Consider the following 138,501-nt stretch of genomic DNA (forward strand, 5'->3'; position numbering starts at 1 on the left):
GAGAAATACACATTTGTGCAAAACTACAGGCACGCATGGGAGGGGCCGCTCATTCCATAGCTAATGAGACCCTCACAGGGCTGACCCTGGGAAAACTGTTATCACCTCCCTGGATCCTGCCCTAGGCAGGTCCCCTACCCAGATGCTCAGAGAGCATCTCTCGGCCAACAGGTGGTTCTCTCCAAGCCCCTCACCTGGCTGGGGGCCTGCACAGCCCTCTCCTCTCACCCAGCGATGGTGGCGCACAGCTCCTGGCCAGCTCTCCCCAACACATCCTCCCCCCGGTCTCTCAACTACATTCACCAAAAACGGCTCACAGCTAAGGCTGGTATGGCCAGGACCCCTCGATCACACCCTAGTTACCCCTGCAGACAGAGGTCTGGCTCCTTCTCTAGAAGGGGTGGGCATCTAGCCCACTTTGCTGTCAGACACGAAGTCCTGGTCAGGGACGGCCCCATCGCATGACCCGTTAGCACAGCGACACTGTGCTGACCGCTCACCACGGGGAAGGCTCTGCTCTGAGCACTTGATGTCCGGGTGGCACGGAATCCTCTGATGATTCTGTAACCGTTTGTTTCTCACTTTTTCAGACAAGGAGACGTGCTCAGAGAGGTTAAGTGGTGGGTCCAGGCCACGCAGCACGAAGGTGGCAGAGCTGGAATATGAGCCTGGGTCTATCTGATTCCAAAGTCAAGCTGTGAGCTCCCGCACATGCTCCCGGCAGAGCCAGCACCCATCGCACACCTGAGCCTGAGCCTGCCGTCTGGGGACTGAGGGACCCACTTTGACTCAGAGTCTCTGAGCCACTGCCAGCCTCTGGCAGCCTCAGGCTCAGGGCCTCACAGATACCGGGCTGCCGATAAATACCTGTTGAATGTGTGAAAGTTTGTTGCCTTCCTGGGATGGGGCCAGAGCTGGCACAGGCCCTCCTGGCTCTGTTTTCTTCATCAGACCTCCAGAGTACCTGCTCTGGTCCCGAGGAGGGAGGGGCTCAGGGAAGAAGCAGGCGGCCCCCTGGGTCCGCCGCCCAGGCTGTGCACCAAATGCCGCCCCGGGCTAGCCACGGGGGGCACAACCTCGGGGGTCCCGTGGTTGTCCCAGGACATGGAGTAGGTGTGGCGGTGCCCCATCCCCACCCCTAGGCCAGCCCACCTGCTGATGGGCTTGTCACCCCAGCCAAGGGCCGCCTCTGCTGCCTGCCCGCAGTGATCTCAGGCTGCAAGACCGGCCAGTGGGTAACGGCAGCTTCCTCATACCTCAGCGGGGCCCCTTGAGGCGTGCTCCACACAGTCTCTCAGGGACCCCCCATGGGGCAGGTCAAGTACATTAGGATTCTAGGCGAGGGCTCAAGTGCTGTGGCCCAGGAAGTCAGAGGGCTTCCTGGAGGAGGTGGCGCTAGAGAAAGGCCTTGAATGCTGAGCAGAGTTTGAGGAGCAAGCCCTTAACAGTCCTTGGGCCTTTCCGCTATGGCCTCTGGGAACTGGGGACCTAACCATGAGGAACTGCAGTTGGTTTTTTCAACAGTATCTACCCCATCATCTACTTTAAAAGCCTTTTAAAAGAAAGAACCCCAGCTGGAGAAACAATCCCTTCTCGGCCCGTGCACACTGTAGTAAAAGGCTGCCTCCCAGCTGTTCCGTCTCTGCAGATGTAAAACACAGAGAGGCCCAGACCCCAGGCCAGCCTGAGTCGGATTTCTCTGTGGGGCTGTTTCCGCATTAGAGCCCTTGGACGGGGGCTCCCAGACCCCGGGAAGGAGACATTTGACAGCTGGCCCCAGTGACGCCCCTGGGTCTGGTCCAGCTAGCCAACTCCAAAAGGCCCTGCTGCTAAACTCATCTGCCCGGCTCCTCTCTGCTCACTCTTCTTTCTTTCTGCATTTATCCCTTAAAAAATGCATGTATCTTCATTGCTCTGTTCTAGTGAAGCACGTGCTCATCGCAGAAAAATCAGAAAAGCACAAACAAAACAATTAAAATTCCTCATGATGTCAGGATGCAGTGATGATATCTGCTGACGTTGGAGTGTGTGTCTTCCAAGACTTTTACCGACATCCCCAAAATAACGGGCTGAGACTTTGACTGGGTTGCACTGAATCTATAGATGCAGTTATGAAGCTGACATCTTGACAGTCCCGAGGCTTCTCGACCACCAACATGGAGTATCTGTTTATCCCCTGATTTCGTCCTTTTTTCTGTGTCTGAATCTTGTTGCATTGAGCTCACGCTGCAGGTATTTTCAGTCCTGCTTTCCCACTTCATATACAAGGTTAAGCCTTTCTTCAAGCACAGATGGTAATTCCTGCCTAATTTTCAGATAGGTAGAGAGACTCCTTAATGCACTAATCATTCCCTGTCTTTCCAGGCTTGTTTTTAACTGTAATAAAAAGAATGAAGAAATGTTTGTCTTTTGTTCACTAAAGCTTGGAAGCCGCTCAGCAGAAGCTGCTCAGCAGAAGCCTCAGCGAACACCCTGTGTGTGTCCCCCTGGCCATACAAGCTGCACCCACCTCGTGTCATCACGGAGACCTACTGTGTGCCAGGCCCAGGGCGCTCAGAGCCCCGGAATGTCCTAAAAGGGTGGGGTCAGGACAAGAGCCCCACCCACCCCCACCCAGCCAGAGGGCACGGACCCAGCTCCTCCTGGGTGCAGATCGTTGTGTTTCCCAAGCCCCTCAGGTTCATTCCCTGGGGGCTCATGGGGACACTGCACGCTGTGGACACCCTCGAGCTCGCTGGGATGGAGACCCTGAAACCTGACGTCATGTCCTTCAGCCTGTTTTCCCGTGATTCCTTTTTTAATGACCTTTTTCCTGGCTACAATGGACGTGCAGAAAGCAGCTTTGATCATAAGGGGACAGCTGGTGAATTTTCACAAGGTGAACACGCCATGTACCCAGCCCCAGATCCGGAAGAAAATGGTACCAGAGCTGCCCGTTACCACGGTAACCTCTAGTCCAGTGGCTCTCAGCAGGGGCAGTGTAGCCCCAGGGTCACCGGGCAATGAGTGCAGACTTATATGTCGTCACAACCGAGAGCGGACTGCTGGCGTCAGAGGCCAGGGATGTGGCTCAGCATCCCATGCACAGGATGGTCCCCAGACAGAATCACCCGGCCCCAGTGTGCACAGTGCCGAGGCTGGGAAAGCCTGCTCTCGTCTGTGCTGACTTCTAACCACACAGACTGCTTCTGCCTGTCTTTTAACCCAACAGCCAAACCTGGCTCAGTCTGATCTCACCAGAGTCAGGTCACAGCTCCCATCCATTCCTTCCTATCCTCCCCAGTCACTGAGCGGATTCTCACCACACCCTGCTGGCGTGAGGGTCACGCGTCGGCAGCCCAGACTCATAGTGGTGCCTGACTCAGAGGCCGCAAGTGAGCAGATGAAGGTGTGATGCCCGCCACATCGAGATAATGCTCCCTGGGGGCCGGGCCAGGTCACCGGGGTCCAATCTCCGCCCGGGGCCCGGGAGCCATGCAGGCCCCCAAGTCGGGTTCCTAGAGGAGAAGACACAGTGCCCAGCCCCCTGGGAAGAAGAGTGACACCCCATGGGAGAGGGGAGGTGCTGCATCCTGGCAGGGTCTGTCTCATGCTGGGCACCCAGACATGGGCCCAGGGGCCCATGCCCCACGAGGCCCCCAGCGCTGAGCCCGACCAGGAAACAGTCAGGAGGGTTGCGAGACACTGACTGTGGCGGGTGGTTGGGGAGCAGCAGGGGCAAGTGGAGAGGCGGGAGGAGGGTCAGCCTGGGGGGAGGCGGAACTGGGGAGACCTGAAAGGACAGGGAGGCAGATCGCAGGCCTGAATTCTTCGTCCATGACCTCTCAGGAAAGTAAGAGGCTAGCCGATGGCCCCGGGGAAGGAGTACCAGGCCTGGGAGTGCCAGGAACAGGGCCCAGGCAGGCACAAGGGGGCTGGGTGAGGGGAGGGGGCCTGGAGCTGCCCAAGGGCAGGGGGACAGGCCCCCAGTGTTGGGTGACCCTCCATCCACACTCCTGGCAGGTTGGAGACTGCCCGGTAGCCCAGGCCAAATGACTCTGCCCTCTCTGGGCCCCAAAGCACCAGGGCCCACAGCCACCGACCCAGCATCAGGCTGCACCTGCGATGCCCAAGTCACAGCCCTGTGTCTGCGCCCCTGACCCGAGAGCAGGCGCCTCATTAGCCAGTGCCCCGGGCACCCACCTAGTCCAGCCCAGCATGAGCCACTGGGAACAGGGACCCGTTAGCGCCTCCCAAGCTCCGGCCCCAGCAGGACAGTGCCCTGCACAGAGCTGGCACACAAAGGGGCTGTGTGGTCCAGACACCTGCCAGCTGAGGGTGGGGGTGGGAGGAGAGCAGGACCAAGGCCCTGTCTCAGGCAGCCGGGGCCGGCCCGGGGTGGGCAGCGCGCCCGAGGCCGTGGCCCTTCCGGTGAGACGATGTGACTCCTCAGTCAGAAAGAAGGAAATGGCATTTAGCCAAAACTTAAATTAAGCCAAGAGTATTTTCACAGCATGGCCCTCCAGGGAGAGTTACTCCTAGAACCGGGGGGCAGACTCCTCAACGGGAGATCAGACCAACTCTGGAAGGCTGGGCCTGAGTCCTGGACGCCTCGTCCTGCCCTCACGTCCTCAGCAGGCCCGTTGCCCCGGCCACGCCCACCCCAGCCCCCCACCCCTCCACCCCCGACTCTGCAGGGACCAGATAGGGAGATCGAGGCACCGGGAGCGGCGCTGGAGGAGGTGCCTGCTCTCGGGGCTGATGCCAGAGAGGGAGCACAGCCTCCTTAAATGCTGTACCCAGTGCCTCACTCCTCACCCCAACCCTGCGCTGGGCTCGAGCCTCGACCTTGGACTTCTGGACCAGAGAATACAGCGACCTGTCCCCCTCCTCACTGCGTGAAAGGCTCCAGCAGGCTCCACGCGTGATGGCGTTTCAGAAGGTCATTGGGCCTCCTGCCATCAGAAGTGCGTTCTGACTCTTCCACCCACGGCTCTGAGACCCTGAATTAGTCAGTCTACCTCTTGGGCCTCAGTTTTTTCATCTGTCAAGTGGGTATGGGCTCTATCCCTCAGGATCACAGTGAAGAGGCTCTGAGACCACCCTCGGGCTAGAGGTCCAGCACCCCGTGCACTTCCTGCCCCTCCGCCCTCAGGTGCGCACAGCAGGCCACCGTCTAGGCCGAGTCTTGAGACCTGAACGAACCCCACTGCCTGCAGACTCAGGAATTACTGTCCTGTCTCCTAGACTGGCCAGCTGGCCGTGGCCGTGGTCCCGCAGCTGGCAGCCCCGGGCGTGTGAGGTAGTGTCTGTGCTGGGCCCGGCTCTGGTGCCCGCGAGGTGAGGGCCCAGGAGGGGGAGCTGGCAGTGCAGAATGCAGGCCTTTGGGGAGACTGGAGGTGCAGTGAGCCGGCTTCCCAGGTAGGGATCTGGGGTGAGGGCACCAGTCGGCCCTGCCCAGCCCCTTCCCGACTTGGGGCCACAGCCTCAACCTGTGCAGCAGGAGAGAAAACTGAGCTGGCCTCCTGCCGGGGGACTGAGGGAAGCGGGCAGAAAGATGAGGTCACGGGGACAGAGGGCGTCACTGTTTGCAATAAAAATCCTGCAGCTGAGACATTGCATGGAGAGTCGCACACCGGCCTGTGGACGGACAGCCCTGAGCAGAGAGGGCCAGGCAGGTGGGGCCTGGGGAGGCCTCAGCCATCAGCCAGCTGGCACATCTGCAAAAGGTCTGCACACCAAGGATTGGACACATGTCACTTGCGAGCAGCGGGCTGTCAGGGCTTCAGCCGCGTGGCCCCACAAGCCCCGTGAGGAAGCCTCCTTGCTGGGCTCCACGTGAGAGGCCCGGCGCACGGCCAGGCGACCTGCACGGGGAAGGGGCGCAGGCAGGGCGGCCCCAGGCTGCCTGGGACCCACAGACACGGAGAGCCCAGTGGCCTCAGAGGGACCCCAGGCCTCAGTTTCCCCAGGGCTCCAGGGGGACCAGATCACAGCGGCATCAACTCCGCCTGTTTTAAAGCAGGAGCCGCTAAAGCACATCAGGCAGGAGTGAGGGGTGACCTGGAATGGGTCTGGTGGCCTGGGCCCCCCTGCAGCCCTGGGAGAGGGGTGGGGGACAAGTCTAGGGGCAGAAGGGGAGGGCAGTCTGGAGGTCACCAGCAAGTGCAACCACACAGCAAAGATGACGCAGAGGAAAACCACCCTCCTCACAAAATGCACTCGTGGAGCGGGGGTGTGGGGGTGTGGAGGACCGCAGGGGGACCCTGGGAAGAGAGAAACCCAGAGACGGAGACCCGGGAGGTGTGATCTCGGAAAGGGTGCTCAGAGCACCCCAGGCAGGCCTCGGGGACACAGAGGGAGCCCTCCCCCCAGCACCTGGCCAGGTACCCAGAGACCTCCTAGACATCTCCACTTGGCAGCCCCGCCTGCTCATCCATCCCAGTTACAGAAACCATTCTGGACACCGCCCGCCACCTCAACCCCGCATCCAGGACATGCGCACTGTCTGGTGGCCCCTGGGACCCTCAGGGTAAGGACTGACTTCTTTTCCCAGGGTTCCAGCCTCTGCCGGTCTCCTCCACAGGGTCCGCCTCTCTAGCCACACTCACCTGCCTGCGAGAGAGGCTTCGTACGCAAACCTCACCCACACCCGGAGGGCCCACGGCCAGCATGGCCCAGCCCAGGCTTGCTCTCGGCCCCCAAGTCCATGTGAGGCCCTTCCGTCTCCTTCCTGGAAGGTGTGGGTCCCTTGGTTTGACCCTGATGAGCTGACGGAACTCGTTGAGCCATGATGGTCCCAAGAGGACTGTGAGGAGTGACACTGCCCAACCGGGAGGGGCGGGGGATGCGGCAGGTCCTAATGAGAACCAGAAGGAGCTGGCAAAAAAGCCCTTCTTGGCAGGAGACCCCGTGTCCCAGAAGGCCGCGTTTCTGGGGCCGGGGCCGAGGGGGCTGCGGTCTGCACCAGGCTCAGGTTCCCTGGAGACAAGCCTGGGGCCTTTCGAGGCAGAGCCTCAAGGTGGGGGTCTGTGTGTCACAAGCATCTGGGCCAGCCAGGGGCCCTGGCTCCTTGGCAGCCAGTCCGACAGTGAGCATGAGGACCCACTGTGTGTCACTAAGTGCTCATCAAACCACATCTAGTTATTGATTTAATTTTCAGAATAGCTCTCTTCTCCCCATTTTACAGCTGTGGAAACTGAGGCCCAAGGGATCAAGCTGGACTATGAGAGGAGCCCTATAATTTTAACCTTCTAGCCTGTGCTCACAGCCAGGGCAATCCCACTCAGACCCAAGGTAGACAGGAGGAGAGCACAGTCGGCCTCCCTCGGAGGGTCACCTGCAACATCAGGGGCCCTGTGTGCCCCCGACTCCACCCCGAGCTGGGAGAGATGCATAGTCAGCTCTCACTCGCTGAAGGGCCCTGGAGACCGAAGAGGGGGCTGATGCGGAGGCAGTCCGGGGCCAGGTGTATGCTGTGGCTGGCAGATGGGAGGATGCCGGTGCCCCACTGGGACAGGGGCTGACAGCACTACCTGCTCAGGACCCATGGGGCGCCAGGCACTCTACGCAGCTCGTTCCACATGCACAGGCCAGCATGAGTGAGAGTCATGGCCATAAAATTCACAATAGCTGTGGCTCCACACTAGATGGAAGACACAGCCATGATTTACTCCTGAGATCACTCTAGGGTGTGAAGTCAGCTTCCACCACCATCAATAAAACTAAGACTTGCTTTTGCTCATTTGAAAGATGCAGGAGTGAGGGTCAAATGAGTCTATTCAAAAACTACTTTATTTTTAAAACTTATTTTTCTTTTTGAGTAAGTAATCCAAGCGGGAAAGATCACACATAAAGCATCAGGAATCAGGATGGCTTTGGACTTGACAATGGCTCTGTTGGCAACTGGAAGATGAGTACTTCCTGCAAAACTGGCCTCCGCCCACCTTTTTCTGTGTCTGAGGGTTGGAGGTTTAAACAAGAGGCAGAGGGTTTGGTGTTATAGTAACAATAAGCACATTAAAGGAAAAAACAGATAAAATAACACAGCGACTAATAACTGTAGGGGGAAAAATGTAAGGCAGACAGGAAAAGTAATTACAGTATATTACCTGGCTCTGCTGTGAGCTCCATTACATACTCATAGCGGATCTTACTCAAACCACACTCTTTGCGGTGCAGGGGCTGTGATGGGGAAGGAGGTGTGTGTGTTTGGGGGTGGGGGTGGGGGTGGGCGGAGGACAGGGGACAGAGAAACTTACATCTCTCCTCCATAAAGGAAGTCGGTAGATATTGACTAAGCTGAAAAAACAAGAAGGATGAATACAAGAATGTTCTTTAGGAATACAGACATAAATACCAAAAGAATTAGTTTTTTGAAAGAGGAAGTGGTTGCCTCTGGGGAAGAACAACTGCGTGTGGGGGAGGGGATTGTTGTTTTTTATAACAAGCCCTGGGAACTCCTTCACTCCTTAGATTACATGCACGCACAACTTCGATTTAAAAAAGAAAAAAAAAAAGACTTAAAGAAAAAGTTTTTCTGTAAGCCATGGATAAGGAAGCAGCTTGCAGGAAGTCGCCCCGGGATGGGCACGGAGACCCTGCCTCACCTGAGAAGCAGGAGGAAGGGAGGAGGAATGAGGTTTGAGGGCCCTGGATTCCCTGGTGGAGGTGGAGGTCTTAGGGCCCAACAGGCAGTGTGGGGGTACCCGCTCTGTGGGCGTGTCCACCCCCATCACAGCTCTGGAGGAAGACCCTTGCCCGTGGGCCCCGAGGTGCATGGGGAAGAGACGTCGGCAAGGCCAGGCTGGCGTGGGCCCCCGGGCAGGACATCACTCGCACCTGGTCTTGATCTGAACTGGAGACCCTCGGGTCAGGGCCCGTGGACACGAGCCTGGGCGACCCCTGATGCTCCGAGCTGTGAGCTGGCATGGCCCCCTCACACCATGCCGGGGACTCTGTCTTCCCGCTTCCACCAGATGCAAAGCCAGTTTTTCCCATCTGAAGGACGCTCGAGCAAAGGCCAAGACTCATTTGTATTCTGGGAGAAACACGCCTGCCCCTCCGCCCCCAAGTGGGAACAAACAACCCCTTCCCCGACAGGGAGTCGGTGGGGGCAGGGGTGCAGAAGCATGTTCACTGGCCCCAGCTGTCCTCTGGGCTTTTGCTAGTTTCCTCCAAAATACTGGCAAAACCTGTGATTCCAACAACAGCTGTGAACACTTTGCTTCGTCTCTGTGAGCCCTCGGCCGCACAAAGCATTCTGTCTGACCATCCCTAACGTGCCCGCAGCCCTGGGCGTGAGCCGGTTGGTCAGGTGTGGGGTGAGGGTCCAGCTCGGGGGGCTTGCTGTGCTGAGTCCTATCACGGGCCACGTCCCTGCTGCTCAGAGTGTGACTGCATTCAGGCAGTCTGGTGTCACTGGAGAGCTTACTGACAAGGGAATCACCAGCTGCACCCCCTGATCTACCTACTTGGGACCCACATTCAAGCAGACGCCTGGGGAGGTTAAAGTTCAGGGTTCCTTGGTTTATAGGGCTTCGTTCTCACCCCAGTCATGCCAGGTGGGGTGTCACTTTCGGTTAAGAACAGTGAGGCTCAGTGAAGCTGAGAGACTGACCTCCCTCACCCAGCCGTGGCCTTGAGCTGGTCTGGACATGGCCTCTAGGGACATATAAGGGACACCAACTGTCTGGGGCTCAGTTTTCTCACCTGGGAAGTGGGGAGAATCGTATCTAGTCGTGTCCTGTGTTATGAGGCCCCACCCTGCTGTGGGCCAGGCAGACACGGCCCTGCCAGGGGAGCCATGGTGAAGACAGGCAGTGGGCAGGCAAGGACAGAGGCTGCCCCCAGATGCAAGCACCGGGTGCTGGTCTAAATCCCAACTCTGCTTCCTGCCGGCTGTGTGATGCTGAGCAGGTGTCCTGCCCTCTCTGTGCTTCAGGTGTGCTCCTCTGTGAATGGGAGACTAACTGGAGATGAAGTACGTTACTATCTGTAAGGTGTTATAGTGGAGCCTGGCATGACAAGCATTCTAGACTTGTTTTCTAAACAGATATTAAAGAAAAAGAAGGCTAGGCGAAGTTCAGCTGGGAGGCGGCGGGCAGGAGCAGGGGGTCACCTGACAGCCAGAAGGGAGGGCGTATCAGGGGAGGCTTCCCGGAGAAGGAGACCCTAGGCTGAGACCACGTGGGAAAGAAGGAGCAGGGGTGAGGGTCCGGCAGGGAGAGATGGGACCAGGGGACCCTTGGGGATGGGGTGCACCAGGGAGCATGTCTGGTCCCAGTGGGGCAGGGACAGGCTCCAGGGGCAGGTGGGGGGAGATGAGGGAAGGCAGGAGCTGCTGGACCAGCTCCTCTGAGTCTGAAATGGCGCCCAAACTTTGAGATGTCTCCAACGAGCTTCCTTTGTCTTCTAGAAAGGGCCGAATGAAGATGTTGACAGGAGTGAACACCGGGCTTGGGTTTTGGCTGCTGAGGGCTGCATCCCAGGGCTCAGGTCGCGTGAAAGATCCCAGGCCCCTGCGGACACAGGACGTTCCCCCAGCCCAGCCTCCATTTACAGAGAACCCCTCCTCAGACACCCCCAGGTGTGGCAGGTGTGGACCTGCAGACGCCCAGGTGAAGTGTCCCCAGGTCGAGGGATGCAGGATCCAGGAGGTTGTACAGAAACAAGCAGGGCAGTGGTGGCAGAGCTGGGGGACCAGAAAGACCCCTGGGAGCTCCAGGAAGGCATGCCCAGGGACAGATCAGAGGACCAGACTTCAGGGGAACTGCACCAAGACTGGATTCGTACGTGGAAGGCTTCCCACACAGCGGCCGTGCCCAGACCTGCCCAGCAGCATGTGTGTCCCCTGCACCGTCAGGATGCAGACTTGGGACTTGTCACTTGTCCCATGTCGAGAGGTTGTAGATGGCTGGGCTCAGGCCCATCTGAATCTGCCTTCCAGCCTCCTTCAGTCACCCCCGTGGGGTCTGCATCCTGGAGACTGTCACCCCTCCTTCTCCCACCATCTCAAGCATCCGAAGGCACCACCTCCAGCTGATCTACAACCTTCTTGCCACCTCTGTTGCTTGGAGCCACCATCAGCTGGTGGGGCCACAGGGAACCTCCAGCTGTCGCCCTGCCTCTGCCCTCGCCACCTGCAGCCTCGCCCCACCCCGTCTGCACTCAGCCCAGAGCGCGTGGTCGGGCATTGTGTATTTACGTGTTTATGATTTAATCTAACTCTGCCCGCACACAGGGATGTCAGCCACGCAGGAGGCGTGCTCTCTGCTCTCCCGGTGCACCCCCATCCCGAGTGGCCATTAGAGAGAGGACAGGCAGAGTGGCCAGCCCATGGCGGGTTCTGATGGAGGAAAACACGGAGCAGGGTGCTGACCTAGGGGCTCAGGAGGGCTCCCTGGAGGAGGTGTGGCTCCGTCCAGTCGGTTTGGCTGCGCAAACTCAGTGACCCACATTAGCAGGGGCTCAGTAAAGGTGCCTCGCTTCCTTGAGAAGGAGGATGCAGCTTTGAAGCAGCATCTGCAGGGGGCCCGGCCCTGGCCACTCGGCGTTGTGCCTCAGGAAACACAGGCATCCGATACATCAAGGCCTCCAGCCAGCAAAGCAAACATTAACCGGACACCTGCCACCTACGTGCGAGGCTCTAGGGACCGGGAGGGGAAGCCCAGAGCCCCCTTTCACGAGAGGAGCACGGGCAGGCCGTCGGGGGCTCAGGCACGGGGCAGCAGAGCGAAGGCCGGTCTGCGAAGACCTGCTGGGAGGCCGGTGAGGGCGGCAGCGCTGGAAGCAGAGGGAGCAGCCCGTGCAGGGGCCCCGGGCAGGGGGTCCCGGCGGCCCCTCCGTCCTCCGGGGGGCCGGCGGGGTTGTGGGAGGACAGACCTTGGCCGTCCACACAGCAGCTCCAGCCGAGAGGGCCAGGGCTGCTTCAAGCTACCGTTTTCCAGCACGGCTGTTGGTGTCGCTCACGCACCCACCAGCCGCCCAGCGAGCGCACTGCTGAAATCCACGTTGTTGTTTGAGTTTGGATTTGTGTTTTTCTTTTTAAGGAAAAACAGCTGCAAGGCCAGGAGAGAATGGAGGTTTTGGAGAAACTTCTGACACCACAGGCTCAGCTTATAAACTCAGGGCCAGGCCCAGGGCCACCCCCTCCTGCAGGCCTGGCCGCTGCGCTCCCACGCACGGGCTGGGCCACCCCGACCAGCAGGATGACGGCCCGCCCCTCCGGCCTCGGACCCAGGCCAGCTGGACATCCGCCTTCCTTCATCTGCTAAGACAGGCAGAGGGTCTCAGGGCAGCTGCTCAGTGTGTCCGCCTCGGGCTCTCGGGAGCTCTGCTCCGGCAGGGCTGAGCTGGGCCCGTGTGGCAGAGTCACAGCTGCCCCCCCCGGGGGCTGCCGCCCTGGCGCGTGCAGGGCATGGGGCTGTCCTCCGCGCCCCCAGGGCCCAGAAGGCAGCGTCCTCCCCGCTGTGACGTGCAGCCGCGGCGGGTCAGCACTGCCTGAACGTCTCCCGTGAGTCGGGCCCGTCACCCTCGAGTCCTCGCTCCAGCCCTGCCTGCCGGGCAGTGGGCGTTGCCCTATTTCACAGGTGAAGCAACGGAGGCCCCACGAGGACTGGGGGCCAAGGACACCAACACACAAGTTCTCTCCCCTCTGGGTCTCTGGGTCCAGCCTAGAAAAGGGACAGGGAAAGGCCCTGGGCCCGGAAGCCCGAGGCTGGGACTGCAGGCTCGACTCCGATGTCAGCGCAGCCAGGAGAGGCGAGGGTTGGATCTGGCAGCCCCCACCTCCCTCACCCTGCCCCTGCCGTCCCATGCCCAGCGCAGGAAAAGAGGGTTCCCAAGGGCCTCCGCGGCGAAGCAGAGCGAGGGGGTGTTACACCAGGGCCCTGGGGCGGAGGGTTGGGAAGGTCCCAGAGAGGGTCCAAGCTGAGGCTGGTGGAGGGTGAAGTCAGTGGTCTGGGGTGGCTGGGCTGCAGGGCCAGGAGGGGAACAAGGTGGGGAGCCCCGTGAAGGGCCCTGAATGACAGTCCAGGGAGCTCCCACCTGCTCCTGAGGGGTGGGGTGGCTCCCCCAGTGCTGGCTCAGAGGGAGGGGCATGACTGGGGGGTGGAGAGGAGGAGCTCCCACGGGAGGGAGCACCCAGTGCCTCGTCAGGACCAGGTACCTGGGAGCCGAGGGTGACCCACCGCTGCTCCCGTCCCTGGCTCGGGACACAGGGAGCAGAGGGCGGGCGAGATTGGGACCCAGCGCTCTCCTTGTCTGCCAGCCTCTAGATCAGACAGCCCTTCCCTCTAGTCCTGCGGGGGGACTGGACGGGACGAAGGCCAGTCCCTAGAGAGAGCGGAGAGCAAAACCTCTTTTCAGCCAGGCTCCTCTGAGCTGCCGGGGACACAGACACACATTGAAGTCACAGGGCTTCTCTCCACCTATTAAACTTACATGTTCTGAAGCAGCAGTGCCTGTGCCGGGGCGGGGGCAGGGCAGGGCAAGCTGGTGACCGCATTCCCGCGCTTTGCTGTTGACTTCATAAATCAGGAACTCACATGCACCGTTAAATGACAAACACGTGCGTGGACCTCAGCTCGGAAGTTCCCACCTGGGAGTGCATCCTGAAGATGGTTCAAGGCGCATGGAATTGGGGCGGGGGCGGTGGAAAGTTTGCACAAAGGTAGCAAGTTGTGAAACTGATAGAGCACCTGCCACGTGCCCGGCCTGGGGCGGCGCGGGGAGCACGGAGGAGGAAGGTCCCGGTGGGTTCGGGACAAGCGGGAGCTGTTCGAGCGCAGCGGGAAGGGTGTTCCAGGCAGAGGGAACAGCCCACACAGAGGCCGAACGGCCTGCAGAGGGCGGTGGGCGGCAGCGGAGGGGCCAGGGCATTGGGCTTCCGCGTGAGGGCCGGGGGCCTGGGGAGATGGGCTCAGGTCTGCGCTGGTCTAGAGACCTCGACGGTCACGGAGGGGGGGATGAGGTCTGAATGCAGGGCTGTGGCGTGTGGAGGTGCGAAGCTGGGGCAGAGGGACACTGGGTAAGAACCACGAGCAGCTGGAGTGAGAACAGAGCAAGCAGGATATGCCTGGACATCTGGTGTGAGTGGACGTACAGTCAGTTTCGCTTAGTTAAGTTTTTAAAAATTGCTTTACGAGGCCCCAACGTGCCAGCCGAGCAGGGAAACGGTGCTCCTGGCGCCCCTAGTCCTTGTTCTGCCGTGTGTGGCCCTCTGTCTGCCTCTGCCTGCGGGCTCCAGAGGGGCTGCACCTGCCAGCTCACCACCATCCTCCCTGTGCTGGGAGGAGGGGAGACCCCAGTCGCCCTGCCCTGTTCCTGGCTCGGGGCTGAGCACTTGGCGGAGAAGGGGACCCGAGACAGTGGGTCTGATGGGCCCCACAGCCGTGTCACGGGGTGAGTCTCGTGACCTCACTGAGCATACCTCACTGAAATTTGGGGGAGTAGGGTTCAACAGGTCACTCAGAGGAGGGGCTGGGCGCAGCCTCATTGTACGCGCAGAGACCGCATCACCAAGGGGCAGCCCCACCCCCACAGCTCAGCTCAGGCAACAGCTCAGTGGCACCTGAGTGGTTAACGTGCTGCCTGGAGGGAGGCAGGGAATTTGCCAAGAGTATTGTCAGAGTTTGCCAGGAGGCCTCTCTTCCAAGATGCTCGCCCGGGGGTCTGGGCTGTCTCACAAGCCCACCCTGCAGGCTCTCTGGCAGGCCTCCCAGGGTTGGGCCTGACTCACGGTCAGGCCAATAAACAGGACAGCCGTGACCTCACAGGGCAGCTCCTCGCAATGGCCAGGGCTTGGCGGTAAGGGACGGATGGAGCCCCGCATCTGGGTCAGATCAGTCGCCGTGGACAGGTCGCAGGCCTGAGAGCCAGCCTTGCCTGTGGGGATGTAACTGTGACATCCCAGAGCCCCAGGGCTGCCACAGGAGAGTTTAGCAGATGATCCTTCAGAGCTTTGGTGAGAAAAGTGCCTTCCCCGCCCCTCAGGGTGGCGTGTTCCAGGGAGGTCAGAGGCCCAGAGGGGCTGGGGAGGCCCTGGGGCAGCGGGTAGACCTGGCCCCTCACCTGAGGTGCCCGAAGTCCGGTCGAGCCCAGACCGCCTGGGCCAGGGGTCAGGCTGCCGGGGCAGCAGTGCAGGGGGGCACCGCCCATCCGAGGGGAGCCGTGCACGGAGTAGCAGCCTCCCCTGGCCGTCCAGGGCCAAGGGCTGCATCTCTGCTGGATTTGGAGACGCTGGGCCCCAGGGGTGGCAGCCGGTGGCAGTGGCAGATGTGTTCACACCCCTCCATAGCCACTGTTTGGACTTTGTCCCCACAGTCCCTGAGAGCCAGTAGGCGGAGGTGAGGACCTGCAGCAAAGAACACGTACAGCGGGGCAGTTCCAAACAGTGTTAGGCACCCCTATTTACTCACTCGCTCAGAGACCAGCATGAAGCAAATGCTTATTGGGTATTTGCTAGATGGTTGATAGTGCAAGGGTGGGGCTGGGCGGGCGGGGTAGGGGTGGGATGGGGTGGGGCTGGGTGGAGGTGAAGGGTGGGGGTGGGGCTGGGTTGGGGTGGAGGCTCGGGGCTGCTGGGGGATGCTGTGCTGGTGGACGTTGGCTGCCACAGCCCCTCTCCTGCCTCTCGGAGCACATCATCCCAGAGTTTTCAAGGTTGCTTCGGGGAAGCGTGGCACCCTTGTCCAGGGCTGAGATTTGAAACCACTGTGGTCCTGGAGCGCACAGGGAAAGGAAATCTCTCCCTGGTCGCCGGACCACGGAGGGCGCTTCTCCAGCCTGGTTGTGGGGAGACGGCAAGTAAACACAGACCAGACACCGTCTGATGCCAACAGCTGGACAGGATGCCTGCGCCTGCTTCCCTCCGTCCCCACAAAGGGCTCTTGTGTCCCCCGCCTGGGCCCCCGTCACAGCTGTCCGAGCGAAGTGTCCTCTCTGCTGCCGGTGCTCCCTGTGGGCCAGCCGGCAGGGGTGGTTCCCTAGGGATGGGGAAGCACCATCCGCAGAGCTGTCACCGCCATAGAGATGGCAGATGGGGACACTGAGGAGGCGGAGAGGTGAGGGTCCTGCAGAGGTGTGACCAGGCCTGCGGGCCTCCGGCCTCCCCGAGGGCATGCCTGGGAGCAGGGCATCCTTCCTGGAACTGCCTCTCTGGGAGGACGTTGTCCTTCCCGAGCGGCTCTCCGGAAACGTGCCCTTGGGGCGGCCGGATGCTCGCGGTTCCTGGTGGGGACTGACCGTCCCAAGCCCCTCGTGCTTTCTGCTTCTAACATGGTCACGAGTGTGACTCTGGACACCTGCCCACCCAGCATCCAGACAGAACCACCACACTGGTTCTTAGGCCTCTGCTATCTCTGCAGACCTCAGTCTCAGGAAGGTGGCTGGGAGGGACTGGAGGGGGCGGGGGAAGGAAACTTCTGGAAGGACGACTTCACACCAGACCACCCAGACAGAACACAGGCAGCCGGTTCCTCTTCCACGCCCTTTGGCGCTCAGCAGTCCCAGGGCCTCCTTTAGACTCACAGAAGGTTAGCTCCGGAGGAGCTGCAGCCCCAGCCCGGGAGCCCCTCCCCGAGGGGCTGTGGATGCACGCGGGGCTGAAGGCTGGTCACTGGAGCCCTGGAGTACCAGGGTCCCCACCGGAAACTGGGGCGACTCCCACATCTGGAATCAGATGAACGGCGTATGTTGTATGCGGCCTGTACTTCGTCCCTGGCAGGGGCCCCGTGCGCCCTGGAGCTGGGGTGGGGGGATGGGAGGGGACCCTGAGTCTGCAGCCCTGACAGTGGGTGGCCTGACCCTCAGGCCCACCGCCTGGCTCCAGCCCCCACCCCCACGCTGGGGGAAGGGAAAGGCAGAGAGCGGCCCGCCAGCTCCCAGGCCAGCCTCACACAGGTCTCCTCCTGGCTTCCCTTCCGTCGCAAGTCATCCGCATCCACACACCTGGGGTTTCCCCGGACACATACACTGTCCCTACTCCTGTGGCCTTTTCCCTCTAGGCGGTGGGAACACACTGAAATCTCATGCTGGGCGCAGCGTGCCCACCCTCCGAGGGACCCTGGGCCAGCAGCCAAAACGCTCTCTGAAATGGGTGAGCTCATCTGGGGCACATGGCAGCCTGCGCGTTAGCTTCCGTGTCCACAGCCTGGTCAGCTCAGACACAAAGGTCTCCCCCCGCATCCTGAGCCGGGCGTCTGGGCCGCGGTGCGGGCAGGGCTGCTTCCTCCCGAGGCCTCTCTCCTGGGCTTGCAGACAGCCGTCCTCTCCCTGTGTCCTCGTGTGGTCGTCCCTCTGTGTGTGTGCGGGTTCCAATCCCCATTCTTGCAGGGACACCAGTCCTATTGGATCAGGACCCACGAGTGTGACCTCATTTTACCCTAATCACCTCTTTAAACACTCATCTCCAGGAACCATCACCTTCCGAGGTGCTGGGGGTGGGCTTCTGGTGTATGGATTTGGGGGGACAGGATCCAGCCGTAACACCTCAGAAATGCACTTCCTCCCCCACACCCCGCAGTTACCGTGAGCGGAGGCGAGCAGCTCCGGAAGCACGTCTGCCCGTCAACGGGGCTGGGGAGGGGCAGGAGCAGTGGCTCTCGTTGTTGTTGCCCTGCAATGGTTTCTGAAGAATTTCAACTGCAACGGTTTTGCAAGATGAAAAGTGGACCTGTCACCGGCTGGTGAGCCCCGTCTCATCGTACTGTGCTCCAGCATTACTTTCACGGCGGGCCACACGTCCTGTCCTGCCTGCTCCACACGGGGCGCCACAGGTCCTCAGTGTGAAGGACGCAGGACCGATGGCACCCTGGCTCGTACACCAGGTGGACAAGCCAGTCTGCTGCCAGCACTCCATACACGTCCACACAGAGGCTGCGGGTCGGTCAGGGGAGTGGGGATGCCCCAGAGAAGGGTTGAGGGAGCCGGGCTCAGGTGCAGGACCCCAGCAGCTCTCCTGGGGTTGGGAAGCCACACAGGAAGCCAGAAGTGGACAGCACCAGGGACAGAGTAAACTGTCCGTGCAGCCTCAGGCCCTTGACGCCAAGTGTTGAGGGGCGCTCACAGAGACAAAGACCGCGTGACCAGGGCTCTCCCAGAGCGCAGCTCTTCTGTGCAGCCTGGGATTCGCAGAGAAGGGCCAGCCTGGGCCACATGAAGCTCCTCCTGTGGCCACACTGGTCCCTGGTCCCTGGGCAACACCCTCCGCCTAGGCGAGAGGGCTGGAGACTGGGGCAGAGCCAGTCCTGGGCACATGCAGGCAGGTGGCGGGATGGCAGCTGGTTTTCTCCTCCATCTTGGTACAGGATAACCTCTCCCCTGCCCCACTGACCGCCTACCCCCCCGCCACACTCTCCCCAGAACTCAGGCCCATAGCAGAGGCCGTGGTCCTCAGACTCAACATATCAGAACTGCCCAAGGTCCCGGAAGAGGGCAGATTCCCGGGCCCAGCCCGGAGCGTCCAGGTCCGTGGGCCCAGGACTGCATGATACACCCTCTCACTCAGCCCCTACAGCCCTGGAAGATGGCTGTTAGGACTTCCATCAAGGAGGAAAACGACCTCGGGAAGGTTAGGAGATGCGCCCCGGGCCTCACAGCAGGCACCGAGTGGGGCCTGAACCCAGGGCCACTCCAAGGCCTGTCCCCAGCTGCCAGAGAGACACTGGCCAGGGTCTTCGAGGGTGATGGCAATAGGGAGAGTCTCCTGGAAGCTTTGTTTTGCATCGCTCGGAGCGAAGGTAGCGTCAGGAATGTCTGCAAAGCTGAGTTCCTGCATCTAGGAGACACCCCAGGAGCTGCTGGGGTTTTGATTTCCTTCGGCCTTTGTAAGAGGATACAAGCATTTTCTCCCCAAGGCAGACAGTCCTCCTTGCGTGAGGGACTTCCGAAGGGACCCTGTTCAGAGCTCAGGGTCCTCCGGAGGGAGCAAGGCTTCCGGCCCTGTGACAAGTGTGTCAAGGAAACAACTGTGCTCACGTCAGTCTTCCTTCACCCCCCCAGGACCCCTATTCGCCATGGGACCAAGAACCTCCCTCCTCTGGGTGTCACAGAGCAAGATGGGCCACCGCCTGCACGGCCTGGCAGGTGGGGCACCAGCTGAGGTTGGTCGGGGGTCATCCCTGGGAGCCGCGGGAACCCTGGATCCTCACGGAGCCTCACTGAGCGGAATGAGAAAGCAAAAAGCAAATCAGAGGCTGCCGCAGGTCAGCAGGCAGCACCAAGCAGCCAGGAGTCCCCAAACCAGAGACAGACGCTCCCTGTCCCCCTGGAGGGTGGACCTCCCGCACATCCACCCAGGAGCCAGGTGCTGGGCTCTGTGGGTGGGGTCTGCTGGCCCAGCTCACCTGCGGCTCACACGCCTGGAGGCCAGGGCCTCTGCCACCCCCATGGGCTGGCTCTGGCCTCGGGCTCACGTGGCAGCAAAGGTCATCAGCAGGCAGCACGCTGCCCAGAGAAAGCGAGAGACCCCTCCGTCCCAGCACCCAAGTCAGTCCCAGGCTCAGCCCGACAGGCCCCTTGGGCTGAGCCAGCGACTGGGGCAAAGGGTGAGGGGGGGCCAAGGAGCCTGGGCCAGAACTAGCCCAGTCCTGGAGCTGACATGGGACAGAGCTGGGGTTCCATGGGGAGGAGGATGGGGCTCCTGGGGACAGGAAACCCACAGGTCCACCCCATGAAGGGGGACAGGGACCACCAGGGTCAGACCTGAAAACCTGGTCCAGCTCTGCCACTTCCTGGCCGTCTGGCCCCTGGCAGTGGTTTTAGCCCATCAGGGTCAGTTTTCTCCTCTGTAAAATGGGCACGACACATCTCACATCACATAGTCTAACGGTCCCGCGACAGCCAGCAGAAAGGTCCATCAAACACTATGTGCTCCTGAACCGCAGCCCCTGCTGCCCATCCAGATGCGCTGCGGTGGGGGAGGGTGTGCACCCCTTTTCCAGGCGTTAAAACTGAGGCTTGGGAAGCCAAGGAACCACCCACAGAATTAAATTCAGTCTTTAAAAACTGATTCCTGCCCAGGCCCTTCATGTGCTCAGAGGTTCTCTGGGCTATTTTGGAAAACAAGCAGCGGTGCTCCGTGGGGGCCAAGACAGGGTGGGGAGGGCCCCGGGGGCTGCGAGGGCAGAGGCCCCAACCCTCCTGGACCAGTCAGAGGCTGCGGGGAATGGAGAGGGGCCAAGAGTGAGAAGCCCCCACCATCCTGGCCGGGGGCACACAAGTGATGCGCGGAGACACCCACACCCCCTCCACCCCCCAGCTGCCCCCAGGAGCAGCCTGGGCCTACGTCCGGGAGAGTGTGGAGGAGACGCCCCGGGGCACGGGCGGCACTGGGGGATCCACCTCTGGCGAGAGCAACCTGACTCCCAGCGCAGCGCGCACATGGCCGGCAGGCCCGGCCTGAGGGCTGACTGGACACCCAGACCATTACGGCCCTTCCCCCCTTGGAAGCATCTCCTTGATGGAAGCTTCCAGATCCACGCAAGAAAGCAATACAGCTGATTTCCTTTTCCTTAAAAATCTTCAATTATGTCATTTGGATGGTCTGTGGTGCAAACTAGCGAGGTTACAGGTTCCGACACCATTGAATTACACGAGAAAGTCAAACCAGAGTGAACAAAGAATCAGTGTGGCACCCTTTAGGGCCCAGTGAAGCAGAGCCTTGTGAAAAAATCTCAGAGGAACGCAAAACACCACCTGGCCAGCAACTCCCGTTACCTGCCACCGCCTTTACATTCAGCGTGTGAAAACAGAACGCGCAAAGCTCTCATCATCAGAAAGTGCAGAGTCCATCAGAAAGACATGACTGAGCAGCAGATTAGGACGGATCCCCCCAGTCAGTCCTGGTGTGACTCTGGGGGTGCCCAGCTTCGGACTGGCCGTCCCGCCGTGGGCTCAACAGGGGTGAGCGCCACGGTGCGGGTTCAGAGGGGACAGCCGCCTCCGGGACCTTCAGAACTCGAACATGAGGTCCGTGGCCTTATTAGCTTCGTCGGAACCTGGCCAGTGTGACTACAGCTTTGATTTCAAACTTCCTACGACAGGCTTGTTGGCAGAGAATTCCGGCCACCACGACGCTCTCTCCAGCACCCTGCTTCCCTGAAGGACTGCGGTCCAGAGGTTTTTATAGAGCTGCAAAACACACACAACACAGTCACACGGAATGAGATTCCTCCCACGGTCGAGGATGCCAACACAGCCGCCCTCGGAAGTTGCTTTAAAAACACAGGAAGTCCTCCCATCACTTCTCAGAAACCTTTTCAGATGATGTAACTTTAGTTCACACACTTCTTCGTCAGCAGGAAACAGCCGTGAAATGCAGTTATAAGGCACCGTGAAGCACATTTACGACGAAATATCCTGCGTGGCCTTTTCTCTGGAAATTCTCATGGGAAGTGGGTCCTGCAAGTCTGTGTTTGCCGTTGGCTCTGAAATCTGCCCTCCCACCCCTACGTGGCTGCTGGCCGGCAGGTGGCGGTGCAGCCAAGCAGCAGGATGGCCGTCCTGTCTCCGGGCCACCGGGCCTGAGCATACACCGGCCCTCTCTGCCCGCCCCGAAAGACCCCACTGGGCCGGCCGCCTCCCTGGGGCCTCCGGACTGAGCTGCTTTCTGCCTGTTGCTCGACCTGGCATCTTAAAGGAAGGGCATGGGTGTGGCGGGCAGCCGGCGGTGGCTTGCTCCCGGCTCCCAGCACAGCCAGCGTCAAGGCTGAGGTCCTTGGAGACAGGGTGGGTCCTATTTTGTGTCTGGCTGATGTGGACAGACGTTACTGTTAAGAAGCTGTCCGCCCTGCGCCTGCTGAAGGCACTTAGCAACTCCTCCTGCCTTCTGCTCTTCCTGGCTCCCAGAGCCACAGGGCCAGGCTGTCTCCCCACAGGTCACAAGTCAGGGGTTACATTTCACACTGTGGAACACCATGCATCGTGTAATGATGGTGGTACAATAGTGGCACCTGGTTCAAACCTCAGCCCTCGACACTGGGAGAAACGTGCACTCTGTAGACCACCCTGTCCAGCGAGGCCTCGGGCTGGCTCTGGCCTCAGTGTGGGATCTGGGGCCCCCAACTTGGGACAGTACAGGATGACCCTACTTCTCAGTCCCTCGCCCCCACCGTGCGTCAGAGGTGCCTTCTGCAGATCCATTCCAGCTCCTCCTGGATGGAGCTCCCATGTGCTCAGGGGTCCTCAGACAGCGCCACATCCAGGCAGGCCCCCGTGATGGCATTGCTGGCTGCCTGGTGAGCCCTCATCCCAGGGGCTGGCCCCTCTCCCGGGGACTCATGGCACATTTTCCTCATGCTCCCACCAGGGCCCTGGCCACCCCAACGGACTGACTTTCGCTCTCCTGTCTTCCCTCCAAACAGTCCATCTCTACCCAAATCCTGGCCCTGCTGCCTCCTGGCTGGGCAACCAAGGGTAACCCGCCCAGCATCTCGGGATGCTGCTCAACACCCAGCTCTGCAGCCAGAGGACAGCACGCCCCCCTCAGGTGTACTGTTCCTGCCCTCCTGATCCTATGGGCGGCTCTTCTATCCTGCCCACCCCAGTGCCTGCTCCACCTGTCCCAACCCCAGTGTGGCTTGGGCCGGGCAGAAGTCTAGGCTCCTGTTCCCCTGCGCTGACTGCAGTGTCCCCTGTGGACAGATGGGGGAGTCAGCTCCATTTATGCAGAGCCTGGGTCAGCCTGGGTGTCTCAGCAGAAAGAAATGACAGCCGTGAGACCTCAGACACGTGACTTCACTGAAACGTCACATTCCATGGAAACACAGGGACAACCCACAGGTAGTGCGGTGCTGAGAGGCACCGCGCAGACCTGTGGGCATCGTCCAGCATGAGCATCTCCATGTGGCAGAGGACGCACGTGGGCTTGATGACACAGCAGAACAAAGTGGGGGTGGCACTTCAGCTGGAGCCAGGGAAGAGCCCTCTGAAGAAGCAGCATTCTGCTTACAACGAACAAGAGTCCTCCCTGCAGCAAGAACAGCAGGTGCAAAGGCCCTGGGGTGAGGATGAGCCCAATACAAGAAACAGGACAGGGAAGCTGGAGTCCAGAGGGCAGGAGGAACGTGGTGTGAAGTGACCTTGGAGAAGCAGGCAGAGGTCAGGCCGTTAGGGTATGGGGCACAGGAAGGAATCTGGATGTAAGTTCCAGGTATGCGGGACGCAGAGAGGGGGCTCAGAGGAGCTGCTTGACAAGATTGGCTTTTAAAAAAATCACTCTGGAGCACGGGCGACAGGGTGGGTAGGGGAGGAGATCGGGGAGCTGCGTCGGGGGGTGCCAGGGGAGCTCAAGTCGGGGGCTGAGTGGCCCCACTGACGGAGGGGTCAGGACCCTGCACTGTGACATGGTCAGGAGACCTGGGACTGGAATGGCCCCCAGGGGAGGTGAAAAGAGGGAGACACTGCAGGGCCCCCAGCTCCACGCAGGCCCGTGCTAACCTTGGCATCATGGCCCAAGTGGGCAGTAACAACTCCCCATCTCTGGGAGGAAGGCAGGCTGGGTGCTGGCTAACCCGCCCACAATCACCCACCCCAACTTCTCCCAGCCACTCCCTCCCCTGCTGCCCACATGCGAGGAGCGGCACCCCCGCAGCCCCAGAGCAGCCCCTGGCTCATGCTCCGGCGCATGGCGTCCCCCTGTAGCCCCGGGAGGGAGGCTGCTTTCACCTCGCCGTCGGCTCTGCCAATCGGGGAGTCCAGGATGAAGTCCGGAGGGGCGATCACGTCCACCAGGGCAACAGCATCATCTTTCAGCTGTTAAGAAACAAAGTCCGTACACTTGGCAACTCCCAGCATCTCCATGGCGACCACCTCGTAACAGAGCCTCCACCCCGCCAGCAGCGGTCGCCCTGGCAGGCCCTCGGCTGGTTGCTAAAGCATCATCCTCTCACTGGCCTGGGGCACAGAGTCCCCCTGCGCGGGTCTGAATGTTTTCACCATGTCGCTATTCACTCAAGACCTCCAATGTGTCATTTTTTTTCAACCAGGTAGGGACTGCTCATGAAAGTGACGTCTCTGCGGCTCATTAATTGGCAACTGTCTTCAGAGATTTGTCTCTAAACCCTGACTTCTCTGGGCAGCTAGTGTTCCAATACAGGAAAGTACGTCCAGAAAAAGAATGTAGTAAGAGAGAAGGCATTTATGAGCACCTGAAAGTCCATCATTCAGATGCGCGTTGGTTCTCAGTAGTTCAATTGCTCTGCTATCCCACCACCCGGATTCTTCTTCAACGTGACAAGTGGAATCTGTATGACAAGACTCCCAAGAATCTTCTTGAAATGCAAGAAAAAATTCTTTTTCTTAAAGTAACTGTGAAATGCCACGGCTGTGCTGAACACAGCTGGAATGGGGACGACTGTAATGGTGTGGATTAAATCAACTGAGCGCAGGGTCACAAAACCACTAAAACAGTGGAAACGCACCCAGCTGCGTGGCTCAGAGCCCCGCACGCATTGGCACCATGGTCAGGGCCGGTGGGCTGAGGGGCACAAGCCTGCCCCACTTCAGGGGGACCCCATCAGCAGAGTAAGGTCCTGGTCTGGACCAGGGGTCTGCCACGGTTTCATGTAAGGGGCCCACAGGACACAGCCAGGCTTTGCAGGCCACGGGGTCTCCGTCTCATGCTGACCTCCGCCGAGACAGCGCGAACACCCCCACAGACGACGCACGAGGGGCCGGCTGGACTGGGCCGGGCGTGCCGCCCTCCACCTGGCCGACCCCGGGCCCCGCACCAGAAGAAGGACCAGGATCTGCCAGGCGGTGTGGGCTGCATTACTGTACAGGGTCCCTGCCACCTTGGCCACAGCCACCAGCTGTGCTGTGAGCCCTGCGTTTGAGAACAAGGGGAAAAGCTGCTGCACGGTTTAGAAAGGCAGCTGAGCACCACGCGGAGCGCGGGGAGGGAACCCCTCCCGCCACTGGCTGTGAAAGTAAGCGTGGCTGGCTGTACACGGTCGCAGATCCACCCCGACCCGGAGCCCGGGTGGAGAGAGATGGGCACGTAGGGAATGAGCCCGGAGGCAGGCTGAGCGCCGGCACAGAGCATCACCTGGAACCACACCAACTTCACGAGCCCTGAGCAGGGAGAAATGAAGTGGCCTGTCACCTGTCACTTGAGACATTTGATAAAATGCTAGGAAGCTTTGGTTCATATCGCAATGCCTCCGTCACCTGCACCGCCCAACACAGTGGCCGCTGCACACGTGGCTGTTTGATGACAATGAAAGAAAACTAAAAATCCTCAGTCACACTCGCTACTCTTCTACCCAGGGGGCTGGTGGTGACCGAACGGGGCAGTGCGGCCCCAGAGCACGTCCACTCCTGCAGGAAGTTCCCGTGGACAGGGCACCACTAAAACATAACATGCGACCAGAGCCAGCTGACACTCCTGGGTGACGGAGGTAAAAGAATGCAATAAAGAAATAAAATACCATGAAATGAAATTGGAGACTAATGTGAAATGCTCGCGAATCACTGATGTCACTGTAAAGATACGAGAGTGAACTGAACGTGTGCAGAGTCTAAGATGGTCCCGAAAAGCTACTCTCCTTGCAATTTCTGACACGAGCACATCCTTCTGTAATTTTCCCGTCGCTGCTCACCATTTTGTGCACACGAGGCCAAGGTCAGTGAATGTTACTATTCAGGTGACCGTGTAATACGTAATCATGCAATAGTGGCAGGTGACGGCAGCTTACCTGGGCGCACAGGGCCAGGATGGTGTTCTCTATCACTTTACCTGCTTGCTCACCAGAAAAGTAGCCACCTGTAAGCAGAGGGTCGGTTACCCTGGGGTCTGGACCCAGATCACCCACAAATAGCAAGCTTCCTTTCCCAAATAGCCCATTTTGTAGGAAAACCTCTCGCTACCACTGCCCGAACCCCGTTGTGACCTCTCTGCAGGATGGCATTGGCTGGGGCCAGGTTCCCGTGTCCCCCTTCCCACTGGTTCACTGAGCACATGCTGGGAGGTCATGGCTGGGAGCTGGGGACACAGAAGCCCAGGGCCTGGGCGAGAGGCTCAGGGAGGCCGGCAGGGCAGGGCCGGTGGGCTGGGCAGGCAGAGCACAGCACTGGTGGTGACTGGGACGCCCGGACGGAGCCTGGGCTGGGGGCCGGCAGGGGCTGCAGGCACAGAGCTGTGCCTGGGGGCACGCGGGCCATCTGGAGCCACCAGGGGATGGGCACGAGCCGCCCCTGCTCTGTCTCGCCTCCCACACTGCGGCGGGCTGTGCTGTGCCGGCCAGCAGGCCCAAGGAAGCGGCCCCACGCGCTGGAGAATGCATGTGCTGCAGGACTGGCTGCTGTCGGATTTTTCCGTGGTGAACTCCACCCACTCACCCAGAGCTGTCATTCCTCAGGGTGCGTGGGCTCTGGTCCCTGCACCCCACTGCTCCCTCTGCCTGGGAGGCCCTGTGCACTGCCTCCAAGGGGCAACTCCCACCTCAAGGGGGAAAACGTGGGTTCTTGGCAAGGGGGAGGGGAAAAAACGTACTCCTGGTGCAGGCCAGACACACACACAGGACACGAACAGCTACACAGAACACATCATGGGGGCGATTAGGAAAAAATATCTGAAGAGGTTTCTTAGGGGGAGAATAATGAAAAAAAAGACTGAGAAACTCAGGTTTACTCTCTTTCCACCCATCTTCCAGGAATCAGCCCATTCATCACCTCCTCCAGGAAGCCCTCCAGGTCCCCAGAGTGGGCACTCCCGGGACTGCCGCCCCAGCAGCTCGGCTCGGCTCTCAAGGCCGTCCTGATGCTGCTCTGCCCCTCGTGCTTTTCTCCCCACGGGCTCCGGGCTCCTTATCTGCCGAAGGCTCACTCAGCATGGGATGAGTGTTCAGTAACCCACAGGGGAGCTAAGTCTCCCAGGCACAGCGGAGGGTGAGGTGGGGGCAGCAGGTGCCCGCGCAGGGGGCTCACCTCGGTAGAGCAGGGCTGTGTGCTGGCTCAGGGACCACAGGGTGTAGAGGGCGCTCATCCGCCAGAGCACGGCCCGCAGCGGAGGCGGCACGTGGGGCTGGTGCGTGTGCTCGTGGAACCTCCGCGCCACCGTGAACTCCAGGAAGGCCAGGGCCAAGGAGCGGCAGTGGTACACCTGCAACGAAGCCCGGCACGGGCGCCAGCCGCCGGTGAGCAGGCGGCCAGCCAGGCACCGTGGGAGGTCTGCGAGCCAGTAGCACCAGGCGCTCCGGGGACAGACGGGGCGGGCGCAGGCGGCCCCCTCGGGAAAGCCCCACGCAGAGGCCTGCATTGTCCCCAGGAGGTGGGCTCCCCGAGGGCACGAGGTCAATTCTCTTTCCCACCTGGGGCCACAGAGAAGGTGCTTGGCACCTGAAAGTGATGTCAGCTTCCCCCTGGCCTTGCCACGCTGCTGGCCTCCCAGACTTGGAAAGAAACAGTCCCTCTCCCACTCTGCCCTCAAGTCAGGTCCAGAAACAAGGGGGACGGCTGAGCGGGGCCAAGTGTTCCTTGCATGTGAGTTCTGACTCTGGCTTTGTTTGTGGAAGCAGGAAGTCACTGCAGATCTTTCGGTCCCAACTTCTTTTTTTAACCGACATCCAAAACATCTGCTGCTAATCATTAGCTTTGCTTGTTAGCTTTTCTTCTCCAGTCTCCAATTTATTCTTTTAACCAGTTTTTACAATCAGGACAATCATACGTGCATTCCTGATTTGTTATGATAAGCACGTGCTGCTTTGGAAATTAAAAAAATAACCTAGCACGGCAGTGCCCGGAGCGGGGCGGGGAGAAGACACCTACTCAGGCTTGCATGACTGACCCAGGCCGTCAGCCAGCATCCCTGGGGAAGGGGTGGGGGAGAGTGGGCTCCGGGAAGCGGGAGGCAGGAGCACCGAGGGGGGTGGGCTCTGACGTAAAGCCTGCTGTAAACTTTCAGAGCAAACACTGGGTTGTCAATTCCAAGGCCAAGCTTCCCCCGGGGCCTGCTGGAGACAGTGAGCTGTCAGGAGAAAATTCCGGGGCAGGGTGCTTCCCCACCTCCTGCCCATCTGGCTGGTCCTGTCCCAAGACCCCACTGGGCCTCTGCATCCCCAGAGGGTACACGTCCTGCTACCCCATTGTCCCTTCTGGAGGGCCAGCCTGGGGCCTCAGAGTGGCTTTAACCCCTTCCCTCTTGCACACACTGTGGTGTGTGTGCTCTTGGCTTTGGAAGGTGAGGGCCGGGGAGGTGGGGTCTCTGCTGGATGCAGGGTGGGGGGCCTCACAGGAGGGGAGATGACAATGACAATGAAGGTGGGCAGGACCGCTCCCCAGGCCAGGCCCTAAGCTGAGCCCCCCCACCCCCCACCCCGCACCAAGGTCACACAGTTGGCAAGGGGCGGAGACACACTTGAACCTAGGCAGGCTGACCCCAGTAACCACCCCTTAACTACTTCACCAGGGCATGTTAGTACATTAAACCCCCCAAACGTGCTCACAGGCTGTGGGTGCCTCTCCGCGTGGGTGCCCCTTTGTGAATCCCAGAGGCCAGGCTCGAACTGAGTCCAAACTCACATGGATTTTCTAGTCTTAGGTCACGTTCTTCTCATCTTATTTTTCTGTAAAGCGGCACACTTTAGTTTCAGCTACGGCATTGGCTGGTGCTGGCCTGGAAAGGTGGCCCCACCTCTGACCATGACACCGTGCGGATGCATCTGAGTCCGGCCGGGCTCTGACTCACCGACACAGTAGCTAAGGGCCTGGGCCTCAGCGTCCAAACCCGCTTGGCTTTTACGAGTGTGCAGTGCGGGCAAGCGGCTTCCGCCCCAAGCCCGAGCTTCTTGGTCTGCGCAGTGGGCATGTGACAGCGCCAGGCTCCGAGCGCTGCCACCAGGAGGGTCAGCCAGAGCCCACGTGCCCCGGAAAGGAATTCGGGGTCAGATATTGCTCTTGGGTACACCCTAAGCTCTGAGCATATCTGCACTTTAACAAGTAACGGAAGCTTTTGGCAAAAAAACAAAATCTGAACTGTTTGAGCTACATTTGGACATCAGCTGTGCAGCCCAGGGGAAGAGTCGGGCTCTGGGGTCAGCAGGCTTGGGGTCAGTGCCGGCTCTCCAGAGTCAAGCCAGTGCCCTGGGCCGTTTCTCTTGGCCTCGACATCCTTACCCATCAGAGACGATGGAGTGGAACGACACACGGAGGGAGAAACAGCACCTCATCCTGCTTCCTGTAAAGACATCGCTGCAGGGAGTCCGGGGGGGGGCTTCCCCCCCACCTTCTTATATCTTCTCACTTGGAACGTGTGAAGGTGCTGCCCAGCCAAAAAATACAACAAACACGCCTTTGTTTTCTTCTTTTAAGACCCTGCTGTGTGCGCCCAGCCAGCTGTAGGTGAACAGTTGACAGCAGTTTGTTGCCGGCAGGAGTAGAGAAAAGCTAATCAGCTCCGGCGCTGAGTCAAAAGGAGAGCGCATCTTATCTTTCCACAAAACTGCAAGTAACCTCCCCGAAAAGGACAGGGTGTGGAGTGGCCGCTGTCCACCGGACACGGTCCTTCCACCTGCGCGTCCTGGGCCCTGGTCCGCGGGCAGCTGCTGCTGCGGTGGCCACCTCGGGCGGGGGGCAGGTCCCGGGCAAGGCTGACCCTCCGTCTGCAGGAACTCTTTCCTGCAGCCGGTGGTGTTCTGTGCTTCCCCAGCCTGGGATCTGTCTTCTGACGTTGCTTACATCATCTTCTACTATTCAGAATAGTCAGAAAGGGTGAATGTGAATGCAGTCAGAGCCGGCAGTGTCTTTCACAGCTTCCGAGTTTTCGTCCTACCAAGGCTGCGCAAACACCGCCTGGACTTTTCTTCTCATGCTTCCTCCTGCCGCTGCCATCACGCTATGGGAAGGGACCGCATCGCCACAGGACCCTGGACATCCAGCCCAGGGCTCTGAGAACGCTCTCTGCTGTAAGGATGACCCCATGCTCCCTCTTAACATGCTCCGTGATGCAGACCAGGTCTGGAAGATGCAGACTCCCTCTGGGGTCACCTCTCCCTCCAGGCCTCGGTGAATTCTTTCTCAACCGACAGCGCCACACCCCGGGCCATCGTGAGACCGGGAGTGCAGGTGTGAGCGGACGGCTCAGACGGCTGCGGTGGCCCTCTGGATGCTCTGTGGGGTTTGGACATGGCGGGAATGGGCGTCCTCTGTGTCCTCCATCGCTCCAGGGTCTTGGGGGGCATCTCCACTTCCATCTCCAGGTCGACACCCCGACATGCAGAGAACGGAGCGACGCGGGACAAGCTGACCCACAGCCGCCCGTGTCCGAGTGACTGAGCCTGTGTGGCCCAGCCCACCTGGAAGGGCGGTGCTCACACCCCCTACTCTGGGTCCCTAGACTGAACTGGAGGCTCACTGCCCTTGCCGTCTGCTAGTTCACTCCTTTGACGACACAGGTGTGGTCTTGGTTTAGGTGCCCTCCGAAGGGGCCTTTCTAATCCAGACCCCTCCTTGTCTGCTCCTCCCTCCCCGGGGCAGGCGCGCCCAGCAAGTCCCTGGGTGCCTGCTCTGCATCTTCTGCTGAGGGGCCCAGGAGCCGGGGCCTTCAGAGGCCACGGGCGGATGTGGCCCCAGGCTCTCCGGGACAGCTCCATCACAGTGTGACCCGGAGCAGATACCAACAAGAGAGGGTACCGCATTTAGAAGCTTCCCGGGCTACGTTCACCTCCGGCCTCCCAGAAAACACCTGTCACTGCAGATGCACCGGGCTATAGACCACAGCAGAACCAGGTGCCACCTAACGAGGGCCGGGACCCCGGACACGAGAGGCAGCCCTGTCCCAGTGTGAGAACCAGCGCGGCCCTTGGACCGATTCCACTCAGGCATCTGGGGGAGGGGGATGACGACTTTGAGAAACCAAATGCGGAGCACTGGCGTGCCCTCACGTGAGTCGACGAGCCACCGCCCTGCTGGTGGGAGGGATCTTGGCTCCCGTCCCAGCTCCACCGTGTGCCTCAGGCCTCCACAGCCCATGGACACTGTCGGGCACCTTAGTATGATGCCCACAGTCTCTTCCATGTCTGGCAAGGGAGGTGCAAAGAGGTCAGGCCAGGTGCCCGAGGTGCATCTCACTGAGGACACAACAGTACAAGAATTAGGAACAAATCACAGAAAGAGCAACTTGTAACACAAACGAATACCTGACAGTTGTTTCTTGCTTCAAAGTCGCTGCTCCCAGACTGCTTCTCTCGATTTAACTTCTGGTAACTCTCCTGGAGCAGATAGCAAACCAGCCACTCGTACGCTGCCAGGGCGGCTTCAAACGAGAAACAGGGAAGAGTGACCGCGGGGCCCCGACCTTTCCAAGTACTTAGTCCTCGTGGAAGCGAGCAGGGTGGGGCCCATTTACAGACGGGGAGGCTGAGGCCCAGGGAGGGCAGCTGCGCTCGGCCGCAGCGGGCGGTGGCCGGGCCGGGACCAGCACGGCTGAGGGTGTTTCCTGGCTCTGCCATGAGGCCGGCCCGAGTTCTACACGGTTCTAGCAACCATGGAGTCCGAGGCGTGATGACCGCCTCATTTATATAAGATGGCTATGCGGTCTGGATGAAACGCGGAGTCGCACGGATGGCAGGACAACTTCCCAGCAGATGGTGGGCAGGTGGTGAGAGGAAGGCGCACTCCAGCCACCTGACCGGGGACCTCACCGCTGCGGTGGGCGGCTCTCCCAAGACCTTGCCACTCGCCCGTCCCTCCCGGGGCTCTGCTGAGCAGAGGAGGGAGGCTGCGGAGCAGGGTGCGCCGTGACAGGGATGCAGGGGGGACGGGCTGGAAAGGGCTGGATGGAGACCCCCGTCCTCCTCTCCTGGCCACGGTGCTGTGCCTGCATCTGTGGGGCCCTGCTCCTTGTCCCGTCACCGCCGGAGACCCTGCCCAGCAGTGTGGTCACCACCCCTTCCGTTGAGCACATGGGGCACAGGGAGGCGCCCGGGCCCATGGTGAGCCAGCAAGGGTCTGACCTGCCTGTGTGGCCCGAGGTCCACACTTTCACTGCTGACCCAGGCAGAGGGCGCAGTGCTGGGGCGTCCAGGCCCCAGGGGACCTGGGAGTTCCTTCAAGTCACTCAGCCCGTTCCCTGGGAAGAAGGTGCATGGTATTTGCTGGGTCCTGCTGCAGACCCCTGCCCGTTTCACACTTTGTATTTGCAAATCCTCACAGCGCAGCTGAGAATCCCATTAAAGAGCACATGAACCACCTCTCAGGGCTGAGGAAACGCAGGCTCAGAGGCAGCAAACAGCCTGCCCAGGCTCACACAGCTGTTCTGAGGGAGCCCCATGCGGCAGGTGGGGAGGCGAGCTGGGATGCGGTCCCCCTCTCAGAGGTCTGCCAGGTGTGCTGGCTTGAATGTGGCCCCCCCCGAAAGACACATCCACGTGTCTCCCCGCACCTGCAAACGTGCCTTTACGTAGGAAAAGGGTCTTCGCAGATGGAATGACATTACAACGTGAGGTCACCCTGGACCATGGTGGCCCTAAATCCAGTGAGTGTCCTTGTACGAGACAGAAGAGAAGATGGAGACACAGAAGGGAGGCCATGCGAAGGCGGAGGCAGAGACCGGGTGATGTGGCCACGAGACCAGGAACGCCCGCGGCCACCAGGGGCTCCACAGACGAGGAAGGACCCTCCCTGGAGCCCCTGGAGGGAGTGCAGCCGGGGGCTCACTTCGCCTGCGGGCTTCTGTCCACAACGTGACTCAGTTCCTGCTGTTCTCGGCACCCAGTTTGTGCACAGGGCGCAGACGCCGCGGCAGCCCCGGGGCACTCCAGAGCCGCCCTTCAGGACGTCCCTGCAAACGCAGGCAGACACTGGGGCCAGCACTGGTGCTGGGGGGCCCATTTTGACACCTGCGTACCCGGGGCAGAGGCCCGACCACCCTACGACGCACCAACCATGCTGTCCGGGCCACACCCAAACGCTGCCCTGGCAGGTGACGGCCTGTAGCGTCACCCACTGTGCCTGGCGTCGGTGACCAGCTCACAGTCTGTGCTCCAAGAGAGAAGCCAGCTTCACGCCTTGGTTGTTTGAACATTTTTCTTTGGAAACTCCACTTTCAGCTCTCAAGTTTTTACTAAGTGCGTCACTCTGCTCCGACGTGTTCACACGGCAGGGCTGAGCCCCTAGCGAACACACGAAGGTACCAGCGGGGCTGGTGTGTGGACCACTTGGAGAAGTCACCTGGACGTGAGGGGTCCGCGGGGACAGAACCGAGTGGGGGAGGCCAGGGGAGCCGGCACAGCCGGGCAGGAACGCTCTCGCTTGGGGGGTGGCGAACGGCCCAGGACAAACACTGCTTCAACTTCAGTCCTCAAGTCCCTCCCAGCTCCTGGGTCAGAAGTGGCCTCTGAGGTGCTGCACCACGGGGTCCCTTGGGGCTCCCCCGGTGCCCCTCTGCACCCCTTAATGGCCGATCAGCATCTGGCCCAGGGCCCACAGCTGACCCACAGCCTGGGCGTGCCACCCACACCACGGGCCCCTCTGAACACAGGGTGCTACGCAACCCCACTGCCCTGCATCTTTCCTTTGGCCAGAGAAGCAAAAGCTCCAATTGTTTAGTATTTTCGAGAGTGAGCTAACTCAAGGAAAGAGAAAGGCCTTATGATATTAAGTGACACGCAGGTCCCCGGTGTTCGGGGCCACTTGTTAAACCCATCCTCAGTGCACACACATCCTCAGTGCGAGGATCAGAGGAGCCGAGGACCCGTGCCTGCCCCTCCCTCCCCAGATACACATCTGAATCCCCAGAGGAAAACCTCCTGACGTCCAAACAGGCCGCGTCCAGTGCTGGGAAGGGCCTGAGTCTCCCATCCTCCAGAGCCCGAGTGTCGTACGTCATCTAGGTCATTTTTGCCCCAGACCCAGCTGAGACAGGCCAGCCCGAGGTCTGGGATTTGATGATCACGTGCCTGGGGCCGAGGGGCTGGCCACGTGCCGCGGGCTCCCTCCTCCGCGTGGGGAGTAACAGCCGTGTTTGATGCCAGGCCCCTGGTGCCAAATGAGTTTTACTTGCGTCCTCTCCTCCAGAAAATGTTTTCGCTTTGTTGGCTCTTGCAAAATTAGAGCGCTCACAGGAAAAACAGATGACGCTGTCCTGGCGTTCTTCCTGACGCCGGCCCACAGTGCAGCTGCGGCTCTAATCGTGTCGGGGAGAGGGCGGGGGCCAGGCAGGGGCCAGGCGGGGGCCAGGCAGGGGCCGGGCGGGCACGGCGGCCTTGTCACAGCGCTGGCAGACCACTTGTTTACTGTCTCATTTTACAACGGGTGATGGTTTTAGGGGAGAAAATCCCGGTTGGGTTGACGTTAGGATGGTTGCGTCACTCCCTGGTGCTTCCTGCACGACACTTAGGGGGCTGTGTGACCAGCAGGAAGGGACCTCCAAGCGGTCCCTGCTTCCTCTTAGCACTTTAAGAAGTGAGATAAAAAAGGCTGCTGATTGTCAGAATTGTCACACAGTGCGGGGAGGGAAATGGAGCTGTTACTAGCAGGTATGCTGCTGGCTGGGGCTGCAGATGGAGGACGGCGGGGAGGCCGGCCCAGCCTGGGTTCTGTGCTCACTCCGGCCGCTGACATGGATTCAGGGGGATGGAGGGGGACTGGACCACGGCCTCCCTTCTGGAAGCTGTGAGCAGCAGTGCAGCCCTGCAGGGCCACCGGGAGATATGTGCCCAGCGCCCGCAGCTGCTCGGATGTGTCATGTGCTCTCTGTCCTCCGAGTAAGGGAGGGGGCGGCTCCTTCACCCACAGGATCTAGGCCCCCCAGGCCCCCAGGGGACACGCACACTTGGGTCTCCTGACAGCAAAGCCAGGTGGTCTCTGATAACGGCGTTCAGGGGGATGTACAGCTATTGACAGTAATTTCTGTGATGAAAACTGTAACTTGGGCCATGTTGTAAATGTCAAGGGCCGTTCCTGAGCCCTCGCATGGTGCCAAGTGCCAACCTGAGTGCACTGCGTCCCTCGCTGGTCCCCACAGACACTGCAGAGGTACAGCTGTCATCACCCCGCAGTGCAGACGGGAGCCCGGCGCAGTAGGGTGGGGGCCCTGCCCTATGTCCCAGGTGCACTCGGTCTCCTGGCAGGGGGGCTGCCTTTCCAGCTCCTTGGGTGACCTGCCAGAGGGTCCGCCTCTGCCCGCCTGCTGGGGGCACACGCCTAGGGGTCAGCCCCGGACCACAGAGGAGCCCTGGGTGGCAGAGGGAGGTGTGCTCATGAAACACGCCCACCGGAGTGACGACCTGGCCACAGTCTGCTGCTATTTCTGATAAGGGATCTGACCGGAAAGCGAGTGGGATCTTGTAGGAGGAAAGCTCATCCTTCAGAAGCCTGGGGGGGGGGGGGGTCACCAACCCTGTTCTTCCTGTGACGTCTCCCTCGACCACCCATTACCAAGCGTCTGGGGGCCGTAACAGGAGATCCTGAGCTTTGGATGCAGCAGGCTCAGGTCCAGATCTGAGGTGTGCAGAGAACTGAGGAGGAAGCTGGTCAGGGGGGCAGACAGAAGGGAGGCCAGGACCAGAATGAAAAGCCTGGCATGTGCAAAGGCCCAGAGACAGTGTATGGCATGGACCACGAGCGGGACACCCAACCTCCTGTGATGAGAACCCAGGCACAGGAGTGGCGGGTGGGACCAAGGCTGCCTGGCAAGGCGGATCTGGGACCCGGAGGCCTCTTGCTATACCCTGGAGGGGGGTGGACTCCCTTCACTCCAACCCTGGAGTCAGCACTGACTCAGCGCTGGGCACAGGAGCTGCTCCATGGATGAATTATTGAACAAACAAGGGAATAAATCAGTAGATTGCTTCCAGGGCCCTAGTCGGGCACCATGCACCCGGAGGGGCGGAGTGGGGGCAGAGAGACAGGCAGGCGTGTACTTACCTGAGGAGTCCCAGCAGTCCTCAGGGCTGGGGCCTGTGAACCTCCGGCCAAGGATGTCGGGATAGGATTCCAGAAAGTCCACAGTCTTCAGAGGGCTCTCAACGCGAGGGCCACCTAGGAGCACAGCCAGTGACTCTGGGGAGAGCCAGGACCCCTCCCCCAGCCATCACGCGGGGGCTGGCCCCTCCCCATCTGACCACACGTCTCCTTCCTGTAAACACAGGGGCCATCCTGACTGCAGGGCTGACGGGGCGGCCGGGGCCGTGGGGCGGGCTGTGTGTGGCTGGGGCCGCCCGCCCGCTGCGCCGCCCCCCAGCAGCCGGCCTCACCTGGGCCGCGGCGCTCTAGCAGGCTGAGCAGGTAGTTGCTGGTCTGCTGCAGCAGCACGTTGTTGTCTCCCTCGTATGTGCAGTTGGGGTCGTTGTCGTTCCTGAGCTCGCCCAGACGGTTCACTGCAAGGAGCCGCCGCGCCCTTGTCACTGCCAGGGCACGTGGCCCCGCCCCGCCCCCCACCGGCGGGGCGCCCGCTCATCGTCTCAGCCCAGGTGCTCCCCCTGTAGGGCGTACCCGTGACCACGTGGCACGGTCGCCGCTGGGAAGGGAAGGGGGCGGCTCCCAGGGCCGCGCTCAGCGACACCACCGTCCTCACTGCTGCCACGGCCTCACAGGCTGCCCGGCAGAGCTCCCCGAGTGGGGCCCTGCCAGACCCGGACCGTTTCAGAGGTGCTGACTCCCTGCGAGGGGGACGGCCTTCTTTCTCCCACGATTAAAGGAAACCTTTTTACACAAGAGATTTCAAATACCTGAAGACAAGTCTCATTGTTCTTTTGTTTTCTCTCCTGCCCCTTGAATAACCCAGTTCCTCTTCAGACTTTATAAGCCATGCTACCCAGACCCCCACGTCCTGGGTCTTCACCCTCTAATGGAGAATGTTCTCCAAAAGTGGTGGGGAAGCCAGCAGGGAATCGAATGGGACCCTCACTTCCCACACTCACATACTGCTGTGAGCAGAGCCCGAGGGGGTGTAAGACATTCTGCAGAGACACAAGGCTGTGGTCACCTGTGACACCCTGATCGCTTTCCCCTGACTCGCTGCCGCATCCCCATTCAGTAGGCCACTGAGAGCAACCTCTGGGAAATAACTTTCGATTGATGTTTAAACCTAGATAAAGGGCTTTACATTCATCCCTGCTGAGCTCGGCCTCAATGGCTAAGCCGAGCGTCTGTAAGTGTGATGACACTTGCTTTAGTCATTCGTGTTGTCTGCCGGGCTGCATGATTCAAGTGCCTCATTCTGAACTATTTATAGCATCTCTGTGAGCCCTAACAACAAACAAAACCTACTAAGAGCACTGCGCAGAGGACGAAACACATAAATGAATAAGTGACTTCTGCCGCGCTGCGGTTACCCGCCCGTGAGTAACAGAGAGAGGCGGGGCGTGGAGGAGCCGAGAGGCCACCCTGTCCGCCGCCCCCACGCGAGGGGTGACTGGGACACATCCTCGCCAGAAGCGCAAGATTATCTACAGAGCTGCATCGGAATGCTCAAACGCAGCAAGCGCCTAAAAGGCTTCTGTGGAAACTGTCAATAAGGTTCCTGCCAATTCTGTGACTTGGAAGGTGTGCGTGGCCTTCTTTGAGTAACCAGACTTTACCAACCAGTTATTTAAGATGAGCACGCAGGAAGTCTGGCGGGAAGGCTGCAAATAATGATGACATTAATAATAACACTAACAGTAATAATAAAAGTAACGGGGCACATGCTACGTGCTCGACACTGCTAACACCTGGTGTGCATTAATTCACTCACTCACTGCAGGCACCTGTGCTGTGCACACCCCCCCGTCACAGATAGGGCTGAGGCACAGAGAGGCTGGCAGCTGCCCCGGGGTCACACAGCTAGTGAGCAGCAGGGCCAGGATCTGGTCCCGGGGGGGCGGCTGCCCAATCTCTTAACCACCTACCAGCTGCCCACACGCTGCCAAGGCCAATAAAAGCTCTCTTTTTCTAAGTTTAAGAATTTTTCATCAGAACAAAACTCGATGCCAGGTTACTGCCAAGTCGTTAAACTAAAAGTTTCAGTTCAAATGAACAGATGGGCTCCTTTCTGTTCCGGTTTTCAGCGGCCCCTTTGCACAGCTTCTCCAAGCCCAGTCACGGTCTGCGGATTCTGACCGAGGAGCATCAGGCATCAGAGTGGAGAGACCTGATGAAGGCAGGGGTCGGCTCACTTGTTCGGAAAGGGCCAGACAGTAAACGTGGGAGGCTCTGTCTCAACCACTCAACTCTGTGTCGGAGTGGGAACACCGCCAGGGGAAATGTGTACGCACTGGGCATGGCCAAGGTGCCAATAAAACCTTATGCACAAAACGGGCTCTGGCCCACAGCCTGTAGTCTGCTGACCCCGGGTCATGAGTCCCATGGCAAGGGTAAGGAGAGAAAGCTGCCCCACGTGTCTCCAAAACCTACCGGCCAGATAGCCGTGTCCGCCACACGCCTCCCGGCATTCCTGAATTCCCCGCTGGGCAGTCCACGAGGCCAGGGACTTGCCAGCCGATGCCAAGGCATGGATCTCACGTCCGAGCTCTGCCTTGGGGGAGGGAAGCCAACAGAACAGTGAAAAGAGGCCCCGACACCAGAGGTCGGGGTCAGGTCCACCCAAGCATCAGAGGCCTTCGTCCCCTCCAGGCTAATCCGAGACACTCGGCAACGACAAAAGAAAGAAACCCAATTTTAGCTTAAAAGAAATAGGATTCATCTAAGAATGGACACACGTAATTTCACAGCAATGAAATTAAAGGACCAAGCTCGGCCCGGCAGGCGTGCCCCGGGGGGTAAGGCTGGTCATAGAAGAACCTGTTCTGACTCAGCTCACAGTGTGACCCCAAGTGCCGGGCGTCTTTGCTGAGACCAGGAAGGAACGCGGCGGTTGGGGGGCGGTGCCGGGACGCTGGCCCCCGAGGACCGCAGTCCAGGTCACCCACTGCCCTATCTGCAGGGGGCCTGCCCAGCCTCCCCTCCTGACACGTCTGGTAAATATTCTTTTGCTTTGACTCGATGTTTAATAAAAAGGGTTACGAGAGAAACGCACACGTGCCTGCTAACACGATCCACCTCAGCAGTGTTTACAGCTTCCAACGAGGGCTCCTTTAACCTGTGCCTGGGTTAAACCTCTGAGCTTCAGAAAGAACAGGGCACGGTTAACTACACTTCACAACATTACTAACAGAAGGATTCCAATGTCAGCTGGCCAAAGCTTCAATGACTCGCGCTCGGGGAACACGCATAGCCGTGTTCCTGATGGAAAGGTCCTCGCGGACCAGCAAGCCGGCCTGACTTGCTCCGCAGCGCACCCTGCTGGCCTCCCAGCGCCCCCCCCCCACCTCCCGACGCCTGCATGTTTATGCTGAGTTTTCCAAGATGCGCTGATCTGACACAGGCTTTTCAGGGTGCGGCACACCCTCATCTGCAGCATTTCTCATCAGTTTTCAAACGCGTTTATTGTGATTCACACTTCACTTCTGCCCAGGAGGCAGCACGAGGCGGCCGCGGAAAATCAAAACGTGAACCGTCCACACAGAAATGAGCCAAGGACTCCTTTTCACGTCGGGGCTGATCCCAGGGGATTTGCACGCTCATCTCTGGCACAAAGCCTCGCCTGTCAACTCAAATCTAGTCAGCTGGAGCCCAACCTTTGTAGGGTTGTTTACAAAAGGATCAGAACCATGAAATCTACTGAGGGGCCAGCAATGTGGATTGTGCAAAACCATCAAGTTCTCAAGAGGGGAGCAGCAGCTGAACTCACAGACGGGAACTGGGAGTCGCGTCAGCACATCCTTGAGGAACGGGGATGCGGACACGTGCCCAGCGCGTCCAGATGACGGCCAGGACTCTGAGGGTCTGCGTGGGTGCACACAACGGAAGGAATGCGTCCCTGCGAAGCCACACTGTGGACCCCGGCGACATTTAAACGACGATCAGCACTGTGGAGAAGAGCGGGCGCGGCTCTCACCTGCGTGGCACTCTGGTCGTTCCCCAGGAGGCCGTGCTGAAGCTTCTCCATGTCCAGGAAGAGCGACTTGGAAAAGTGGTCCAAGGCGTAGGTGGCCGCCAGGTACGGGAGTAAGCGCCATTGCTGAAATGAACAAAACCGCTGTCGGCACACCGGCAAAGCCTCCTGAGAACCCGTGCCTCCCGGGGTGGCCGTGCAGGACGGGCGCGCCAGGAGCCCCCGTCCACTGTCCCAGGCAAATGCAGAAGGTCCTGCACATCTCTGGCACCCACCGCCATGAAGCCTGGACCCCAAGGCTCTTCCAACCCAGCCAGTGCTCCCCCCTCACCCCAACGACCCCACTCAAGGCACACCTGTGCCACGTTCAACGCCCTGCTCACCCCCCCACCGCTATGTCACCAATGTGGCCACTGGGCCGGACTAAATGCAGCCTACACGGGACCAAGGAAGCCAGGCTGCTGCACCAAGTGTGAGGCCCACCAGGCAATCCCTGTGCTTCCTGAGCGCCCGAGGACTGAAGCAATCGCCCCAGGCCCGACGGGGGAGCTGAGGCTCATGGAGAGCCGGAGGGAGCACGTCTCTTTCACCAGCGCACACCCACTGCTGTGCGGATGGAGGCTAGGGAGCCGGGAAGGACCCGGGCAACCACCACCGCTGCCGGCACCACCATCCTCTACCGTCTGCTGGACGCGGACATGGCGTCAGCTGCTCCTCACGCACTAACGTATCCAACCCTCACAACCACCCATGAAGAGGTACTACAGCCAGTCCCAATTCACAAATGAGGAAAGTGCAGCACAGAGAGGTTCAGTGCCTTGCCTGAGGGCACACAGCAGGGAGAGGGTGGACCTGGGGCTGGGAGCCCAAGCACGTGGCTCTCAGGGGCTCTCGTAACCCCGGGCCTATGCCTGGTGCCCAGCAGTCAGGTGCGCTGTGACCTCACAAAGGCCACGGGTCAGTGGGATGGTGGGTCCTGGGTGTCGCCCAGGTATGAACCAGGGCTTTTCCTTACTTACTTGTATTAAAAGAAGTGTGAAAAGGACCAAATGCGATTCAGTTAAAGTTCCTGAAGTTTCACTTGAATACACCTTGGCCCAAGACCTGGGCCTGATTTAGCTGCTAATTCTTGACAGGGGTCATCAGGGTGGTCACTCCAAACAGCCTGCTGTGAGGACCAGGTGTGCGGGCGGTGTGTGTGGAAGGGCTGGGGACGCAGAGGCATCACTGTGATAAAATGCATCCCCAACCCCATCCAGGCACCTGGGTGATGCTCAGCCGGGGCTGCAGCTCTGCCATCAAAGGACTAGTGTCCCCTCTGCTAAGGATGTCACCATGAACTGGGCGGGACCCTTGGCGGCTGTGACCTGGGGCTGCGTCTCAGGGATGGGGTGAGGGCGTGGGAGCGTGGCCTGGATGTGCAGGGTCTTCCCTGTAAGCGGGGAGAGCGTGCACGCCCATCTCCCGCAGTCTTGCCGGGCGCCAACCCAGGTCCCTGACCGAGGCTGCCTGCACACACCCCTTGTTAACTGAAGACCGTGAATGAAGACCACTGGCACCCCAGATGCTCCACTCCTTCCCCGCAGCTGCCTGCGCTCACCCTGCTAACGGCCTGAGTCAGCTCAGCTCCCGGTAACCGAGCTGCAGCTCCCACAGGAGCAGGTCTCTGCTTGCAGGACAGAAGGAAAGGGAAGCCACACTTGTGAAACCCACACCTGCATCTGATACTCCAGCACCGGTACCTCCTCCTCGCCTGTCGGTCCAAACTGGCGCCTGGTGGCTGAGAACCGCAGTGCTATGGACATGGCCAGCTTTAAGTTGGTGACGGCCATACCCACAATGGAGACCCGGCCTGCGGACAGGCTGCCCAGAGATGCTCCGAAGCGCTGCCTGACGTCCTGCGGGGGAATGCAGATTAATGTTGGATCATCAACGGTCACCTGGGGGACAGGCACGGGGACGGGGGGAGCACTCCTTTACTGGTTCAATACTGCCGGCCCCGCACTGGGCACCCAGACACAGACCCCCGGGCCCAGGCGGGCCGAGCCGCAAGGAGGGCTGGTGTCCTGTGAACTGTTCTGGGATGGTGTGGGTGGCACGGGGGACACACAGTGGCATGGGGACCTGCAGGCTGCCACCTGGGGGTCCTGAAGCCCTGCTCTTTGACCCCACCGAGAACCAGACACAGCTCAGGCTGCAGGCAAGGCGGGGACCAGGGACAGAGTGCCCAGCTGCACCCACGTTTGTTTATGAAATGGGCTCCGTTCCCCACCCCCCTGGAACTCCTCTCTCCCCTCAAACAACCACTCTAAGGGGTGTGATAACCATCTGCTGTTCTCTGTGGTCTTTTAAAATGGGTAATTGCCCAGGTGCACCTATTTTTAATGTGTTATAAATCTCAACATGCTTACTGCACGCCGGGGTGCGGTCAGCCCCAGACACCAGAGACTGCTGTTTGTCACTGTGGCTGTGCACGGCCCAGCAGGCGACCCTTCACCTCAAAGCCCCCGGTGGGAAACAGCACTGGTGGGGGCAGCCTCCCTAACCGTGACCCTGGGGGGCTGGCGGAGGCGTGTGAGGGATTGTCACTGTGCCTGGGGCCCTGGGGGCGGCCGACCCCGATCTGCACCTGCATCTGGACAGGCTCGCAAGGGCCGCCAGCGGCTCCCGTGGCCCGTCCCCTTCTCTGAGCACAGGGGGCCGGGGTCTGGTGGGCGTGGTGGGGACGGCTTCGTCACCCACAAACTGCCCTGCCTGGAAGCACCGCTACCTTAAAGGAGGAGACGTAGGCACCCTCAGGGGTGACGTCGCCCGTGCGGTTCAGCAGGTCCTGGCGAGGAATTCTCACCTTGTGGAACAGGGCAAACCTGTGAGGAGAGACAGCGCTTCCGGTTAAACTGGCCCCTGGGTCGATCTCTCGCTCCTGAAAGCCAGTCAGATAAAAGCCCAGGACGGCTCAGAAGGTAGCAGAACCCACAGAAGCCAAAACCAAACCCAACTGGGACAGAAGACACCGGAAATCAGGACATTGCAAGACACCATTCTACCCAAGAGCGCGCGTTTAACAAGAGAGTGTGTGTGAGTGTGTGTGTATGTGTGTGTGAGTGTGAGTGTGTGTGTGTGTATAACACGGTGTGGCAAAATCAGGTCAAACTGAGGTTTTAAATATCTCCCTCACAAAAGCCTAGGGGACAAGGTTATGCCAGGTAACCGGAGGGGCATAGCTTGTGCCAAAAACCCAAACCACCTCAAAACATCAACAGCCCCCGCAGCACCTTATCTGACCACTAAGCATTGTCAGTGTCACACAGAACATTCTTTCACGACCCACAGGAATAGCTTTGGGAAAATGGCAGCGCCCTGCAGAGAAGGGGGGCAGCTCTCCAGCCCCCTCCCTCCCACGCTGCTCCCACTCTGCTCCAAGCCTGTGCCCGGCACCCGAGTCACCATCCAGAGTCACCGCCTGTCCTGCACGGGGGAGCAGAGGCGTCTCTAAACTTCAGCTTGGAATGTCACGTCCAGCATGAGATCGTTGGACCCCTAGGACCTGTAGGATCTAAACCCAGAGTGATGCGGAGAGCCCTCTGACGGGACCCCTGCCTGCTGCCCCATCAACACCTCACTCCTCGCAGCCCGCGGCTGGGTCAATCTGCTCGTGACCTTCAAGCCGGCCAGGCCCTCTCCTGACCTCCAGGCAGGCAGCCCTCAGAGTGCGGCTACCGCCTCCAGGAAGCCCGCCGTGATTCTCCTCCGCGCCCTGCAGTGAGTACCAGGTGGTCTCACTCTGCAGCGACTGCCCGTCGTCCACGCTGCTCGCTGAGCCACCTGCTTGTTGGTGACAGTTCCCAGGGGTCTTCTCACCCTGTCATAATGGGGCCACATGCCTGGAACCTACTGGACACTTCAGAAGGGTCATGGAATGAAGCAACTGCGGGTGAGACATCATCCTTGGGGCACTGGGGTCACCTCCACCAAACCCCGAGTCCTGGGACAGCCTTGGAGGGTGACAGAGCAGCACCTTCCAGCGCAAGAGTGGAAGGGCAGAGCCCTGGGCTGGACGCAGCCGGTCGGGGGGCCCCTCCCACGTTCCTTCACAAGCGACTAGGATTTCTGCACGAGGCCACTAGGCCCCAGCCGGTGTCCAGGTGAGGAGCCAACGTCTGTGGGTTTCCCTCCTACGTGTGAAATGCAGGCCAGCCACACTCCAGCTCCCAGCAGGCCCCGTCGAGACCCTGAAGGCACTGCCTGGGGTGAGCCGCTGCATCACAGCCTTTCTGGGGCCACTCTGACCGGCCCGGAAGGCCCGTGTTCTGAGGCCCACTTTCCAAGGACGCCTGGCCCCGGCGCCGATGCCCCTGGCGGGGTCCAGCTTGCTACTTGCAAGCCAAGGGACGCTCTTCCAAGTGTGAGCCTGAGAACTCAGAGTGCTCTCTTCGCCCTCCTCTGCCCCCCAGAGGTGACACAAGTCAGTGTGTTTATACTTCAGAGAGGATTTGCTTCAGTTTAACTGAAATCAAGACTTCACATGTTCTGTTTTGAGCACTTCTATGTGGCAGGAGCTGCTCCAGAGACAGTCAAATGGTGGCCAGACTGTGGGCCAGCCTGCAAGCCAGACTCCCAGTGTCCCCAGAAAACATGGGGGTGTGTGCATGTGACGTGGAGAGTGAGCGACACGGTGGGGCTGGTGGGGCTCCCAGACCTCATGCCTGGGCCCCCACCCCACGTCCTCCTTGCTCCTCGAGACTCCGCTGTGGTCGCACCCCACCTGGGGCCCAGGGGGCACTGGACATGCTCCCGCCTCCTGGAAGCTGTGGCTCACTGGCTCTCCTGAGGGGTCCCCACCGTTCTGAAGCTAGAGTTATTTGGTAAAAGTCACCCAAGCAATTTGTCTGCCTCTGATTTCCCACCTCCTTGGGAATTTTCGTCAAGTGACTAAAGCTAACCAACAGATCGTTACCACTTTTTTCAAAATAAACGATCTCGGACAACAGTCACTAAATCACAACACTGCCCCTCGAGCAGCAGGCAGAGTGAGCCCCAGGGTCTCCTGTGTCCCTGAAGCCCCCTGCTGGACATGCACACCAAGGCCGGCGGGGACGAGGGGCCAGGCGGGCAACTCGGGCAACATGGGACCTTCAGAGGCTCAGGGATGGAGCATGGCTGCTTCGACACCCTGTCTGCCCCGTAGGTTGGGTGACCTTGGGTTTGGGGAGCCTTTCTTAGATGGCCTGGGCAGGGGGAGGTGGTCCCCATGCCGCCCCCTGGTGGCACCAAGCTGGCACTTCAGAGTTTCCGAGCCCTGTTCACCACGACGTGCAATGCATGTGTTTAGGGGAGTCTTGGCTACGCTGGTGTGACTGTGGGTGGCTCTGCTCAGCGCTCCTCGGGACCATTGGGTAAGACACAAGCATTCAGTCTCGAGGGACAGAAGCTGAGCTGAGGGAACTAAGTGGGGAGCTTTTCACTGATGTCCCAGGACCGTGTTCAAGAATCTAACTTGTCAAACCAAATACGCAGGGACTGGAGATCTGTGACTGCACCCGACGCCGTCCACTGGACAGCAGTGACCTGTCCACCGATGGAATCACCGTACACGTATTTCTGACCCTGGGACGCAGCTCTAACAGACACCAGTTGTCAGAGTCCAGTGTGAGGCAGGGCGTCCCCCAACCTGCACACGGCCGGGACGCCTCCTCAAAACACCGAGTTGGGCGGCTGCCTTGCTCGGAGGGCTCCGGAGCGTCTCCTGCCCTGAGGACCAAAGGCCACCTGGCCCGCCCCCACAGTGATGGAAGGGAATTGACGGCGGGCTCCAGCCTTCACTCACAGGCTCTTCTCACAAGTCAGCGAGAGAGGCGCTCAGAATCCTAAGACGGGCACCTGTGGGCAGGCTCTGCGTGTGTGTGTTTGGTTTTGCTTTTTAACAACACCCTTCCGCTCTCTCCTCCAGCTACACAGAGTGAAAACTGATGGTTCCCAGCCCTCTCTGGCACAGGCTAGGGCGCGCCTGTTCTAAGGGTCCAAGCAGAGATTTGAGACACTCTCTGGGCCCCCAGCGCCCGGACTCCTTGCAGGGGTGGGGGTAGCAGCTGAGAGGTTTCTCCGCGCTCAGGGTGGCGGAGGACCCCCGGCCCAGCTTCAGCTTCAGAGATCACCTGCCCCCGATTCACCCTCTGAAGACCAGATGAGCAGAGGCTCACTACGTGAGGCAGGACCCTCTGGTCGCTGCTGTGCATGAAGAAGTAGGTACGTAAAAAATCCTGGGACAGTGTGAGCTACATGACTAAGGAACCCCCGGCTTTGCTTTCCCCCTGTTAGTAAGCATCTCGGGGGAGCAGGGAGCCCTCTTGGCCAGGCTTCCCAGGAGACGGAGTGTGAGTCCCACTGCACGGGTGAGGAAGCACCGACAGGCAGCAAACGGCCGGGAAGACCACGTCCTTGGTCCCCAGCCGGGAACCACACAAGGGCCCGGCACAGGGCCTACGGTTCTCCTCACAGACAAGGGGACAGGCCGGGTGAACACAAAGAGTCAGAGGTGGACCAAGGATTTGAATCCAAATCTGGCTGATTCCAAAACTCATGCCATTAATAATCCCAGGAATCTGCAGTGAGACCACAGGTTCTCCATGACGCGGTCCCTGCCCTCCTCCCAGCACGCTGCAGGGCCTCACAGCGCCCCCACCCCAGAGTCTCATCTCAGACCACACTGCCACCTCTGCCCAGAACACTGCTCTGCCCTCAAAATCACCATGGAACTGCGCTGGATGCCCAAGCTCCGGGGGAGGGAGGCAAAGCCCCAGGCCATGGGCTGAAGCCCCAGGGCCACTAGTGTCTGGCCTGGGCCTGGGTTGAGGGCTGGAGAGGCCGCCTGCCGGGGAGAAAACTGCTTGTCTCGCGCTCGGGGCCATTCACACCTCCTGCAGTTGCGGTTCAAGTGGCCATGGCCCTCCATGGCACGGAGGTGAGGCATGTCCCCACCGTGTTCTGCTTGCCTCCGCGGGGGTCCAGGAAGGCAAGAGGCAGCATGGAGGGACCGGTGAGGTGACAGGTAGAAATACACCGAACACACATCCTCAAGGAACGCCCCCCGAGGACGGACCACCAAGTCCAAGGTGCACACTCACCCGTTGTCCAGACCGTTCTGCCCGAGCTTCTTCCCAATGTTGCCAACCATCACCCCTGGCATGGGAAGAAGGGTCTTTGGGTCTCGAATCTGTACAAACCACAGAAACAGCGACTGTCACGACCACACAAAAATCAGAATGAACACGCTCAAAAACCCCAGTGACTGAGACACAGGCTCCCTCTGCGTAGCTGCAGTGGGTTCAAGTGTCCTCCGGAAACGCGACCTTATTAGGAGGAGGCTCCACCGCAGAGGGAATGAAGGATCTGGAGACGAGCTCGCCCTGGACCACCCAGGTGGGCCCCAGACCCATGGACCAGTGTCCTCTAAAAGGAGGCGATGACATGAAGAGAGGGAGGCCACCTGAAGACGGGGACAGAGATGGGAGAGAGGCAGCCACAGCCCAGGAACAGCTGGTGCCCCCCCTGAAGCCGGAGGAGGCTGGGAGGACCGTCCCCTGGAGCCTCCAGGGAGAGCGTGGCCTTTCTCACGTCTTGATCTAGCCTCTCGGCTCCAGTCTGTGAGACGCTCAGTCTCTGTTGTTCTGGGCCCCTAGTTCGCAGTGCTATTTGGTCATGGTGGCCCCAGGACACTGATGTAGAGGCTGAGCAGTACATGCTGCCTGGAGGACGCTAGGCGTTTCATATTTATGTTCTAGATACGGGACTCTCTGCTGGATTTTAATGAAAAGACAAGATGGCTGTGCACATACGTGCTGTGGGGGAAACAGTGTAAGATTATTTTTGTAAATCTCTGCTCCCCAAAATGAGTTTCCAACAAATATACACACCTAAAAGACACAGAGAGGGGAAGGGCACAGCTCAGCGGTAGAGCGCGTGCTTAGCATGCGCGAGGTCCTGGGTTCAGTCCCCAGTGCCTCCATTTGAAAAAGAAAAAAGAAAATGCAAATCAAAACCACAACCAGATAACTTCTTCACACACACTAGGGCGGTTATGGAAAAAAGGAAAAAAGAAAAATAACACGGGTCGGTGGGGATGTGACGGAACTGGAGCCCTCAGCATCGCTGGTGGGGAGGTAACACGGTGGGAACTATATAGGGCTCTAAACAAGCCCAACACAGAGTCGCCATCATGACCCTGCAACCTCGGTCCTGGGTTCGTGCCCCAGAGAACTGAAAACAGGTGTCCAAGCAGACCCCGCTCTTGAACGTTCACAGCGACGACATTCCCAGGAGCCAAAAGATGAGAAACCACCCAGCGTCCATCAAAGGACAAACGGGTACACACACCGCGGTCCCTCCACGCAGCAGATCGACCGTTCAGCCTTAGAAAGGAAGGGGGTCCTGGCACAGGCTGCAACGGGGATGAACCTCAAAGACGTGTGAAGGGTAAAGCAGCTATGGTATATTTACACAATGGAACACTACTCAGCCAGAAAAGAATGAAATAATGCCACCTGCAACAACACGGATGGACCAGGAGATCATCACACTAAGTGAAGTCAGTCAGAAAGAGAAAGAAAAATACCATACGATGTCACATACGTGGAATCTTAAAAAAGGACACAAACGAACTTATTTACAAAACAGAAACAGACTCACAGACACAGAAAACAAACTTGTGGTTACCAGAGCAGGAAGGAGGGGAGAGGGATAAACTGGGAGTTCAGGATTTGCAGATACTAACTCTATGTACAACACAGATACACAGCAAGGTCCTACTGTACAGCACGGGGGACTCTATTCAAAAGCTTGTAATAACCTATAATGAAAAAGAACATAAAAAGGAACGTACATACAAGTACAACTGAATCACTGTGCTGTACATCAGAAGTAAACACAGCACTGCAAACCAACTATACTTCAATAAAAACAAAACAAAACAAAAAAAGCAGGTGGAAGGAAAGAAGCCGGACACCAAAGCTCACAGAACACGTGATCCTTTTTAGACAAAGCGTCCCAGAGAGGCAGATCCACAGAGGAGACCAGGGGCTGCCAGGGCTGGGGTGGGGGGCGGGGGAGGGGAGTTGGTGCTGAGTCGGGGGGGCGAGCGTCTTCTAGAGATGAAACACTTTGAAGGGGCTGGCTGCACAACACCATGAATGCACTGAAAGCCACTCCATTGTTCCTTTAAAATGGTTAACTGTACGTTACATGAATTTCACCTCAATTTAAAAAAAATGATGGATTTTCTTCTCTCCTGAGAGCTCCCTCTCCCATCCAAAAAGTCCTGGAGACTAAGGATGTTGGAATGAGTCTGGGGGTGGGGGAAGTGGTTCCCTTCAGCACCCAGCCCGCCCAGAGAAAGGGTCCTGGATGAGCTTCTGCAGCTCCGGGCCCGGAGAGGCCGCAACAGCCTCAGGCAGGCAGGAGATGGGCTGGCCGCCCGCCCCAGGCCCCTCTGCTGGCCAAAACTCCACTTGTGACCTAGGAAGAGCCCCAAGTCAACTTCACATCAGAACTCCTGGAGCCCCTCGGGCCTGCTGCCAGAGCCCGGGGTGAGCAGGGGTGGGTGGTGGGCTGGGAGCTGGGGTCTGTGCCGGGTGTCCGTGCGATGCCAGCGTGACCTCTAGGAGGACGGAGAGTCTCTCCCAGATGATCCTCGGCCAGCGCTTCAGAGGTTCTCAACGGTGGCAGCCCTGACATTTGGGGCTGATAATTTTTCCAGGGTGTGTGGGGGGCCGTCCTGGGCACTATGGGGCGTTTAACCGTATCCCTGGTCTGTATCCCTAGAAGCCAGAAGCAGCACTGCCCCGAGCTGCGATGAAAATGTCTCCAGACTTGGGGTACACCCAGCCCCTACCTGCACGACAAAGGGGTGCAGCCCGTGGCACTGGCCCCCCGGTGTGTACAGCTGAGCGAAGAGCACAGTGTGCGTAGCGGTCTTGCCCATGTTGCCGACCCAGAACTTGGCAGCTTCGAAATCAGGGGAGTGTAGGATGAACTCCTGCACAAGGGAAAGAAGTTACAGTTACAGTTAGAGACTGGAGCACACACGGAACGTCTCTACCTCTTTGATACACTCGATTTTCTCTGCTCAAAACCTCTGAGGCAAGAGTAAGGACGGACTGAATATTGTGTCCTGGGTGGCCCAGGCCGTGGCGGGCAGGGAAAAGAAGGCGGGCAGCTGGCCCAGAGAGCCTGGCCGCAGGCAGGGGACGCAGACAGGCAGCTAGAAAGGGAACCTTCTCTAGTCTGTTCATTTTATAAAGCATGAGCAACTGGAACTGTTTACAAACCCAAGGCCAACAGGCTGCCTGGTAAACCAAGAAACAAATGTTACAAAATGATACATAGTGTCTTCACACAAATCCAAACCAGGAGAGATTTCCAGGTGGGAGTGGCTTCTGCCCTTTCTCTGCTGAGCTCCGGGTGACACATCCCTGTGTGCACCTCACAGGGATACACGCGAATAGACGAGCTCTTCACTCCTGACAATGCTGTGTTTCATACGCTTGAGGCCTTGAGGCCCCAAGACCGGATGGATGGGAGGGGACCACCTACCTCAGTAGTAGGGTCGTAGTGAGCAGTCGTCCGGATGGCCTTGGTGTTACTCCCGTGACTCAATTCGGTCAGAGCAAAACAGCCGAAAATCTAACGTGGAAGCACAAAATGCCATGAGGCGAGAAAGGCTCCTTCTGCACCTTCCTGGGGGGATCTGCCACCATCCTTCCTCTGCCGCCGACACCGCAGCTCAAAGGCCCCGATCTCACTGAGCCACTCTGCCGCACTGGGCGCCGCGCCTCCCAGCTGTGAGAGCGGCAGGCTGGACACGCGGACAGCGGCCCCGCCGAGTCAGCACCGCGGCAAGGACAGCTCCCAGGCAGCAGAAGGAAACCGCAGATCTAAGTTTTGATAAGAAAAAGCGAAGGGCAGCAAGGGAGCCATATTCAATATCTTGTAGTAACATGGTGAAAAAGAATATGAAAACGAACACGTGAATGTTCACGTACGACTGAAGTATCGTGCTGTACGCCAGAAACTGACGCAATGTTGTAAACTGATCATACTTCAATAAAAATATGTATTTTAAAAAAAAGACAAAAAAAAAAAAGGAAAAAGTGAGGGGCGCAGCGGGATGGGGGAGGGCACAACTCAGTGGTAGAGCGCGTGCTCAGTATGCACAAGGTCTTGGGTTCAGTCCCCAGCACCTCCATTAAAAAAAAGAAAAACAGAAAAAAAAATAAATGCCCATTTGAAAAAAAAATTAAGAAAAAGATAAATTTCTACCCCACTGGGAATTTGGCATACCCTGGTTGAGTAAAGGACAGCTCTGGCTATCTGGCGAGAACCCTCAGAACACAAAATACCCAGAGCATCTCTCTTGGGGCCCCTCTTCTGCAAACTGCCCTTTCCACGCATCTCTAAGGAGGTGACCGAACAGGAAGCCATGACTCACCAGCTTACCTCCAAACTGAAGATCTTTGGGATATATTTGAAATGCCTTTCAGAACCAGAGCTGTAAATCGTGGATCCAAAAGTCTGGAAATAAAATGCCACCACGAAAACAGGCGGAAGTCAGTAAGTGCTGTCCTGTGACTCCCCGCAGCTGTGCGCTCCACGCCCGCCCCGCGGTGGCTCCTCAGCGTCGTTGCCCCACACGGGCGAGGAACTCGGATTCCGAGGGGCTACCTAAGAGCGCTGGTGCCCAAGGCCCGGCGTCTCCTGAGACACGGCCGCCTGGCCTGGAGCTTACGGAGTGGCAAGACCTGGGTCCTCGTCCCAAGCAGTTTATGTGAGTTAAACAGAACCGAGTGGATCCGTGAACAGCAAGGAGATGGGGGTGGGGTTGGGGGTGAGGTGCAGGAAGGGCAGAGAGCCCACCTCTCCCTCAGACGGCACCAGGACAAGGCTGTCCCCCTGTGTGTCAGAGGGCGGGAACACAGGCCTCACCTTGGCCCTAATTTCCTTTTCTTTTTTTTTTTTTGTCTTTATTTTTTTACTTTTATTTTTTAAAATTTTGTAGGGGGGAGGTAATTAAGTTTATTCATTGATTTATTTTTAGAGGAGGTCCTGGGGATTGAACCCAGGACCTTGTGCATGCTCAGCAAGTGCTCTGCCACTTAAGCTATACCCAGCCCCCACCTCGCTTTCTTTTCTGGGGCATAAGGACTTACGTGTGCGAATGTGCATCCAGAGCTGGGAAGACCTGGACTTCCACTAAGAGTCACAAGGTCTGCCCACTCGGCCTTACCTCTGCTTTTGTTTCCTATAGTTTTTTAGAAATCTCTTTAAACAAACATCACCCAAATGTGTAAATCTCCCAAAACTTTAGAAGCATGGAAATGCTGACAACATCCCAACCACAGAGGAAACCGTCTGCATCTCACAGGCTGAGTGTGTTTGGTATCCTGGTTGTTCTGGTCCCTGGACAGACACTGTCTCGGCCTCGTGGCTCGGGGACAGTGAGGGCCCACACTTCTCTCCCAGGCGCTGACTCACCAGGAGGTGCAGGAAGAATTTGGTGGCCAGGGACCAGTCGTACATGCCGAGGCACTCAACCAGCACCCGGATCCTCCAGGGGCTTCCCAGCACGTCCTCCATGGGGAGGAAGTCATATTCGAAGATCCGCTTGCAGCGCAGGAAGTTCAGCTCCTGGTACTTCTCCACTGAGAGATCACTTCCACGGGGATGCGCGAAGAGGGGGTCGCTCTCCAGAGCCGAGAAGACAGCGTTCTGGGAATGCAGGAGGCGGGGAAGGGCTAATTTGGAGGCAAAGGATGGGCTCTCACTACGCTCTTGCTTACACAGTTTTCTCAAGGCCACCGGCTACCTTGGACACACAGTCTAATGCAGAGATACAGGGACAGAGATGAAAGTCCATCCCAGAGAGGGAGGCAGGGAACCAGGGAATTGAAACCTGGACCTACTATTCAGAGACGCCTGTAAAGTTTAAAAGTAACTTCTAACTGACCTCAGAGAGCAAGTGAGTAATGGGAGCAGCCCCACTGGGGGAGCAGGAAGCCCTGACCGGACCTAGTCTCTGTGACCACATTGTTCCAGGGTCTTGCCGGCTCACCTAACCTGGGTCCTCATTACCTGATCTTGTTTTTGCGGAGTGTTTGTTCCACAGAGCAGAACAAACTGGAAAGCAAGTAGGAAAAGAGGAGCCGATGGAGGGAGACAAACAGCCAGAGAAGACGGATAAATGGACCCAGCGGGACCCTGAGAGCGGGAGTGCTTATACCCAGCTGCCTGGGCTGACAGCTCCCCGACTTAAGTGTCTTTTCCTCTTCTGAGCAATAAAGCAGCCTTCCACTTTGCTCCTTGGCCTCTGCTGAGAATTCTTTCTCAACCAGCAGGGAAGGGCCCACACTCTCTGTGGGGTTTCTAATCTGGGCTTCTCTCTATCCGCTAACACAGTAGAGAGCAGAGGGCCCTGAGGCGTGGGAGGTCTAATCCATCCGTGTTCATCCATCCAGAGCTCCCAACAATTCCCCGGCACCGTCCAGAGGCTGAAAAGGAGAAAGGCCTGGGCAGGCCTAGGACTCACCCCACCTTTTTGTAGATCCACAAGACGCCCCCCCAGACCCCACCCGCAGAGGTCCCCATGGGCAGCACTGCCCAGTCCCGGCCTCACCTTAAAGCGCAGCACATCCTCGCCCTCCAAGAACAGCGCCAGCTCCTTCCAGCAGAAGGAGGCGCGGGCACGGGCCGCGTGCAGGGGTCCCCGGGGCGGGTCTGGCAGCACCAGGACATCGCTCCCTTCCTCGGGGGGCGCCATCGCTCCACGTCCACCTGCAGAGACACGCTCTGAGTCTGTGTGTGCCGCCCAGTCACACCCTCTGGGGCCACGGCAGAAGCGCAGCGTGGTGCAAAGAAGAGACCAAGAAACCGATAGGCTCTGACTGCGAAGGGACAGTCGGAGGGAATTACCACCCAAGAGCTACCGTCCCCCTTCCCAGGATGGGACGGTGGGGCGAGCGTGCATGTTTTCACTCCTGAACAGAGGTGCCCAGGGCCTGGGCGAGAGCACAGGGCAGTCACGCAGCCGGTGCTGGGAAGCTCCAAGGAACACAGGCCGCAGTGAGCCCGGGCCACTGGGGAAGAGTCCAGGGCTCTGTGTGCTCCAGCCTGGCCTGAGGACACGCTCCTCTTCACTTGGGGCCAGCCAGGCCCACTGCCCAGGGAGCCTCACCCAAGAGTCTGCTCACCGGTCTGCTCTGGCCCCCCCAGAGTCCCCTTGAGCAGGTCTGGATGGGGGATGTCGGCCACAGACCCCATGTGTGACTCCACTTGGTGTAGGGGCATCTGGCTTCCCACTAAAGAGCAACCCAGCTCTCTTGCCCAAAGGATCATTCTGGGATTTTCTGAGCAGACTGGCTCTTTTGTACAGTGCCTGGGCCAGTGGAGGCGTGGACGGGAGAGGCTCGAGAATGCAGACCTGGAGGGACACCAGGAGAGCAGAGTCCTGGGCATGGCCCCAGCTGAACCCTTTAAGGCCCACAGAACCTTTAAATCCTTCTAGTTGATTGTTAGAACAGGATGCCAGGCTCTGAGTACAATGGGTCAGGGCTGCTGACACACCATGGAGAAGTGGTCTCTTTCATGGTGAAGCATTTTTGTGTTCTGTGTGAGAGGGCACGACCGGGCGTCAGCTTATGTGTCAGGGGCCATGCCCTCGACAGACTGCAGTTTATTTCAGCCCCCGAATCGTGAGCCAAGTACTGCCATCCCTCCTGAAAGATGCGAGAGCCCAAGCTCAGAGAGGCTCGCTGTCTTCCTAGAGCGCCCACCACCGAGGAGTGGCAGAGAAGAGACCTGAACCCAGCAGTGTCTGACCTCAGGGCAAGCTCCTCAAAGCACCACTTCAAAGACACTAAGAAAGAAGCACGGACTAAACCAAGAGCCAAGCAGAAGGAAGAAGCTAAAAGGTCAGAGCAAAAAGCATGGAGCAGAAAAGAGACAATCAACAAAAACCAAAGTTGGCTCTTTGAAAAAGACTGACAAAATTGGGAACTTTTAGCTAGATTGACCCAGTTATAAAAAAAAAAAAGAGGGAAAAGGCAAATTACTAACATCAAGAACCAAAAAGGGACTATTACTACCGACCTTAAAGAAATAACAAGGATTCTAAGGGAATATTATCAACCACGGCACACCAGCAAATCAGGAAATCTCCATGAAACGGACAAATGCCTGGAAAGAAACAAGCTACCAAAACTGACTCATGAAGAAACAGAAGATGTGAAGAGATCTACAGTGAGTAATGACATTGAGATCAGTCAGCTACCCACAAAGGAAAGCAGGCGGCTTCAGCTGTGAATTCTACCAAATATTTAAAGACATCAGTAATCTACAAACTCTTCCAAGAAAAACAAGAGGAAGGAACACATCCATAAAGGTTTCCATTAAGCCAGTTTTACCTTGAAATCAAAACCAAAGACATCACAAGAAAACTACAGACCAACATCTCTTGTGAACACATACAGAAAATTCTCAGCAAATCTTGCTGAGTGAATCCAGCAACGTACAAGAAAGATTCTATGCCAGGACCAACTGAGATTTATCCTAGGAATGTAAGGTTGATTCAACATTTGAAAATCAATTCACAGAATAAAGGACAAAAAAGCACATGATCATACCAACAGATGCAGAAAAGCATTTGTCAAAATCAAACACCCTTTCATGATAAAAACTCAACAAACGAGAAATAGTTTAATAAAACTGACCCAATAAAAGGCATCTACAAAAACTCCATAGTTATCATTGTACTTAAGTACGAAAGACTGAATGCCGTGCCCCTGAGATCAGGAACAAGACAAGGATGTCTGTCTCTTCTCTTCAACACTGCTGGAGGTCCCAGCCAGTCAGCTGGGAAAGAAATTAAATAAAAGTTATTCTGATCGGCATCCTATCTCTATTCACAGATACTATGATTTTGCATATAGAAATTCTGAGTAAGTCCACTAAAAAACTGGTAGAATTAATAAATCAGTTCAGCCAGTTTGTGGGGTACAAGATCAGTATGCAAAACTCAACTGACTGCTCTACATCACCCATGAACAACTCAAAAGTGAAATTAAGAAAACAATTCCATTGGCAACAGCATCAAAAATAATAAATTACTTAGAAATAAATTCGACAAAAGAAGTGGAAAACTTATACTCTGACAACTATACAACATTTTTGAAAGAAAGCTAAGACCTAAATAAATGGAAAGACAATCCTTTGTTCATGGCTTGGGAGACGCAGTATTGTTAAAATGCCAGTATTTCCCAACACATCTACAGACCCCATGTTATCCCAGTCAAGGTTCCAGCTGGATTTTTTTTTTTTTGAGGGAATTAAAAAGCTGACCCTAAAAGTCATACAGAAATTCAAGAAACTCAGAATAGACAAAACCACTTAGAAAAAGAACAAAGTTGGAGGATTCAGACTTCTCTATTTCAAAACTTGCTACAAAATGACAGCAATGAAGACACAGTGGTATTGGCATAAAGACAGACATACTTAGATCAGTGGAATAGGATTGAGAGTCCAGCAACCAGCCATCACGTGTAGGGTCAAAGCTTTCTGAGAGGGGTGCCAAGATAATCCGTGGGAGAAAAACAGTCCTTTCTGTTGGTGCCGGCGCAACTGAATACCCATGTGCAGAGGAATGCAGGTGAACTCTTTCCACACACATTCACAAAAATTAACTCAGAATGAATTGCAGATCTAAACGTAAGAGCTACAACTATAAAACTCCTAGAAGAAAATAAGGGAAAAATCTTTAAAATCTTACGCTAGGCAAAGCCTTCTTAGAGATGATCTCAAAAGCAAAAGCAACAGAAGAAAAATAATCAGTACACTGGACTTCATCAAAATTAAAAAAATTTTCAGCAAAGAACACCATCAAGACAGTGAAAAAACCCAGAGGGTGAGGGAAGATATCTGCAAATCATATATTGATAAGGGCCTTGTGCCCAAACTGCATGAAGAATCTTAACACCCAACAATAAAGCCAAATAACCTGATTTAAAAGGTTCAAATAGACATTTCTCCAAAGATATACAAGGGCCAATAAGCACCCAAAAAGATTCTCAACATCATTAGCCATCAGGGAAATGCAAATCAAAACCAGAGTAAGATACGACTTCCCATCCACTAGGATGGCCATGATCGTGAAGATAATTAATAACAAGCTTTGATAAGGATGTGGGGCAACTGGAACCCTTATACGTTACTGGTGGGAATGTAAAATGGTGCAGTGACTTTGGAAAAGTCTGGTAATTCTTCAAAAGCGTAAATACAGTTACCACATGACCCAGCAATTCTGCTCCTAGGTATAAATCCAAGAGAAATGAAAAAAAATATCTGCACAAAAGTTTGTATAAGGATGTTCACAGTAGCATTATTTACAACCCGAAGTAGAAACCGCCCGTACGTCCATCAGCAAAATGTAGTCTCTCCACACAGGGAAATATGATTGGCCACAGAAAGGAATAAACTACTGGCTTGTGCTACACTGTAGAGGAACCTTGCAAACACCATGCCGAGTGAAAGAAGTCAGACTTTTTGGTCACATGGTACATGATCCCGTTTAAGTGAAATGATCAGAAAGGGTAAATAGAGATAGAAAGTAGATTAGCAGCTGCCAGGAGCTGGGTTTGCGGGGTGATGAGAAGTGACTCCTAATGGGTCTAAGCTTCCTCCTGGACTGATGAAAATGCCCTGGGGTTAAGCAGCGGTATTACTGCACAACTCTGTGAGTATCTGAAAACCACTGAACCATACACTTCAGATGGGTAAACTGTGTGATGAGTTATATTTCAATAAAGCAGTTAAATTTTTAAAAAACTTTTAAGTAAGGCACAGCTCTGAGCAGAGACCAAGTGCCCCCAAATGCAAGCTATGAAGTCCAAGGGAAACTGTCTCTTTCTGGACTTCCTGCACGTGGCCCCATCCCTGTTCCTCTCCTGCCCCCTCCCTCTGCTGCTCCTCCTGCGTCCCCCTCAGCCACTCTCGCTCTGCATCATCACGTCCCTTTAAATTGTCTCAGTGCACAGAGGGCTCCCAAATCCATGCTTCCAGACCCATGTGTTCATTGGCAGTTTCCTGAACACCCCTCCCCTCTCACATTCTGGAGGTCCTCAGACTCTGAAAGTTCAGCACTGCTCCCCCTGCCCATACTGTCATCCTGCAGGTCTAGTTCAATGCCACCAGTGACCCAAGGTTAGTCACGCTATAAACCCAAGTGTCACCCTGGAACTCTCTCCTCCCTGGTGCCCCACAACCCAGTTAGTTACCAACACCCCTCACCACTGCACCTCTTTAATGTCGACTGAATCCCTTCATTTCTCGTTGCGCCTATTAAATCTATCCTAATAATCTCCAATCGTTGACCAAACAGTCATTGCGTGTGGTGAATATGTTAATCTCACACATGGCTAATCGAGATCAAGCAACTGACTCATCAGCATGGCAGCCTCAAGCAGCCTCATCTTCCAGGCGAGGAAATGGAGCTTGCCAGTCAAGTAAACTGCCGCCCAAGGTCAAACGGCGGTTATCAGGCACGCCCCGCCCCAAATCCCAGTCCCCAAGCAGTCAAACGCCACCGGAGGTCACCAGCATCCCTGCATGACAGTCCAGCTGTTAAAACAAGGGCTTGAAGGCAGGCACCTGGTGTTGGATCCCAGTTTTAGAGCTAACCTGTTGGGCAAGCGCAGCAAAGTCACTTCACCAATCGGTGCCTCAGGGGAGATGACAACACGGTAATGCTGGTCAGGTATCTAGTTACCAGGCTGTGGCCATTAATTAACAGGGCCGTGCGGAGCAGGTCCCAGCATGGAACGTCCATATCATTACTGTGGTAATTGCCGCTTTCAGACAATTGTAGACGCGGTCCTAACACGCAGAGCCAACGGTTCTCCCTTTAGGTGACAGCTGTCTGGTGATCTCAGGGTGAGACAGGAAGGGGGCAGGGCATAGCCATTCAAGGACTGCCACAGCAATTAACATCAAAATGGTGAAGGATTCAACCCCCAGGAGGCCTTGAGGCTCAGGATGAAGAGATTTAACTTCTAGCAGATCTTGAGCTTCATTATACGCCCCCTGTAATGTAAGCATGGTGAATAGCATGCCCACAGGCGCCAAGGCAGTCCCAGGGCTAGCCATGTGAAGGAAAAACCGGGCTGGTCTGACAAGATAACTCATAAGTCTAGGAATGTGAAGGAGAGGCTGGGCTAGGCTAACAAGTCTAAGTATTGGAGTACTGATCTGAGTTCTGCTGGACTAACTTGTAAATCTAGGTTAATTAGTGTTGGTTTGCTGTTCATGTTTTTTTGCTAGCCAGCTGGATTTTCAAAGATACATATCTGGCTTTGGAATGTTGGTTTGCTGCCTCCCCGCCTCCACTTTTGTGATGCTGCTGCTGCTAAAGCTGTTCCATGCCTATTGGCTGAATACCCCAAGCTTGTACTTTACCCTATAAAACCTCATGTGCACGTCTTGGAGGCGCTCAGAGCTTTGGAGCAGAAGCCCCTCTGAGCCCGCCGGCATAATACATCTGAGTACTCCAACCCTCCGAGTGGTGCTTGTTTCTTGACTGGCCTGTCGTTTCCGTAACAGCCACAGAGGGTCAGAGTGGGAAATGGACAACTTCTTGGGAATCCCAGCCCCTTCCCCAGGCTACTTACACTGGTCCTTCCACTTACTGGCATATGAAGCCACCGAGCCCATAAAAACCGGCAATATGGTGCCTCGAGGGCCACTGCCCCCTCTTTCTCCCTCTTCGGAGACGGCCCACACTGTCTATGGAGTGTGTACTTACTTTTAATCTGAGCACCCAACCCCCACACCTCGTGGCTTTTGTCTTGCCTTTCAATGTATCCCTCTGAATAAACCCACCTTTACTCAACTGTGGCTCGCTCTTGAATTCTTTCCGGCACGAAGCCAAGGACCCACACTTGGCGGAGCACGTCCCAGGGGCTCAACCAAAGCCTGGGACACGGCCCTCCTCATGCCCCACATCCGTTTTTCCTGCATCAAGGGGACAATGTCCAAAGTCCTCAAAAAGTCTCACACATTTACCTGCCCGGCAGCCGGCCCTCCCAGCCTCTGCGCCAGACACGAGTGTGCCCCGGGACCTTTGCACGAGCCGCCCCTGCGCCCCGAGGCAAACGCAGCTGGACCTTCGGACCTCGCAGTGTCGCCCCAGTGCCCAGCACACACAGCAGGTGCTCTACGGAGCTGGTCGGAGCAGCCAAGGCCCCGGGAAGAGGAACGCGCAGGCGCGGACAGGCCGGGTTATCTGCCCCGTCCCACCTCACCGCTGACGTCATCGAGGCGCGCCGCCCGCCACCCCACCCCCCCCCACTCCCCCACACCCCGTCGCCTGGGAAACGCAGGAAGCCTCTGCGCTCAAAGGCCACAGGAGCCTGCGAGCGGGTGGCGGGCAGTGGAGACACGGAACATTCCCACCCTCACGGGAAGTTCTACAGGATAGCACTATCCTGAGACCACTCCCAACCCCAAGCCACGGTTTGGGACCTCAACCTAAGCCTGGATCTTGCCAGCTTTCGCCCAGCAGCGTCTGCTCAGGGCCCTGCTTCTCCCGGGGACAGTCCTGACAGCCCTGCTATCCGCACAGCTCTCTGACACGCTGCCTTCGCCTGGAGACCTGTCCACTCAGAAATTATCATTGGGTGTCTCCTATGTGCCAAATACTAAGCTAGGGCTATGGACATAAACAAGCCAGACAGGGGTCCCGAACTTAGGACATTTATGTTCTAGAGGAAGGAGATAACACACAATGAAGTTTGGATAATTAGAAGAAAGCAAAACAGGGTAATAAGAGATGAAATGTCTGGGGGCTACTTGATTGGGGGGTCGGGAAGTCCTGTCTGAGGAGAGGACATTTAATCTGATTTCTTATTGGAAGAAGATAGGGAATGAGCATTCCAGGCAGAGGAACAGGGCGGGAATGAGAGGAGTGACCTTCCCAGTTCCAAAAACAAGAAGCGCCCTATGGCAGGGGCTTAGTGGGTAAGGGGAAGGAGAATGACCTTGGAAAGGAAGGCATAAACTAGGTTGCGTGGGACACTGGAGGCAGGAGTCAAGAGATTAACTGTGTTCTTAATTTGGTGTGTGAGTTTCTGGCAAGAACTGGCATGATCTTATGCAAGGATACCAGCCCACATTGAACTGGAATTTCCACCTCCCCCCTTAACACTGGCTTCTGAATTTATGATCTCTTACTCCAAAGACCTTGGCCTCTAGAGTTCTGCCCAGTGATCACTCTCCGCTCTGTCCATGTGACATGCAGCAGAGCTGCAGGGACCAAATCAGTCAGGACCAGGACAGGGGAAAATGTCATGGCCCAGAAACAAAAAGGCCCAGAAGTATAAGGGCACAAAGTCTGAGAAGCTAGAGGCTTTTGAGGAATTGAGCTCATAATTAAATAAAACAGCACTCTTTCTATACATGAGAAACCGAGTGGATGGGTAACTTGCCTTGTTGCTGTTTTGATTACAGACATTACAGAACAAGCTGAATGAAAAAACAAAAGTACTTTGCACCCTGAGTTCAATGAAAATAAGCAAGAATGCCCAGTCTAACACCAGCCCACTAAGTCAGTGCCCAGTCCAATACCAACCCCCTAACGCTTTCCTATATTTTGCAATATAGGAATTTTGCTTTCCTATAAATTGCAAACTCCCTAATGAAAAACATTGCTCTTGGCTTTGGTAATACCAAAGATTGTAGCTATGTGATGACCTTTGTAGAGATGAGAATCATGGTGGGGGGGGGGATTTTCTTCCCCTACAGTGAACAAACTATACCCTTTGAACTATACTATTAGTCCTTTTTTTTTTTTTTTTTTCAATGGAGGTGCTGGGGATTGATCCCAGGACCTCAGTGCATCCTAAGCATGTGCTCCACCACTGAGATATACCCACCACCTGGAACTTTTCTGTTTTGTTCTGTGCTCTTTATTTGGACAGCCAGTTCTTCTGTAGTCAGGACTTCCTTGCAGAATTGTTTTTAGTACGTTGGTTCTTTTAAACTCGGTTGTCACTGTGTCCTTTCCTTCAACACCTTTCCTTCAAGATAGGAGCCATGGAGGGGAAAACTTCCAACCTTCTGCAACCTCTGCACCCCGTATATCTTGACGCTTGTACTTTTCATACTCCATGGTCATTGTCTTACCTGTCTGGCTCTGCCATTGGCCTCAAGGTTTCTCAAGGGCAGGATCTTATTTAGCCCTGCATCCTCAGTGCTTAGCCCAGGTCCTTCCACACATTAGCAACTAGTAACGTTTGAAATTATTCATCTTTTGGCTGCCCCAACCAAGCTAAATATCTTTGGACCATGCTGGGAGTTGAATTAGGCCCCCGACACAAGACATGTCAAAGTCCTAACCCACTGTACCTGTGATCTTATCTGAAAATAGGATCTTTGTGGGAGTAGAGACAAAGAGAAACAAGAATGCCATGTGACCATGGAGGCAGAGGTTAGAGTTATGTGGCCACAAGCCCAGAACACTAAAACTGCTGGCGCCCACCAGAGGCTGAGAGCAAGGCACAAAACAGATTCTCTTAGAGCCTGAAGATCTGTGAGAGAATTAGTTTCTGTTGTTTTACGCTACCTAGTTTATAATAATTTGTTCTGGCGGCCACAGGAAACTAATACAGCGGCATGAAAATCAACTGCATGATCAAAGACTATGAGGTTTATCACTCATCTTTTATTTAATTCCACAGACATTTGGTCTTTGCTCTTCTCGCCGATAAATCACAAGGTTTGAGTTAGTTTCCACTCGTTGATTCTGATTAGGGAATGGCAAAATCCCAACTGAGGGACCAATGTACAAAAAGAATAAAGAATCTTCGAGGTACTTGGAATTCTGGAACTAGATTCCGCAGACTGTGCTGGTGATAATTGGCCTAAACTGGCAGTACCCAGCCTTCCCTGTTCCTCGTGGGGACACGCAGGTGACAGCTGACGTTCGCCTGTCATAAGAAACACCCCAGGGCAGCGCTCAGACGTATTAAGGTACCGGCTATAGCTCTCACCAGAAAGCACACCAGAATGCAAACGGGGAAGCGCGATCTTTCACAAAAGGACTAATCCTGAACATTCACAAACGCGGGCTCCCCGACTTACCAGTAATCAATACTGGAGACAATCAGGTGGATGCAGGGATGATCTTTATGATTCCATAAATACAGCACCTCCAGAAGTCTCCAAACGCAGCTCGGGTCACGTTACTATCCGGCACCGACACCTCTGGATGGATCCCTGGAGAATAAAGTTAAATTCTTCAGCCGAGATCTCCCCGGGAGAACGCTGTCAGGGAAACGAAAGCAGGTAGAGCAGAGGGTCCATCTTCACCTCCTTCGTTTCCGGCCCCAGCGCCCCGCCCCATGACGCAAATACGCCGCTCTGCAGCCTACGTCATCGCGGTGCGCCGCCGGGCGCTGGGTGCAGCAGGCCATGGCTGAGCTGGGTCGGGTTGTCGTGCGCGACCCGGCCTCCCTGCTCCCGGGGGGCTTCTGGGCGGGGGTGGCCGTGTGGCTGGAGAGGCCACAGGTGGCGAACAAGCGGCTGTGTGGCGTCCGCCTGGAGGCCCGGCGGAGCGCCACCCTACCCCGAGCCGAGGCCCGCGGCCCCGGGCCGAACGCAGGCCCCGAGCAGGAGGAGCAGGCCGGGGCGGGATGCCGACCGGAGGAGGGCCCGGGACCCGGCCAGCGTTTCCCCGAGGAGGGGCCGGGCCCCAGGCCGAGCGCAGGGCCCGCGGAGTCCCAGGGCCGGCGGCAGCAAGGGGAGGCCCAGAGGAAAGCAGCCGCAGCGCCTCTGCTCTCAGGGGCCCCTGAGCAGCGCGGCAAGGCTGGAGCCGGGGAGGGCGACTTCGCCGCCTTGCATCTGGATTCTCTCTGGGACGATTTCTCCCAAAGTCTCGCCGGCGGCAACCGAGAGTTGCTAACCTTCCTCTCCGGCTCTGGGGCCGAATCGCAGCCAGAGGCTCAGCACGAGCTCGACGTGGTTCTCAGAACCGTCATCCCGAAAACGAGCCCCCACTGCCCGCTTGGTGGCCCGAGGAAAGAAATAGTCGTGCAAGGTAAGTGTTTCTGATAGTGGCGGGGTCAAAGATAAACAGCCGGAAGCCAGTTAAAGTGGCGAGGGTAGATTTCTATTAGTAATATACTAACAATAGGGAGAGGACCCCAGCGTGAACTGAATTCCACTTGGATTTGTGCAGAGGTGACTGGGCCTTTTAAAGGGAGAAAGAAGGTGTGGGGAGGGGTGGGTGTCTCAGTAGAGGCAAGAAGGTGAAAAATTGACCCAAAAAAGCAGGAAAGGTGCAGGGTTGGGGGGGTTGCTTCATGTAACACTCATCTGGGTTTGCTAACTGGTGCTTATGGAAGTCAGATCCTCCCCTCCCACATAGGCTGCGACACTGGGGCCGGTCTTCAGGTGTGGGCTGGAGCAGTCAGTTCTTCTGTCAACCTTGAGTTTTCTCATGTAGGCACTTTAAGGGGCCCAAGGTCATCTTAGGGATATGGCCTTGAGCTGTTAGGAACTGGACTAGTGTTTGTTCAGGTCTCTGTAGGCCAAAGTTGAAACCTAGTTGAGACCCGGCTCAGAGGAGCCTGGCTAGAGTTTGGTCAAGAGGAGGATCTTTGGTAGAAGATGCCGTTAGATTAAAAAGCAGGCAGTCAGTGAAAAGGTGCTTGAGGCACCAACTATACCAGTTCCCTTGCAATGCCCTGGGGAGGTTGTAGGTTTTTGATTATTTTTGGAGGAGGCACGTAGAAACGTAGAGGATGGAGTCGTTGATGGGGCGGTACCTGGAAGGCCCGAGGGAGAAGGTGAAGGAGTGCTGGACATTAGGTGATAGAGGAGTTAGCAGGTAAAGGCATAAGTGGAAAGGCTGGCTCCTGGGACGCTTGTAGGGGCCTCCCTTTATCTCAGCGGGCAGCCGTGCTGATCCTTCTCCCACTTGGAACCTCATTGACTTCTGCTGCTGCTGCACCTCTCCCGCCTCTAGTTGGAGACAGCTCTCAGCTTTTCCGGGCTCATGTGACTAGATGGAGCCCATCCACGTAACCCAGAGTACATCCTCTTCTGAGGTCTGTAACCCTTACCACGTCTGTAGAGTCCCTTTTTGCCACGTGGCACAGCGTAGTCACCGGTTCTGGGTATTCGGGCGTGGGCATCTTTTGAGGCTCTTCTGTCCACCACAAGCAGCACTGAATTGCTGGTAGGTGTGTACTCTCCGCCCTATTCGTATTGTCTGCTTCTGTGTCCTCACAAGACTATTCCCAGTTGTCCTCTTCTCCGGGAGGCCCTCTCTGACCCTAGTGCCCAGACTAGTTTAGGAGCCCTTCCATCTTTTATCACCTTCTCCATTTCATCCCTACTGGATGGAGGGGTTAGTGCATCAGGGCCCACAAGGCCTTCAGACGTGGACTTCTGTGATCTCACGTTGGCTTCACTGAAGAGGAGAGGCCTGCTAAACCTTTCTCTTGGTGAGGCAGGGCTCCTCCCAACAAGGAGTGCCTCTCCAGGATTGCTTTCTACACTTGTCTCCCACTGAGCATGGCTGCCATGAGCCACGCGGAGCAGGGGTGCAGAGGTGCACGCCTGGGAGGCAGCAATGACTGAGACGATCACTGTTGTAGTTGTAAACTGGGCGGGGAGAAGCCCTGGGGCTGAAAGCAGGATAATGGGTTCATCACTGTTTCTAAGACCACTCCTGATGAGACCCTGAGCTGAGCGCTTTTCATTTATCATCCTTATCCTTCTTCCCCTCAGATGTCCTCAATGGAACAGTAACGTTTTTGCCTCTGGAAGAAGGTGACGAAGGCAACTTGAAGGTTAAGATGAGCAATGTGTATCAAATTCAGCTCAGCCAGAACGAAGGAGAGTGGTAAGGACTAGAAAACTGATTCCTTTCTCTCAGTGTTTCGTGGTTTCAGTTGATTGTTTGCTCGGGCAGCTGTGAGATGCCAGGTCGCTGAGGAGAGACCGGACTCTCTCAGGCATTTTGGCTATGTGCTTTCTAGTTGGTGTTTCCTGGCCTGGGCTTTGTTCCTGCTGGTGGTGCCTGGATGGCCATGGCCTGGCTGGAATCTTCTGCTGTGTGTAGCCTTGATAGTTAGTAGCACTCAGTTCCAGCAGCAAGTTCAAGTAAACTCTATCCCTTTGTTACTTCAGTGTTTCTTACAACTTGTTAATTAAGGGTAAGTGTAAGCTTCCTTTTTTATTTCCTGCTGAGGCTCACGCGGTTTTAGACATGGTAGGAGTTCAGTGATGTGCGTTGTAAAAGTAACAGTGTAATACGTTCCGGAGTTCCACGTGGTGTTTGGGCCTGTCCAGAAAGTGTGAAATTTGGTTTACTTCGATTAGGTATTTTTTCAGTGAAAAAGTCAAAAGGGTAAATTCACTCTTATCTCTGCGGTTGATGCTTTCCAGAGAGCCACATGGGCCTGTGCTTTCAAGAACAGCTGTCAGGATCATGTTTGCTTAACCCACATGGGCGTTGCACACAGTTTCATAAAAAGCCGAGGGGTCCAGTGGGAGAGCTTGCTTTGGGAGTCACACAGGACCTGGGTTCCCCCCCAGCAGTGTGGCCTTGAGTATGTCGTCTCTTTGGCCCTCGGTCTTCTCACCTATGAAATGGGTTTAATAATTTTTGAGCCCCCTGGGTTGGGCTTCATAGGGACCTGTTACAGGCTTGGAAGCTTGATGGGAAAGTCAGCACCTACAGGGTGAAGCTTCTTGACAGTTGACTAAGGTTGCCCAACGACCTTCCCCCGAGGCCTTTGCATCCCACTGCTCTTGTTGGAAAGTGTGGAGTAAGGGCAGACCCTGTGAGAAAGCCGTGTTTGCCTGGGGCAGTCACTGATGGGCGCTGATGCCGGAGCTGGGGGGTGAGCACTGGAGCTGCTGTCCGCTGGGCTGTTAAGGAGGCCCAGCATGGGGCCCGGCCACAGCAGGTGCTCAGTGCATTTGGTGTGGAGTAGTCACGTTCCATTCTACCTGGTGAACCAGCATTCGACATCTGAGTTGCACATGTGAAATGTATAAAACATTGAAAAGTTAGGAAAATCCTTAGACATTTTAGAATCTGGCTAGTTAGTGCGTGGAGCAGAAGGTGAGAAGAATTGTTTGTCCATCCCTCTGTTGGGCTTTGTGAGATGTGTAAATGCATTTTTAACGTTTGCAAGAGAAAAGGAATTTTTCCTGCTTTTTAAATATGTTTTTCTCTAGTAGATGAAAATTCTGCAACTAATTCCAGATGTTTTCTGTTTTGGGTAAAATATTTTATAATTGTAGCTGTCTTCTTTCTTTTTGGTAAATATAAATGTATAATTTAAAAATAAGAAATGAAACCAGCCCTGCTTATTCGTATTTCTCTTATTTTTAAAGGTTCATATCTGTTTTAATTTTCTGTCCAGAAAGATGGCATTCAGATGGAATTGTTTATCCCAAACCCACCTGGCTTGGAGAAGAGCTGCTGGCCAAGCTGGCCAGGTGGTGTGTGGAGGGCAGGCAGAGTGGATTCAAAAGCACCCTGTCCCTCATCTCCATCATGAAGTACAGCAAGGCTTACCAGGAGCTTAAAGAGAAGTATAAAGGCATGGTCAAGGTAACTCTGGAGAAGGATGCCTGTGGCCCCACCCCCATTTAAGTTAGGTGAGGGAGGGGAGGTACCAGACTGCTCCAGGCAACATGTTTTTCCTGTGTTCCTTCTAGCTTCATACTGATGCAGATATAAGTCAAAATACACCCAGCTAAGGTCCCCCGCTGCAGCCTGTACTTTGACGAACTTAGGGATTCAAACCACAAAAGTGCTGGCGGTTGTGTTATGGAAAAGGACTTTTCCCTTCTTTGTCTTGGTCTTTTTTTTTTTCAAGTTACTAATTTTTTTTCAAGAAAACAAAAGAGAAATGTTTAATTTAAAACAACTGAACATTAATTACTAAATTACCATGATTTTTAGAATAAGCTTAAAGATATTTTAATATATGAAAAATTAAAGTACAGAAAATATACTTCCAAAAAGGAGATCTGTTTTGTAAGATGTAAAAAGAAAGTGACGGCAAACACCTGTGTGCCCACACCGGCTCAGAGATGAAGTGCTGCAAGCCTACCTTGCTTTGTTGTCCATTGCAAATACTGCAGTTTTTACAAATTGGAAGTTTGTGACAACCCTGGCTAGCTAGTCTTTTGGCCCCATTGTCCAACAGAATTTTTCTCACTTCATGTCTCTGAGTCACATTTGGTAATTTGCACTCTAGGTCAAACTTTTCCATCATTATTGTGTTTGTTATGGTGATCTGTGATCAGTGACATTTGAACTAACTCCTACAACTCACTGAAGATGAGTGATAGTTAGCATTTTTTAGCAATAAAATATTTTTAAATTGAAGTATGTATTCTTTTTTTTAGATGTAGTGCTATTGCACACTTGGTAGACCACAGTATAGTGTAAACATAAGTCTCATGTGGACTGGGAAACCAGGAGATCTGGGTGACTCGCTTTACCGTGAAATTCACTTTGTTGGGGGTATTCTGGACCCAACCCCGCAGTCCCTCCAAGATTCCTGTGCTAATGTAGTTGGCCCTCATTTCTACTCTTCCTGGTCCATACCTCGCTCCCTTCTCCCAGAATTAGAGATTCATCATCTCCATGTACTTTTTAAATCAGTCCCCTGTGGCTGTTAGCAAAGCATCCCCAAAATCTTAGGCTTGAAACGATCACCACTCATTCCTGCTGGAGTTGGTGTGGGTCCTGGGCTGGCTGGCTGAAGCCGGGCTCCCCTTCTCTCCTGGGTCCTGGCCTAGGTGCTTCATTATCTTACTAACTATTCAGCACCTTCCAGAAGGGACTTCTGTGTTCGTCCACCTGTGTAAGTTGTTCTTGGTGACGTGAGAACTCTTGTCTGAACTGTCTAATCTGCTGTGACAGCAGACAGGGAGCTGAGCATCTAACACTGGCCCTTGGTTTTCCTCTCCTACCAAATACCTGTCCTGCACTTACGGATTTTAATAATGGGCCTCACACTTGCCCAGCCCACGTTGTACAGTCAAAGTACCTGAGGTCATCCTGCATGCTCATTGGTCATGGGCTCTGTCCTGTTTCGCAGACGAGGGGTGGGGACAGAAGAGCTGAGTGACACTCCCCACGAGTGACGGCAAGTCACTGATAGATCAGGGGGTGGAGCGCTGACCTCCCGACCCCTGTCCCTGTGCCGTCCTCGACAGCCCCGCCCCCGCCCGGTGTCCCTGTTCATTATCCTCATCTAGATAAGCGGTGAGGGTGGCCTAGCCAGGCACTCTCCTCTGATGTGCCAATGTCTCACGTACTTTATCGCAGCACCTACTCTGGGTTCCGATGCTCTCGGTGTGTCCTGTTACATACGGATACACTCAAGGCTTTGTGTCTTCATGCAGACCCCTAATTGTAAGGGATTTCTGCCTTAGGAACGGCCTTATTTTATTTTATTGCATGATTAGTCCAGTTTGACTTCTGCCTTATGGGGACACTTTAATGTTATGACATGGTGGGGGCGGGAGAGCAAGTCACATCTGCTCTTGAACGTGTTTTAGGTGTGGCCCGAAGTAACTGATCCTGAGAAGTTTGTATATGAGGATGTGGCGATTGCTGCCTACCTGCTGGTAAGAACGTGTGTGATCTAAGCCTCAGTGGGTGGGAGGCAGCTCCTGGGAGGCGGCAGTGGGCAGCCGTTTATCACGTCCATAGCTTAGGGGTTTGTAGTTCTTTTTGCCCAGGTTGGCTGCACATGTGATTTTTTTTATTCTAACGTTTCGTGGTGCATAGGCGTAGGACAAGTTTGAGTTGTGAAGCTTCACTGCAGGGATTCGAGCTGAACCGGTGCCTTCACGACTCACAGCCGACATGGAACGTGGAGGTGCCGGCTGACGTATCTGTGCCCCGCCCCCCAGTCCTAGCGTTCGGCGTTTCTGGTTCCAGACCTTCCTCTTCCTAGGCAGCTTGCTCACCACCTAGATTTGGGCATGCCCTTTAACTTCATAGTCTTCATTCTCTTATCTATGAAATGTTTAGATAATTTCCGACTTTCTTTCAACTGCAAATATCTGTAGCTTCTTGGAAATGAGATAGTTTGTTTTGTTTATCAAAGTGTCACTTGAAGAGTGTAGAGAAAGCCTGAAGAAGCTAACGGTAAATCTGAAGGGCTCTCGCCCAGAGATGCCCACAGGAGCGTGGGCTCCGGATGGAGGAAGGCGGCTTGGGTGCCCAGGTGGCATCGGACGAGAACAGTGGGCTGGTCCCCACCGCCCTCTGCTCCCCTGCGTGTAGCCTGTTCTGGGAGAGCGATTTGTAGTCCCACCTGGGCTTGAGTCTGAGCTCCTGTGGACTAGAGTGAATCACAAGCTGACTGTTTTTTCTCTTCTTAGATTCTATGGGAAGAAGAGAGAGCTGAGCGCGGACTGACAGCTAAGCAGTCCTTTGTCGACCTCGGCTGCGGGAACGGCCTCCTGGTCCACATCCTGAGCAGTGAGGGGGTAAAGCAGGCTCGTTGCCGTTTCTTGTCCCTTTGCTAGAGTGTCTTCAGGTCCAGCACAAGATCTTTCTCTGCTGGTACGATCTGGCTGTCGGAACAGTGACGGCTAGACTGTGTCATTGGAGAACAGGTGGCTTGTAAAATGGGAGGGCAGAGACGGCAACCTCACTAGACTAGGAGAGGGTTCTTGGGGACACGTGGCCTGTGCCTGTGAAACGGCACGCTTTCAACAGCCGTATGTTTTTGTTGTCAGTGTTTTCCTGGAAAACCCACCATTTCAAGGCATGGGGAGAGGAATAAAGGATAAGGTGGGTTCTGTCTTTGCGAAAATAAACTCTGGCTCAGGACAGTCATATACACATACATGTGAAACTGTCATACTCAGTCTTGCACCCGTCTTTGCATAGGGAAGCGCAGGCAGTGAAGGCTTAGAGCAGCCGCGGCAGGGGAGCCACTCAGGCAGCCTGGCCATCAGCGCCTGTGCCCCCAGCTCTCCGGCGCCGCCGCCCCTATGTCTGGCGGAGTGAGCTGCTGATCAGCAGCTTCACGCTGGAGGGCAACGGCTGGGATTGAAGCCCACTCGTGCTGACCCGGAGGCTGATTTTCTTCCAACCACAGCATCTGTCCTGTGGATGGACAGTCTGTCCTCAGCTGTGGGGCTTTGGAACAGATTTTTTTTTTCTTTTTTTTAATGGTACTGGGGATTGAACCCAGGACCCTGTGCGTGCTAAGCATGTGCTCTATCATTTGAGCTATATCCTCCCCCGGAACAGGTTACTTTTTGAAGTGTTTTGTAAAAGGATGAGTTTGTGATACCTAAACAGGTTGTCCGTGGGATGCCAGCACATCGGGCGGTGACCTGAGAGTGGTGCGGTGGGGGGGGGGGGCCCTGAGAGCTGAGTGTGATCACAGTGGGGGGATGAGACCCACCCAAGAGGACGGGTCTTGTTTCCGTTGCCCAAAGCAGCAGGTGCGCCTGAGATCTGAACTTAACTGAGAGCAGGTGAGCCGTTCCCTCTCCAGGTATGTTTCCCGGGGCTGGAGGTGCTCCCACCGGCCCGGCTCCTTGTCTCCTTCATGGAGACTCAGTGGTGAGGGCTCTTCTCTGTGCCCTGAGGGCGCGAGTGTCTGCAGGAGCTGAGACGCGCGGGGCCTCTCTCATGTCATACAGGTGGCGACACCTACAGAGCCTGACGCGTTCTCGCTGATCTGTTACAATGCACTGACCTTAACCTTTGATTTCTGAAATTGTTTCAGCACCCAGGCAGAGGGATTGATGTCCGCAGAAGAAACATCTGGGACATGTACGGACCCCAGACACACTTGGAGGTACAGGCTCTGTTGGGTCACGTGCCCGCACACAGTTGTCCCCGCTGGCAGTTGTTTCAAGGAGCGTATGTCTGCGTGTGGGTCAATCAGAACTACTAACTGTAACAGCGCACCTTCATCTCAGTGTGCTGAAGCTTCAAAGGAGGGTGGGCCTTTTGCCTTTCCAAAGCCTGGGGGTTAAACTGAAGAGAAGATGCTGCCCTCTGGAGCCGCAGGTGCTGTGTCCGCCCAGGTCTGGTCCACACCTTGTGTCTCCCGCGGGCGCTCACGTGCTGTCTTTGGGGCAGAGGACAACCCCTCAGCCTTCTCACACGTTCTCTGGGGCCTGAGACGGGCCACGTGTTCCGACACTCACTTGCAGTTGGGTGCCCACCCTGCCGGGACCGGGCCAGGGTAGGGGCGCCAGGGGGGGCCTTTGAGGAGCACACAGGGGGCACACTGCTGAGCCTCAGGTGCAGTGCCGTGGGCCACAGACTCCCTGTGACACGGATGGCACGTTTGCCCTGAGCCCTCCGGTAGCCTGATCTCAGCTGTGACCGCCGGGCTGGAGTGAACCCAGCTGCCCCAGCTGTGGTCGGGAGCAGCTCCGGCGGATCAGAGAGGGGTCTCCCTGGGGAGAAGGTGGGTGGGCATCTCCTTGGCAGCACCCCCCTCAGCAGGTCTGGGGTCAGATGTCCACCCCTGTGGGTCTCTGGCCCAGGTCTTTGAGCCAGCCGGGGGCGCCCAGCCATGGGGGCCACGTCCTTAGCTCTGGGGCACCTGGGGGCCGCCACCCCTCCCGACACAGGGCTTCTGCCACTCAGCTGCCAGCATTGCCTCAAGACCTTTGTCCCTGAGCTAAAATGCGTGCCTGTCACTAGGACGCAGATTCTTGTCTGCCAGAGGGCAGAGTACTGTGTTCTTACACAGCTGATCAATTCAGGCTCCAAGTGCTGGCAAGAGGCCGATCAAAACTAAAGCAGGCGCACAGCTGACCGCAGGCCCCCTGTGCCCCGGGCAGAAAAGCAAAGTAAGTTCTTTGGGTAAAAAGTTCAAACAGCAGTTGAATTGGGTCTCTGTTTGAATCATGGCCCCAGGGAAGAGCTGGCCGGCGTGGTGTGCCCTTGGAGAACAGGCAGAAGAGTCTAGCTCTTTATTTGAGTTTCCCCAGCAGCCTGCTCCAGACTCTCCCACGGGGTCCGGAAAGTCTCTCGGCAAGGCCGGCTGGGAGAGTGCCGTGCCCTCGCCCCGTGCGTCTTGTCCTGCTGCCCCTGGACTCCAGTCGTAGTGCTAGAAGAGTCCGGCGTGTTCCGGGGTCAGGTGAGAGGCTGGACGCCAGCCACACCTCTGGCACGCTTCTGCGTGGCCCGAAACGCGGGGGCCTTTGTTGGCGAGTGCCTGGTGTTCACAGGCTTCTTAGTGAGTGAGTGACCCCTGTGAACAGGCACAGTCTGGACGTTCAGAAGGCCAGGCATGGGGGACGGCTTGTTGTCTTTCAAAACCGTGTTTGATTGTAAGCAAGAGACTGATAAGAAAAACATGTGCTTTTAATAACAGCATGTGGTGATCGCCCTGCCTTAGTTTCGTTAGTGGAGCTATACATGAAATAGAAATACTGCAATTTGCTACATTCAAAATTTCAATTAAAACTTTTTCTAAAATAGGTGGGGCTTTGTTGTCCAGCATACTGTTGGAAGGATAACTGTAAATGTGGTTATTGTAATTACTAAGTGTAATTGTGTTTTTATAAATGTAGGCCATTTAAAGAGATAGGCAAATTTAGATCTAGAATGGGTGGGAATAAAGAATAAACAGTATCAAAAAGTTTGGTTTTCCTGCTTTTAAATTATATATAGACCATTTTCAGTATTTTACTGAAATTATTATTTTTAGCATTTTAATGTATATGCAAACAGAGGCACACATGCTTATTTAAGAGCCAAAAGAAGAATTTAAATTCTATTTTTGTATCCATCAGGTCTGCAAAAGTCTCTTGTGTTGTAGTTTTATTGTTAGAAAGAATGGCTTTGAAAGTGTTAATGTAACGTCTTCCCTGTTTGTTCTGATCGAGGAATAACACATCTACTTACTTCCAGTTTTTACTGGCAGATTCCCTGTTGAGATTTGATTTAAAAATTAATGATGGTCTGCTAATTAGCAGAAAGGATGGGGTGTTCATTTAAAGTTTTTAAATCATAAAGCAAGCTGTTTCTAGGTTAACTGCAGAAATTGTCACAGTGGGTCACATGCTACTCAGTGGGTAAAAACTTGCCGTCTTAGAGTTTACAGAAAGTAACAGTCTAATGGGGAAGATATACACCTGCTTATGTGCATAGATGCTTCCTGTATGGTGTTGAGGTGGTGTCAGTGGGTCATGGGGTGCACTCAGATTATCCCCAGGCCTGGCTGCTCTCCAGGCCCCCACCCTTCAGGCCGTTTCTGGCTTCCATTTTCTGCCACAAGTAGAGTGGTTCACAGGTCCCATATTCCTCTCACTCCCTCTTCTGTTTATGTGAAAAGGATATTTTTAATTATCAGGAGATGAGCACTCAGACGAGTGATGTTGGCTCCTCGGTAATGGTGCTAAAAGCTGCGGAATTCCGTACCCTCGGGCTGGCCTGCACCAGGAGCACTCGCTCTCACGCCTAGTCCAGCCTTGGCCTTTTGCACTTGAAGACCCGGCAGCCCAGAGGGGCTGAGCCGGGGCGGGAGCAGCTGTGGTTCCGCAGAGGGGCTCCAGCCTTCATCCCCTCTGAGTCATGCTGTCTCAGTAGCTCTGCTTTTATTCACTAGATGTTCGGACGTTTTGTGTCTTTCTTTTAGGAAGGTGCAGTCACACCGAATGATAACACCCTTTTTCCTGAAGCTGATTGGTTAATCGGAAACCATTCCGACGAACTGACACCCTGGATACCTGTCATTGCAGCCAGGTGGGTAGGTGGAGATGCTGGCACGGTGGGTGGCTGGGGGTCTTCTGTTGATTGAGCCCACTGACCATGACAGTAGCCACGGGATGCCTGTGGCTGTTGAGCACTTGGAGTGTCGCTTGTTCAGATTGTTTAATGATAATATATTGGAATGTTGGGTTACGTTTAAAATAAACTCCTCCTGTTTTATTTCACTATTTACAATGTAGGTACCAGGAAATATAAAATGATGCATGCGGGTCGCATTCTATTTCTGCTGTGCACTGTGGTTAATTCTGCAGTGTTTTTATCCAGTGTTGAAAGGTGTCTTTTCTGGGAAGTTTTTCTGGTAACAGGAGGATTTGCCTGTTGGTATGAAGACTCTCTGCTGAAATATTTGTCTCTTCAAAGTGGGGGCGCTCTGCATTGGTCAGAGATGGCTCCTGCTTCAGTGTTGGGGAGACTTCATTGAGATGGGGGCACCCTGCTTCCCCTTCATATTTCATTGCCAGGTCTCATCCAAGGTTCTCTTCGACTGACTTAGTGATTGATTTTCCTTAAATTGGGGTCAGGTGATTTACAGTATTACATTAGTTTCATGTGTACAATGTGATTCAAAATTATAGATAATACTCCATTTATAATTACTATAAAATAGTGTCTCTGCTCCCCATGCTGTGCGGTGTTTCCTTGCAGCTCGTTTTACGCAGAGTAGTTTGTGCCTCTTACTGCCCCTCACCCTGTCTCTTCCCCTCCCTCCTGTCCCCCCACTGCTCGCCACGACGTCAGTCTCTATGTCTGAGTCTCTTTTTAGAACCTTCGTCCGTTTTATTTATTTATTTAATGGGGAGGGTGATTAGGTTTACTTGTTTGTTTATTGATTGCCACATTGTGATTGTACTTCAATTAAAAAACAAATCACTCTCCGGTGTACAGGATGGAGGTCCTGGGCACTGCCCCAGGACCTCGCGCACGCTGACTCGCACGCTACCCCTGAGCTGCGCCCTCCTCCCTCGTCTTACTTTTAGATACAACACGTAAGCAACAGCATGCAGCCTTTGTCTTCATCCGAGTTACCTCACCAAACATGACGCCCTCTCGGCCCGTTCTTTTGCACTGGTTTAGAACAACAGGTCAAGGGGCAAGTCTGAATCGTTCTGTGCCTACTTCCGAAATTTTTTATCCACAGCTGAAATCTCAGAGTAGTTCAGGGGGTTTTAGATAGCAGTTGCTGATATACACAATAGAAAATGTAATACAGTTGATGGTGAGTGCAGTAGGAAAACGTTTTTATAAGAGTAATTAGATTCATTTCTGATTGGGAAGATACCATGCTATGTTGTTTCTAGAAATTAAGTCGGGGAAGGCTGTAATTCATTTTTACACCAGCTAACAGAATTAGCCAGCAGCGCGTCAGTGGCGTTCTGTCCTGGTGCACTGCTGCTGAGGCTTTCAGCTGAATTTTCTTTAATGAGTTTATTCAAGACTTTTGGCTTCTGTGGTTGCTGGTTGTCTTTGAAGGTCTTCCTACCACTGCCGTTTCTTTGTCCTTCCCTGCTGCTTCTTTGACTTCATTGGAAAATACCAGCGGCGGCAGAGCACGAAGACCCAGTACCGAGGATACCTGGATTTCCTCACGGAGGTGGGGTCGGCCTGTGGATTTCGCGTAGAGGAGGACTGCCTTAGAATTCCTTCTACCAAAAGGGTACGTCCTGATCGCCTTGGCTGTTCTGGGAGGGTGAGGTGCTGGTGTTTAGATGGGAAACTTGGAGCCTTGCCACAGAACCAGTGACGACACTGTGGTGTTTGGAAGTGAATGTCCCAAAGGTGCCTGTGCTGGTTCCAGCGCCTCCAGCAGGCTGGTCTGGGTCTGTGGGCCCCTCCTTTTCAGGCCTTCGGGCACTTCCTCCCCAGGCCCGTAGCAGCTGTGTGAGAACCCTCACCTCGTCTTCACGGCCTCTCTAGAAGCTGTGAATGGCCGTAGGGGACCTTCCCAGAGAAGCTGTCAGCTTACCTCTTGTACAAATTTCTGGCCTCAGTGTCTGAGGCTGAATGTTCTAACTTCTGATTCGGATTCCCAGATAATTGGCTGAAATTGAAGTTTGCTTCAGAAATACAAAATGATTTTCGAATTTCTCATTAAAAGCCTCACTAATTCAGATTTACCTGAAACGTAATTTTTCCAGGTAGAAATTGACCTTTGCACTGTCTACGACCCTGCTGGGCAGTGAGGGCAAACTTTTTTTTTGAAAAACAAAACACAAAAGCCGGTCATTCAGATCTCAGCTTGGTGGCTTGACAGCGGTGAAAAGGATCGGAGACTTGAGCTTAACTCTTGGCCCTGCCACCCACTTTCTAGCAGTGCCCCCGTGGGCGCATTATGAACGCTCCGTGCCCAAGTCCTCCCCTGGCGCCGGGCCTTCCCCGCAGGCGCTCGCCCGCTGGCAGTGGTTGGGGCCCTCGGTTGGCTTCAGGCACGTCATTGCTGTCACTGCTCAGAGTCATTTTGGAAATTCCCTTTGGGACTCATCTTCAGAGCCTTCATGACTGTCTCCTAAATGTCCTCTGTTTTGGCAAGTCACAGTCTCCTGAGGTTGGAGTTGAATTTTGAAGCTGCGCGAGTTAGGGTCATGCCAGTGGGCACGAGGACCTGCAGTTTTGATGTTTGCCTTTGTTGTTCTGTTACTAGTTGCTGGAGACCATGGACTCAGGCTTAATCTCCTGAGCCTCAGTGTTCATGTAATTGGATGGCTTGGGGGTCAGATGAAAGCGTGGGTGTCCACAACAGCAGTTAACGGAGGACTGGTTACATGCCAGGCACTGTCATTCCCACACAGGAAGTTGTCGCCTGCCCAGGACTGCACAGTCGGCAGGTGCAGAGCTGGAGAGCAGTAAGGGGTGGCTCTGGTGTAATCAGATTCTCTCCCCTCCATCGCCTGTCACCTGGCTTTCTGGTTTGTGCCCAAGGAGGACGTCCTGAGAGCCTGTGTTTGTGGCAGCCTCGCTGGACGGGGTCTCTCTCCCAGGGGCTCCTGAGGACGACCTCCGTCTGGACACACGAAGAGGGAAGAGAACAGTGTGAATTGGGCGTCTACACCCTGCCAAACGCTCTGTTAGGTTCACACACTCTTCCCCGCGCTCTGGCCAGGTTGACAGAGAGACTTCTCATTATTTCACAGCCCCCTCGAGAGCTCCTGACCCCAGCAGGGTCCGCCTGTGGGCTGGGGCAGGGTGCAGGGAGGACTGACACAGGGACTTGTTTAAGATGGGGCACAGCTGACGAGCCCCGTAGATGTGCCCTTGGCCCATGCGTGCACGTCAGGCCCCCGCGGGGTCCGCGCAAGGAGGTGTCGCCTGGGCTCGAGCCGTTGGGCCCGTGCGTGCGCGTCAGGCCCCGCGGGGTCTGCATGAGGAGGTGTTGCCCAGGCTCGAGCCGGCAGTTGTTTCTTCTTTGAATCACTGATTCTGGATTAGTTTCTAGAAGAAGGACTCCTTTCATGGTAGGTGTCTAACCTTCCAAGGGATTTGTGCTCCAGAGCGAGGGGACCCCGTGGAGCACGTCGACGTGCTCCTGGAGCTAAGGCCTAGCTCTGCCCGTTTCTCCTGCAGGTCTGTCTCATCGGGAAATCCAGAACATACCCAGCTGCTGCAGAAGCTTCCATGGATGAGCAGAGGACGCGGTACATTAGTAGCAGGCGGGGCTGCCCCGTGAGCCCACCTGGCGAGGGTCTCGGAGCCCTGGAAGCCGCGGCCGGACATGCTCCGGGGGCGCAGGCCAGCCAGCGAGGGACGGAGGCCCGGCCCGAAGGACTCTGGCTGTCTGGGTTTCACCCTAGAGAAAAGGCCGAGCGCGTGAGGAACTGTGCCACCCTCCCTCGAGACTTTATTGACCAGGTGGTTCTGCGCGTGGCACGTCTGCTCCTGGGCGGGCAGCGGTCAGACGCTGGAAGTGCCCCCCGTGGGGGAGTGGAGGCCTGGAATCGAGGAGGTAACGCCCACCCTGGCTCCTTGCTGGGCTTCAGGCAGCGACTCTGTTCACTTTTCAGAACCAGCTAAGAAGTGTGGTGGTTTTTAATTAAGTATATTTTAAAGAAGCTGTGAGGCCACTGATAAGCGCACTTGGGGGAGGGTACAGGTCAGCGGTAGAGCACGTGCTCAGCATGCACGGGGTCCTGGCTTCAAGCCCCAGCACCTCCATTAAAGCAGGTGTTTCTTCGTAGTTCCTTTTAACATACAGGACTTTGGGTGCCTCAGTGGTGAAGTCTGGGCCCTTTGTTAACCTTTACAGAAATGCCCAAGTTTTAGGGTCCAGGGTTACTCGTTTTCAACCCATAGAAATTATCCAAACAGAAGCAGGTTACTGAAGGCCAGAAAAGTGCACTGGCCACTTGAATATACATAAGAGTTTGGAGATACTATGAAATGGTCATTTAATTCTCTTTGAAATCTTCAAAATGCAGAAGTCAGACAGGAAAGGTAGATGCTTGTGTCTGATTGTTCTCATGGGACAAGCCACGTGCTGAAGCTCAGGCTCTCAGGAGAGCCAGGAATCAAACAGTCTTGATTATTTTCAAAAGTTGTTATGAGCATTTAGAGTCCCCAGGGCTGCTGGAAGGAACTGCTTCTTTCTTGCCTCTGGAGGGCACTGTGGGGCTGCCTGTGCAGCCCAGCCTTGGCCTCTGAGTTTTGGGGTCACTGGGGGAGATTGGGGCCCCACCCTCCACCTGTCAGGGGCCCTGTGGGTGGGACGGGCCAGAGAGGGCTCCGCAGGGGGTCCTTCTCCCCACAGTCTGGTCTTCCGTGGGCATCAGTGGTGTGCTGAGTCTGTCTCTGTCACCCCACCTGTCCCATCTCTGTGTCCTTGTGACGTCCCCCTCCTCCAGGAACCATCTGACTGAGCATCTGATTCGGAGGCTCTCTGGGCGAAAGCCCTGGCCGGCGCCACCCTGGTCCAGGTGGCTGACCACTTGGGTAACTGCTGACAAGGCCGAGGTGCCATGGGGTGTTCTGTGGGTCGGCACCCTGCTTCCTAGGTGCCCCTTCTGAGGCGGGCCAGGTGGAAAGGGAGGCCGGCATGCAGCCCACGGTGAGACCCGCAGGTGAATCTGAAAGTACGGACTTTGACTTTTAATTCCCAGGAGAGCCCTGTTGTCCACAAGATCTTGGGAACAGTGGAGCAGGGGAGGTGCTGGCCTCCTGGAGCGCCTTGTTAGAGGGCACAGACTGGGCTTCTCCCAGGCCCAGGGGAGGTGGCAGTGGCTCTGACTGTTGGGGCTCAGGCCTCCCGCCCCCAGGAGACCTCAGGTGACCGGGTGCCGTCCTCCCCAGGTGGGTACCTGTAAGTCTGGGGATGGTCCAAGATGCTCCCGCTGCCCCACAAGGCGTGAGCGGCCTGCCCCCTGGCGCGGACATGTGCCTTTAGCCTCTGAGCTGCAGGTCTCACCCGCGGTGGTCTTCCCTCCCGCGGTCACTGGAATTAGTGACTCTTCCCCAGCCTGCCCCCAGACTTGGGACCACCAGTGTTTCTCTGCCCTGCCCAACGTATGAGTGAGTCCATCCCTGGGACTCCCTAATCCCAGGCCTGGTATCTCCCCTCTGCAAGGCATGGCTGCCGGGACTCGGGTGGGAGGAGGTGGTCCCTGCCCTCTTGCTGGGGTCAGTATACACATGAGTCAAAGGGAGCAGCGGGCAGTGCAGGGCTGCCAGCTCGAGTCCGCACCATGGAGTTCATGAGGGGCAGGACCCAGGAGGGTGGGGAAGCCTTTCTGGGCCGATCTTTTGTTTTCCCTTAGGTGGCCTGCCTCCTCTCAGAAGGGGTTCAAGGCGGCTGAGAGGTGGGCTCGGTAGATGAGTTACAGCACCTGCCCCAGAGCAGCAGCCTGTGCTGGGGTCTGAGGGCTGGCCCGATGCAGTGCTGACCCTCCGTGTCTGGGAGGTTCCCCTGCGGGTGTGGCCTGCGCGGCCCGGCAGGTGGGAAGCCCTTGGCCCTCAGGTGTGATGACTCTGTGCCCACTTCCACCTGTTGTGAGCTGTGACCTGGGTCTAACAAGATCGTCATGATCCTTCTTGTGCATGAGGATTTAACTTCATAGAACTCGGATTCAGGGCCCCGTTGTTTCTGCCTATGTAACAGGTTTGTAATAGACTTTTTGTTGTTGGGGGATCCCCGTTTTCAACAGGGAGCCTTTCCTTGGCAGAAGTGGCCAGCGAGCTGGACAGGGAGACTCTGCAGAGACTGAAGCGCGAGTGCGGGGGCCTGCAGACGCTGCTGCGGAACAGCCACCAGGTGTTCCAAGGTAGGGGCCGGCCTGTCCCACGCTCATGTCTCACTGCGGGAGGTTGCTCGCCTTCCCTAAGGCTGTGAGGAGTACCCCCTGCAGGCCTCCTTCCCTCTCCCCCTTTCTTATGAAATGAACTTTATTTTCATGGAGTTTTAGAGCTGGAATATAGCCCCCCCTGCGTGCACCTCACGTGGGGGCAGAATGTGGCTCACGCCCCTGCGGCTTTGATTCTCCCAGCCTCTCCCCCGGGCTGGCCCCCCCCAGGGTGTGCTGCCTCCTCACGCAGGAGGAGGAGCCTGCTTGCTGGGGGCCTCCTGTCTCCCAGGGAGCTTTTCTGGGTGGAGCTTCGTTTCTTGCCTTCCTTTGGCCTCTGGCTGCAAATTGGGAGCACGCTGAGCTCCCAGCGAGGCCCTGGGCCCTTAGAGGAGGGAGGCCCCAGTTCCTGCCGGCCCCCCGCTGCGCACCTGCTCTCCCTTCCTCCTGCACCCCAGTCCCCCAGGGCCACGGGAGGGAGAAGGGCCCAGGCGCCTGTGTGTTTTTTCACCACCGCCCCTGCCCTCCCAGAGTGTGTGGTCTGACGGGGAGGGGGTGTCACACATGTTTACATGGGCACCTGGGGTTCAAAAGAAGTTCTGTTAAAGTTACCAGCGTACACACAGCAGGCCGTGTACACGTCAGCCAGACGGTCCGTAACTTGTGTTTGCTTCTTAAAGTTTTTCCCCCACTTTCCTTCATGGAAGTCTGTGAAAGCACATCCCAGCTAGCTTGCTGGTCACCCCTGAGCACTGCAGCGTGTGGCTTGAAAAGTAGTGGGCATCTTCTTGTGTCACCTGAATGTCGTGGGTGACGTTCCCACCCAGGGAGGCCTGGCCTAGTCCCGGGGAGACGTCAGGAAGGCTTCACTTAGGAAGTGACAGCTGAGCTGGGACTGGGTAAAGGGGACGGGAAGAGCGTGTCTGGCAGAGGGAACAGCATGTGTGAAGGGTCTGAGTTGGAGAGGGACCGGGTAGGTAGGGCAAGCAGGCTGCAGGCCCCGAGGCCGCGAGGAGGGTTGGGCCCCTGTGGCTAGTGGGGCATGATGACTCCGTGGGACTGTGGGTCTGGCTGCAGCGTCACTGCCTGTGCCCCCACAAAGGGCCCTGAGCCCGGCAGTCACCGGGCCACCTGCTCTCTGCCTTGCTGGGCACCGCAAGGGCCAGGTGCAGCCCCCACGCCCAGCGCCTGGCCCTGTGCTGCATCAGAGGTGGAAGCAGCTTTGATGCTGTTTCTGTCAGGAAACAGCACATGGAGGCTGGGTGGGGGCTGGTGCCGTTAACCTCGAGCTCGCTCTTCTTTCCAGGAGGCAAGTGGGGGCAGGCACATGGAAGACGCGCAGAATGGTGGGTCTGGGACGGTGGGGTGTGACAGTGTGCTGAGAACATGGGCTCGTAGCCGACCAGGCCGGCCCAGGGCTGTCCTCTCGACCTGGCCCCCCTTGACCTCTGGGCTCCCATGAGGACGCACGCTGCCCGCTGCCTTCCTTTCCCCAGCTCGGCCCGCCCCCACCTGCTTTGCCAGTGGCCTGTGGGCTGGTGTGTCTGTGGGCCCTTGACTCCTGACGTGCTGCTGTTCTGTCCCCGAGGCTCCCTGCTTGCTCCCTGCCCCGCCTGGTGCCTGGCTTTCTCTGATAGTAGGGCCGGAGTGCCGTCTCCTCCACGAAGCCTTCTTCCAGGCAGCTTCCCTCTGCCTCCACCCAGTCCTGCCTCCTCTGGGACCCTGTTCCACACATGCTTCTGTCACACATCCTTCTGCAGAGGTCACATCACTGCCCCAGCTCGGCTGTGAGCTCCCTGCAGGCGGGGCCAGGTCTAGCTCTGCAGCCTGAGAGGCAGCCCAGAGCCCCTTGCATGGGCACTCACCGTTTGCCCAAGGATGGAGGAGTGAGGGTCCCTGTGAGGAGGGTACATCCGCCCGACCCCTCTTCATGGAGGGGCCGACCTCTGTGGGCAGGGCCTCCATGTGCAGCTGTGTGCCGGCAGTTGCTCCCTGAGATGACACCTCCCTGTCCCCAGGACCTGGTGGGGAGGAAGGCACACCAAGCGGAGGCCCAGAGCCTTGGGACAAGTGGCCTAGTTGGGTCTGCGTGGGGAGGAGGCTGCTGGCCAGCTGTGCCCAGGCTCTTGCAGAGGTGAGGGGAGCCATCGTGGCAACACAGAATTGAAGTCTGACCTGGCGCACTGGGGCTGACCCGAGGGCCGTGGGCACGTGCTGGGCCCAGAGGCCTTGTCTGAGCCCCAGGGTGTGGGCTGATCCCCCACCCTGAGCTCTGTGCTCCTTCCAGGCTGGGTGGTTGGACAGTGACTTGGGGGAGCACACCTGTCCACTCCCGCGGCCCGGAGACCTCCTGGGGGGCTGAGTGCCGCCTTCCCTTCCCGGCGGCGCCTTCGGTCGGCTGGTCGGTCGGCTGGTTGTCCTTTCAGAGCCGCGCTGCTCTCACCTCAGCTCAGCTTCACTTGGGTAAAGTCTCCTGCTACGGGGCAGGGAGCCCCACAAATGCAACGGGCGTCTCCGGGCTGGAGGTTGCAGGGGGCAGGCCCCTCGGGGAGCGGAGGGGCAGGGGCAGGGCCGAGCCCTGCTGCGCAGAGCTGTATTCAGCTCAGCGCTCATCACAGCCCAGAGCGGCTGCTCCTTCTGCTGTCCCCAGCACAGGTTTGGTTTGATTTCGTAAAATAGTGTGTTTTTCCATCATAAATATGCGTGTTGGGAATGCTTTTCTCTGCAGTTCACATGGAGGGCACATTTATTTTTGGAAACACTTCTGAGTAGGAGGCTTGGGGACTGAGCTCCAGTAAACATTCGGCTCCCAGTCATGCAAAACCTATGCACTGGAGCTGCGCCTTATCTCCGTGTCAGGTTTTTTTTAAACCAACATGGTTGGTTTCTAGTAATGTTTACACGAATGAGGGGGTAAAACCATTTCAGATGCCTTCAGTTCAGCCTGCACTGAGCACCTGGTGGGCCGGGCGCCCCAGGGCCACCCAGCACAGATGGTCACCGTGCTCATGGCCTTAGGATGTGGACGCAGGTCGGCTAGGTCGGTGACTTGCCCAGGGTCTCCTGTGATCGGAGGGCCTGGGCTGGTGACCCAGGTCCAGATGGACTCCAGAACCCGTGCTGCTGAGCACACTGCACTGTCCTGGTAAATTGTAGTGACATTCTGGAAGAATCTTCAGCTGGTTCCTCGGGACACTTTGGTTAAGGTCACGTCTGTTGTCAGAAATGGCGGAGAATCCGGAACAGGAGGTTCAGCAAGTCCAAGGGAATTTGCACTTAAGGGAGGAAGTGGGTTCAGAACCGTCGGGTGAGACGTGAACTTTGTAGAGCATATTTTGTGCCTGTAGTTCATTTAAAATCAGGAGCACATTTCTACACAGGGAGAGTCCGCTGTCCGGCCTGTGAGCTGGCTGGAGCGCGCCCGCGGAGGCACAGGCCTGCCGGGCTGGAGGCTGGGGGTGTGGGGAGTGTGTGCGTCAGCCGGCCTGGCCACCTCAGGACTCCCTGGCCTCTGCCATCGGCAGGGCCACCTCTTGGCACTAGTGCCCACTCCCCAGGCCCTACAAATACTGCCTGGGCCCCTTCTCCTCAACTCTGCAGGTACTGCTCCAAAAACACGGCTAGGTTTCGTCTTAAACCTCCAGAGCAGGGCCTGCTGCGAGCCAGCCTGTCCTGACGGGAGGGGACCGGGCCCGGCGTCTGGAGGGTGGGGATTGTACCCAGCTTCAGCCCCAGCAAACCGCTCTCCCCCAGATTTCTCCTGACCCCATTCAGGCCATCAGGGGTGCCTTGTCTTTCTGGGGAGCACACTTGAGGAGTCCGGCTCCCTGCCCCTGGCTGGGACGTGTCATTCCCAGCTGTGCCAGGAGGTGCTGCTGTGGGAACATCCAGCTGCAGGTGGTGGCGTCTCCCGACCCCCGCTTTCAGGCTGGCACTCAGCGTCTGCTGTGTAGGGAGAGAAGCCCTGGAGCAGGCCTGTGGAGGGAGGGAGGCAGGACCCCGCCTGGCCCTCAGCAGGCGCTCCTTGGCTGCCCCGGGGGATGAATCCCTGCATTGTGTCCCTCCACGCTGAGCGGCGCCTCTGCGGCTCCTTTTCTGGTTTCAGGGGAAAGTATTTAGTAAATACCAGTCTGCAAAGATGGACAGGCTCATTACTGCGTGGCACGAGGCCATTTGAAAGCGAAATTCAAGCCTTAATCCACAGGTCCAAGGTCTCCTTAGAAGCTGGAGAGCCAGGCGTGTTCAATAAGCCTCCTTTATTTCTCCCAAGTCTTGGCGTCTCCAGGTGGTTTGCAGCTTCCAGGGAAAACCAGCTTGGGTTTGGTTGATTTGGCCACATTTCACGAGGAGATGTTGACTTCTCAAGATGAAACGGCCAAGTGGAAACTCCTGGGGGGCTGTCAGCCAAGTGGGGGTGACCAGCTCAGGAGGCAGTTCTGCAGGGGGTCAGCTGATGGGCCACTGCCCCTGCCCTGACCTTCCCCTGCTCAGCTTCATGGTCACCCTGCCCACACGGGTCTCTCCCGCCACATCTCTCAGGGCGTCTGCTCAGGGCAGGCGTCTGAATCCCTGCACGTGGAGGCCTGCTGCCCCACCCTGCTAACAGGGCCACGTGCCCCCTACCCCTGCTTGCTGTTTACTCTTAGGGGGCTCCCACAGCCTGCCCCTCGTCTTCACCAGCCTGAACCTCTCCCGTCTCACTCCGTTTTCTCTCTGTGTTGCGGAGATGTGTTCTCGAGGACCAATGCCACTGTGCAGACGTCCCGACATTTTTCCTGATTGGGGGGAGGCCATGCATGTGGTCTCCCAGGTCCTTAGTCTTGTTCTACAAGTCAGTCCCCCTTGCTGTCCCAGCCACCCGCTGGGCCCCACCTAGATCTCATCACCACCAGAACTTCAGACGCAGGGCTCCTCCCCCTTCGCCTGGTGTCCAGTAGCTCCTCCCGACACCTCCATCCTGTCCTCGCTCCCTCATCCCCTCCCTCATGCTCCACTTTAGGTGGGGACCAGGAGCCTCAGGGGTGGGTAGGGGGCTGGGGTCCCTGGTCGGGACCCCATTGCGTTGTTTCTCTCCCACTACCAAGGGCACTGGGGACTCTGTCTCATGTCTGTGTCCCCGGCCCTGGCAGCTGCCATCACAGACCCTGGGGAATTGAATTGACAGTTAACTCCTTGGCTGTGTCTTTTCTCTTCCCAACCCCAGTCGTGAACGGGCAAGTTCGCATCCGCGACTGGAGAGAAGAGAAGCTATGGGAGGAGAAGGAACTGGAAGCCCGCAAAACCCGCATCTGTTGGTTCTTCACTCATCACCCTGACGGCTGTGTTCTGCCCTCGGACTGCTGCCCGTTCGCCCACGGGCCCGGGGAGCTGCGGCCGGCCCCAGCCACCAGGAAGAAAAGGCAGCTTCTGTGAGCTCCTTTTCCCCTGCGTGCAGAGGCCAAGCCCCGAGAAACCCGCCGGGCTCCCCGGGCCGCAGCTGTCCCCCGTGCTGTTCCAGGTTGGGTTCCTCAGGGTTCTCGCGGAGCGTAACCCCGCCCACCCCGCAGACACCCCCAGAGCGCGGGGTTGGTTTTCGACACGGTTACTCTTAAACGTGTTCGGCATCTTTATGTCAGAAAGGGAGTGTGACTGTTCTTGTGGCTCAGAAGACGCAGGGGGTGCTTGAACCGTCCCTTCTAGGGGCATGGGTTCAGTGTGTGAGGACATGGGGCGGCCGTCCCCGCCAGCCACTCGCCGCTCCGCGGCCGTTCCCCTCTGCTGCCCTTCTGCCCTGCCTCTTCCCCCCACGGGAACTGGTCCTTCTTTTGATTCCAGAAAAAGAAATCCTCATGTGCTTCCATTTACAGTTGTTTGCAGTTTTACCCAACAGGTCGTGTCGGTGATGCTGTCCTGCCCCGTTTTCTGTGGGGCGTGTCCTGCCGGCCTTGCCCTCGTGTGCTCTCCCCCGTGCGGGGCTCTCGTGGCGGGAACGAGGCCACTCTGAGAGGCGCCTCTGCCCGGTGCAGCAAGGCAGGGCTGTGGCTGCCGCAGGGCACGGGCCCTTCCCTCAGGATGCCGCCTTTGCTGCTCAGAGTGTGGCCTGACGGACAGCGTTCACCCCGTGTGGGGGTCTGTCCTGGGGCCCACCCCAACTGCTGGTCAGGACCCCTGAGGTGGGCCCAGCTGGCGGCTGTGGCTCTCAGAACCGCAGAGGGGCTGCTGCAGTGCACTTGGCACCTGGGAGCCTTTCATGCGCTGCTCCCTCTGGGTGGAAAACACTTCCCCATCTTTCCTGCTTGGCAAGTGCCCGTCCTTCAAAACCCAGACAAACCCAGCCCTCTGGGAAGCCTCTCTCCCCCGGCTCCGTTACTGAGCCTTAGGATGGGCCAGTCCCCATCACACGGTCACCATCCTTCTTTTGGGGGTCCGACCCCAGGAGATTCTCGGGGGTGTGGGGTGCCCCTGGGTCCTCTCCTTGACTCCAGGTCCTGACTGGAGTCAGGTCCGTTTCAGTTGCTCAGAACTGTCTGTTGAGCGAAGCTCAGGTGTCTGCCAGCGTGTCAGCCGTTTGCTGCCTTCGGATCGCTTTCTGCCGACACCTGAGTACTGTGCTCTGTAGTGAGTGTTTTAGTCTTTGGAAATCCACATGGCAGTCAGTAGAGTTTAATTCTTGAATGAATTTCAAGAGCTAAGTATTTTCTCACAAGTGTAGATTTTTTTTTTAACAGAAAAAGTCAAGAAATGCAAAACTTCCTGTGAATGATTCAAGAATACCTAAGGCACAAGCCTGTTGAATTCCTCTTAAAAGTGGGGCTCAGGCAGGACCCAGGCGGGCGGGCAGGGCCTGGGCGGTCCCCGTAGGCCCTGACGCCCAGACTCAGATGTGCCTTCTTCCTGCCTTGCAGATGCCCTTCCTGAGAGCTGCTAGGCCTGAGCCCAGGTCGGGGGTCAGGGGTCAGGGCTTGGAATGTGGCCGCTTCAGATCACAGCCTCACAGGTGCTCCAGCCCACGTGCTGCCCCCAGCCCCAGGCTTTCATGAGTCCCATGGGCCTTTGGCCCTCTTACTCAGGGTTCAGGGCCCATTGCAAGGCCCCACCCTCATTCCTGGAACTCAAGCCCAGTGCGCTCAATCCCCGGGCCACACTGGACAGCCACAGCCGATGCACCATCCAGGCAGAGGGACACTGGGGGCAGGGCACGAGGAGACAGCCAGCAGGTGTTGAGAAAAAACAAAACCGGCCCAAACAGACTGGCTTTGAATGTGGCCTCAGCCTCTTGGCTGTGTGACCTTGGGCAGGTTAGGGAGCCTCAGTTTCCCCATCTGTAAAGTGGGAATTCCCACACCTCCCGCGTGAAGCAGAGAGACGCACATGGTCATTCCAGCGCACGTAGGCGGGCAGGCCCCGCCTCCGTCCACCTGGGTCTGTGTTCTCCGTGGTGGAGATGTATTTGATGTATTTCCTGTCATAAATCACAATATCACACCTACCCACCCAGAACCCCTGGAAGGGTGGCCACCAGCACCTAGCCCTGGCCACCACTGATGGGATGAGGCCTGAGGATCTGACCCTAGGGAACCAGCCCAAAGCCAGACTCACTCAGGTGGGAATCTGACCCAAGAGGTGCTGAGCGTGTGGTTAGGTGGAGGGTCCTGAGCAGGAAGGATGGCAGCGCCATGTCCCCATAGGCAGGGTCCGGGAACTGTCTCCTTCCCTGTAGCTTGTAGATCCTGGCAGACATCCTGGGAAATTGGTTGGCGGCTCCTGCAGCCTCGGCTTCTCCACCTGTAAGACTTAAGGGGATGGAGGCCCCCGTGGCCGCCTCTGCGGCCCTGGAGGCGGCAGGGCGCGCGGGCCGAGGCCGAGGGCTGAGATGGAGCTGGCTCAGGAGACCAGCAGGGAGCGCGCCTGCCCTGGCTGCTCATCCTCAACCCAGAGAAGCTGGTTCCCGTCCACACTCTCTATCCCAATGTGAAATCAGACAGAGAGGTTGAGACTGTTGCCTAAGGCCACACGGAAAGTGGCAGCACCAGAGCTGGAACCCAGGGCTGCCTGGCTCTAGTGGGCCTGGGATGCGGGAGGAGAAGGGGCTCTCCCTGCCCCTGTGGGTGCTTCACAAGAAGACACATGCCCTGAGGGACAGCTAGGGGCTTCTCGTGACCCGGAGCCCCGGGGGAGGGGGAGGTCACAGCTCCGGATGGGCCGTGCCCTGACGGCACTGCTGAGAGGACTCTGTGCAGAAGTACTTTCCACAGCAAGGGGTGAAGCAGAAAGAATTTATCTTAAACCCTTGGTGCCACAGAACAGAACTTGGTTGGAATTCCCTATTTCTTACACAGTCCGTTTAATCCTGGGGACCTGACTACTGAAAACAAAGTGGAGCCCTCACCCGACCGCCCGGGCCACGTGGGAGTCACGACCATCCTTCAGAGCCAGCTGAGCCCTGCCCAGCTCCACCCACGATGCTCAGTGCCGACTTCGCCTGACTTAACCTCAGGTCTACACGCTCTGCGCGACCAGGACGGGTCCCTCCCTCCGGGCCCCTCCCTCGGCCGGGGGTCCCTCTGCCCTGGGGATGCAGGCCAAGGGCTGCGTGTACTCCTCCCCCGCGGAGGCACCCGCCTGCCCAGAGGCTCCAGCAGAGGCCCAGCGGTGTTGGGAGCCATTCCTTGGCACAAGTGAAAACCACAACTCAAGCTCCCCCTCCTGCTCCAAATGAAAACCGCTTGGTTAGCCAGGCAGCCCGCCCTCTGTCGGCTCACGGAGGGCCTGGCTGCAGCCGGGGAGCTGGGGGCCTCAGCAGCAGAGCCCCCAAGACCGCCTGCTGGCTTCTCATTGGGCCGACCGAAGGCACTGCCCCATTGGAGCCCACCTGGCACCAGTCATGGGGTCAGCATGTGGCCTGGTAGGTCTGGAGAGCCTGTGACCTCTCCAATTTCCCCAGCCTGGCCTGGGCCACCGAACCCCTCACGACACCCTCCCCACTCCCAGCACTGAACCCTCCCTCCCATCCCCCACAGCTGCAAGGGCGAGCATTTTGGGCTGTGAGAGGCAGGGCGGTGACATTCCAGGCAGTCACCCCAGATGCTAGCCTGCTGCCAGGGGCCGTGAGGGCGGGTGGTGCTGGCGCCCCTGTGGCCGTATACTGCCCATCAGGAGCCCTGGCACCCCCTCCCCAGCCAGAGATGAGGCCTCTGACTCACCTGAAGGCCACTCCGAGTCACCCGTGTGCAGGCAGGCGCTCGGAGGCCCCAGTGGGACTGGATGGAAGGGAAGCCTGTCCCGCGTCCCATCATGGCTGTGGGGTCCATCTGCCCCAACCATGGTCATGCAGTTTCGACCACGTAAACAGTGGCTGTACCGTGAAATGCTGGCTGTGTTCTTTGGACGACATACCCACGTGTGCCAACGGGTCCTGAGGCTGGGTTTTCAAGGTTGGGGTAAGTCCCGTCCCCTTCCCAAGCCTCAGTTTGCCCACCTGTAAGGTGAGCAGATAGCTGCCCCACTCCAAGCCAGTAACTTCATCTGAGTCCTGGGGCTGACTGGCACCTTTGGGGACCCTTCCCTTCCCGGCCGAGGCCTGCCCAGCCTCACACCCCATCCCTGAACGGCCGGCAGCTGGCCAGTCACTCCCCTCCTGAGAAGATGGCAGATAACATTTGGGGTTTCCATGGGAACTAGAAAGCTGAGTACAGGTAAGTCTGAGATTTTGTAATCACAAGTCTAGAGTAACCAAAGCAGCACAATGAAGTCAAATTTCACTCCAGCCCTTAGGAGTTGGGATTTCTCCACGGTCCTGAGGGCCCATACCTCTCATGGAAGGGGAGCCCAGGGTGGCAGGGAGAGAGGTGGGCACCTGCAGTCTGAGCCTGTGCACCTCCACAGATGCCCCCAGGCATTTCCCGACGGGCAAGAGGGCTGAGGGCTGAGGGCCACAGCTGCTAAGCGCTGGACCACCCTGGACAAGTGACACGTGGGAAACACCGGACGGGCTTTGGTTATCTGGGACATCGTACCCAGCCTGTGCGAAGCAGGGGGCCAGCCTGTGGAAGCAGAGTCTGAGATAGGGCTTCTGGTTGTTCAGGACCGGGCAGGGGAAGGAATTATGCCAGAAAGTGGTCTTGGCTGAAGTCCCCCTCGGGACGCTGGGGCAGACCCAGCCAGGGCCCTTTCCTACCTCCATGGGCTCTAGGCTGGGCAGGGGAGCCATCCCCAGCGGAGGCCCTGACCTGTGAGTCACCCTCTGCTGGGGAGGGTGCAGCGGCCAGTGACGGAGCTCTGGTCAGGACACCATTGGCTCTGCGGCGATGGCACATCTGTTCCCATTTCACAGACGAAGACACCACACGGGATAGAGGCAGAGCCCGGGCCTGCTCTGCCCACACCACTGCTCTCATAAGCAGGAGGCTGTGGTACCTGAGGCCACGTGACAGTGTGGAACCTGCAGCCAGGGCCGCTGGGCCCCATGAGGGTCTAACCAGTGAACCAGAGCCTCGGGGTTTGAGACATTCCCCCTACATCAAAGGCCACCCTGGGCAGCTTCCCCCTGGTGTTTGACTCGGGGCTTGCCAGTGGCGTTAAAACACAGTGAAGAGGAAAGCACCCCGAATGCACTGTGCTTTGGCCATAGCGAGTTACAGAGAGGTGCGTCTGTCCTTGGAAACCACACACTCAGAGAAAGCCCGCGAGGGAGCCGGGAAAACATCAAGAGCAGTTAGTCCCCGGGGGGCCGATTACTTCCTCCTGGGTGATGGTCTGTGTTGCAGCTTCACTGACTGTGGCAGTCAGGTGACAGCCCCCCGGAGGTGTCCCCGCTGTGTGGACCCAGAGCCGGCTGCCCTCCCAGCCCACCTCTTGGTGGCTCAGCAGTGCTGAGTACCAGTTTGCTGAGGCAGCCTGAGCCTCTCCTAGCTCATTTTAAACACTGAGCAAAGGACTGGTGTGCGGATGGAGCCTCCTCTTGGTTGCCCTGTCACCATTCATTACTGCCGGGGACGGGAACAAGCATGAAAGGAACAGCAGTGGCCCAGGACTGTCATTACCAGGCAGCCTTCGGGGCGGCTCCAACTGGCTGGGTGGCCCAGAGTTGTAGCAGGGACAGCGTTTGTTCCGAATTAACCAGTGAGTGATTTCCGGAGACTGCAGGAAGCCGTCTGACGGGTGAGACAGGCACAGGCAGTTTTCGAGGTTTCCTGGCACAGTGATTCATCCAGAGATTTATTTTGAAATTCATTTCTATCCGGTGGTGCTCACGGGCCTGGAGAAGTTCTGTCCCCTCCCCCAGTGCCGGGGAAGGAGAGGGAGGGGAGGGAGGGGGCTGAGGAAAGGGCTGGCCACTCAGAAGGGAGGTGCGGGGTCCCAACCCAGTCTCCAGCCTGCCTGGGAATTCCCACCCTCTCTGGGCCTCCGAGTCCCCATCAGAATGTCACACAGGCTGGGTGGCTTTCGGGTCTTTGCAGCTCAGGTGTCCCTGACGTTTGTCCTGGGTTCATGCTCCCTCATGGAGTCTGTTTTCAGCCCCAGGAGGCCATGGCCCGGAGGGCACAGGCTCTGCGTCAGACATACCTGGGCTTGCCAAGCATTCTGAGTAGCTTGGGTCAGACTCTCCTGCCCTTACCTGCAGAGGATGGGTGGCCAGGGCTTTGCAGAGAAGGAGGGAGGGTACCATAGGGGTTTCTGGGGGCGGGGCTGGGATGGAGACCCTGCAGGCTCCGTGCACCCCTGGGGCCGAATAGCAGAGGGGGTCCTGTCCACTCCATCTGTCTTCAGCCCCTTTGCCCAGAAAGCCCGCCATAGGCACCCCTGCTAGAAGGCAGTTTGGCTGCCTCCCTCCCCCATGGGCTCCTTGGTTCTCCTGGTGGTGGCCAGGCGCAAGGCCACGTCAGCAGCAGGCCCATGTCAGGGAGGCCACCCCATCCTCTCAGGGTTTTCACGAGGCACAAATTTCTGGCAGGACGTGAGAGGGCGGGTGCCTGGGGAGCAGAGAAGGAAAAAGTGACTTCCAAGAACTGAGTTGCATTCAGGAATCTCTGCCTTGAAAGTACCCTTTCCTTGCACGGGTCCTCACGGGTTTGTCTCTGCCCATCTAGGCTCCAGTTGGGTGTTAAGACAGAAGGGGGTAGGAAGCCCATTGAAGTCCTCCTGACCTGGGAGGGGACAGCAAGGCACTGCATGGTGGGGGGTGGGGGGTGCTCTGGGCAGGGACAGGGAGCATGGGGGCTCGAGTGCCTCCGGGGAGCTAACTTAGGCTCTCCTCTGCGCAATGGAAAAGGGCCTTCCCCTTGCAGGGTGGCTGGGAGAGCTTTGGTGTGGGCTCAGAGCCAGGCTCTGACTCAGGTGGCCTCATCGGCCAGACCCCATGCTTCTGGGACCCTCAGGCTGCCCACCTGTGAATGGGGCAGGGCAGGAGATTGGGGGCAGCTGTAGGATTATCTAATTCTTTTTCCAGTTCTTTTCCAATCCGATCTGAGTGTCGGGTAGGATCGTGCCCATGCCCTGGGGTCATTTGCCCATTTCTGTCCCCACGGTCTCTTAGTTGAGGGGCGGGCAGGGTCAGCAGGGCCCTCCCTCTGGGAGATGGGAGGGGAGTGAGCACATCCCAAAGCACTGTTCTACGAAGACAAAGGGACCCTTTGACGGAGCCCCATGCTCGGCACCACGTCTGGACTGTGCTGGGGGCAGAGTGAACAAGGAGCATGGATGAGGAGGACCATGGCCCCGATTCTGCAGGGCTCTGGGGTGCTTGGTACCCTTGCTGCGAGATGACTCACTGGGTGGTCCTGGATCTTCCAATCAATCTCTTGGAATGTCATCCTCAGAGAACCAGACAGAGGATGCCAGCTGGAGCTCTGGGTGGGAGTAGTGAGGGGGCGAGGTCACCTTGCAGGGTCACCAACATTGAGAGACTCTGATGAGCCCCTTTCCTTGGGGCCTGAGTCTTCCCACCTGTAGAGTGATGAGGAATGAGGACCATCCTCTGAGCCTCTGATGGGAAGGAGATGGGTGCAGAATTCTGGTGTGGAGTTATGCTGGGGAAGAAGTGGGCTTGGTGGGACCCCAAGACCCAGGCCGAAGGGAGGAGCAGGTGAGGTTGGAGCTGCAGGCTTGGCCAGTGAGGTGAAGGTGGAAGCACCCAAGTTGGACTTTAGGAACATTCCTTAAAGGGGGACAGATGGCAAGTGCTTAACCTCTTTAACTCCTGTTCTTCCCTTCTTTTTTGGCTGGGATGCAGATGTGATGGTTGGAGCTGTAGCAGCCAGGTTTTGACCATGAAGATAGCCCTCACACACTGAGTATGTTGAAGCAGAAAAAGAGAAAGCTCTGTGGTCTCACCTCCCGATATCATGAAAGTAAACTGCTGATCCATTTAAGCCATTTCATTCTGCTTCCATTGTATGCAGCTACGCCTGTCCTGCCTTGCTTGGCCACCCTAGGAGCTCGCAGGACCAGATGGTACAAGCAGGAGGGACGGAGGAGGAGAAACGTTAGGGATTCCAGGAAGAATGTGAAGTAGCTACTGGAAAAGCCTGTTCAGCATGTCTGGTCGGAAGGCTTTACAATATTTTGTAGGAGATGCTGTTTGGGCAAAGCCTACCAATGTTACCAACGTCAGGAAGGAGGGAGATGACGTCACTAAAGATTCCACAGATGCTAAAAGGAAAACAGGGAATAGTATGGACAACCTTGTGTCAGTGGACTCAAACTCGGTTATGATGGGCAAATTCCTTGAAAGATGTAAAATACCAAAGCTCATTCAAGAAGAAAAACATTATTTTCAGATTATAGCCCTATATCTACTAGAGAAATTGAATTAGTAGTTGAAACATCCCCATAAAGAAAATTCAGGCTCAGGTGGTTTCCTTGGAAAATTCTACCAAAAATCTAAGAAAGAAATAACACCAACTGTGCCCAGACTTTTCTGGAAAATGGGAGAGGGAGGAGTGTTTCCCCACTCACCCTGTGAAGCCAGCATTATTCTGATACCAAAACCAGAACCAGGCTTACAGAAAGAAAGCTACAAACTAATCTCTCTTAGGAGCATAAGTGAAAAAATTTTAAACAAAATTTTAGAAAATTGAATCCCATCACATATAAATAGAATAATGTTTTATGGCAAAGGCAGATTTATCCCAGGAATGCAAGGTTGGTTTAATATTTAAACAGCAATCAATTTAATTTACCACAACAATAAGCTAAAAATGAAAAACCACATGATCATCTCAATAGAGGCAAAACTTCTTTGATAAAACCCAAAATATATTTTTGATAAAAGCCCTCAACACAGGAGGAATAGGAGGGAGCTTCTATTCCCAGCCTAAGGGCACCTATGAAATGCCTCTCCCCGTTCACGTGCTTAGTGGAGGAAGACAGGCCGCCTCTGAGAACGGGGGCAGGACTACGGTACGTGCTGCCCCGCTTCTGGTCAGCGTTGTGCCGAGGGTTGGCCAACGCAAGGAGGCAACAAAAAGAAATAAAAGGCACGTATAGTGGAAATTAAGAAATTAAACTGTCATTATTCACATACAGCATGGCTGTCTATGTGGAAAATCTGATGGAAACTGATGGAATCTACAAAATAGCTACTGGAATGAATGAGTTTAGCAAGGTGGCAGGATACAACTTCAATATATAAAATCATTTTTAATACACTAGTAAAGAACAACTGGAGATCGAAATTTAACACAACCATTTACAATAACATCAAAAAGCATGAAATACTTATGAATAAATCTGACATAAGAGGTGCAGGACTGGGCACTGAAAACCACCGAGCGTTGCCGAAGGACAGTCAAGCCCTGAGGACGTAGCAAAAGACGTTAAGGTGCCTCTTCTCCTCGGAGCTACCTATAGACTTGACGTAACCCCAGGCAAGCTCTCAGCAGGCTTTTTCGTGGAAGTTGACAGCTGATTCTAAAATTCACATGAAGGAACCTGGTGCTGAACCGTTTGTAGACGACGTGCTTCTGGGTTGGATTTCATACACAGCAGAGCACGTCCCTCACTGCGATCTGTTGAAAGGCAGCCCTTGACACGAGGGTTTGTTTAAAAAGAATTTGTTTTAAAGAAAAAAAGAAATTAATAAAATAACAACAACAAAACAAGAAAACAAACAGAAAGAGCTAAAACAAAGAAAAAAGACAACAAAATAAAAAAGTAAGAATTTTTAAAAGTAAAAATAAGTTTTAAAGAATAAATAAAATTCACATGAAACTGCAAAGGACCCAAAATATCCAAAATACGCTGAAAAGAACGAAGCGGAAGCACCCACTCCTTGAGGAGGAGGCACCGCAGCAGGCGGTCTCGTGGCTTCCTCCCAGTGAGCCCAAGGGGAAGCTGAGGTGTCGGGGGGTGGCCGCCTGGCCCGCATCCCACAGCCGGTGAGGGCCGGTGGGGGCGCGGATGGCAGGACAGCGCTCTGCCCGCTGCCGCAGCCTCAGCCTTTAGCCCCTGCCCGGCACACCGCGGGGGGTGGCAAATAATAGTCAGAATCGTCACAGCCAGTGGTCGCTGTGCACCTTCCCACGCCTGGCGCTGTGCACGCACTTTATGTAAACGTCAGCTGGGTCGAGCAGGGGTGGCAGGAGCATTTTCCCTCACCTAGTGTCCTTTAAGAGGGGTTTTGCTGAACACTCCCGGAAGACGGGGTGCTTCCCTGCTGGGGGAGCAGGCTGTGTGTCCCCTCCAAGCGCACAGTGGGGCCGGTTCCCAGGCAGCCGTGCAGGGAGGCCTGCCAGGCTCGCTCACTGCTGCCTGTGGCCCAGTAGTGGCCTAACCCCGGTGGCCAGCATTAGGAAGTCACCTTTGCTGCACATCCAATCTGGATTCTTCGGAATCTAGCCTTTTTGTTGGTTTTAAATAATGAAGCTGGTATTTTACTCCCAGTCCCATCTTCCTGATTTCTTTGTCCCCAGTCAGCTCCCACCCTGGACAGGCGGAGGACTGTGAGCAGTGAAGGCTGCTCCACTCCCAAAGGGAGTCCACGCGACACCCTGCGATGAGGCGGGCGCTGTCACTACCTTTATTTTGCAGATGAAGAAATGGAAGCACAAAGGGATGAGTGGGTGAACGAATGAGTGTATGCATGAGCGAAAGGACAATTTGCCACCAAAGCCCCGCATTGGCCACGAACTCCCTGCCTTTGGCGTGAAAAGCTGTGTTTGGCAGGAGGAAGCGGGGTGGGGGGGGGCACCTGGCCGGGTTCTGGACATGCTGAGTGGTGCGGACAGACCCTCTGTGGGCTGGACGGGGGCTGCCCTGTGCCCATCGCTGTGACTGGCTGGGCACGGCCCCCAGGGCCCGTCAGCTCCTCTCTCAGCAGTGGGGGTCTCGGCCCAGGGTTTGAGGGGCAGGGGCCGGACCCCGTTCTCTCCTGGCCCTGCTTCTATCACAGGCTGGACACAGAAAGGGCATGGAAGTCTTGTTGAAAGACTGGTGGGTTTTAAACATTTCAACTTTCCCGTTTCGGTTTTAACTTTCAGCGCAGGAGGGGAAGTCGAAGGCCTGGGTCCCCAAGCCGACCCTGCTTGGCTGGGCGCTCCTGGGGTAGGAACTGGGTCTGCCCCATGGGGGTGTTTGCCGAACGAGCTGGGGACAGGAGAGGATGTGACTTCTTCGGCCATCATAAGGGGAGGAGAGTTGTTAAAAGGAGGAGCAGCCTGGGCTTGGCCGGAGACCAGGGCCCTGGTGGGGCGACAGGTGTGGGTGGGAGGCAAGGTGGCAATGAGCAACCCCCCTCTGGGCTGGGCTCAGGGCTGCCCGTGGGCTGGGGAGCCTTCTCAGCGGGAATGCAGCCGGGCCGCTCAGGGCCGCCTGGAGAAGTCCTCCCCAGGGCCAGCCCGGACTGGTGCCTCCCGCGTGTAGGTGGCCAGGGCTCATTTTCCACTGTAACGACGTCTCTGCAAGGGGTGTGGTGGCCGCATGGCCTGGAGCCCTGGTCCCCGGCCAAGCCCAGGCTGCTCTTCCTTTTAACAACTCTCCTCCCCTTACGATGGCCGAAGAAGTCACATCCTCTCCTGTCCCCAGCTCGTTCGGCAAACACCCCCATGGGGCAGACCCAGTTCCTACCCTGGGAGCACTCCATCTACTCGGGAAACGGCCCAGGAAAGAGGTAGGTGTAACACCCACAGTCAGCACGGACAGTAATGATCACGTACGGAGCCCTTCTGAGAGTCCAGGGATCTCAGAAGGGTTACCTTATGCAATGCTTGCAGCAAACTTTAAGGCATATATTGTTACTCTTGTTTTATACCCAAGGAAACTGAACTAAGAGAAGTTAAGGAACTTGTCCGAGGTCACACAGTTACAAAAGGAGCAAGATTTCAACCTTTTATGAATGACCCCCATTTGTCAAACTGGGTTTCTGTGTGTTTTCCGCTGAGGCAGAGGGGAGCAGAGAGACAGTGGAACCCAGAGGAGGCACCAAAACCAGGCCTGGCATCAGAGAAGTCTGCCTGGGAGTAGTGAGCACACAGCTGGGCACTGAGGGATGAATAGGAGTTGGCTAGGGAGAGGAGGTGAGGAAGGACCTTCTAGGTCCCCAGTCAGAGAGCTGGCCTGAGCTTCCCTCTGGCATTCAAGGTAGAAAGGGCAGGCGATTTGACAATTGCGGCTGGAATGATTGCTCCTCTGTGCAGACAATGAAGACATAGAGCCCTATTTTAAACCCCATACAAAACAAACTCTGGGCAGATTAAAGACCTACGCGTGAAATGCAAAACTCCAAAACATCAAGAACATCCCAGGAGAACATTCATATAATCTTGGGTCAGAGAATGATTTCTTAATCAGGACAGGAAAGTCCAAGCCACAAAGGAGAACGGTGACATTCACCCTGTGATGCGGGTGCAGATGGCGCGGTGGGGGGTGTTTGCGCTACACGTGGCCGTGAAGGTCGGGCTCCCGGCGCTCACGGAGCACTTCTGGGAGCAGAGCCCCTCCCTCCTCTTTGTCACTCGCTCCTCCTACTCATTCTTGACCCACGTCCACTCATTTGTTCCTTCCACGTGGCTGTTGCCGAGAGGCCTCCAGCTGGGACGTGGTGCCCATGCTCCCTCAGGGCCTCTCCCTGGGATCCGGACACATGGCAGCTGAGAGGATGCAGCGATTCTGCACAGCCCACACCCTGGGGCTGCCACAAATGCTTGACCTTGGCCCTCGAGAAGTGTTGAGAGACCCCATGGCGGTGCCCTGCAGGTGCTACAAACCCGCCAGTTCACGTGGGGAGCCCCTGCGGCAGGGGCCGCACGCTCACACACAGCGGGACCACTTCGGCCTGGGATGGACTGGTTCCTCCCCACAGACAGCTTGCCCAGGTGCTGTGCCCAGGGTGAGGTGGGGGCGGGAGGGCTTCCTGAGGGAGGTGTTTCCCAAGGTGACACAGGTTCAGAATCCATCTCCCAGCCCCTGGGACCCGTGGAGGTTGAAAATTCACAGCCTCTCATAAAGCCTCCTCCCTGAAACCTCGCTCAAAAGGATGCAGGCCTTCCTGTGAGCCAAGAAATTTCTGGGCCACGGGAGAGGCCAAGGGCGCAGAGAAAGCAGGACAGAAGGAAAACGCATTTCAAAGGAGGCTCAAGAATTTGCTGCTCAGGAAATGGCTCTGGAAAAGTTCAACGGGGCGTTCGGTGGAATCCCAAATATTCCCAGTCAAGAGGAAGGAAGGTTTGTGTTCCCGGGATGAGAGGGCCTGGGGCCTCTGGAGCTCAGCCTGTCCTGGGAGGCGGCTGGCCCGGGGAGGGCTGAGGTCAGCAGTGGAGGAGGCGGGGCGGGCAAGGCCAGTACGCGAGGAAGGCCCAGGGCCGGCGGCTGAGATCAAAGCAGCAGACACTTGGGCAGCTCTGTCTGCCCCTCACTCACCCTCACTCCGATGCGGAACTGCATCGTCCACGTCCCTGGGGCAGGGCTTTATTCCTCAGTGAACCCCCGGCCCGCACAGTGGGTGACACCCTGCAGGCCAGCTGCCGGTGTCCGTCAGCTGCAGGAATAAAGGCTACATCCCACGGACTCCTAGACACAGACCACTGCAAGATGCTCCCTTGCTGACCCGCTATTGAGATAGAAAAGCCGTTGCCAAGGAAATTAGACACAGCACTTCATCTCAGCCCCCAACACTGCCTTGCTGAAGACACGTTTGGTGGCAGTGAACCGAGACTCACATGCTGAGCTGGATCTGGGCCCGCCCGGCCGAGGTCGAGGCGGGTGGGGTTGCCACGGCAAAGTGGGGACCAGCAGTGAGAGTGATGGTCTTATTCCCCAGGCGCTGGGGCCTTGACGCCTTCTGTTTCTGTTTCTTCCTGTGGCTTCTGGGGGAGTCGGGGCTGGCTGCTCTGTGCACCCCAGTCCCTCCTGGACACGGCGTGGTGCCCACATGTCAGTGCCAGGACTCTCCCCTCTAAGGAGCTGGTGTTTGCTCTCCTTCGTGACCCAGATCCACCCGTGATCTCCCCCAGCAGCCAGAGACCTGCTCTCCAGCACCACAGTTGTGTCTTTTCCAGGATGCCTAATGAATGGAGTAACCCCACTGGGGTTATCTGGCAAACGAACACGAAAGAGACCCCAGTCTCGGCTCCCTTCCCCAGCGTGACGCCCTTGGGGCCAGCCCAGGAGTTGCCTGCGTCCGCGGGCCAGTCCTCCTGGCTCTGGGTGGCGGTTCATTGGGTGGATGTAGCCTGGGGCATTCATCTGTTCACCCGCTGGAGGACATTTGCGTTTTAAAGTTTGTGTCTTTTGCCAAATTTGGGAAGTTTTCAGCCATTATTTCTTCAGATGTTTTGTTTCCGCGCCGTCCCTTCCCTCTCTCCTTCTGGGACTCGACGACACAACATTAGACCTTACGTTATTTCCTCACGGGCCTGTGAAGCTTTGTGCATTTTTTTTCTCTTTTTTTAATTGTATTTTTTAATTAGCTAGAATTCACATGACATAAAAGTCACCATTTTAACCATTTTAAAGTGGACAAGTCAGTGGTCTTTACCACATCTACAATGTCGTGCAAGCATCATCACCGTGCAATCCTGGAGTGCTTCTGTCATCCCCAGAAGACACCCAGACCTGTTAGCGGTCACCCCCAGTTCCCCCCACCCCTCACCCTGACAGCCCCTACCCTGCTTTCTGTCTCTCTAGATGGGCCTGTTAAGGACATTTATACATGAAATTACGTAATTGTGGCCTTTTGTGTCTGACTCCTTTGTTGAAACATTGACACAGTGTTTTCAAAGACTCATCCATGCGGCCCCCTGTGTCAGCGCGCCATTCCTTTAACGGCTGGATAGTCTTCCGCTGTGCGGAGCCCGCATTAAAAATCTGTCTGCTGACAGACATCGGGGTTGTGTTCCCTTTCTGGCTATCGCGAACAACGCCGTGACGAACAACTTCTGCACCAGTTTTCGTGTGGCCCTGTGTTTTTATTTCTCTTGCTCTCTTTTCACTTTTCTTACACCCTGAGGCACAGAGTCTCCGGGTCACACGGGGGTTCCATGTTTCCCTTGTGGGGGCACTAACACACTGGTTTCCACAGTTCGCACCGTCTGACCTTCCCACCGCCCGTGTGCAAGGGCACCAAGGCCGCCACGTCCTCCCCAGCCCTCACTGTTTCTGGTTTGGATGACAGCCGTCCCCGTGGGTGTGCCGTTGTGTCTCCTTGTGGTTTTGATTTGCGTCCCCTGACGACTAACGATGGCGAGCATCTCTCCCTGTGCCTGTTGGCTGTTTGTGCATCTTCTCTGGAGAAACGCCCATTCAGATCCTTTGCTCATTTTTAAGTGGGATTATTTGCTTTTTTATTGTTGTATTCTACCAGTTACCAGATGTATGGTTTGCCAGCATTTCGTCCCATTCTGTGCGTTGTCTTTTTGCCTTCTCGAGAATGTCTTATGCAGCAGAATTTTTTCATTTTGATGGAGTCCAGTGTATGTATCTTTTCTTTTATTGATTATGTGTTTCATCTCACATCTAAGAAACTGTTGCCAATTCTGAGGCCACAAAATCTTATACTTATGTTCCCTTCTAAGAGTTTTGTAGTTTTAGCTCTTACATTGAGGTCTTTTAGTTAATTTTGAGTTAGTTTTTGTATATGGTGTGAGGTAAGGGTCCAAATTCATTATCTTTTGTTTGTGGCTATCCAACCATTCCTCCACTGTTTGTTAAAAAGACTATTCTTTCCCCATTGAACGGTCTTGGTATCCTTTTAGAAAGTCAGTTGGCCATCATGTCTGGGTGATTTCTGGGCTCTCAGTTCTGTTCCATCGATTTCTTTGTTCGTCCCCAATCCTGTACCCTGTCTCGACGATGAGCTTGGTAGTAAGTGTTGAAGTCGGGAAGGGTGCATCCTCCAACTTTGCTGTTCTGTTTCAAGGTTGTTTTGGCTATTTGGGCTCGCTTTCGATGAGTTTTAGGATCAAATGTATCCACTTCGGGAAAGCAGGCAGTTGGCATTTTGACGGGGTTCCATTACATCTGTAGACCGTTTGCGGAGCATCGTCTAAAGTATTAAAGCTTCCAGTCCGTGAACACAGACGGCGTCCCATTTACTTAGGTCTTTCATTTCTTTCAGCTCTAATTTGTAGTTTGGTTAAATTTATTCCCAAGTATTTTTGTTCTTTCTGATACTATTGCTGGACTTACATCCTTGGATTGCCCGTGGCTAGTGTGTAAGAATTACAACTCATTTTTGCATGTTGAGCTCATATCCTACAACCTGGCTCAGCTTTTTAATTCACTGTAACAGATGTTTTTGTGGATTCTTAGGGTTTTATATGTGTAAGATTATGTCATATGCGAATCGAGACAGTTTTAGCTCTTTTACAATCTGAGGCCTCTCATCTTTTGCTTGCCTATGGCCCACCTGGAACCTCTGGGGCGGCGCTCCGCGGAGGCGACGCTCTTGCCTTGTTGCTGCCCTTTGGGGAAAGCAGCCAGCCTCCGCCGCTGAGCATGAGGGGGGCTGTGCTTGCTTCACACATGCCCGTGGTCAGGCTGACGAAGTTCCCTTCTGTTCTAGTCTTTTTTCGCCCCTAATTTAAAAAGTTGAAGTACAGTTTCTTTGCAATGCTGCATTAGTTTCCGGTGTACGGCATAGTGATGCAGCTGTATACGTACATGCGTGTTCATGCTCTTTTTCATTACAGGTTACTACAAGCCGCTGAATATAGTTGCCTGTTCTGTAGCGTAGGGCCTTGTTGTTTATCTACTCTGTACATAGTATATGCATCTGCCAACCCCAAACTCCCAGTCTATCTCTCCCTCCCCCTTTACTGCCCTGGTAACCATAAGTTTGTTTTCTTTTAAAAGAATTTTTTTTTGTATTTATTTTTCTTTTTTAAGGAGGGGTAATTCAGTTTTTATGTACTTTTTAAATGGAGGTACTGGGGATTGAACCAGGACCTGTGCATGCTAAGCACACACTCTACCCACCCCCAATACATTTGTTTTCTATTCTGAGGGTCACTTTCTGTTTTGTAAATAAATTCACTTGTGTCATTTTGTATATTCCACATATAAGTGATATCATACGGTATTCGTCTTTCTCTGTCTGGCCTACTTCACTTAATATGATCATCTCCAGGTCCAGCCGTGTTGCTGCCAATGACATTATTTCATTCCTTTTTATTGCTGTGTAGTATTCCATTATATACATATATATCTCACATTTTCTTTATTCAGTCACCTGTTGATGGACATTTAGGTGGCTTCCATGTCTTGGCTGTTGTAAATAGTGCTGCTGTGAACATTGGGGTGCATGTATCTTTTTGAATTATAGCTTTCTTCTGATATATGCCCAGGAGTGGGACTGCAGGATTGTGTATAAGTCTATTTTTAGCTTTTTTAAGGAACCTCCATACTGTTCTCCATAGTGGCTGCACCAATCTACATTCCCACCAGCATTGTAAGAGGGTTCCTTTTTCTCCACACCCTCTCCAGCATTTATTATTTGTAGACCTTTTGATGATGGCCGTTCTGATCGCTGAGAGGTGACACCTCATTGTAGTTTTGTAGCATTTCTCAAATAATTAGTGATGTCGAGCATCTTTTCATGGGCCTGTTGGCCATCTGCATGTCTTCTTTGGAGAAATGTCTATTTAGATCTGCCCAGTTTTTAATTGGGTTGTTTGTTTTTTTGATATTGAGCTGTGTGAGCTGCTTGTATATTTTGGAAATTAAGACTTTGTTGGTCACATTGTTTGCAAATATTTTCTCCCATCCTGTAGGTTGTCTTTTCGTTTTGTTTATGGTTTCCTTTGCTGTGCAAAAGCTTTTAAATTAATTACGTCCCATTTGTTTATCTGTTCTAGTTTTTTTTGGTGTTTTCATCATGAAACGGTGTTGGATTTTGTGATCATTTTTTAACCTCTTTTTTCTCTTTTGTCCTTACTGGGTATTTTTTATTGCTCTGTCTTCAAGTTCACTAACTTATTCTCCCATCATGTCCATTCTGCTACTGAGCCCATACAATGAGTTTTTATTTTAATAATTATACTTTTCAGTTCTAACATTTTCATTTAATTCTTCTTTATATCTTCTACTTCTTAGCCTAGACTTTCAATCTTTTGTTTCAGTCGTGTTCACCTTTCTTCTTGGATTGTTTTCACAATACTTGCACTAAGGTTTTCATCAGACAAGTCTGACAGCTGAATTGCTGTGGCACTGGAACCTGTCAGTGGTCTTTTCCCAGGCAAGTTGAAGTTTTCCTGGTTCTTCGTATGCCAAGTAATTCTGGATTGTATCTTGGACATCTAGAATATTATATGATGAGACTCTGGGTCTTAAATCCTATGGAGAATGTTGATATTTTTGTTGTAGCAAGCAATGGATCCAGCCGGGTGCAGCTCACAAGGATCCACCAGCCTTCTGTGGGTCGTGATTTTAACATCCAGTTCTATTTTCAGTCTTTGCAGTGATTTAGCCTGTGTGTGCGCCACCCAGTGGCCAGTCCGGGACCTTCCCCCCACCTGGAAAAGGGCTATTTCTCGCTTTCCCAATGGTTGGTTGCTACTACTACTAACTCCCTCTGTGGCAGAGGGGGACTGTCCTCATTTCCCTCCCCTGCCCACCCTCCCCCCAAGCTACAGCACAGTTTTGGTTAAATCAGTTCTTAGCATCTGTATTGTGATGACCAAACAAATGCTGATGGCTGATGGACACACAGTGCACCATAATTACCTTGTCCTTCTGGTCCAGCTTTTTCTTTTGCCTGGAGTTGATACTTGCCTTGTGTTTTCATTTGCTTAGTTTTTTATATACTTATCACTAACTTGTCCCCTAACTTCCCTTGTGTGGCTGGGTGCATCAGGTCACCTGTAGGTCCTTCTGTAAACCTTGACCCTGGGGTCTCCCACCTACAGCTCCAGCTTGGCTGGGGTGGTTGCCCCCCAGGTCTGCTGCCCTGAAGGCTCCTCTCCTGGGCTGGCTCTGTTTCTCCCCGGTTCCTGTGGCTCCCTTCTCCATGAGAGGCAATGAGGGATAGTAGTTAAGGCACAGGCTTTGGGGCCCGACTGCCTGGGTCGAAGTCCTAGCTTTTCTGGCTCACTCAGTCTTGCCAGCCACTCGCCCCTGGTCCCACCCTCCCCAAGGTGCTGACTGAGACAGCACGATCTCAGGGGTGGACTGAATTTAAAAGGTCCAGACAGAGAAGGTGTTGAGGTGAGAACAGGAAGGGTGTGTCTGGCACAGGATGCACAGGGAGTGTGTGCAGTCAGGTGTATGGAGAGGCGCCTGGCAATGAGGCTTGAGTGTCCAGGTGGGGACAGAACCTGGAGGGCCTGGAGTCCCAGGCTCAGGGGTAGAATCCAATCTGTGGGCAGTGGGGAGCCATTGGAAGTTTGTAAGCTAGAGAGTTACCTGAAACTTGAGATCCAGAAAGGACCTTAGTCCTCTGGGGTCCATCGGGTTCTTCATTTAGAAGCAATGGAATGTCACTCTGGACAACTTCAGCCAAAGAAGAATGTGCTGGAAGCATCTGGATCCATTTACAGAAGCCAAGGAGAGGCTAAGGATTCTGAACATACTATTCCCGCGTCGATTCCTCCTTCTGCAATGAAGCCTTAGCCTCTGTCTTTTTATCTGGTTTCAGAGTTTGTGCGTGCATTTCTGTGTCCCAAGACAAGGAAAAAAAACATGGAAAGTCATGACCAGTTACTGACCGCCAGGAAGAGCGCTCAGTGCCTCCCATGCTTTGTCTCACGCTGTCCCTTCAGCAGCCTTAGGAGAGAGGGTTGTTATTAACCCCATTTCACAGAGGAGGGATATGAGGCACAGAGAGGTTCAGAAAGTTGCCCGCCCCGGCTGGCCCCGCCCGGGGGGCCCAGGCCATTCATCCACGCCACAGACCCCATCTGAAGTTAGCAAACTTGAGCTGAGGTCATCCTGGATTAGGACATGTCTTTTTTTTTTTTTTTAATATTTTTTATTGATTTATAATCATTTTACAATGTTGTGTCAAATTCCAGTGCAGAGCACAATTTTTCAGTTATACATGAACATATATATATTCATTGCCACATTTTTCCTCTGTGAGCCACCACAAGATCTTGTGTATATTTCCCTGTGCTGCACAGTACAACCTTGTTCATCTGGTCTAAGGACATGGCTTAGATCCAATGACAAGTATCCCCATGAGAGAAGAAAAGGGGCGAGGTACACAGAGGGGGAGGCCGTGTGATGATGGAGGGAGTGACTAGAGGGGGGTGGCCACAAGCCAGGGGTTACTGGCAGCTACCAGAAGTTCAAAGAGGCAGGAAGGACCCTGCCCCGGATGCAGAGGGAACCAGCCCTGCCGACGCCTTGAATTCAGACTTCCAGCCTCTTAAACTGTGACAGAATAAGTATCTGTTCTTTGAAGCTGCTTTTCTGTGGTTTGTTACTGTGGCCACGGGAAATCCCTGCAGATGCTACCAAGTATGGACTTCTGGACTGCTGTTACTTAGGGACTGGTGTGTGCAAGGACCCAAGGCTAGGAGGAAGAAGTCCTGGAACATTAGAGTAAGGGGCTGAGCTACTTTACAAGTAGTGAGTTCCCCATTCCTGGAGGCAAACAAGTGGAGGCTGATGTCCAAGGAGATTGACAGGACCCGCAACTGGATTGAGGATCAGGAGAAGGGAGTGGGAGGAGTCACAGGTACTCTGAGGATTTAGGCGGGGGTGGGAGGATGGTGATGCCATGGCAGGGAGAGAACCCAGGAGAGCCTGAGGGCTGGGGGGATCTCAGTGGTGGCGGCTGGGAAGGAGCCATGCAGAGGGAGGAGGGAGGCTGGGGGTCAGTGCTCAGCTGGGAAGGGCCACCAATCAGAGTCCTGCCTCTGGCAGGGTCCAAGGCAGCGAGGGTGTGAGAAGTGTCTCTGCTCCCCAAGGAGAGCTGGTCTCCAGGAGTCTCCCAGGATGCAGTCTCCCAGGATGCAGTCTGTCTGGCCTACAGGCAGTAAGGTCTGTCAGGCTGAGGTGCCCTTCACCCTCCCACCCCAGTGGCAGGTGCAGAGAGGCCTCCAAGTGGCCAGTGAAGTCTTGTGCTGCTTGTGGACAAAGCTGCTGCTGGTGGAGGGGCTGGCCCTGACCCTGCAGCCCCTCCCAGCTGTATTGGCATCACTGCCCGAGGTCAGCGAGCACCGTGCATCTGCTCTGTGCCCCCAGCCCAGCCAGGGCCGGCCCAGAGTCAGTGCCTGGGACACGTTTGTTGAATGAATGCAAGTGACACCCATACACTCATCTAGTAACTCACTCGCGGCCTCGGCACTTCACTTCGCCAGCAGAGGCTCTGCTCTCTGGTATTTGAAAGAGGATGAGGCGCCTTTGCTTCCAGGGTGGTTGTGAGGCCTGAATGAGAAACGCACGTAAGTAAGAGACCCTCAGGGCCCCATTTCCCACCCATAAAACAAGTGATGGGACCCGCCAAGTGAAGGGCATGCAGTGGCATCCCAGGACTGAGAGCTGGGGCCTGGCCTAGGTTCCGGGGCTGCAGGCGAGGCTTGAGCCCCACCGCCCGGGGCCAGGCCAGTCTGCCACCTCAGCACCATGCCCAGCGTGGCTGAGCTTCCAGACCAGCTGTTTCCCCCATTAGCTGCCCCTCCCTCCCAGGAGGGCCTCCAGCTCCAGAAAAATGGGAAAGGAGGGCCCCCGGGAACTTTCCAGGCAGCCGGTGTGGTCTCGGGGGTGCAGGTGGCCTGCAGTGAGGGTCCTGGGCCGTGTCCTCCTTGGCTAGGCCTCAGGTGCTAGGTTCGCTGCAAGTGTACCCCTTTCTGACCCTGGGGCCCTGGCCTCCCGGCCCACAGGCTCTGGCAGGCCTGGCTGGGCCGGCTGGGCCAGCTGGTCGCTGGCGGCAGCCGTGTGGAGGCAGGACCGCGGCCAATGCTGCAGGGCTAGGCTGGGCCAGACGAGCCCTGAGACCAGACTGCAGCCTGCTAATCAGGCCTAAAAACTCGGGCAGGCTTCTGCAAGGGCTGTGCCCAGGGCCAGTGCACTTATCCCTGCTAAGTGCTCAGGGTGAGGGATGAGGCCACGTGAGTGGGTGGCATGGAGGGCAGAATTCTGAGATGGCCCCAAGACCCCGCCCCCTGGTATGCACAACTGCATCATTGGCTCCCCTGGAAGAGGGGGTGGACCCGCTGCTCTGATGGGATTTCACTCCTGACTTTAAGAAAGCGGGAGTATCCTGGTGGGCCAGACCTAATCAGGACTCGTCACGGAAAGAGGGCTTTATGTGAGGGGTGTTCTTTGTTGCGAGCTCTGGAGGTGAGAAGCTGCACGGCCAGGGCCTGAGAACAAACCTTAGCCCACACCCTGTGAGCTTGGAAGAGGACCCGGTGCTACAGAGGGACCACAGTCTGCCTGCCTGAAACCGAGACCAGGCCCAGCTGAGCCCTGCATGGACTTCTCGCCTGCTGAAGTGGTGGATGCTGGATGGATGATGGTTGGCTTAAGTGGATAATTTGTTAGGCAGCATAGACAATGGACGTGCAACTAAACTCAGACGACATCAAAAGCTGGCCCTCACCGGGCCCCAAAGCCCCTCGTTTCACCCTGTGAAGTCCCACTCAGCCGTCATCCCAGGAGCCACCCAAGGGCCCATCCCAGGCTCTGCCTTGAGGGTATCCCACAGTGTGGGTTGAATTAAAGAATTTTCAATAGCTCCTCAGAAGTGCCCCAGTTCCTGGAGTCCTCCAAGGGCCGGCCTGCCCCCAGGGGAGCTGCTGGGAGCGGTGTCCCTTGGCAGGGGAGGGGCGCCAGCCTGCCACGGGTGCTCTGGTTCCTCCACGCAGGCCACAGAAGAAGCGATCTCAAGCTGTTCTCCAAGAGCGGAAATCACAGAGCCCGTGTATGTTTCCCCCATGGCTTCTCTGCGGGGGGTTAGTGAGAGAATTGTTCTGAAAAGAGCATTTTTGCTTTTTTATCTGTATCATTAAGAAATCAAAAGAAATACACAGGAGATGAGGAAGAATTTTAAAAAATCAGATCAAGTCCTGTTTCCAGAGAAATCAATGTTGAACCTTTTGGTGAACCTCATGTCAGTTTTTCTGGGTGCACACAAACCTGCCCCCCACATGCACGCATGCTCACTGCACACACACATGTATGCATGCGCAGTCACCTGCACACCCACCTCCACACACATGCACAGGTTCACAGTGACACCCTACTACGTGATGCGTGATTGCGTGTGTTCTGTGTTAACTCAGTGATAATCCTGGACGGATTCCCCAGGCCTATAAACGTAGACGTAAACCACACTCCCCCCCGGCTCCTGGCCTCTCCTCGTGTGGAAGGAATTGTCTGCAGGTCTGTCTGATGAACGGCCCTGGGCCTCTGTGTGTCCACACTTTGCAGCCACAGCAGTGTTTCCTGGTGTTAAAAGCCTGGATTTCTCTGCCGAGGAAGAAACCTCTTTTAATGTCTCGCCAAACAGACAGCACATGCTTCGTCTGTGTTCCCACCCTCCTGGAAGGTGATTTTCCCAACTAAGAGTGAGGAACCTGTCTTTCCTTTCTCTCAGTGTGACTTTGATCATGAGGAAGTTGGAACATTTCGTATAGTTTTGTTACCAGCATTTCTGTATTTGTATCTCTCTTTTTTGCTCTCTCAATCCAGTTCCTTTACTGACAGTTTTTTCTGAGTAATTTTTTTTAATTGAAGAACAGCCAGTTACAATGTGTGCAGCACAATGTCCCAGTCATGTGTATACATACATCTATTCATTTCCATATTTTTTCATTAAAGGTTATTACAAGATATTAAACATAGTTCCCTGTGCAATACAGAAGAAACTTCTTTATTTTTTAATCTATTTTTATATATAACAGCTAACATTTGTAAATCTCAAACTCCCAAATTTATTCCTTCCTACCCCCTTTCCCTGGTAAACATAAGATTGTTCACAGACTGATATATGTCTGTGAGTCTGTTTCTGTTTTGTAGATAAGTTCATAGTGTCTTTTTTTTTTTTTTTTTAGATTCCACATATGAGTGATATCATATGGTATTTTTCTTTCTATTTCTGGCTTACTTCACTTAGAATGACGATCTCTAGGTCCATCCATGTTGCTGCAAATGGCATTATTTTATTCTTTTTATGGCTGAGTAGTATTCCATTGTCTAAATATACCACAACTTCTTTATCTAGTCCTCTGTTGATGAGCAGTTTGGTTGCTTCCATGCTATTGTAAATAGCACTGCTGTGAACATTGGGGTACATGCATCTTTTCAAATTAGAGTTCCCTCCTTTTTTGTGCCCAGGAGTGGAATTGCTGGGTCATATGGTAGGTTTATTTTTAGTTTTTGAGGAATCTCCATACTGTTTTCCATAATGGCTGCACCAAACTACATTCCCACCAACATTTATCGTTCATGGACTGTTGAATGATGGCCATTCTGACTGGTGTGAGGTGATATCTCATTGTAGTTTTGATTTGTTTTCTGAGTATTTTTCATCCCTTTAAAAACTTCTGAGAGTTCCTCCCTGCTACGCTGGGCATGAGGGTCGGAAGGCAGGACTATGTGAGAAAGGAAGGATGGGCGCTCCCCGCCCCATGTTCTTTCTCATAATTCTACCAACCACAGGTGACTACTACATTTCCACCCAGTCCTTTCCAGATGTTGCTCAGAGTTGAGATCACAGTGTATTTTCAGTGTTTTTTTCAAAATAATACTCCATAAGCATTGTCCTTGGCACACCAGCCTTTCAATGGGGGATGCAATTCTGTATTTGCCACCTTCCTGTTGTTGGGTATGCAGTTCGCTTCTCTTTCAGCCCTCCTGCCTTCCCTCTTCTGCAAGTTTCAGGTTGTTCTTTTGGGATGCTTGCCTGGAAGGAAGCTCACTGGAGTGCGAGGCTGGGGCGTGTTGCTTGATCAGGAGACGTGCCTTTCGCTCTCCCTGAAGCCCCCAGCGATCCTGGTCTCAGATCACAGTAGCCAGGCTGCCCTTCCCACTCTGGGCTGTAGGTGGCGGTTTCAAACCCTGTGGATTTCTCAGAATAATACCATTCAATCTTCTTACCCTCCAATCTCGTTCCTGATGAAACCTTTAACTCCCTTGCAGGGTGACATACAGAGTCTAACCCATGTATCTTTCAACCTCAGAAAAAACTTTATTACAATGTTAAATATTTTCACCCCAACTTAAAATCGGCACTCTAATAAGTTGGAGCCTGCCCGCACTACGCAGTCTTGCCCATTCTTGCTGGGATACACATCTCCATGACAAAGCTCAGCGCAGCCTCCCGAAATCCTCCTCTGCTCAGCGAGAATTAATGGGTCCACATTGCCTGAGACATTCCTTAGTGCCCCTCGGAGCCCTCCAGGATCTGCTGGCTACTTTTGCCGCCGTGACCTCTCACACACACACACCTGTTTTGCCACATCTTCCAGTGCACACTCCGACTTCATCGACAGCATTGCCTTGCCCTGGAGAGCCCTCCCTGCATTCTCCTCCTAAGCCTCTCCCCAGCTGCTGGCTGGGAGAGCCCCAGCTCCTCTGTGTGCCTGCTGACACTTCTCTTTCAGCCCAAATAGAAGACCTGGACTGGAATGATGATGCTTCTGTGACTTAATCAAAGGCTAACTGCTCCAAATTGTTTTCTCATCTGAAAAACTGGGGCAGGAATGCGCATCCCCTAGGGCTGAGGTGAGAATTAAATGAGCTTAATAATAAAATATGCTTAAAATTGAGCAAAATCTCAAAGCCTCGGTTAATGCTTGTTCTTTCTCCTCTTTACTCATTACTTTTCCTTCCCAGTTGCACAAAACAAGCTCTCAGTGCACGTTCCTGGAAATGAGCCGGCTCACAAATGACACACTTCCACTTGACGCAACTGACACAACTCACTTGCCTTAAAAAACAAGATCACTATTTCCCATAGGACGTGGGTGGTTTTGTTTATCAGATCTTATTTTGTCTACATCATCTCTTTGCTCATCGAGGTGTGAGAAGCAAATCTTGTTTAATTTCCTCAGTCCACGTAGTGTCCACAAGGCCCCTTACACATGCTGGGTGCCAATAAATCCTTGTGGAGGAGCGGATGGCTTGTTTTTACATAATACTGATGGTCAGAGCCCTTCTTCCTCATGCTTCATCTTTCCCAAGGGACCTCCCTGGAGTCCGTCTCTCCCTGGAGACACTTAGAGGGCACGGTAGTTACTCTAAGCGGCTGGACCAAAGCTTCCCTGTAAAGCCACCTGACACCTCCACTGATCCACGGAGGCTTCGTGGTCACTCAGGAGCCTTGAAGGGGCTAGGGGAGCCCCCACCTTTGTGCCATCTTGGCTGCCTCCACTGTTCCAGCTGTTCCCTTGTGCCCACAACTGGCGCAGGGGCTGCAGAGCTGCCTGCAGCTTCCTGGGAAAATCCTCGAGGCTCTGACATTGCTGTTCTGGTTTCAGGTGGGGTCTAATCTGGTGACAATTCCTCTTGGATTCAAAAGCCAGTTGACAGGAGGGAAAGGGCAAGAAGAAGTGGCTGTATTTAAAGAATGGAAGCTGGGCTTGGAGCTGTTTGATGGCCTCTCTGTGTGGAGGGATGACAAGAGCATTGGGGTTGGAGCGAGTTTGATTCCCAGAATCCCTGGTTTATAACTGTGTGGCCTTGGGAAAGACATGTAACTCACCTGAGTCTTCCTTTCCCTGACTAGGAAATCAGCAAACTATGGGTACCAAAGGGGAAGTGGGGGAGGATAAATAGCGAGTTTGAGATTAACAGATACATATTACTATATATAACATAGATAAACAACAAGGACCTACTACACAGCACAGGGAACGATATTAAATTTCTTGTAATAAGCTATAATGGAAAAGAATCTGAAAATATATGTGTGTATATATGTATAATTGAATCACTTTGCTGTACAATTGAAAGTAACATTGTAAATCAACTACAATTTAATAAAAAAAATTTTTAAAAGCAGCTAGTTTAGCTCACAACTCAAGTGGGTGCTATTCCTCAAGACAACTACTGTCCTCTGTGCAGAAGCACTTTATGACTACTTCTTATTTCATGTACTCAAGGACTGAGTTTTAACAGAACTAATCATTTGTATTACTTCATCATCAAAAACAAAAGCAAAAACAAAAACAACAGGTGGGAATCATAATAGAGGCAGGCATTGCTCTGAGTGCTCACTGTGGCATCTGGGCATCGTTCTAAGCCCTGGGCCCATATTTGTTAGTTTAATCCTAACAGCAGCCACACAGGGCAGATGCAGTTACTAGCTATTAATGTCCCTGTTATACAGATGAGAAAGGGAGGCCTGGGAGGCTAAGTGACTTACTTGAGGCCACGTGTCAGGGCGATGGGGCCAGTCTGCTCTGTTGCTTCCTCCAGTCACCTGCCTTCTCTCCAGGCCTTACAGCACAGGCACCAGGGAGACTCCCACGAGGGTGAGCCCCCTTCCCACTAGCCACTTTGTCCTTCAGAAAGGGCTAGGCTGGCGAGCCTTCAGGTGAGGGTAGGTAGGTGGGGATGGGTAGGTAGGGGTGGGGAAAGTTGGGGTGAAAGTCTGTCTTCTGGTTCCTTCTATGTTGGCGTTGCCACTGCAGAGATGCCAAGAAGGTTCCCGGAACAAGCAGTCTCCAAGTGCCTTCTCCTCATTCTTGTCCTGCCAACTGGCCATTGAAAGGATTGGAAGATTCCCACAGGGTGACTAGGTTCAGAAGCTGAGAGGGGTCAGGGGAGGTGGAGAGAGAGACAGCCCCCCTCAGGGGCTCCAGGAGCCACAGAGAGCAGAGAGTCCTATCTCCAAAGGTGTTTCCAGATTGCAGGACGCTGGAAGCCAACCCTCCTTTCTCTTTCTGTCTGCTTTTCTATACCTATTCACCACACCCATCCCCTGACATTCTCGTCTCTTCTTTACTGTTCCTTCCTCATCTCCTTCCTTCTCTCATCCCTCCTCCAACCCTGTTTCCACTTCTTGCCACTCTTCCTGGTTCAACAAGAATGGATCCTGGCCCTGGCCCTGGCCCTGAGCTGGGAGTTGGAGCTGGGAGCTCGACCCAGCCAACGCATGCTTCCTCTCTCTAGATCCCTCCTTGTAACTCCCCCTGCCCACCCTGCACAGCTCCCTCTGCCCCCTCAGTCTCCTGTCTCCAATTCCCCCAAAAACCACGGGGACTCCAGTTTGGTGCCAGCCCAGAGGAGGGCAGCGCGCGCGGTGAGGGGCATTGGAGAAGGCTGGCTAGCATTTCAACTGCGCATGAGTCACCCCAGAGCCTCCGGTGGAGGCTTGACCACTGCCAGGACCAACCTGGTCCCGAGCAGAGGGGCCTGAAGCCCCCTCCCTCCAGTCTACGAGAAGGGAAGGAAAGGCAAGACAACAGCAAAGAGACCTCCGTGCGCCCTGCCTCCCGTCCCTTCCCGCCTAGCTTCAGCCACGGGACGGTGCCGAGGGCAGCTCAGGGCTGGGCGCGGGGCGGCGATTGCATTCAGCACCCTGGACAGCGCCGCGGGCGGTGGCCGGTGAGGCTGCGTCCGCTTTCCGCCCGCCCCGGCCGCGCCCAGCTGCGCAGCGCAGCGCGCTTGGCCAGAGCACCGGAACCCTGCGCTTGCCGCCGCCCTGAGTGCCGCTCCGAAACTGCCCGCAGGCTCGGGATCTGCGGATTCCGCGTGCGCACCGGCTCCACGCCGGGCTTTCTTCCGCCCGCGCCCAGTCGGCCCCCCGCTACTGTTGTCCCTCAGGGCGCCGGGCGAACCGCTAGCGCCAAGGGCTGGGGAGAGCGCTGCCGGCGGGGCCGCTCGCTCTGGTGTTGGCCGCGTCGCTGCTGTCCAATGCGCTGGTGCTGCCCTGCGCTTACACAGCCAAGCTGCGCGCGCGCTTCGGGCATCTTCCACCGGTGAACCTGTCCCTGGGCCACTTGCTGCTGGCGGCGACTTGTCCTTCACGTTGCTCGGCGCACTGCCGGGGCGGTCGCCATCGGGGCCTGGAGCGTGTCAGGACATCGGCTTTCTGGACACTTTCTTGGCGTCCAATGTGGCGTCACGCTGAAAGTGGCGGCAATGAGCGCGGACCAGCGGCCTGCGGTCTGTTTCCCGGTGCGCTATGCAGGGCGCCTGCGACCACGCCACGCCCACCTGCTGCCGGCCTACTCAAGAGGGCAGTTGTTGGCCTTCGGGTTCGCGGCGCTCGCCTGCTCCTGGCTCGGCTACCTCGGGGCCTTTGCGTCGGGCTCACTGTGCTTGCTGTCTGAGAGAAGCGCCGGAGCTCCACCACCTTGGCTTCCGCGCTCCACGCAGGCGGCTTCGCCTGTGGCTGGCGGTGCTCAGCCTCGCTAGCTCAAGGTGCTGGGGGTGGCGCGTGACCACTCTTGACACAACGACTTCATCACCATTCAGGTAGTTGGCTCGTGCACCCCCGCCCAGCCCCGAAGGCTGCACCCGGGCTCCTGTATTCCCCTGGTAGCTGGCTCAGAGGCGCTTGCTGGCACCAACAACTTCCCCTGCACGCAGCTCACAAGTTTCCACTTTGGCTTGTTTGTAACTTCTCTGTGCTTCTGCTGCTTCTCAGCGTTGGCATTAGCCCTGTGGGATAGGTGCGGCAGTGGACAGGAGCTTTGGGGCCAAGCTTGGGAGGTCTGAGCTTCTGGGAAGGGTTGCCCCCACCCTGCAGTGTGTGTGGGGGTCAGCCGTGCCCTGGTCTTCCTGACCTCTGCCCTGCTGACCCAGTGGCTTTATCTGACCTGAGACCCAGGTTCTGTCTGCTCACTGCGTGGCATGCACTTGCCCATTGAGTCTCCAGCTGGGGTCATGGCTGGGTTTGCCTCCTCTGACCTGCGCACCGAGCCCCTGCAGCTCTCTTGCTCCAGGCCACGCTCCTTCCCATGCCAGGCAGGTCCAGGTGGCTCTTCTCTCACTGAGGGTCCATCCTGCTCTTCCCTCAGGGATCTTAGTTCCCTACCCACAGAGCGGAAGCGGGGAACTTAGAGAAGGAAAGGGGGGAAAGATTGTCCCCTCCATCCTGCCCTCTGTGCCTCCACTTCTTTCACTTTTACAGAGGAAACCCACGTCTTTCTGTGGCTCTCTCTCTTGTCCTGTCCCTCTGTATTCCTTGGATTATCCAGCAGGACCATCCCTCAAGAACCTGCCTGGGCTCGCCTCTGTCCCCTGACCCCCCAGGCACCCTGTCTGCTGAACTCTCCTCTCCCTGCAGCGTCCAGCAGGGCTGCCTCAGTGAGCAGAAGCTGTGCTTCGGAAAGATCAGCCTCTTCAGTGGGTCCTTCATCATCCACTTTGCCCCGAATGTTGTGACTAGGTGGGTGGGTCCTGACTCTTAGGCCCCTCTCCTGGGAGCTGCTGGGGAGTGGACTCCGGCTCAGTGCAGACCACTGAGATCTTCCAGCCCTGGACCTGAAGGGAAGCTGACATCCACAGGCCCCCTCCACCACACCTGAGCCACCAGAAGGCTCACTGTGGTCAAAGGTCCTGGAGCTGAGATGTCACCAGCTCCTCTTCCTGCGCTTTAAATGAAGAGACTGCCCGGTCCATGGAGACCGACCCAGGCACAGGCAGGGCAGGCTCTGTCTGAGCAAACAGCTGGCTCCTTCTCATCCCGCAAAGATTTCAAAATCAGTTGGGCAAACTGGGAGCAATCCAGGCCTGAGACTCAGCGTCCCCTGGGCATGGGTGGAGGGGATCCTGGGTGGAAGGCCAGGCTGGGGCCTCAGGACTGTCACAGCTGCTCCTCCCACTGTCTGTTTCCCTGGAGACCCTGGCCTGGAGCTTGCAGGAGACTGGGGAGGAGCCTGTGTAAAGGGCCTGCCGGCACCACTGTCACAGTCCTGTGATGAGGGCGGTGTGTGTCTGTGTTCCTGCCTACAGGGTTCTTGAGGTTCTCATTCTGTGGCCAGGCCCCTGCAGTGGTCAGGCTCCCTGGATGATCCTTACTGCCCCCTAGGAGGTGCTGATGGTCCTCAACGTCACGGGGCTGGGTCGCCTATGGCCCAGGCCACCACCCCAGGGGAGGGAGCAGGCCTGGGGCACAGGTCCAGCCTCCTGGCTCTGCTCGTGCGAGGATGTCCTAGGATGCCCTAGGATGCCCTGTGAGGTCACCCTGTCTGCTCAGGTTGTCTGTCTCAGGTCATTCGGCTTGTAGGGTGTCGCAGGGAGAGGATATACATCCCCCACAGGCTAAGGCTAGGGGAGAGGGGCTCCTGAGCGCCCGTGCCGGGGGAGGGGCGGAGGGGGCTCTCTCCTCCCTGTCAGGCTCCCGCTGAGAACCAGAGCGCAGGATGCATCACGTGGTTTGGCCACCAGTCCTGCCCGGCTCAGGGATGTGGAGGGGTCTTCCCCTGAGTCACAGCACGAGCTGGGCCACGCTTTCCGGACACTAACCCACCGCACTGCTCCCAGACTCAGTCTCTCAAGGCCCCTCACTGGAGACCTGTGGCTCAGAGGCTCGGAGAGCCTGCCCAGAGCCACTTGGCAAGTAAGCGTCGGGGCTGCCATTTGTGCTCATCTGTGGTTCTAGAACTTTCCAAACCTCTGGAGCACGGGTGTGTGTGCATGAGCTGGTCACTGCTGTGGAACCACCTGCCCACCTACTCAGCAGGCTGGTGGAGCCTGAGCCTTTTGTCGCCGTCAGGACTTTTGGGGCGTGGGTTGGAGATCGTTTCTGCTCCAGGCTCAGCCTCACGGCTGCAGGGTGGCCCTGGGACAGTGGCTTGCTCTCTCTGAGCCTCAGTTTCCCCTCCTCCATTCTGGAGTTTTTGTGATGCTTCAAGGTGGTGGGTCGGCAGGCACCCTGTGTAGTGCCTGGTGCCCAATGGGTCTCCTGTGGGTAACAGCTGTCATTATGGGTAAGGTGACCATGCATGCTTGGGGACAGGTTAACACATGTTGTTCCAGACTTATTATTAATATTGTCAGAATCATCCAGGTTGAAAGCTAAATTCTGTGGAGAGTCTGGTTTATGTCTCCCAGACCTCACAGCTGACAATCTGTGCTCAGAGTGAGACACCCCAGTGCAGGCGGGCAGAGGGTCCCATCTCTGAGAAACCTTGCAGTCAGCTCCCTCTGCTCCACTTTAAAAAAATAAAGATGTTTAATTTTTTTAATGTTTCTTTTATAATTTATTTTTTAGAAGGGGGAGGTAATTAGGTTTTTTTTTTATGGAGGTGCTGGGGATTGAACCTAGGACCTCGTGATGCTAAGCATGCCCTCTACCACTGAACTATACCCTCCCCCCACCACTTTTGTTCATCTTGATGCTCAGGGTCTGGGCTCACTGGTCGCACCTGCATCCTGTCTGCCTTTATTCGGTCCATGTACTAGGAAGGGTCAGAATCTCGACTGTGGAAGGACGTACAGAATTCCTGTGTCACAGCCTTTTGTGATGACGATGTCAGAGCACGTGGAGCCTGTTCCCATCTCCCACAGCCACCATCGGGCCTCTTGATGCCCATCATGAGACAGTCAAGAAAGGAAGAGCAGCAGGTAGAGCCCAGGTGTCCAGGGGTGCAGCAGCCGGGGGGCATGGGCCTCCCTCCCCAGCTGCAGCCACTCTGCCCTGCCCTGGAGCCCGGGGAGGGTGTGGCACCCCTTGAGTGGTGGCACTGTCTTCAGTCTAGTGGCCAAGGGGGCCACCTGCTGTCATTGTTCCCAAATGGACCGTGGCTTGCATGCACACCTGTCGCGTTTCACAGCTCAAAGAAAGAATGGCGCCCAGCATAGCAGTCGGCCCTCCGCAGAGAGGTGTGAGTGGGGGAGTGAATGAATAAGCAGACATTACTCCCTCATCAACCCTGTTCATCACTCTCCCCTTCCTCCTGGCCCCAGGCCACACCCTGCAGAATGAGGGGTGAGTGGCGTGACTGGGGGGCCACGTCGTAAGATAAGGCCTCACCGCAGGGATCCTGCAAAGCCGTAGCATTGGCCTCCACCCAGGTCCGGGGAGAGACTGGTCCTGAGTTCCTTCCCTCCAGACACATGTGGCAGTCAGCTCTTCTGTCCTCTCGAGGTGTTAGTAACAGCTTACAGCCTGGTAGAGCCGGCCTTACAAATTCTTTTCCAACTAACTGGGTGTCGCTGGCTGCTTTTGCTGGTTCTCCAGCGCCTCCCTCAGCAGTGCATATTTAAGTGCTTATAAATTACAAGGTGCGAGTCAAATAAAACAAATTATTTGGGCAAATAATAACTATAGATCGGTGATCAGGAAGCAGTTAAAAACATAAACCACCCAGAGAGTTCAGTGAAAGCCATCCTTCCAGCCCTGGATGGTGGGCGGCAGGTGAGAGGCTCACAGGCCTAGAGCCCCCAGGCCCCCCGGGTGCCCCCAGTGCTTGTCTGTAACTCCAGAGCCAGGCCGTGAACACGCAGGAGGAACCCTCTCCCTCCCTGGGAACTTCTCCGGGGTGGCAGGAGCCTGCCCACTAGCTGGGCTGCACCCCATGTTACCCCGGGTGCAGATTTGCTGCGTTAAAATCCACACATAAAGCCGTCAGTCCATTTGAGGACATGTGTGTATCCTGACCTGTGGGCAACGCCATGGTGGGAAAGAGACGACACTTACTAGAGGTGGTGGCTGTTCCTCCCCCTGTGCCGCCTTCTCTGAAGCCCCAGCGGAGTCTTCTGGAAGACTTGCTCAGGCCCCTCCCGAGGGGTGCTGTTCGTTGTATCCAAGCCAAGCATTCTAGAACATTCTCTCTGTCAGCTGATGTGGCTCACTCATTGTGCTGTCTTTCACCTCGGACTTGTGGTCTTTTTTTTTTTTAATTTTAAAGATACGTTTCATGTGCACTTAAATGTATTGCAAAATGGTGTTGTGTCCCCAAGAACCTGGTGAACACCTTATTCAAAGGGTCTCTCATTTCTCTGGAAAGGAGTGAATGCTGCCTTTGCGTTAGCCCAGAGCCAATTGTCCGTTACCCCCAAAGTGGATCCCTCGCTGGGCTTCCAGGATCACCTGGCTGAGACCCTGCACCACGTGTGTGGGGGCGGGGGAGGGGTGCTCAACCCTGCAAACCTCGTGCTTTCCCAGTGCACGAACCAGCAGCACCCAGCACAGCACGTGCTCTTCTCGGGAGGGTCCTTGGCTCCTATGTGATGCTCGGAGAACCTGAGACCCACGGGGCGGGGACCACTTGCCTCTGCACACGGGGTGGCTGCCAGCTTCCTTGGCAACTCCAAGCAAAGGCTGTGTGAGATGAGGACCTCTCTCCAGTGCCCAGCAGGGGGATACTGAACCTGTGGGTGGACAGCCCTCACGGTTGAATTAAACATGCTAAGTTTACTGAATCAAGCGCTGTCACAGAGGAAGCATGGGAGGGGGTTTCTGCTGGGGTAAGGGCATGGGAGTGGCCCCCGGAAATCTGGATGCTTCAGCCCGGCACCGAAGGAGGGGCGCACAGGAAACCATCTACAGGCCGGCGGAGGGGACTTCCAGCCCTCTTTGGGCTCCCGGCTGCCGAACCACCCCCACACAGTCATTGAGAGCCCCTGGCTGAGGCCAGGGTCTGGCCGAGGGTCCTTCGACTGTTGAAGTGATGGGTAGGGGACGGCAGTGCCTCTGCTCTCTCTGAGATACTGTGTGGCTTCTCGCTTAGTATTCTTATTCCATGAGCAGCTACCGCGGGCTGGTCCACCGGCCCTGGCATTTGAGTTCTTGCAGACTCAGACTCCAGCTGCGTCTGCTGCTCCACCTGGCCCCTAATGTGCAGGTCTGGCTGCATGCTGTCCCCGCCCCTCCTGGCCCATTATTTGGTGGACTGGCTTGACTGGCTGGGATGCAGTGAATGGGGAGGGTTTGGCCCTTGCAAAGGGTTAACCTTGCCTGTGACTTGCCCCTGACAATTTGGTGGGTCATGTTCTCTTGACTAAAAAGCTTTGTGCAAGAGGTTGTTTCTTCCAACTTCACTGGGGAGAAAGGAGGGTGGCCGTGGAGGGGATTACCAAATTCCCCCTGAGTCTTTAAACACAGCAGTGAACGCTGACCTTTCTGTCCGATCAAAAGTGCTGCTCGTTTCAAGCTCTGTCGTTATTTTAGGCACCGCTCAGAAAGAAAACCTAACCTGACGAGTGGGCTGCAGTCGGAGGCACAGGCCTGGCCACCGAAGGGCCACAGGCTCAGAATGGAGCCCACCCCAGGAGAGGACAGCACGAGGGTCACCTGCGCTCACGCTGGCACACCACGGTGGTGGAGGGGAAGTGAAGATGCCTCCCCAAGAACGTGTACCACCAGCTGGCACTCGGGAAGCCTGGGACCTGCACTCACCCTCCCAGCGTGAGCAGAAACCTCAGAGGGGAAGTCAAAGGAGAGTGCCTGGGAGACGGGCTGGAGCAAGGGGCTTCTGGAAGGACGAAGCCGCAGTCCAGGTGGACAGAGGGCAGCGTGGAGCACCAGCGCCCCAGACTCAGAGGTTCTGCGGTGGCTGGAGTGAGTGGCTCCTTCTCTGAGCCAGGGATGGATTGAAGCCTTCTTCCTATGTGTCCACATAGGAGGTACTGTCACTGTCACCCCACCCTCTGGGCTAAGTGGCTCATCCCAAGTCTTAGGGCTGAGTGGCATCTGGCTCCAGGATCTGGCCTCCCCGCTGCCCAGCACAGCTGGTGAAGGAAATCCATAAAGGCACCTGGCTCTACAGAGCGGCTGGGCCAACAGCCCAGTGTTGGAGGGGCCTGGCCCAGGTGACAATGCTGGGCTGTGGACCCCATGTCTGGCCCGCATTGTCCCCAGTGCTCAGGGCATGAGCATACCAGTGTTCACGCTGGCTGGACTGCAGCTGGGGGACTGTGAGAAGTGGCTGGCAGGCAGATGTGTGCACATCTGGATGGCAGAGTGAGCCCCTGTTCAGCTCTGGGGCAGGGGGAGCTTCAAAGGCGCTGGCTAAACACCAAAGCAGTCCTGATCCTGGGCGGAGAGAAGGGCTCTGGGCAGAGAGCAAGGTCCACCTTTCTCTCACCTTGGGTCTGAGGGTCCTGGGCCTCCCTCCTCCCAGGCCCTTCAGGCCACCTGCCCAGATGGCTCCAGGTGATGCAGGTGGGACATGGGGGAGGGGAGGGAAGTGAGGGGGCTCTCTCACTCCCACAGGTGCAGATAGTGGAGCTGGGGTGTCTGCACTGGGCTCTCTGGCCCCTCCACATTGCTTTTGCCTCTCATTTGGTGTGGGGGGAGAAGGGAAGAGGCACCCCAGGGAGCTTTTATGCCAACCCCAGGATGGTCTGTGCTGAGTCAGTGGACTGACACCCTTAGTTTCCAGGCTTTCTGAGAGCACAGCAGGGAGCTTCTCCCTGGGGTGTAGGCTCAAAGGTGAGCAGTCGCTCAAGGCAACAGAGCTCCTCGCCCTTTCTGGTACCTAAACACCCCCTAGAGACCCTCCAGGTGCTTCCATGGCGGAGGACAGGGTGGGGAGGTGGGGACACTCCCTCACTCCTCTCATGGGACCTGGGCCCAGACCTGAGGGGTGTTTGGCCTGGCTCACAGCCAGTTGGGTCCAGTGCTGGGCGAGGACCCCGCCTCGCCCCCGAGCCGGCCCCGTCCAGGAATCAGGGTTTGTAGGCAGGGTCAGCAGAGGATCCAGAGGTCAGGTGGGAGGTGGAAGCCGAGCCCCAAGGGGGGCGCTCACCCTGGGGGCGGAGCACCGGCCCGGAAGCGGGCTGGGCGCTGCCCTGTCCCTCCCGCCGCATCGCTCTGCGCGGTTCCTGGCGCCTCGCTGTAACCCGACTCCGCGCTCGCTCGTGGGGGGCGGGAGCCCGAGCGGCGCTGCGCCCCGGCCCGAGTGCCACATCACTCGCCCGCCGCCCTGCCCGCCGCCCACCATGCTGCCCCCGCCGCCACCGCTGCTGCTTCTCGCGGTGCTGGTCGCCGCCGCCGCCCGGCCGGGGTGCGAGCCCACCAGGGGCCCCGCTGGTAAGGCCGGACAGCCCGCGCCCTGGGGTGGAACGCGGCGCCCCGGAACCGGGAACTTTCCCCCTCGTGACCCATGGCCCTGGAGAACGTCCCCAAGTGGGCGCCCTATGCCCTGGGACCTGGGGGTCTGCCCAGGAGGGTAACCCGCCTCTCTGAGCACATCAGGGCTGGGACCCCTCCCACCCACCGCCAGCAGAGCGCACAGGCGACTTGGGAGCAGCGGAGGTACCCAGCGTCTCGCCCGGGTTCTTGGTCTGGGCACAGCCGGCCGGGGCACCGTGCAGGTGGGATCTGAGGGAGCAGGTGCTAGGACCTTGAAGGAGGAGAGGTCCTCTAAGGCCCCGGTCCTTCCAGGAAGAGGGCGGCCTCTGGGCCGTGCAAACTCTTGACGCCTCCTTTTCAACCCTGTGATGTGGACAACAGCGACTCCGGAAGTGGGCCCAAAGGACCTGGGAGGGGGTTGGGGCTCTGTGAGGGGTGGGGGTGTGGGGGCTCAGAGAGTGGGCACTCTTGGAAGATTCTGGGGCAGGGAGAGGGGCAGAGCGGCAGGACCCAAGGACCCTCCAGGGGCTATGTGCCTGGGAATGTGGTCACACCTGACAGTGCAGGGTGTGGAGCGGGGGCAGGGGGCCAGCGGGGAGCCTGGACTCTGGGCCTGGTCACACTTCCCCTTCTGGCACTGGATCTCAGTTTCCCTTCACATTTAAAGGTGAGGGTGCATCTAGTCTACTGCCCTCAGGGTCCTTATCAGCAGCAGACAACTGTACCCCTGGGGGGGTGGGGGTCCCCTCGGGCACGGGGGTCTGGGCGCATAAGAATTGGAGTCTGTCAATTACTAGAGGTTTGTGGATACCTGAGAACGTGCTGGCACCAGCCAAGTGAACCTGCCAGGAGCAGAATGCCTCTCTCAAACGTGCCGAGGTCCACCTTTTCCTTTTCTTCTCTCTCCACCCAAATTGAATTTTCTCTCCACCTCTGCTCCCCCCACCCCCACCCCACCCATCTTTCCTCCCCCATTTTCTACAGAAAGGCCTGGGCCACCAGAGTGTGTGTGTGTGTGTGTGTGTGTGCACATGAGTGCCTGTATGTGCACAGGTGCACAGTGGGATGCAGATGGAACTCTCATGGTGTCATGGATAGACCCCCCCCCGAATCCCTGAGGCCCCAGGAAATGTCTAGAATTATAGGCTTGTCAGGATTACAGTCCCCTCCTCCAGGAAGCTCTCCCTCACTTGCCCTTTTCCCAGGGAGAAACGCAACCCTCTCTTTGGACGCAGGCTGTCCCTTCCCCACCTGGAGGGATGGGCAGGGTGGCTCTCTGTCCTCGGTTCCACAGTGACCTCAGTGCCTGTTTCTAGAATAAGTCCTTTCTCCCGTTGGACCGCCTCCTTGCAGACGAGCATGTGCGGTCAGTCCACAGAAGCCCAGTGGCTTTTCCAGACTACAGACTGACGTGGGCGGGGCCGCGCAGCTTGAGGCCAGGCTGCGATGTCCAGGGCCACGTCCACATCCTGTCTTACTGCCTGAGGACTCAGAGCAGGCCCAGCCCTTCCTCACCTGCCTGTCCTGTTCCTCCTTCCAGGTCTTCACCCAGAACCTAGGGTTTGAGGCACCTTTCGTGCTTCTCGGGGCCAGGTGGGTCAGGGTTCAAATCCTGAGTCATATACACTGCTGTGTAGCCTTGGGCAGATGGCCTGACCTCTCTGACCTCATTCAGGTTTTTCTCATCTGTTATTGTCCCCGGTCTTTAAGATGACCAGCCCCAGGTCAATCTTGGTCTCTTGGCTGAAGACATGCTGACACCTTGTGGCCAAGAGGTGTAAGGGCCACGTGTGAACTGCTGGAAAGCAGCCTTTGGACCAGCGCTGTCCAACAGCACGGGGCCGGCCACAGACACCACCTGACACCTCCCAGAAGCCACCCAACAGAGACAGTAAGACGCAGGTGAAGTTGACTTGAATAACGGGTTTTATGTGACCCAGTATATCCAAGATATTGTTTCAGTATTTTGTCATCAATATAAACATTACGAATGAACTATTTTACAATTTATTTTTAGTGCCAGGTCTGAAATTCGGTATTTTACACTTAAAACACATGTCGATTCGGACTCGGAGCATTTCAAGGGCTCAATAGCCCCACACGGCTAGTGGCTACCATGCTGGACTGCGTGGCGAGGACAGCGCATTCCTGTCTTGACCCGACCTCCAGCCCGACCCCGGAGGCACACACCAGGGCTTGTTTATTGTTCTTAGTTGAATGGTATCCCCCAAAGATATGTTGAAGTCCCAGCCCCTGCCCCTACCCCTGTACCTGGGACTGGGGCTTTTTTGGGAAACAAGGCTTTTGCTGATGTGGTCAGGTCAGGCTGAGGTCGTCCTGGCTTAGGGTAGGCCCTGAATCCAATAACTGTTGTCCTTAGAAGAAGATGGAAATTTGGACACAGACACAGCAGAAAGGAGGTAGAGGTTGGGCTGATGTGGCCACAGCCAAGGATTGCTGGGAGCCCAGAAGCTGGAGGAGGCAGGAGACCCCTCCCTCAGATGCTGCAGAAGGGGGCGGCCTGCCGGCAGCTGGGTTTCAGGCTTCTGGCTTCCTGAACTGTGAGACAATCAGTGCCTGCTGTACCAATTTGTGCTACTTTGTTACGGGGGCCCCACATCCACCTGTCTCGCTGTCTTGGTCCTCGTGGCCACCTTGGACTCAGCAGGCGCTGACCAGGTCAGCAGATGCCAACCCCTTGTCCATCCCACTGAGCACTGAGGTCTGGTGGGAGCGTCCCAGTGGGCCGTCCCTCCTGCTCCCTGTGCCACCTGAGCTACTGTTCAGTGAGCCCTTACTGGGCCCGGGCCCTTCCCTCAGCACCGCCTCATTGGACCCTCCAACAGCCATGGGCACTACTATTATCCCTATTTTACAGATAAGGAGCCTGAGGCACAGAGAGGGACTTAACCTCTGAGCTTCAGCTTTCTCATCTAGGAGTTAATAGGGAGACTTGAAGCCACAGGACACCAGGAGGGCTCCACCTGCCAAACCCACTCAAGTCCACCCAGTCCTGTGGCATCTGATGGCTTTGAAGGCACGGGTGTGGGGGTAACTGCTGCCCTGTCTCCTCACTCAGTGTTTCCCTAAGGCCGGCAGAGGCCCCAGGGCCATAGGGAGTTCTGCTCACTGAGCACCTGCTGAGGGTCTGAATGAATCTTCAGGTCCGTCCACTCTCAGCTCAGGGCCAGGCGCTCAGCAGGCACACACTCCGCAGGGGGGATGCAGGTTGGGGGGGGGTGCTGGCATCTGTGCCTGGAGCTGTTTGTCTGGGGGTGGTGCTGAGCTGACTGAAACATGGCATCTGCCTGGGTCCCAGCTCGCACAGGCTGTGACGGAGGGCACGTCGGCTGAGTGTGAATCCTCAGCGTGAGCGCCGGGCGTGGATGCCCCCACGGGGCCCTGCTCCGGCTGGACCCTTTCATCTGTTCTCCCGACATCCGTGTAGACAAGCAGGTAACAGCGCGGTGTTCCAAGCAGAGTCCTGGCCAGTTTCTCGGTTGTGTCTCATTTCTCCTGATGCCGGCTCTCCCTCAGGCCCCCTCGCCCCGCAGAGGGCAGCGGGCGCAGGTCTGGGGACACTTTAGACCGTAATGGCTTGGAGTCGGGGGTGGAGTCGGCCGCGTGCTTGGGAGCTCCCAGGCCTTGTGCTGAGAGCAGGTGGCTCACGTCACCTGCCGTCCCCAAGCTCGCTCACCACCAGCCTCACCCCAGCGCGCTTCGCCGGGCATGGAGGGCGCAGGTGGGGACCCGCTGCAGCCCTCTCTGCTGCTTTAGGGGCTGGCGTCCCGTGTCCTGGGTACCTTAGGGAAGTGATATTCTCACCTGTGACTTTGCCCAAGGGGCTCAGTGGGTTAGGACAGCCCGGGATCCTCGGCTCACCTGCTGGTGAGAGGCTGCCTTGAATGTCTCCATCTCACGAGAACTTCCAGGTCCGACAGGTCAGAGCCTGTAGCTGCCCAGTCCACGGTGGGGGATCCGTGGTTCCTAGTCCATGTTGGGGGAACCACGTGTAGAGGTTCCTGCGAAGGGCTGCCTGGCCAGCCCAGCATCCCTGCCACGTGTGCTTAGCCAAGTTTCCACGACCCCCAGATCGTAAGGCGAATCCCTAAGTGGCTCCCACGCTTGCCCGACTGTGGCCCAGGCCTGGGTTTTACATGAGGTTGTGGGGTTAAACAGGCCCTTCCCTCCAGTCTAGTCTCCTCCCCTGGCTCCTCCTGGGCTTCCCCCCCTTTCTTCGTTCCCGCTGTCCTGCCGCCCCGCCTGCACTCCTCCCGGACTCCTGCTCCAGCTGAGCTTTAAGCCCGACATCGGCTCCCGTCCCTTGGAGCCAGCTTTTCCCTCTTGGCGCTCGCAGGGCACTGGGACCAGCCTCTGACGGGGAACTTGACAAGTGGCAGGAGTGAAGATTGGTTTCAGTGGCCTTCCCAGGGTCTCACTGTTGGGCCCATGTGTCTGGGCCTCGGGGAGGATGCTTGAAACCCACGATTCCAAGGACAGTTTGTGTTGGTCCTCTTCACACTGCACTGCAGCCTGTTCTGGAGGGGAGTGGGCTGGCGCCTGCAGGACGCCGGGGGGAGCTTAAAATAACGTGGTGTCAGAGTCAGTGGTGGGGCGGGGCCCCCAGTACAGGCTCTGTCCAAGGAGGCTCGCTAAGTACTTGGGAATTTGGTGACAGCTAGTTGTCTGATTGCTGGAAGGTTGAAACTGGCCGCAGTGGAAGTGTTTACAGCACAGCGATCGGCCAGCACCCTGACTCAGGGCTCTTTCATTTTGGCTGTCTCTCCGTAGGCGAGTCCCATGACCTCCCTGGGACTTGGGCTCCGCACCTGTGGGAGGAGGGAGAAGGGCCACGTCGACTTCAGAGGGTGGCTGTGAGGGCTGAATCAGATGATGCTTGGGGGGCAGGCATGGGCTGGGGGCCCAGCGGGCACTCGGTGAGTGGGGGGCTGCCACGAGAAGCAGCAGCCCCCATGGTGAACACGGGGGACGACGGACGGGCCGGGCTCAGTGCCCCTGACAGGCTGCCTTTCCCTTCCCAGGCGGATGCCCCAGGCCATCAGCTGCGGACAGCGGTACGGTCCACGGACTTCCCGTGCTTGTTTCACTGGAGCCACGCGGACCCTCCACCCTATCAGAGTGTTTTAGAGGGCGGAATCCAGGGTTCTGAAGGGGGTGATTAATAGGACGGCCCATTAATTGATCCAAACCCTTTCTTAAACAACTGGAAGTTAGGCAAAATGGAAAAGGAGGCCCTTCCCTCTGTGCAGCCTGGACTCCCAACCCTGGCTCTGCCCCAGGCTCCTGCAGAGGGTCCTCTCTGCCTCCGGACCCCAGCCGCCCCTAAGGTGGGCTCTCAGTGGGCTGGGGTCCGACCTTGAAGTGTGTGCACTGTGTTCGGCCCTTTATCCTGGGAGTGCCTGGCTCTCAGCCCCATGCGCGGCGCCTGCTGAGTCCAGAGCTGGGGCAGGCCCCTTCCCTCTTTGGCCCCGGTTCCTCCTCTGTAAAGTGAGGACTGGGGTACTGATCTCAGGGGATGGCTTTGAAGAGGGTGTGGATCTGGTGTAGCGGAGGGGCTCAGAAGCAGACGTTCCTCCAAGTCTCCTCCTGCCGGGTTTGGGCACCTGGTTTATTCTGAGTGGAGGGAATAGATTTTTTTTTAAAGTAGGGAAATATTTCCCCAATACAAAGCCAGTGATGTGCCCTAACATGGCAGAGCCTTGGCAAGGCTGGCTTTCCTGTGCCCATTTTGCAGACGTGGAACCTGAGACCCAGATCAGCCTTCCTGGCTCACTATTGCTGAGTGGTTGGGTCCAGTGACATTAGGAGACGTCCCTGGTCCTCCCAGAGCCCCTGACGTCCTCCACAGTGGGCCTTGTCCTGGCCTTTCCCTGCCAGGTGGTGGGTGCCCGTCCCCGCAGGCCCTGAGTGACGTCTGAGTGGGCAGAGCAGGCCCTTAGTAAGTGTCTGCCGCACGTCAGCAGGCAGGGGTCAGCGGGGGAGGGAGTGACCTGGTGTCCCGCCTCCCCCCAGCCATGTGTGTGGACCTGCAGCTCAGGACCTGCAGCGACGTGGCCTACAACCGGACGGTCTTCCCCACGCTGCTGAACCACCGGTCCCGGGAGGCGGTGGAGTCCAGCTCCGAGTACATCCTGCTGAGCGTCCTGCACCACCTCCTGGAGGGCCAGTGCAACCCGGACCTGCGTCTGCTGGGCTGCGCCGTGCTGGCCCCCCGGTGCGAGGGCGGCCACGTGCGCAGGCCCTGCCGGCATGTCTGTGAGGGGCTGCGGGAGGCCTGCCAGCCCGCCTTCGACGCCATCGACATGGCCTGGCCCTACTTCCTCGACTGCAACCACTACTTCTCAGGCCAGGAGGAAGGCTGCTACAACCCTCTGGAGGAGCTTCGGGGTGAGTGGGGGCCTATGGGGCTCCGGGGTTCCGCGGTGTCGGGCAACCAGGTGTCTGGTTGAGTGAATAAGACAAGTATCAGATGGGGAAGGTGCTTCCAGATAGTCCTGGGGCTGCACCTGGGGTGGGGCGGGGGCTCCCGTGCGGTGCAGTGGCCGACAGACAGCCGTCTGCGTACGAGCAGGCAGGAGGCGGGGGCAGCGGAGGCGGCGGGGCAGGGCCCTGGACAGAGGAAAGCAGCCAGCCGCCTCTGTGGGGCCGAGCCCGTCCGGCCTGGGAAAGCCCGCGGAGCGGGCTGGGGAGAGATTATTTTGGGCGATTCCGCCACCAAATTGCCAGTTCCATCTGCTTGCTTCTCCCTCAAAAACCATTTTGAGCAGAAACAAAACCACGGGGCAAGTGAGACACTTGGGAAAAGCTTAACTATTAGTGGTTCCCAGGGCCAGCCTGCAGGGACCTGCGCCTTTTAGCGCAGAGTCCCTGGGGTGGGGGTGGGGGGAGCCACCAGGGTGGTCCGTGGGCGCTTGTGTGAGCAGGATGACAGGACAGCCAGCTGGCCTGAGGACTGCGCTGAGAAACAGCCTTTCTTAGACCTGGAAGCCCAGGAATTTCTCCTAAGGAAACTTTTTAAATTTGGGAAAAGACTTCCCTCTTTCCCTCCCACCCCCTCTGTCTTTCTCTCCGTCTCTCTCTGCCTCCCCCGACCCTGCACGGACCCCGACCCTGCGCAAATGTGCTCGGTGTTGTATTGGTAATGACAGCAAACACTGGCCTCATCACCTACTGGCCTGTGAAGAATCTTTCAGAGCCTTGTTGCCTGACTGGCAGGATGTGGAAACTGTTTCCATCAATGCTGAGTAAACAAAGCAGAGCAGGAACCGGCATCTGCCCCCTGATTACAGCTCGATGCCACGGGACACGGGAACACCTGGAAAGTCACGGTGGCAGCCGCACCCTGGTTCTGTCCGTGTGCCTTTCCCTTCCCGTCCTGGACTCTGTAAAAGCTCCACACTAACTACACATTACTATTGTTCCTAGTAAGCTTGGGAACTGTGTTGCTTTATACACCTGTCGTTATTAGCTGTCGATATGAAGTATTTTAGAGAACTTTAATTACAAACCCAAATGCAGAATGTCCAGGGAGCTGTCGGCTGGCCCCACATGGGGTCCCACCCGCACAGGGTGGTGGGGGTGGGGGTGGGGGCGCCAGGAGCGGTCAGAGTCCCTCGTGGGGCAGGTAGATGGGGGCCGACAGCCTCATCCATGGTGGGGGCGGCAGGCAGGCCCGAGCTGGCCCCCAGCTCCCCCATTCCTCCCCCAGGAGGCCTGGACTTCGAGGAAGCGCTGCCCTCGGGCCACCCGCCAACCTCCATTCGCTTCACCCACCACTCCTACGCCCAGATGGTGCGCGTGCTGAAGCGGACGGCGGCCCACTGCTCCCACATCGCCAAGACCTACAGCATTGGGCGCAGCTTCGATGGCCGGGACCTGCTGGTCATCGAGTTCTCCAGCCGCCCTGGCCAGCACGAGCTGAGTAAGTCACAGTCGCCGTCAGGGGCCAGGAAAAGGCTCTGGCCTGCTTGGTCTTGGGCTGCACAAGCTGGGTCCAGGATCTTAATCAAAGCCCCTGATGTTTAGGGGACAGGGTGTGGGCGGGGCCTTCGGGATGTGCTTGTGTGCGCACCGCGTCCCACGGGGCCTGTGCGACCACTGTCATGGCCCCGTCGCTGAGGGTTGGTGGGGGCAGGAAGGAGGGGCACAGTCACAGGGGAGGAAGCGAGGGGTGGACAGTCGCTGCAGGCACGTCGGGCCTTGTGCGTCCATTGTGAAAGCTAACCGTGCTTTGTGCATTTCGTTGTTTTTGCAAACGTGCCCTGGCTCACCCGGACCCCAGGCAGGTACGTGGGGCGCTGGGTCCTGGCCCTTGACGTCTGCCCCCCCGAGCTGCTGGGCACACCCAATCTTGCAGAGTGATGTGGATACAGCCGTTCTTCCATTTATTTAAAAGCCAAGTCCATTTCAGCCCACATCAGGCTCAGGCCCTGTGTTGAGATGGGGGCCACGTGGGGGTGCTGGGTCTCACTGTCCACGGGGCTGCGTCCTTACAGGGCTGAGGAGGGTCAGACTCCCCCACGGTCGCAGTTCACCTGCCACCGTCACTGAGGAGGTCACCCAGCCGTGGTGCGGGTGTGGGAAAAAATTACCGTGAAACTGAATTTCAGGGGCAGGTTGAGGAAATGGCAGCGGGCCCAGGGAATGGGGCTCGGGGTCTGGCCCAAGAGCCCAGACAGCCTAGCAGAGACTCAGCGCCCTGGCAAGGCGAGCATCACCACGAGGCCCGCTCCGGGCCCAGGGGCTCGCTTCTGGCCTCTGCCGCGGAGTCAGTGAGCGGGGTTCCCAGTGCTTCCTTGCCTGGTGCCTCAGCTGTCTGTGCCTGTGACCGCCTGAGTCAGAGAGAACCAACCTAAAAGCAGTCCCACCTGACCCTGGTCTTCATAAAGTACTGAGACATACACCTCATCCTGGTTAAGCATCTCCGGCTCTCTCTACTGGGCTGTCCATGTGCATCCCAGTTTCCATCCTGGAGGCTTGGGGCAGCGTGGACCACATGAGCCCCAAACCCTGTCTCCTGCGGGGGTTAGAGGTCATCTAGCCCCACCCCAGCCTCCAAGGCCCACCCACCCTGCCTCCCAGCCCTCTAGCTTGTGGTACGTGCTCTGCGTCCTGCCGTCAGATTGGCCCGTAGCTTTGGAACCTGTGGGAGATGGGTGTCCCCTGTGAGAAGGCCAAGGGATGTGACTATCGTGGACAGCCTCAGGGTCGTTAATACCCTTGGAATCAGGGCGGCATGGGCACATGTTTCCACCGCTGGAGGTCCCTGAGCTGTGCACAGCCGGGGAAAGAGGTGCCACTTTCCAGATGAGCGCTGTGAAGCACAGAGCAGAGAGGCGACCTGTCCAAGGTCACACAGTTAGTAAGGCTGCCAGGCCCCTGTGTGCTCTTCCTCCCATTCACTCACCATCCACCCATCCTTCCATGCACTCAGCCACCCATCCACCTATACATCCTTCCATCTGTCTGTCCACCCATCTTCCATCCATCTCCTTTCCTTCCTTCCTCCATTCCATCCACCCACTTATCCACCCATCCTTCCCTTCATCTTCCATCCATATCCTTTCTCCCTTCCTTTCTTTCCTTCCATCCATCCATCCAAGGACCAGCTGCCTTCCCATCTAAGCACCAGTGTACACCTTAATTTATTGCACAAACATGATGAACGGCTATGAATGAAATTCACATGGACCAATGCTAACATACATTATTATTAGTCAATATCCTTGTTCTGTCCTGCTGGTAATTACGGCTGATAACAAATGTGCTCCGCGAAAGTGATGACCCTCAAGAGACCTCGTTAGTCACAGAGACGCTTGGGCCAAAACAAGCATAAATAGTTTCCAAAACAACTGGCTACACTTGCCCTGGGGGCCCTCAAGTCTCCAGGGACCCAGGGCTTTGAGACGGCCCCCCGGGCACTGTGTCTCCCCTCAGTGGAGCCCGAGGTGAAGCTGATAGGCAATATCCATGGCAACGAGGTGGCGGGACGGGAGATGCTCATCTACCTGGCCCAGTACCTGTGCTCCGAGTACCTGCTGGGCAGCCCCCGCGTCCAGCGCCTGCTCAACACCACCCGCGTCCACCTGCTGCCCTCCATGAACCCTGACGGCTACGAGGTAGCGGCTGCTGAGGTGAGCGCCCCGCCGTGAGCTGGTCCCACACGACCCCGCGCGTCCACTGCTGTCAGGGCTCTCTGTGCCCGCCGTCCGGGTGCTGACAGCTCAGCAGGCATCAGCACCGGGTCCTGCTCGGAGGAGGGACGGACGCTGATAGTGCTGTGGTGTGTTAAAGAGGATGCTCGTGGTGGAAACACAATGAGAAGGGCGGGGAGGGGAGGGGTGGGAGTGTGCGCGAGCCAGGGGAGCGGGCTCCGGGAGGCGGTGCCCTGAGCAGGGTCCTGCCGGAGGTGCGGAGCGGGCAGTGCCTCCCTGGCGTGGGGCCCTCCAGGCGGGGCACAGCCAGGGCAAGCTCTGTGGTCGGAGGACCCACCAGGAGGCCCGAGAGATGGCAGAGGGGGTCCAGGGCAGCTCGGTGGACGTGCTCCCAGGTTCATCCCATGAAGCCAGAGAGAAACTCCAGTCCCGCCTCTGGCTCTCCGCCCAGCCCTGTGGTCTCCCTCCAGAAGGATCAGGGTGGGCGTGCTGAGCCCTGTTGGGGGGTGGCCTGTGTGTCCAGGGTGCCGGCTACAATGGGTGGACGAGTGGGAGGCAGAACGCCCAGAATCTGGACCTGAACCGTAACTTCCCGGACCTGACGTCGGAGTACTACCGCCTGGCCTCAGCCCGCGGAGCGCGCAGCGACCACATCGCCATCCCACAGCACTACTGGTGGGGTAAGGTAGGAGCCATGCCAGTGCCCAGCTGGCACGTCTGAGGGGCTCCAGCTACTCCCCTAGGGCAGGAGAGCCTTACGCTCTGAGCCTCGGTTCCTCCTGTGAAATGGGGCTAATTCTCACTGGGTCGTTGGGGGGATTCAGGGAGCATGCACTGAAAGCGTCCGGAGTCTGGCAGGTGCTCAGTGACGGGGGCCCAGGAGGGCTGCCTGGAGGGGATGGCGCCCCCAGGAGGTGGGGAAGAGAGTTGCAGGCCTGAGGATGAGGCCTGACAGAATCCTAAAGCTCGGGCATCGGGTTGAGTGGTCCTGAGGCCGCCTCCCCCACCTGGGCAGGTGGCCCCCGAGACCAAGGCGATAATGAAGTGGATGAGGTCCACCCCCTTCGTGCTCTCGGCCAGCCTCCATGGGGGCGACCTGGTGGTTTCCTACCCCTTCGACTTCTCCAAGCACCCCCAGGAGGAGAAGATGTTTTCTCCCACGCCCGACGAGAAGGTGAGAGGCCGTGGCGGGGCGGGCGTGCTGGGGGTGGTGCCCTCGGGGCTGACCCCGAGTCCTTCCTGTTCTGAGGTCAGTGAAGCCCAGGAGTTCTAAGCCATTTGGAGCCTTCCAGGCTCAGCTCCAAATCCCCTCCTCCCAGAAGCCTTCCAGCCAGCTGGAAGCAGCCCCTCCGTCCTCTGACCACACCCCCTTCCATCTAGGTCCCGGTCTAGGAGCTCCTGGGGTGGGGACCCTGGCGGAGTGCCCTCCCACCAGGCCGCCCAGTGTTTTCGGTCCAGGGAGGGTGGGATTCCGGGCGACGCCGGCAGAGGGCAGTGCTGCCTGGCGCATGGCCCCTGACCGGCTCCCGGCATCTCCCTCCTTCTTGTGGGCCTTGCTGGTTTGTTCCGGGTCAGACTCCCTGGGAGTCTGGGGTGCAGTGGGATGGAGCAGGAATCCTGGTCCTGGCGTCCGCTTGGGCTCTGAGGAGGCGCCTCCCCTTCCCAGGCCTGTTTCCCTCACTGGTCAGACCAGCAGGGATGACACATGTGACGGTGGCCGTGGTGGCTGGACCCGTCTCCAACCCCATTCTTCCCTGAAGCAGAATTGGCTCCCTGGGGGCACCAGGTGAGGGAGGGGGCGATCGCTGATGGGGCACAGCCAAGGCCACTGGAGCTCAGCCGCCCAGACTGTCCCTGCTGAGCCCAGCCCCTGAGGCCAGCGCCTGCCCTCTGGGGAAGACAAAGCCTGAGGCCCTTTCTGTGACCAGCCAGGGCGGGGGCGGTTTGGAAGGGTCTGCGCTGTCCGCTTGGTCACTCAGCAGGCCCCCTGCTGGACTGGACTCCGGGTGGAGAGCCAGGCCTGCCCTCTGCCGCCTGCCCCCACTCTCCACCTGGTGCTGGGGGCAGGGCAGGGAGGGGGCTGGTCCTGGACGGACAAGTGCCTCACCCAGCCCCTCCCTGTGTGTGGCGGGTCCCGTAGCCGCCGCGGCCAACAGGACTGGGCCCTGCACTGAGGGTCTTAGTCTAGGGTGGGAGGCGAAGGCAGAAACGGGCAAGGATGAGCAGGTGCAGCCTGGGCCCAGACAGACAGCTGCCCAAGAGGCCAGGGGCACGCGGGGCGAGGTGTGTGGGTGTGCGCATGTGTATATGGGGTGGGCTCCCAGCGTTAAGGTGGGCCTAAGGGGAGTGTTCCCGAGGGACAGCTACCCCAGTGGAACCTGAAGAATCAGGTGGAGACTTTCCACACCCCCTTCACCCCAGGAGTGAGGACTCAGGGGACCCTGAGCAGTGGGAGCTGGGGGACCCAGCAGGGAAGCACCGAACCCCCACCTCCTCCTCCAGGGCTGGGGAAGCAGCACCTGTGTCCCCTCCCCGCATCGTTCCTGCACTCATTCTGGCTCTCACTCCCTCATTCACTCACTCAGTCATTGACTCCTGTAACCAGCACATGCCTAGAGCCTGGCGGGGGCCAGGTTCTACGCTTGGAGCTCAGTCTGAGCCCCGGGGGTGGCTGGGTGTTCTCTGCTCTGCCTGATCTGGGCCCTGCTGTGCTGTGGGAGAGCAGGGCCAGCAACCGGCCGAGGCCTGTGTCCTCTGGGCAGCAGGGGCCCCTGGGGCGCCGGGCCCAGCGTCTCTGAACCCCAGAGGCAGATGCGTGATGATACCTCTAGTGGGGAGGCCGGCCTCAACGAGTCCCCGCAGAGTCAGAAAGCGGAGAGTCCTCCCACCAGCCATCAATCACTGATCGATAACCCTTCAGCCCTGCAGCCAGTGGTGGGCTCTGTGGAAACCAGGGTCCCGGGAGAGGCTCAGGGAGTGGAGGAGTGTGAGGAGGGGCTGGCCAGCGTGCCCCCCCAGAAGTCACGCCCCCAAACTTCCATGGTGCCCCGTGGATGAGGGCCAGAGCCTCCGGGCAGCTTTCAAGGCCCCAGGCTGGCTAGGGCTGCCTGCCCCACCTCCTTTGTCCCCCGCCTGCCCCTCTGGCCAAGATCCTGCTCCTCAGCTCGACTCGAGCCCTGTGCTGCTCTCCAGGCACCCCCGACCCAGCCCCCAGCCCCAGTGGAAAGGGCTGAGGTTCATCCAGATCTTGGGCAGGCTGGGCCTTCTCCCGGCCTTGACCCCTGTTTCTGGGCCCTGGGCCAGCACAGGCCTGCCCCTCCCAGAAGTCCACCGCACCACACCTTATTTTGTTTGGAGTTCTCTGTGTATCTCTGTGTGTTCCCTCCCCACTTTGCCCATTCATGCCTGGCCTCTGGGCAGAGCTGCTCCCCAAGACCCTGTTCTGTGTCCGCCACCCCCTACCCCTTCCCAGGGCAGGCCAGTTCCCAGCTGGCCCTGGGGCTGTGGGGACTGGTGGTGACTTTCCCTGCTCTCCTGAGGGGGCTAACAGGTGACAGGTGACAGGTGACAGGAGAAGGCCCCAGGGCAGGATGAGGAGAGACACTGGGCGGGAGGATGGGAGGGGAGCAGAGGGCTGGGTCCAGCCTCCCGCCTCCAGCCTGTGTCCCGCTTTGCAGACAGATGGTGGAGGCTGGAGAGGTGGGGCTCCGGGGAGATTTATTTAAACAACCCCATTGGGTTGACGCCTGGCTGAAGATGGTGGAAGCTGACCACAGCCTGGGGGTGGCAGGGGCTGCTGGCAGGAGGGCAGCCCCTCACCGCCGACCTCTGGGATGGAATGACGTGGTGGGCTTGTTTTGGTTGCTTGGTTTGTGTCTGGGGGACCAAGTGGAAACTGCCATCTTTTCCCTGAGAAACTGAACCCTCCTTCCCCAAACCCCAGGTCTTGGGGTTGGAATCACCAGGAGAGACCCCCACTCTGGCCTGGAGCAACTCCCTATTACTGACCCCACCTGTCCACCTCCCCCTTTTTAAGGAGAGATCCCTTCCCAGGACAGACTTCTCCCAGGGCCAGGGGGCCTGACAGGCCCAGGGCGGGCGAGCCCCTTTTCCACCTGACCCCTGCTTGGGGGTCTCCACCCTGGATCAGACAGTGTCTGGCACTGGGATGTTCCGATGACTGAGTCCTGCCTGGGAGGGGGACTTGGGGGCCTGCCGCAGGTCGGGGATGTTATGGGGGAGCTCTGGGCTGGGGGAGGCCAGCGGAGGGGGAACTGTGCACTGCCTGGGGTCCAGGCCACACCCAGACAGGCCCTGCCAGGTGAGCTGTGCCCTGTGTCCGTCCACCTGCGGTGGCAGAAATGCCCGTGGCTTCGGCAGCAGGCAGGTGGGCTCCCGCAGGTGCTGGTTGTGACGATTATCACAGAAGTTCATTAGCAAAACTGAGGCCCACTCCAGCCTCCCGCCTCTCCTCGAGGCCTGCCCTCTGCCCAGAGGCAGGAAATGCTCTAGAAATGGCAAAGCTGACCTCCAGGTGCCCTGCCAGGATCACTGCCTTCATGAGGAAGCCCATGTTCTCTCGCCAGGTGTTCAGGGCTCCACGATGTGCTCACATACCCACCACTGGAGCCCTGAGCTCTGGCCATCCTGCCTCTGGGCCTTTGCACGTGCTGAGCCCTCTGCATGGACACTGGCCCCCTCTCCCGCCCAAGATGCTGGTGTTTGCTGTGGTGGCCCCTCCCTCAAAAGACTTTCTCCTCACCCCACCGCCCCCAGCTCTGAGGGCGTCCTGCAGAACGCCCCACCTTCTGGTCTTGGCCTCAGGGGATCTCTCTGTCTCCTTTCCAGATGTTCAAACTGCTGGCCAGAGCCTATGCCGACATGCACCCCATGATGATGGATAAGTCAGAGAACAGGTGTGGAGGCAACTTCCTGAAGAGAGGCAGCATCATCAACGGGGCGGACTGGTACAGCTTCACGGGAGGTACGCCTGGGGAGGGCGGGGCCTGGTGGGAGAGGGGGCTGGGGAGGGGGAGGGGGAGGGGCAGGGC

General features: G+C 56.6%; 3 protein-coding genes across 10 annotated transcripts in view; 2 read left to right on the plus strand and 1 right to left on the minus strand.

The window, feature by feature from the left end:
* Positions 1–20,481: 20,481 nt before the first annotated feature.
* Positions 20,482–63,281, minus strand: ACOX3 (acyl-CoA oxidase 3, pristanoyl). Of its 5 annotated transcripts, XM_074351174.1 has the most exons (19): positions 63,254–63,281; positions 63,026–63,160; positions 53,517–53,674; positions 52,379–52,612; positions 51,344–51,418; positions 50,441–50,530; positions 49,740–49,883; positions 46,978–47,066; positions 42,624–42,720; positions 41,569–41,751; positions 39,857–39,979; positions 38,314–38,434; positions 36,174–36,296; positions 35,845–35,958; positions 31,116–31,231; positions 26,908–27,082; positions 25,677–25,744; positions 23,647–23,733; positions 20,482–21,111 (listed from the first exon to the last, which is right to left on the minus strand). In XM_074351174.1, the coding sequence occupies exons 3-19, from the start codon at positions 53,658–53,660 to the stop codon at positions 20,992–20,994; spliced, it is 2,103 nt and encodes a 700-aa protein (XP_074207275.1). In that variant the 5' UTR covers positions 53,661–53,674; positions 63,026–63,160; positions 63,254–63,281; the 3' UTR covers positions 20,482–20,991. The 5 variants fall into 5 exon arrangements, with proteins under 5 accessions (XP_074207275.1, XP_074207267.1, XP_074207274.1 ...); XM_074351166.1 differs by lacking the exons at positions 63,026–63,160; positions 63,254–63,281 and adding an exon at positions 59,951–60,149; XM_074351173.1 differs by lacking the exons at positions 63,026–63,160; positions 63,254–63,281 and adding an exon at positions 59,768–59,923.
* Positions 63,282–63,307: 26 nt separating this feature from the next.
* TRMT44 (tRNA methyltransferase 44 homolog) lies at positions 63,308–86,783 on the plus strand. 4 transcript variants are annotated; one of them, XM_010959320.3, is made up of 11 exons: positions 63,313–63,980; positions 65,678–65,792; positions 67,295–67,514; positions 69,479–69,547; positions 70,310–70,417; positions 71,674–71,745; positions 74,548–74,654; positions 76,152–76,335; positions 78,240–78,618; positions 80,810–80,926; positions 86,148–86,783. In XM_010959320.3, the coding sequence occupies exons 1-11, from the start codon at positions 63,356–63,358 to the stop codon at positions 86,354–86,356; spliced, it is 2,205 nt and encodes a 734-aa protein (XP_010957622.2). In that variant the 5' UTR covers positions 63,313–63,355; the 3' UTR covers positions 86,357–86,783. The 4 variants fall into 4 exon arrangements, with proteins under 4 accessions (XP_074207246.1, XP_010957622.2, XP_010957630.2 ...); XM_045520051.2 differs by having other exon boundaries at positions 63,841–63,980; positions 67,324–67,514; XM_074351145.1 differs by lacking the exons at positions 80,810–80,926; positions 86,148–86,783 and adding an exon at positions 79,514–79,647 and having other exon boundaries at positions 63,308–63,980.
* Positions 86,784–123,025: 36,242 nt separating this feature from the next.
* Positions 123,026–138,501, plus strand: part of CPZ (carboxypeptidase Z) — a 20,859-nt gene continuing 5,383 nt past the window's right edge. Inside the window, exons 1-8 of the mRNA XM_074351200.1 lie at positions 123,026–123,233; positions 128,318–128,350; positions 129,309–129,683; positions 131,005–131,217; positions 133,233–133,429; positions 133,974–134,135; positions 134,466–134,624; positions 138,299–138,434. Of these exons, the coding sequence (XP_074207301.1) occupies positions 123,143–123,233; positions 128,318–128,350; positions 129,309–129,683; positions 131,005–131,217; positions 133,233–133,429; positions 133,974–134,135; positions 134,466–134,624; positions 138,299–138,434 (1,366 nt within the window). The 5' untranslated portion in view covers positions 123,026–123,142. The remainder of the gene's footprint in view (positions 123,234–128,317; positions 128,351–129,308; positions 129,684–131,004; positions 131,218–133,232; positions 133,430–133,973; positions 134,136–134,465; positions 134,625–138,298; positions 138,435–138,501) is intronic.

This window comes from Camelus bactrianus, chromosome 2 (assembly GCF_048773025.1).
Source record: "Camelus bactrianus isolate YW-2024 breed Bactrian camel chromosome 2, ASM4877302v1, whole genome shotgun sequence".
Lineage (NCBI taxonomy): Eukaryota > Metazoa > Chordata > Mammalia > Artiodactyla > Camelidae > Camelus > Camelus bactrianus.

Excerpts from the sequence above, each read along its gene's own strand:
- TRMT44 (XM_010959320.3), top strand. The coding sequence starts at position 63,356 with ATGGCTGAGCTGGGTCGGGTTGTCGTGCGCGACCCGGCCTCCCTGCTC. Across the intron at positions 69,548-70,309 it reads CGATTGCTGCCTACCTGCTG|ATTCTATGGGAAGAAGAGAG; the intron begins GTAAGAACGTGT and ends TTCTCTTCTTAG. Across the intron at positions 76,336-78,239 it reads GAATTCCTTCTACCAAAAGG|GTCTGTCTCATCGGGAAATC; the intron begins GTACGTCCTGAT and ends TTTCTCCTGCAG.
- ACOX3 (XM_074351174.1), bottom strand. The coding sequence starts at position 53,660 with ATGGCGCCCCCCGAGGAAGGGAGCGATGTCCTGGTGCTGCCAGACCCG. Across the intron at positions 38,435-39,856 it reads ACGACCAGAGTGCCACGCAG|GCAGAGCTCGGACGTGAGAT; the intron begins GTGAGAGCCGCG and ends CCCTCCCCCAAG. Across the intron at positions 31,232-35,844 it reads GGACTGCTGGGACTCCTCAG|CCGCCCTGGCAGCGTACGAG; the intron begins GTAAGTACACGC and ends TCTCGTTTGAAG.